The sequence below is a fragment of the Rhododendron vialii genome, chromosome 4a (assembly GCF_030253575.1).
Source record: "Rhododendron vialii isolate Sample 1 chromosome 4a, ASM3025357v1".
Lineage (NCBI taxonomy): Eukaryota > Viridiplantae > Streptophyta > Magnoliopsida > Ericales > Ericaceae > Rhododendron > Rhododendron vialii.
Window position 1 is genome coordinate 27,958,824 of NC_080560.1, and position 144,179 is coordinate 28,103,002.

At 40.0% G+C, this 144,179-nt stretch overlaps 3 protein-coding genes and 1 long non-coding RNA gene across 4 annotated transcripts; all 4 read left to right on the forward strand.

The window, feature by feature from the left end:
- The first annotated feature begins 13,690 nt into the window (after positions 1 to 13,690).
- Positions 13,691 to 16,177, forward strand: LOC131322309 (uncharacterized). Its single transcript, XR_009198807.1, has 3 exons — positions 13,691 to 13,999; positions 15,703 to 15,821; positions 15,968 to 16,177. It is a non-coding gene; the product is annotated as an uncharacterized LOC131322309 (long non-coding RNA).
- Positions 16,178 to 16,395: 218 nt separating this feature from the next.
- Positions 16,396 to 52,421, forward strand: LOC131322310 (subtilisin-like protease SBT4.15). Its single transcript, XM_058353582.1, has 12 exons — positions 16,396 to 16,756; positions 16,894 to 16,994; positions 17,589 to 17,686; positions 18,161 to 18,304; positions 20,452 to 20,557; positions 41,497 to 41,786; positions 45,865 to 46,079; positions 48,457 to 48,557; positions 49,250 to 49,471; positions 50,394 to 50,502; positions 50,560 to 50,773; positions 51,696 to 52,421. Exons 1-12 carry the CDS (start codon positions 16,649 to 16,651, stop codon positions 52,250 to 52,252), a joined length of 2,265 nt encoding a protein of 754 aa, XP_058209565.1. The 5' UTR covers positions 16,396 to 16,648; the 3' UTR covers positions 52,253 to 52,421.
- A 30,997-nt stretch (positions 52,422 to 83,418) lies between these two features.
- On the forward strand, positions 83,419 to 84,530 carry LOC131323863 (uncharacterized). Its single transcript, XM_058355704.1, has 3 exons — positions 83,419 to 84,269; positions 84,369 to 84,405; positions 84,513 to 84,530. Exons 1-3 carry the CDS (start codon positions 83,419 to 83,421, stop codon positions 84,528 to 84,530), a joined length of 906 nt encoding a protein of 301 aa, XP_058211687.1.
- Positions 84,531 to 116,288: 31,758 nt separating this feature from the next.
- On the forward strand, positions 116,289 to 118,095 carry LOC131323864 (uncharacterized). Its single transcript, XM_058355705.1, has 7 exons — positions 116,289 to 116,474; positions 116,576 to 116,580; positions 117,339 to 117,390; positions 117,486 to 117,557; positions 117,662 to 117,784; positions 117,904 to 117,965; positions 118,080 to 118,095. The coding sequence occupies exons 1-7, from the start codon at positions 116,289 to 116,291 to the stop codon at positions 118,093 to 118,095; spliced, it is 516 nt and encodes a 171-aa protein (XP_058211688.1).
- The last annotated feature ends 26,084 nt before the right edge of the window (positions 118,096 to 144,179 follow it).

Consider the following 144,179-nt stretch of genomic DNA (forward strand, 5'->3'; position numbering starts at 1 on the left):
TAAAAACATATCTAGTCTTGCAGCAGAGACTTTTACAGCTGGTACCTGTGTAAAGCTGCTCCCTCTCCCTCTCTCAACAGAAGAAGTAACGTGCTCAAACAAACTCTCTCTCTCTCTCTCTCTCTCTCTCTCACCAAATAGTCCCACCAAACAATCTCTCTCTCTCTCTCTTGTAGGGAGGTATTTCCGAACAGTCCCAAGGAGGGCCCGAACATGTTGTAAGGGGGAGTCAACGCGCAATATAGTGTTCGGCAATATGGACCAGTGACATGAGAAGTCATTAGTCCAGGAAGGTTGTACGGGGTCTAGGTTCAGTTAACATGAGAAGTTATTGGTCCAGGAGACTAATAAAAAGAACAGTGACATGAGAAGTCACAAGTCCAAATAGCTTGTCCGGCAATAAGAAGGCCGAATAGGAGAAAAGCTCCTAAAAAGGCAATTGTCCAAATAATTGATAAAGGACCAGTTACATGTGAAGTGACTGGTCCAGGCAGTCTATTCGGCGATGAGACAGCCGAACAAGAAAGAAATCCAATCAGATGTTGGAGAAAAGGGAACACTCTGGAAGGGTCCAGAAACACTGGTATTCCGTTAAAGAATAAGATCCCGAGAATGTAGGATCTGGAAAAGATACCCAACGAGAATAGGATGTTCGGCTTGTTATGGAAAAGAGTCCTACTAGGATTAAAGTAATAAACTGATGAGGGAACGAGAATCCGAGATATCCTGGGTTTCCTAGGGCAACACGGATACTTGGGCAGCAAGCATCCATGAATCTATAAATATAAGGTAAACCTAGAGGTAAAATTTACGCAATACGATATTTACACACGTTCTACCTACTATTAATTAGGGTTCATCTGCTAATACGTGATACTAACTTAGGCATCGGAGGGCCTTTGCCACGAGAGGCAAAGGTGCGCTCGCCCCTTGTCTATTTTGCAGATTAGGATTCAGGCATCAAACCAGGGTTTCGATGAAGAGGCATGAAAAGCCGTTTGCAATCCAATTGCTACCTTAGACGTCAGTTCAAGGTATCAATTATTTTCATCTCCCTACAATTGGCGCGGTCTGTGGGAAACGAAAGAGTTCCCTTTGAAATACGACCATGGTGGAAATAGATCCAGCAACACCACACGATCCGAAGAACCTGCCAGGTGGAGGAAGGGATAAATCTCCACCTGGGGCTCCGAAAAAGCCCAAAGGTGGACATAGGAGGACCATAAGTAAAGGCCGCCCCCTTACTGTCCATGAAAACTCTAAGAGCAGAGAGGAAAGGACAGCCTCGAGATCCACGAGAAGGAGTAAATCCTATCAAAGGGATGAATCAGTTGCGCATTCCAAAAGTGTGCACTACAGCGAAGATGTCCTCGATAAGAAAAGGCAGGAAATCGAGGAGTATGCTCGTTTGATCAAAAAATGAGAGCATGAGATCTGGGAGCTAGAAAGGATCCGAGAACATCCGGAGGACTCTGGACTCTCACGGAGAAATTCCAGAGGAGATGCGTATACTATGGTGAAATACCAAAAGGCTCCTTCACGAGGAAGAAGGAGCACAAGCAGAAGTCCCAATCCAAGGTGACATAAGGTTTTTCCACAAAAAGAAAGAAGTAGAAGTAGGTGCCGAACACCGGAAAAACGAAAGGATTCCTCAAGAAGAAGGAGGAGCTGGGACCAAAGCTCTACCCCTGAGGATGAAAGGACCAGAAAACATCACAGGGACAGGTACGAGAGACCTGATTCCGATTGGGAAAGGACTAGACCCAACAAAGGTAAGGAAATAGAGGATAAAACCATGACTACACGAGAAGCAGCACGGAAAGCACTTAAGAATATTGCATCCTCCCCTTTCGCAAGAAAGTTGCAGGAGGCTAGGTTGCTGAGCAAAGTGAAACACGGAACATTCATCCTCTACGAAACGGATGCTGATCCCGTGGCACACATACAGCATTACCAGCAGGCAATGTTTATGCATGAAGGAGATGATGCAATTATGTGCAAGATGTTCCCATCAAGTTTAGGGAAGGTAGCCTTATCTTGGTTTCATAAGTTAGGTTCACGCTCTATCCGAACATGGGTGCAGTTGGCCGAGGAATTCACTGCACGGTTCTTAACAAGCAGAAGAGCTCCAAAGACTTTTGAGAGCCTCTCCTTTATGAAACAAGGCGAGGACGAGCCGATCAGGAACTATGCAGAAAAGTACTGGGAAACCTTCAATGAGATTGAAGGTTGCAGCAAAGAATACACAATAGCCATGTTCAAGACAGGTTTACCTGTTCGGGGGGAGCTGCGTAAGTCCCTGAACATGAGTCCAGTGCAAACACTGGCAAAGTTAATGGAGTGGATAGAGCAGCACGTCAAAAACGAGAATGACATATTTTGGGAGGATGGTAAGGTGGTGGCCGAGCAAGTAAAGGGGCCCGTGAAGAAGCAGACAAGCCAGAGCCCAAAACCTACCGAGAGAGGAAAGACTATGGGCAGGCAAAGAAAAAACCGTACAAGGACAAAAAAGCTCCAGATCCCAAGTCTTTCTTCTCAATAAACACAGTCTGGAAGGAACCCATCTACAGGATTCTTTATCGAATAAAGAATCAACCTTACTTCAAATGGCCTCCAAGTCTAGGAGGGAATAAAGATACAAAACGTGCTACGAATCAGCACTGCAGCTACCATAAGGATTGGGGCCATATGACTGAAGATTGTGAGATGTTTAAAAGGCACCTTGATGATTTGGTCTCGCGAGGTTATCTTAAGGAATTTATCCAAGAAGATCCCAAGGATAAAGAAAAGGCAATGGAATTGGATTACGAACAGAATCCAAAGGGTATAATCCATATGATACATGGATTGGTCGAGCCTTATACGAGAAATGAGGTGAGATTACTCCAGAGAGAGATCAAGCATGACCAACATATGATGCGGTTAGGAAAGAAAAGAGGGCGTGACGAGGAAGCATGCAACGAGGGCATAGTTTTTACGGATGAAGATCTGGGAGGAGTCCAGGTACTACACAATGATGCTTTAGTCATAACCCTACGAGTTGGGGAATATGACATGGAAAGAATCCTGGTGGATTCAGGGAGTTGCACCGAGGTGCTATATTACGATGCATTCAAAAAGTTGGGACTGACTCAAGCAGATTTAGTACAATCAGTAACCCCCTTGGTTGGATTCAGGGCAGGAGCAATTTGGCCATAAAGAAAGGTAACTTTACCTGTTCGGGCTAGGACAGTAGTACTACGAACTGACTTCCTGGTGGTGGATGTGCCATCCTCCTATAACGTGATTATAGGGAGAACATGGTTACACAAGATGAGGGCAGTCTCTTTCACTTTCCATCAGATGGTAAAATTCCCAGGATCCAATGGGATTGAAAAGATCAAGGGTAACCAGAAGGTAGCTCAACAATGTTTAGTATCCATCGTAAAAAGAATCCATAACGCTAGGGCTGAGCAAAAAAATCGCCAACCCGAGGACCCGGTCCGACCCGACCCGAAGGCATACGGACGGTTTGGATCAAGGATACGGTCGGTCATCGGTTTGATAGATGCTAAATAATCGGTTTTCGGTTCGGCCTTCGGTTGTAGACAATTTCTACCCGTCAAACCCGAACCGTCCGATTAAAGGGTGATACACATGGCATGATCCCAGCGAATGATACACCTTGAATGAAACACCAGATTATTACCTCAGGACTTTTCTGTTTCAAACTTTTCAGCGTAAAAAGTGGATCTGGTCCCCTCTCTCTCTCTCTAATTCCCCCTCTCTCCTCTGCGATTTTGAATACAATCGTGCGCATACACTCTCTCTCATCACTCTTTCTTCTCTGTTCTGGGCTTCTGGCGTTCCCTCTGCAAATGTGAAAATGGATCCATGAGACCACCATAACCACGGCGACGCCTCCACTTCCGTTCTCTCAAAGATTGACGAAGCCTTTTCTCTCTCTGTGTCAATTTTTTTCCGAGTTTTTTAATTTTTGCTTGTGTTTAGCATGTTTGCCCGCTGTGTACTGGGGAGGTTAGGAGATGACCCATATGTGAGTTTTGATTTGTTTTGAGATTTCATTTGGTCGAAACCGACGGACCCGAACCGATCAAAATATTCGATTTTTCGGACGGTTATGACAATGACTCGGTTCGGTTGCGGGTCCAAAGATGGGGCTCCCGATAGTCGGTTCGGGTGACAGGTTCGGGCCAAACCCGACCCGACCCGACCCGTGCACACCCCTACATAACGCCCACCATGTCCATACGGTGGAAATCCCAGATCAACCGACTATCGAGGATATCGGAAAGGACCCAACCGAGAGGGTAGTTGAGGGTTTGAAGAAGATACAGATCAACGAGACTGATCCTGATAGGTATTTTTTAATTGGGGAATCGTTGCCAGCAGAGGAAGAGGCAGAATTGGTAAGTTTCCTAAAGACTTACGTCGACGTATTCGCCTGGACACCAAAGGAAATGCCTGGGGTGGATGCAAACGTTATCTGCCATCACTTGAATGTAGATCCACAGCATAAGCCAGTCATTCAAAAGAAAAGAAGGGCAGCCATACGGCATGTTGATGCTGTAATTGAAGAGGTAGATCGTTTGTTGGAAGCCAAAGCAATAAGAGAAGTTTACTATCCATAGTGGCTATCCAATACTGTTGTTATCAAGAAGAAGAATGGAAAATGGCGTGTCTGTGTGGACTTCACAGAATTAAATAAGTCATGCCCAAAGGACAGTTTCCCTCTTCCAAGAATAGACCAGTTAGTTGATGCAACTGCAGGATACGAACGAATGAGTTTCCTCGATGCATATCGAGGATATCATCAAATTGCCATGTTCGGGCCTGATCAAGAGAAGACTTCTTTTATTACACCACGAGGGTTGTACTGTTACAATGTCACGCCCTTTGGATTGAAGAATGCAGGGGCAACATATCAAAGATTGGCAACCATCATGTTCAGAAAACTGCTCGGCAAAACTATGGAGGTTTACATAGACGACATGGTGGTAAAAAGTAAAACTGGGCAAGGCCATATAGCAGATTTGAAAGAGGCTTATGAAATCTTGAGGAAGTACAAACTGAAGCTTAACGCCTCGAAGTGTGCATTTGGAGTCGGTTCTAGAAAGTTCTTGGGCCACCTTGTAACCATAAGGGGGATTGAGGCGAACCCTGACCAGATAAAGGCCCTTCAGATTCTACAGAGTCCTCGGACAACGAAAAAAGTCCAATGGTTGACTGGGATGGCGGCGGCCCTTAATCGATTTATTAGCCGGTCAAGTGACAAGTGCAGACCATTCTTTCAGCTGTTAAAGAAAAAGGAAGGATTCAAATGGGAGCAGAGTGCGAACAAGCCTTCCAGAATCTGAAGGGGTATTTAGCTTCTGCCCCCCTTCTTTCGACTCCAGAGCCAGGTGAGTCCTTAGTTTTGTACTTAGCTGTTTCTGAGCATGCTGTGAGTGCAGTCCTGTTAAGAAATAAGGGATCCGAGCAAATCCCTGTCTATTATGTGAGCAAAACGTTATTAGATGCAGAAACAAGATATTTGCCCCTCGAGAAATTAGTTCTGGCATTAAGAACAACAACTAGAAAATTGCCACATTATTTCCAGAGCCATAAAGTTGTAGTCTATACTAAGTTCCCATTGAAATCGCTGCTACGAAAAGCAAACTTCTCGGGAAGGATCTCAACTTGGTCCGTTGAGCTTAGCCAATATGATATCGATTATCAGCCGCGCACAACAATCAAAGGCCAAGTGTTGGCTGATTTTGTGGCAGAATTCTCACCCACAGTAGCACCTATGCCTCTTACGAGAAAGGAGCAGGAAACAAAACCACCAGTAAAGAAGAAACAGGCCCCAGCCGAACAAGATCCCCAGGAATGGAAGCTGTTTGTTGACGGGTCAGCTTGTAACACTGGATCAGGAATCGGGGTTGTGCTTTTACACCCTTAAGGGTCAATGTTGGAACTATCTGTTCGGCTAGGGTTTAATGCATCAAATAACGTAGCGGAGTATGAGGCACTCTTAGCTGGCTTGAAAAGTGCAAAAACCCTAAAAGCAGAACGGGTTAGAGTATATTGTGATTCACAGCTCGAAGTCCATCAATTGTCCGGGCAATATGAAACCCGACGCGAGAAGATGACGGCCTATGTTCAGGCAGCCAGAGATCTGCTTGATACCTTCGAAAGGGTGTATATTGAGCAGATAAGTTTTGGAAAGAATGCTCACGCAGATTCATTAGCATGGTTAGCTGTAGCCGTACCAACTGAGTTTAAAAGAAAGGTAGCAGTAGAGTATCTGACTGAGCCGAGCATTGGGAGAAGTGTGGAGATGGTCTTGGACGTGAACCAGAGACCAAGTTGGATGGACCCAATCGTGGAGTTTTTACGAGATGAAATACTCCCTTCAGACAAAAAGGAGGCTCACAAAATAAGGACCAAATCTGCTAGGTTTTGGTTGTCCCTAGAAGGAAAATTGTATAGAAAGTCTTTTACAGGTCCCTATTTACTTTGCGTGCGCCCTGAAATGGTACAGAAGTTCCTCCACGAGATTCACGAGGGAACGTGTGGAAGCCATGCTGGGGGCAGGTCCATAGCCCATCGAGCAATCACCCAAGGTTACTGGTGGCCATACATGCAAGAAAAAGCTAAGGTTTACGTAAAAATTTGTGAGAAGTGTCAGAAGTTCTCGCCAATGATATGAATGCCAGCAGAAGATTTGGTGCCACTAACAAGTTCCTGGCCATTTGCCCAATGGGGCATGGACATCGTAGGTCCACTCCACAAAGCAATGGAAAATAGGAGATTTTTGTTGGTAGCAACGGATTATTTCACCAAATGGATTGAGGCAGAACCTTTGGCTAAAATAACTGAACCTATGATAGAAAGGTTTGTATGGAAAAGCATAATTACTCGGTATGGGGTCCCTTATTCATTGATTACAGATAATGGATCCCAATTTCAGAAAAAGTTCAAAGCATTCTGTGCCCAGTATGGAATAAGGAACTACTACTCGACCCCAGCCTACCTCAAAGTAATGGACAGGCAGAAGCTTCCAACAAAACCATTCTTGATGGGATCAAGAAGAGGTTGGATAAAGCAAAAGGGAAGTGGCCTGAAGAATTGCCATTAGTTCTGTGGGCATACCGAACAACGCCTAGGAGGTCTATGGGAGAGACCCCCTATTCATTAGCATATGGAACGGAGGCCATTATTCCATTAGAAGTAGGTCTGCCGACCAACAGGACCACTTTGGTTGAAAGTGGAGGCAATGACAGAGCCCTGGAGATTGAATTAGATCTTGCCGAGGAACGATGAGAGCGCGCCCTGGTGTATTTGGCCTCATACCAAGAGCAGCTAATGAAAAGCTACAACAAGAATGTCCACACACGAGAGTTTGGTGTTGGAGACCTTTGTAGGGAGGTATTCTCGAAAAGGTACATCTAGTAGCCGAACACGTGATGTTTGGAAGCACGTGGTAAGTACGACAGGACTTATCGCCGGGCAATTTGGTGAACAGCAATATGGATCAATGATATGGGAAGTCATTGATCCATGCAGTCTGTTCAGCTAAATAAAGGCCAATGACAAGAGAAGTCAGTAGGTGTAAACTAGACTGTTCGGCAGATAGAGACGTTCCGATTACTTTGGACCAAGTTACACGTGAAGTAGCTGGTCCAAACAGACTGTTCGGTTATGATACAGCCGAACAGACGAAGTAAGAACCAAGCACGTGATACGAGGGATGACGGGTTGAAAGCAATACAATTGATATCCGAACAAATGGTAAGTGGGACCATAATTTGAATATAGACGGGACAGTCATCGTGCAAGACAATGGTCCAAATGATTGATAAAGGGCCAGTTACATGAGAAGTGATTGGTCCAGACAGTCTGTTCGGCGATGAGACAGCTGAACAGAAAAAGAAATCCAATCAGATGTTGGAGTAAAAAGAACACTCTGGAAGGATCCAGAAATAGTGGTATTCCATTAAGAGATGAGATCCTAAGAATATAGGATCTGAGAAAGATACCCAACGAGTATGGGATGTTCGGCTCTTTATGGAAAAGAATCCAAGAAGGACTCTTTTCTAATAAACTGATAAAGGAAACGAGAATCCTTAATATCTTGGGTTTCCTATACGAGTTAGGAATCCTATGGCAATAGAGATGCTTGGGCAACAAGCATATGCAAATCTATAAATATGAGGTAAATCTAGAGGTAAAAGGTATGCAATACTTTGCATTCTTGCTTTCCTACTGATAATTAGGATTTGACTGCTAGTACGTGATACTAACTTTGGCATCGGAGGGCCTTTGCCACGAGAGGCAAAGGTGCGCTCATCCCCTGTCTATTTTGCAGATTAGGGTTCCGACGACGAATTAGGGTTCCGGTGAAGAGGCACGAGAAAGCCGTTGCAGTCCAGTTGATCCGAAGCATCAATTGTTTTCATCCCCTTACAACCTTGTGCTTCGAAAGGTGCTCGGCAACACTAAGGTGGCCAATGAGGGTAAGTTAGGAGCCAATTGGGAAGGCTCATATCGAGTCACTGAGATCGTGGGCATTGGGGCTTATCGATTGGCCGACCTGGACGGGAACCCGGTGCCAAGGCCTTGGAATGTCCATAATTTGAGAAAGTTCTTTTTTTGAATAGATTCAAGTATATTTTTTAGGATGCACATCGTGATTGTGTGGGGGTTATGAATAAAACTCTCTTGTGTTTTATTCTTTATTAGTTGCAAGGGGTACGAATAACGCCCCCTTGAGTTTTGAGTTATGAATTCCAATTTTGAGTAATGGAACATTCTGGGTACTAGAATATTCTTCTTTTTTAGCAAATTTTTATTCTGGGTACTAGAATATGAAGTATGGCACTCATTTTTCAACCTTCCTTCATATTGGGGAGCAGAGAGTGGGCCCATACGTTTTCTTTGCATACATACGAGATATGTAGTTGATTGCCTAAAGTACGAGTGAACTTAGGCATATATCCAAGTACGTGAAACTTGGAAAGCATACACGAATTAACCTGGGATGCATACGGGAACATGCAGATATAGCTCAAGTAGGAAGCACTTGGCATACATATAATAAACATGCAAATACATTTGGGCACCGAACTAAGTATGAATAAACTTAGAATTAACGGATTGTCTAAATACGAAAAACTTAGACATACGAATATGTCCAAGAATGAACTAGCTTGGGGTTGCATACGAATACATGCATAAGTACGAGAAACTTAACCAAGTACGAAACATTTAGCTAAATATGCACCTTGGAAAGAAACGGAATGTAAGGCCAAGACGGGCCAAACAAAATAGTGTTCATAACTTAAAACAAGTTTGTTTTCATAACTTGTGCCACGCAGGGCCAGTTCAACTATTTAAATGACTAGGATTGTCTGTCAAAGGGAGGAGATTGTACTTATTCATCTTCAGTAAGATCTTGAACGGTTGCAAGAGACGCTGGTGTAGTAGTGTTCTCTGTAGCAGTATCTCCCCCAGGATGACCACCACTGGCTTCCTTCTGGCCAGGGTTGGTCACGTCATCACCTGGTTCGACATCAGCGGCAGGTTGTTCTGACGTGTGAGCATCTTGCTCCCTATCTTCCTCTTCAGCAATGTCTTCCTCAGGCGCAGCAGCTGAACTTGGTAGGTCAATGTTGGTCTAGAGAGGTGACGATTCAGGTACCTTAGCTTTTGCAAGACACGCTGTCCATGAGGCAACCCATACCTGATCTTGTATCCCAGGCATTTGATTTTTGTAGCTTTCCGTAGCTACCTTAATCCCACTACAAGAAATTTTGCTTTTCACGGCATTTTATAAATGCCGCTAAAAGTTCAAAAAATGCCGGTAAAGAGTATTACCGGCATTTGTCAAGTATTACCGGCATTTATAACAAATGTCGTCTAGGAGTGTGTCGGTAATGGTACAAATGCCGGGAAAGGTCTTATAAATGCCGGGAATAGATGGACTCATTTGCGGCATTTGTACAAATGCCGGGAAAAATTGTACCATATAAGACAAAATGCCACATGGGCCCTTGCGTGTCGCCTACGTGGCGCTTGCGTGTTGCCCATGTGTCATCCACGTGGCGCTTGCATGGCGCCCGCGTGGCAAGCAAATTTTGTGAGAATTTGCTTGCCCCAAGATTCGAACTCGTGACCTTTGCCTCGCGCGCACGTGTAACTACCATCTAGGCTAGCCACCATATTGGGTAACAATGCACAATGAAAAATATTTATATTATATATTGATTTTTCCCTGCATTTTTTTCAACAAATGCCGGTAATAGTTTGGCGGTACTTATTTTGGCGGAAACCTTGACTTTTGCCGGCATTTTTTTGAACAAACGTCGGTAATAATTATTTTTTTCCTGCATTTCAAGAAATGCCGGTAATAGTGGCTTTTCCGGCATTAATTAAAATGCCGGGAAGAAAAATGCCGGGAATGGCCATTTTTCTTGTAGTGTCCCTTCATTGTACCCCCGCTCAAATGCAGCTTTGGCTTCGTTCTGACTTGCTTCTAATTCCTTTAAAGACTGGTTTAGGCTGTCTTCAGCCCCCTTTAGCTTGTTTTTCTGCCCATCTGCTATCCCCAGGGCTTGGTTCCTCTCCCTTTCGAGCCTAATGATAGTGCGTTGAAGTTTGGTGTTTTCACTCACAAGCTTGGCACGTTAGGGTTCGGACTGACTGAGCTTCTAGGCCATTGCCACCATCTTTTGCATTACCTGAAATATCCAAATACTCAAACACAAACATGAAAGGATATGGTTTTAAACGAGAAAGTTTACCTTGGCATTATGGGACATGAATGAACTCAGAAGGTTGTCAGGAGAACATGCCACTTCTTTCTGCATATCTCCCAGCAGTAGAAAGGCTTGGGACAGAGCAAGAGCAGTCCCTTCAGATTCTACACTATCTCGAGCAGTGACAGTTCGATTTTCGTGAGTAAACGGAGGAGCCCATATAGAAACTGGAGATGACGAGGATTGAGGGGGCCTTTCCTATGATTCCTCCACTCGCTAGCGTTTCTCTCGGTGCAAGGCCTCAATTTCTTCTGGGGAGAACCCTGGAAAAGCATCAGTCTGGATCTAGGCACGGCGACCATGACCTTGAGAACCACTCTGGCTCCGAGCAACATTACAACCCTTACCGGGAAGAGTAAGAAGGCTCCCCAGGTCAATTGGCTGGTTCATTTCTGGAGGAGAAGGGGTGTAGCCGCTAGATGTGGAATTGGAAGCTTCTTCGGCGAGAGGAATCGGCTCGTTAGGAATTGGTGGTGTTTGAGAACGCCTATCTTCTTGCTCGGGGAACGGCCCTGATGGACCAGCTAAAACAGGATGGTCGGCTGCACAGGTATGCCGATCAATAAAACCACCATATGAAGCTTTGTAACTAATAAGTATTTGAGCTGCTCTTGCTCAGCCCGAGAGGTATGTTCCTACTCCGTTGAAAGCGAGTGCACGCCTGATATCCGCTACATAGACTTGTGGGGTTATGATGTTATGGCCTTGATTGATGTTCGGAGTTGTAACATAACACAACGCACAATAAGTAGAAGCATGAAATGACTTTGACTAAAAGAATAAAAACATATGGATCAGGAGGAAAGCACTAACGTGGGCTCCCAAATATGTGAGGAGCATGAAAACCAATCACTTGGCCGTCCTCATCTCTGGGTTCGAAGTTGCCCGTAACAATCAGAAAATCATCGTCATCCCCTCGAGCAGAATCAGGGAGTTCGAGGACAAGTTTCTTTCTAGAATCCCTACTTTTTAAATAGTATGTGAGGGCATCCCCGGTTCTGGAGATGCTGTATAAGTGGTGGATGTCATATAAACCTAAAGAAGTCCCTAACATTTGATTTAGGGCATTTATACCCATAACCACTCAGAAGAAATTGGCTGAAACCTGCATTGGGGAAAGCCTATAGTAGGCCAGGACCTGACGAAGCAGGGGAGCCAAAGGAAACCTAACTCCGCCCTCAACGACGGCAACTACAGGAATATGAAGGGTGTCAAAGTCAAAACTTTCACGGATGGCATCCTCAGGAGCCAAAGCATTAGCCACGTCATCAGGAATCTCATAACGAGATCTGAAATTCGACATGGTCTGAGGAGTGTTATAATGCCTCCGAAATCTCCCCATGACCGGAAAAAATTTGTGTTCTTCGAATACAGAGAAGGGAGAGACGGAGAAACCCTAAAAAACGATTGTAGTAATCCTAAATCAACGAGAGAAATGGAGCAGAGAGAGGAATGGTGACTTACGAATTGGTGGATGGAATCCCTAAAGTAGAAAAGAAGAAGCCTCGAGATGGTGAACAGAGCTCCAATGGCGGGTATGCTCGAACTTTCTTTCTGCAGAGGGAGTCTAAGAGAGAGAATGGGGTTTTGAAAATGGGACGAAAATCCAAAAATACCCTAATATTTGGGATGGCATATGTGAAACGTCACCCCAAACGCCGTTTAGATGTACCGTTTCCCAAAAAACATCCGTCCGTATTTAATGTAAAGCAATACAACGAACGCCACGTGTAAAAGCTAAGGCTAAAAAGCCTGTCCAGTCCGAGCGAAGAGATGTTTTTGCCTTGACTAATGAAGGAAAATGCACCAAATTTATGAAATAAAGTTCAGGAACAGAATAGATTTGCTCGGTAATTAAAGAGCTTTACTCGTCATCTGAGAAAAATGTAACAAGTAAAGCTGGGGAGCAATTGTAGGGAGGTATTCCCGAACAGTCCCAAGGAGGGCCCGAACATGTTGTAAGGGGGAGTCAACGCGCAATATAGTGTTCGGCAACATGGACTAGTGACATGAGAAGTCATTGGTCCAGAAAGGTTGTACGGGGTCTAGGTTCAGTTAACATGAGAAGTTATTGGTCCAGGAGACTAATAAAAAGAACAGTGACATGAGAAGTCACTAGTCCAAATAGCTTGTCCGGCAATAAGAAGGCCGACCAGGAGGAGAGCTCCTAAAAAGGCAATTGTCCAAATAATTGATAAAGGACCAGTTATATGTGAAGTGACTGGTCCAGGCAGTCTGTTCGGCGATGAGACAGCCGAACAAGAAAGAAATCCAATCAGATGTTGGAGAAAAGGGAACACTCTGGAAGGGTTCAGAAACAGTGATATTCCGTTAAAGAATAAGATCCCGAGAATGTAGGATCTGGAAAAGATACCCAACGAGAATGGGATGTTCGGCTTGTTATGGAAAAGAGTCCTACTAGGATTAAAGTAATAAACTGATAAGGGAACGAGAATCCGAGATATCCTGAGTTTCCTATACGAGATAGGAAACCTAGGGCAACATGGATACTTGGGTAGCAAGCATCCATGAATCTATAAATATAAGGTAAACCTAGAGGTAAAAGGTACGCAATACGATATTTACACAAGTTCTACCTACTGTTAATTAGGGTTCATCTGCTAGTACGTGATACTAACTTAGGCATCAGAGGGCCTTTGCCACGAGAGGCAAAGGTGCGCTCGCCCCTTGTCTGTTTTGTAGATTAGGATTCAGGCATCAAACTAGGGTTCCGGTGAAGAGGCACGAGAAGCCGTTTGCAATCCAATTGCTACCTTAGACGTCAGTTCAAGGTATCAATTATTTTCATATCCCTACATCTCTCTCGCATCTCTCCACCTCTGTATCTCGCCGAACTCAGCTCTCTCTCCCTTTCCCTCCCTCTCTCTCACACAAACACTGAATCTTACAGCGCCTAGGACCTCTCTCTCTCTCTATCCAGTCTTATCATACTGTGGTGTATTGAATTTGGAACCACAAAGATTTGAAACCCTAGGCCTGCGATCTTGACCTATTTGAACAGTTACTGTTGAAGGGAAGACCATAATCTGGGCTTTATAATCACAGAATGCCCAAAGGGAAGATCCACCCAAATCAACCCTCACAGTCTCTCGACATAACCACAATGGAGGACCCCTGCAAAAACGGTGTGAGGTGCGGTAAATAGATCCTTCGTTCTACCAAGGTTCGAAGAGGTAGAGGTAATTCGGCCCATACCCTTCTTGATTAGCTCCATCTTAGCTTTAGATATCTGCTAAACAAAGAATACTTTTTTTCGAAGACGATTCTGGTCCACTTTCATGCCCAATCCAAGGCCAAAGGACCATAAAAGCAAAACTAAACATTATCTACAAAAAGATAATTGACATTCTAGTTAATTTTTTGGTACAATCCTCGAGTTTTTAAACTGCATTTGTAACACTGTATTTGGAAACGTTCTGGAATACAGCTCTTATCCATCATCTAAAGGTTGCTTGATAATTATAGGTACTGATTCAGTGCTACTATTTAATCCTTGCAGATGTAGTGTTATTGAGGATTCTTGATGAATATTGGTTGAATAACTCGGTGTATGAGGTACACCCCTAGTGGTCATACGCTTAGGTTAGAACTTACACAGTTGGGTCAACTCAACTCGTGCTTTTGATCAACCAACTAATGAGCCCATGGGGCCAGACTGGCCAGTTATTTGAAACGTTTTCGGGTTGCATTTTCTATTTCGCTCGCCGATTTAAACATGCGTACCAACTATTTGAGAAAATGTTTGTGACAAAAGTACTTGTTTATGAAAAACCAACTGATGAATACATTAAGTTCCTTATATGTGCCTTTGTAAGTGTATCGTGTTGTAATACTTTCCCCATACGATGCTCAAAGCGGCTAGTACTTTACTCATTAACATGAAAGGATTTCCTCAACTGGCATCCATTTGTCCTTTCACCAAGATTGATATGTTTTGGATTTTAGTCATTACTCTCTCTCTCTCTCTCTCTCTCTGAGTGCTTGTAATTTCTTTACGGAGCGGAGTGCAGTTTTTTTTTGAATCGAATATCTTATCATTTGGCTGCAACATCATTATGTCGTGTTCTCTTGGGAACTATATTTGATTAGGCAAGTCTTTAGAAGACAACAATCTTGCTATTGCTGCTACCTCTAGAATTGCCGATGGTTAGTATTGAGGTAGAAACTCTGTTCCACTGGCTGACCACATCTACATTGATAATACCATTGCCCAAAGGTGCATTGGTTGGCCTTTGTGCAACCTTATGGTTAGCAAATAAATAAATAAAGGATCATTAGCACTTTCAATTTTTGTCCTAGTCTTTTTCACAGTTAGGGTCCTATTCCCACTCAAAGCAGTGCTGCATTCACGCACTTTCAATCTTTGTACTAACTGGAAACTTTTTCCTCCTTTCTCCTTGGTGCATAACAAAAATATGGTAGTGATCTTTTAGGGCACTTCACTACTTCCCGAAGTTTGAGTCGGTTCTCCTAGAATTGATTTTTTTGTTTGTTTGTTTGTTCTGGAAGTGGCCTTTCAGAAGATATACTAATTCTACCAAAGAAGCATCATCTCTGCTCTTGGATTCAAATTGGATTCATCTGTGCCAGTGATACACTGAGGGGGATAAATTGCACATCCTTTACTAGAAAATTGCGCCTACCTTTTTTTTTTTTAATCCATGGTACCTTGCATATTTGTTGTCCTGCAGCATGCATTTTCGTACTATTGTGTTTGAAGTTATTTTTGGATGTCATTTTTTCTAGTAATGGACTTTCGTATGGTGTCATTTTCTGCTGCTATGGGGCTGTTCCGTGGTGGATTATACTCCTTTTATTGCCTTCTTTGGTAGCAAGTTCTGATGGTATTTAATAATTGAGAATCTTTCTCATTAATTTGTAGGTCAACACCCATCACTAAAGTTTGAGCCTACTACTCCACTTTCACAAAACAGGAAGTGTCCGTCTCCATCTCCAGCGTCCTCGGCAAACTCTGTCATTGGCGAGAACAACATCCCACTGGTACATGCACTATTACTTCCTAGCATCCCCTTCGTACATGCACTTGTTACCATCGTACACTTTTCTTTTTCATCAACCACTTAAATCTATTATAACTTTTGGTCAGTAATTTCATATATTCTAATAACTTCTCTCCCACATGTAAGCCTACAATGGACCGCACACAAAACGACCTTGACATGTGGAGTTATGTGAACATGGAAAAATTCATTCACATAATGGTTGAGGTGGCTAGGAGGGAGGAAGCTACCAACTCAAAACAGTCACGACAATTTAATGACTTACAATGGCATGAAATATTGACGGAGCTAGGAGTGAGGACAGGGAGAATAGGGTACACTATTCCTAAGATCCGAGAAAAGTTTACTCGCATTAAGAAAGTGTCAGGCCCTTGATTTTCGACGTAAATAAAGATAGATTTTCATAAATAAAACCCCTCACATTATCTTACATAATACATGCATGTGCATGCAACGCCTCATGCGAGGTTTCCCGTACCGTGGGACATGCATCGTCGAATAAATGTAAAGTCTGTGATGAGTCTCTAAAACAGATCCAAAATTGAAGCCAACAATCTCTCTACTCTCTCTCACTACTCTCCACAACTTATTACTAACTACTCAGAATATTGCGCAAACACACACACACACACACAGAGAAGCCGTTGCACTATACATAGCAGCTGGAGCTAATTAAAACACTCTCTGCTGACTGCTCTCTTTCGTAATCTGATCATTACACCCAGTAAACCACCAACACCACTTCACCTTACACAGAGAGAGAGAGAGAGAGAGAGAGAGAGAGAGAGAGAGTATAATTAACAAGCAATGAAGGCTTCAGGACTCCAGCTCCCAATGTTAGGGATCTTAATATTCAATCTATGCCAAGGTGCTCTGGTGATCAATGCATTTACTAACAGTGGCAGTGGTAGAAAGGTATGTCTGTTGAGGTGCATCTATGTTTGGTTTTTTTTTTTTTAAAATAAGTTCGTTAATTGTTATCAAGTCCATATGGACCATATGTATGAATTACTAGTTGCTTCTTTATTTTGATATCTTTAAATGAACAACAGCCATACATTGTGTACATGGGAGAACTCCCTGATACCAATGACGCAGCTGGCTTTACAACGGCGGACTCGCACAACAGTCTTCTTTTAGAGGCAATTGGAGAGTGAGTTATCGCAATTTTCTGTTTTCCATATGCAATGCAAGATAGGAATAGGATCCTCTTCAGTTCTTTTGGGTATCTAAACGGGCCATGTTCAGCTCTCTTTTTTTTTTTTGTTTTCATCGGCTGCTCATTTTCAACTCTTTCTGGGCCACCATTGATAGTCGAAGCCATTCAATATTTAGGTCGACACATTAAATTATGTTTAGGATATATGATTTGATACAATTTCATAACACATCTCTTTTGATAAAAATATTGCCATGGATTAGAACCCTTTTTTTTTTTTCATCATAGATGAGTTCCAAAAACTTATTGAACCGCATCTGATTCACAGGTTTTTTTTGTGTGTGAATTGAATGATATTCTCAACGGACTTCAAAAAGTGAAGTGCTAGCTATTAAAACCCTTTTGGGGGACCAGAGAGGAGCTAATTAATCCTGCAACATCTATCTACTATGTGTCATGCATATCTAGCTATGTCCACACATACATGCATGCATATACTAGATATTGTAAATCTAGCTAGCTAGATGGTGTACTTCTAGAATTGTCAATCAAAATTGAGCTTGTCCTATTTTTGTTTTTCCCTAATAGGGAGAGGATAGCCAAAGAATCCATCATTCATAGCTATACAAGGAGCTTTAATGGGTTTGTGGCAAGGCTATTGCCTCATGAAGCAACTTTATTGTCGGGTAAATAAATACTACCAGTACTCTCCTTCCGTCTTTTTTTTAGTAATGTCCAGTTTTTCATTTTAGATTGTCTCTTAACACGTGTCTTTTTGTAAAGTTAACAAGTAAAATTTGATATATTTTCATTTTACCCCAACAAGTAGATTCCATTTTAAAAACTTAGCGAGTAAAAGTGTAATGATAATATATTCACATAGGGTAAGTATGAAAAATTGTACCTTAATTTTAGATTGTAAAAAGTTGGATTTACGAAATTGGACTTTTAAAAAGAAACGGAGGGAATATCAAATAATTACTAGAATTAGAAAGAAAATTGATTTTGGCGCTCCACTTTTATATGCAGGCGCATGCATATAAAAGTGGAGCGCCAAGCCAAAATCAGCCTCCAATTAGAAAATGCTACTAAGGGTTAGTAAAATTCCTAACAGAGTCATAGATCGATTTAAATCTTTCATTGAAATATTTATTCTGCAGAAAAAGAGAATGTGGTATCGGTGTTTCCAAACACCGTCCGAAAACTTCACACCACAAGATCGTGGGATTTTATGGGAATGCCAGTGACAGTGACAAGGAATGAAAAAATTGAGACCAGTCTCATAATAGGTATCTTGGATACAGGTGAGCAAGTATTGTAATTTGCTTATCCAAAAAAGTACTCCCTCCATCACGTATGACTGATTATACATCCCGAACTATTGAGAATTTTTTAATTATGTAACGTCCACCACATCACGTAATGGCCTAGGCACATAGCAATGTGATTCATGTACATACATACATATATATATATATACATACATACATACATATATATATATATATATATATATATATTTAGAGAGAGAGAGAGAGAGAGAGAGAGAGAGAGAGAGAGTAATATTTGATATTGCTTCATAGCAAGAAAAGCACCTACGATTTGTAATCTGTTCATCACATTCAGGCTCTGTTTGTTTGGGCGTAAAATATTTTACCTATTTTTCGGTGTTTGGTTGTGTAAAAAATGAGAAAAATATTTTACATGTAAAATATTTTCCATTAATTGAATGAAAATAACTTACCCTTAAATCTTCCGTAAGTTATTTTCAGAAATGAACCTGCTGCCTTCTACTGCAATTTTCACTGCTTAGTTTCTTCAATTGTCAATCTTTACCCATGTTCAATTCCAATATTCGTAAATCTCTCCACCGTTTAAGTCCCCCATCTTCTATACATTATTTTGTCGATTTCTGAAAATATTTTTTAAGTGCCAACCAAATACTAGAAAATAAAAGTTTGAACTTTGTTTTCTGAAAAAATATTTTACATGATAAATATTTTGTTAAATATTTTTTTCATCAAAACAAACAGAGCCTCAATACAACTTTGTGATAAAAACTTTTTGATTCATATATATATTATAAAAGAAAGAGGTTGTTGTCCTGCTAGTGAATATTACACCTTACCCCTTTTAATTTGTCTTCTTATTTTAACCTTCAAATAATTGTTTTTCTTAAATTTCATCCCTTTGTTTTAAATTTTTCCAATTTGGTTCAGTATAACTTTGCTCAATTTTTAAATGTATATATCATGCAGTTGGTTAGTTACAAAAAAAAAAAAAAAAAAGGCAGATCATGATTAGTAAGGGGTCTTTTGGCTAAATAAGCAAATTGGCTTTTTCTTTTGGTCTTTTCCAATTTTTTTTTGCATTTGTTAGTTTCGCGTCAAATTTTTGTGGATTATTGGTTCGACTTGACGAGAGAATTCAGAAAAGTAAAAAAATTATGGTCCAAACCTAAAATTTTTTAATAAAGCCAAAAAAAAAATTGGCTTTTATTCGTTGTTTTTTGTTTTTATTTAAAAAAATTTAGGTGTAGCTGGGTTAGCAAAAATGAAGGTTATTGGATATTATGAATGAATTTAGCTAGTTTGATATTTTTCATGGATTCTTATTAATTTTAGGCTTTTACAACTAAAAAGTTTATGAGTATTTTAGATATTTTAAAATTAAAACATACGCTAAAGAACATATATAATTTTTTTTTAATCATTCCTTACGTTTGGTCCACATCCACATAACAAAATATTTTGGTTAACACTTAGTTTTTAGCTTCAAATTTTCCCTCTTATTCTACTCCTTCGATGGGTAATGATGATAGCTATCCGATTTATTACTCCCTCCATTATCTGCCTCTTTGGATTTTATGTGTGATTGAATGACAAACTGATGAGACTTCAAGGGGTACCGCTGCCACTTTTATCTCTTCTGAGAATTCATCCTATATTATCTCAATAAAGTTTTTCCAATGCTTATAGTTGATAATTAAAAAAGAAAAGAAAAGAAACTTACTTTCATTTAGACTAAGTGCATATAAAGAAATTTTTTAAGAAATCTCAACATGTACTCCATCCATTGACATGTTAGTTTATAGTAGCCAAGTACTACTCCATATGTTAGTTTACAGTAGCCAAGTACTACTCCATTAAATAGCTTAGCGCCGATTAAAGAAGAAAGAGGGTAAATTTCACTTACCTGCCCTCTCAGAAATGTGAGAGGAGGTGTCTGTCATTGTCAGAAACCTCAGGGGAGGTAAGTGAAATTTATCCAAAAAAGTATTGAATAGCTTAGCTTCCCCTTCCTTTATCTGATAACCTATACTTCGACTAAATTGAATACAGTATAAAACTCACTTATTTAGTGACCCAAACAAGGCCTATCTTTATGCATTCCCTTCACTAGTAGAAATAAAAAGTTGAGTGACTTCTCTCTCTCTCTCTCTCTCTCAAAGGAATTTGGACAAAGTCGCCCAGTTTTAATGATGAAGGCTACGGACCTCCTCCATCCAAATGGAAGGGCCAATGTGCAAAGGGAGCTAACTTCACTGGATGCAACAAGTAAGCTTTCTCTACACGCACGCCCAACTCCCCCTCCTCCTTCCACGACTACCTGATGTTTACTTTTTGTGAACCCAATGAAATCAAAATACAATAAAATTATAAATCAAAATATGAAACTCGATAGAAATAAAATGGTGATTAAGGCGAGTGACACTCTACACTAGGCATGTCAATGGACTGAATCCGATCCGGATCCAATTTGAAAAATAACGCAGCATGCAATCACACTCTACACTAGCCCCTCAAGGCCCTGGAGCCTTATACGCCTGCTTCAGGGTCTTGACCTCATCATGCGAAATATCAAACCTCGGACCCTTTCTTAAAGAACCATCGGAGAGTAAACCTGCCTCGGTAGATCCCATCCTGCATGTGTCAGAGACGAGAGCCACGTGTCAGCAGCTGCCGAGGTCTCAGAATAGAAAGGCTGTCTCGGCACGTGCCATGTCAGTTGATTGGTACGAAACGTCACTTCGGTGACACGCGTCAGCATGCCTAAGGTCTGAATATCCGGCGCCTGTCCTCGGTGCAGAGTCCTTGATACTAGCCGTCTGATGATAACACGTGTCGATGATCTAACGGCTCGGTGCACGACGCCTCGTTTCCCGCGCAGCTTTCCATCTCTCCCATTATAAATAGGAGAGACAGAGGTGAGATCGTCACCTTTTCCTCCGCTTCTGAAGTCGAAACGCCGCCGCCGTCTACTTCCAGCTTTCAATCGAGATTTCGATCATTTTGGTTGGGAGATCTTGCACGAACTTGAGGTATGTCGATCTCTTTGCTTTAATTTTCACGTTTTGACCATTGTTTTTGAGTTTTTCGCCGTTTTCTGCGTTTGTTCTTGCTGAGCAACCGCTCGCCACCGTCTGGCTTAAGGCGGCGCTGGGCTTCTCCAGCGCTGCTCCCGCTCTTACCGAAGTCTAAACTCATCCCGAGGCCAAAACTCATCCCGAGACCTAGATTCATCTTGATGCCAAGGGAATGGACTTCTGATCTTTAAAAATTCTTCCAAGAGGGAAACACCTTCATAGGAATTGACTGCCCGAGGACTCCGAGGAGCGATGACCATTCCGCACCGAGCGTTAGACCTTGATTTTTCCCTAAGCATATAGCTAACAGGTTTTTTGTATTCCTTTCCTTGGTTAGGCAGAAGCGAATGGTCATCGAGCTCTCTTCGGACAGTTCCAGTAGTTCAGGCTCTTCTCCCATCGAAATTCCCGAGGATATTCGCCAGGCACTTCGGGAGAGGGCATTCTTTCGGACTCCAATCGACTGCGTTGAACCATTCGAACCCTCGAGAGCTCCTCGTGAGGTGACGACGTTTGACTCCCAAGAGATGGAAGCCCCAAGTACCTCGAACCAAGGTCCGGGTCCATTCGCGGATGCCCCCGAGGAGGTACGGGGACGCAGGAGGGCGATGAGGCCATGCCCATACCGAAACCAATATTTTGATGGCTCCTCGGCTTCTTATGCCGAATTCAAGAGGGTATACAGCGTTCCTCATGACGTTGACGTTCGGATTTTACCGAACAGCGACCCCAAGGACCTTCCTCACCGGGAGGGAGCACTCATCTTCCCATTGATGGCTATCACAGAGGGGGGTGTTAGATTCCCCCTTCATCAGTTTGTCCGAAGGGTTCTCCGAGCCGTCTCCCTCACGTCTTCTCAGCTCACGGTGAACTCCTACCGGATCATCACGAGCATTATAGAGCTGAGGAGGCAATACAACCTCACGTTCGGACTCGAGGAGCTCTTCGGTGTATACCTCGTTGGAGTTAACCGAGAGAGCGACCGACATTACCTCTCCTGTAGGACGGGATACGACACATTCCTTATCGACCATCTTCCCGATTCGGAAGAGTGGGCGAGTATTTATGTATCGATTTCCGGGAATTTTATGTTTGGGCCAGGGGAAACCGCGGACACTGCCACCACAATTCAGTTCGAAACCGGAGCTCCTGGTCGGTAGAAGTCTCTTTCTACCTTTAGTATATGTTAGCACATTTTTCTTTCCTCATTGTATATTGATTCTTCCATTGCCTTTCTTTCAGTCGAGGGCATCGTTGCAGAGCTTCGGGGAAGGGCTAATCGAGCGCAAATAACAGCTGCTTATGCCATTCCTGTTACGAGTCGGTATGCACCTGATCTGCTCGGATACAAACCGACCTATACTGGCTATTTGAAAAAGAAGCCGAGGCAGCAAGGTGTTCCTCGAGCGGGACGAGGACGTGGCCGGGGGAGAAGCCGAGGAAGAGGAGAAGGTAGGGGAGGAGGAGCTGGGACGACAGAAAACGAAGTTGGAGATTCTGGTCCCCAAGGCGTGATCCGAGAAGAAATCGACCGTGAGACCCCAGAGAGGACAGGGCTCAGCGACGAGATGAGCGGTCGTGGAAGAGAAGTGCTCAACCTTCGGCACCAGAGGCCGCGAGGATGGGGCGCTGGGGTCACGATTGGCTCACCGAGGGCCGGGACTTCGAGGGTAGTCCCTGTTTCTCCTCAGAAGCCTCCGGAGAAGAGGGCTCGGACCGAAGAAGAAGCCTTCGGACAAGGAAGGGGTGGGGAGCCGATCTTAATAGACGAGATAGGAGCCGGAGGAGATGAGAGGGATGTGGAGAGCAGGGGAGGAGCCGACACGGGGACTCGTGTTCCGGCGAGGGAGGTCCCGTGGGCCCCCGAGGTTCGTCACTACTCGGGGCGCCTAATTCATCACGCCGATAGTGCATCCTCCAACATTGGGACAGCGTTTGGGCTCCTTCGGTCGTGTATTCTTCCGAAGGACACCCGAGCCGTCGAGGGTTGCACCGAGGATCTCACAAGAGAGATAGCGCAGGCGCTTCTGAAAGTAAGTTACTCTTCTTATCCCCTTGATAAAGTTACTTTTCTTATCCCCTTGATTTGAATGTTGAAACTCGATCATTTTTACTTGTGTTGGTAGGCCGGCGCTCGGGTGCTCATGGTGAGTGACCGATGCAAGGCATAGGAGCAGGAGATAGAGCTGCTGAAGAGAACCCTTGCTCAGAAGGAGGACGATTTGAAGGTGGCGAGGGAAACTTGTGACCTTTATCTAGCCGACTTCCAGAGGTGCGACCGGGAACGGGTGGCTGCTGAGGGGAGGGCCACAAAAGCTGAAGAGGATGCTAACACCTTGAGGGTTGCTGGAGCCCGGGAGGTGGAATTTGCGAAGAACAAAGGCTACGATGAAGGCTGGGACGAAGCCGGAGTAGAATATAAGAAACAAGTCCGAGAAATAGAGGCCGAGCTCTACAGAGACCGGTTCTTGGACGGGCTCCGGTATGGGCACGAGGCTTTGATTAGCAAGCTTACACTGCCAGAAGGTTCTAAGCTTCGAATCGTGCCTGAGCCCCTTCCTGGAGAGCTCGTGCTACCAGTGGAGGAAAGCGAGCAGGTGCCGAACCCAGAGCTCTGAGCGTCCGAGAAGCGATTTGATCCCAGCGCCCCTTGTTCCCTGATGATGCATAGGAACTTTGCCTTTTCTAAAAAACACTTCAACCTTTTGTTTGAATAGTCGGTTAACTGGACGGCTCCGAACATTTGGAGTTTGCCGTTCCAGGGTTTGTAATTGTTTGATACCGAAGTAGTTAATTTGTGAATGAATGCTTTTCTTTTCTTGAATGTTTTATCTTTGAAATGCTTGTTTGATTGGTCTGCTCCTTGGGTTATGATGCCCCTGCTTCGGTTGGACTTAAAAGGTTTGTAGAAACAAGTTTAACCGAAGCGGTAACCGAAGACATTTGCCAAGCATAAAAAAGATGTTTAATCAAGAAAAAGTGACTCGTTCCGAAGCCCCAGCTAGTAGGAGGGCCGGTAGGGACCGAATCAGAAGCACCTGTTTAATGAATTTTTGACTTTGCACGCCCCTGCTTATTAATAGAAATGAACTTATCGAGCAGAGGTGGGATGGTATTACTGCTAGGGACGTAGGCCGAGGTCACGAAGGGGTATGGCTTCTGCCATAGGTTCGTGACGCAGCGAGTCCGAACAGTGCGAAATTTCTGGTGGGTCGGTATAAGGGGCTCGGAGAGAGAGGCCGAGTATCCTTAGAGCGAGTGACCAGAAATCAAGACGACCGAAGAGGCCAGGGCGACTTGGTGGGAATTTTGTCCGAGGGTATCACCTATGGGAGAACAATATCCCTGAAGTCAGTATAAAATGGTCCGGGCAAGAATCGGACCAAGTATAAGTAATTTAAACAATCAGTGTACGAATAGTGCCAAAGAGATAATTGTCATTAAAACTCGATGGAGTATTGTCAATACATAAGCAGATTGCCTTCAAACTTTCTTAAGAGAAAATGCAACGTAATAAAGACCAAACGGGCTTCGGTAACCGAGCACTATCCGTAGAACTTCTTCAAGTTGTTTGCATTCCATGACTTAGCTATGGGGGAACCATCCAGCTTCTCCAATTTGTAGTTACCCGATCTGAGGTGCTTGAGAACTCGGTAGGGACCCTCCCAATTGGGCATTAGCTTTCGCTTTTTGGACTTCTCAACCACCTTTTTCCAAACGAGATCGTCAGGCTTGAACGACCTGAGGCGCACGCTTCGGTTGTAACCCTTTGCAACCTCCTGTTGGTATGAAGCGAGCTTGATCCTTGCGTTGTCCCGCTCTTCTTCGGCTAAATCGAGGTCCGAAGCAATGGTGTTGTTGTTGACCGACTCATCAAAATTTTCTGTTCTCATTGTTGGGAGTCCGACTTGGAGTGGGATGACCGCCTCCATTCCGAATGCTAAGGAAAAAGGAGTGCGACCAGTGGAGCGCCGGGGAGTAGTACGGTAGCCCCAGAGTACCCTGGGTAGCTCTTCAGCCCACTTTCCCTGTCGTGACTCGAGTCGGCGCTTGAGTCCAGATGAAATTGCCTTGTTTGCAGCCTCGGCCTGTCCGTTGCCCTGGGGGTAAGCCGGAGTGGACGTGTCCCATTTGATACCGTATTCGTCAAGCAGAGCCCGGTACTTCTGCCCTGTAAACTACCCTCCATTGTCAGTAATTATGGCGAACGGCACACCGAAGCGTGAGATGATGTTGCGCCACACAAAGCGGATGACGTCTGTTTCTTCGATGGTTACCAAGGGCTCGGCCTCGACCCATTTTGAGAAATAATCGGTTGCGGTTAAGAGGAACTTGAATCCACCCGGAGCGACTGGGAGCTTTCCAACGATATCCATCCCCCATTGGGAGAAGGGCCAGGGGCTGGTGAGAGGGCTAAGGTCTCGGGTTGGCTGATGGATAATGGGAGCGAACATCTGACACTTCTTGCAACGCTTGACGAACTCTTCAGAGTCCTTCTTCATTGTCGGCCACCAATATCCCTGAGTGAGGGCTCGGTGGGCGAGCGACCATCCACCGGAGTGACAACCGCTGTCGCCGGCATGAAGCTCTTCAATGATGCCCGGAACTTGATGTGGGTGCGCAACCAATAAGTATGGCCCGGTAAATGATCTTCGGTAAAGCTTGCCGTTGGGATTGAGCCAGAAGAGAGCGGCTTTGTTTCGGAGTCGGTGAGCCTCCTTTTTGTCGGTGGGAAGGGAGTCATCCCTCAGGTAAAGGACGATTTCATCCATCCAGCTCGGGCCAAGCTTTATGTTGAGTATTTCCTTTTGTAGATCATCGAACTCAAAACTGGGCTTGTCAATAGAATTGAAGGAAATGGAGCGGTGTCCGGTACATGAGAATGCCGAAGCGAGCCCTGCAAGGGCGTCGGCGTGGGCGTTCTGCTCCCTGGAGATATGCTCGACTCTGATTGTTTTAAAGCGTTGAATGAGCTGGACTGCGGCGCTGAGGTAGGTACGCATTCGATCATCCCGAGCTTCATATTCTTCAGAGAGTTGGTTAACCACCAATTGGGAGTCGCTGTAAACGACGAGCTCTTCGATGCCAATGGCTTTGGCAGTCTTGAGTCTTGAGATCAATGCTTCATATTGGGCCTCGTTGTTGGAGGCTGGGAAGTTGATGGAGAATGAGCTTTCGTGCAAGACACCGGAAGGTGAGAGAAGAACGACGCCTGCACCTGCGCCTCGACTGTTGGAGGCACCATCGACGTACATTTTCCAAACATCTCCGTGAAAAAGCTGCCATGCTGTGCTAGGGTTGGGCTGGAGTACTGCCTCGGTGCTCGGGGTGGGTTCCGAAGCGGATATGTTGGGCGGTGTAAGCTCGGCAATGAAGTCGGCCAGCTCTTGAGCTTTTATTGCTGTCTGAGGCTGAAAGTGGATTTCAAAATTGGCAAGCTCAACGGCCCATTGTGAGATTCGGTTGGAGAGATCGGCCTTCCGGAGAAGAGATTTGAGGGGGAACTCGGTCAGGATGATGATGCGATGCGATTGGAAGTACGGGGCAAGCTTTCGGGAGGCTGAGATGAGGGCAAGCACGAGCTTCTCCAGGGGGAGGTAACGCGTCTCGGCGGGAGTCATGGTTTTGCTGGAGTAATAGATTGGCTGGTGCTCTCGGCCCTCCTGTCGGACGAGCAGTGAGCTCACAGCGTGCGAAGAGACAGCTAGGTAGAGGAACAGGTCCTCTTGGTTCTGAGGAGTGACGAGGAGTGGAGCCGCGGAAAGATACTCCTTTAGTCGCTGTAGGGCTCGGTCACAGTCTTCCGTCCAATTGAAGCTTCGTCGGCTGCCCTTTAGGAGTGCGAAGAATGGCTGACATTTGTCCGAAGGACGACTTATAAACCGATTCAGGGCTGCAGCCATGCCGGTTAGACGCTGAACATCGCGCTTGTTGTGGGGAGCCGAGAGCTGATCAATAGCTCGAATCTGGGAAGGATCGGCCTCAATACCGCGTCAAGAGATGAGGTGGCCAAGAAATTTGCCGGAGCGGACGCCGAAGACGCATTTCTCGGCATTGAGGCGGAGTTTGTGGTGCTTGAGTATCTCAAAGACTTCGGCGAGGTGAGTTAGATGATCACCGGCGCGAAGGCTTTTAACCACCATGTCGTCAATGTACGCCAGCATAGTGTCGCCTAGTAATCGCTCGAATATCTTGGTTATCATTCACTGGAAAGTTGCTCCAGCATTTTTTAAACCGAAGGGCATGACAAGGTAACCGAAGATCCCGTGGGGGGTAATGAAGGCGGTGTTCTCGATATCGCCTTCGCTCATGGCGATCTGGTGGTAGCCCCGGTACGCATCCAAAAAGCTGAGTCGCTCGTGTCCGGAGGTGGCGTCGACGAGCTGGTCGATACGGGGAAGAGGAAAGAAGTCCTTCGGGCAAGCGTCGTTGAGGTTTGAGTAGTCGACGCAGACACGCCATTTGCCATTCTTCTTCTTGACTACGACGGTGTTAGCCAACCATTTGGGGTACTGGACCTCTCTGATTGCCCCAGCGTTTAGGAGTCGGTTGACTTCTTCAATGACGGCCTCGGAGTGAATAGGAGAGGACCGTCGTGCCTTCTGTACGACCGGTCGTTTGGCTTTATCGATGTTGAGCTCGTGGCAGATGAAAGAGGGGTCGAGCCCCGGCATCTCATAGGGGTTCCAGGCGAACACTTCAATGTTTCGGTTGAGAAAAGCTACCGTCTCACTCCGATCAGTATCACTAAGTGAGGAACTGACAAGGAAGAACCGGGAGCCGTCCTCGGTGATTGGGATGGTGACCACGTCTTCAACGGTTTTTTTGTCGGGGGATCTACCGACGTCCTCCAAAACTGGGGCTTCGGGGGCTTCAATGAGATTCACCCGGGAGGTCGGTCTGGTGCTTCGGACGGCGTTGACGTAGCACTGCTTGGCCGCGGTCTGGTCTCCGTACAAGTCTTCCTGGTGTCCGTGAGTGCCAATGAAACGTACCACTTGGTGATAAGTGGAGGCAATCGCTTTAAGTTTATGCAGCCAGGTTCGACCGACAATGGCGTTGTAAGGGCCAGGGACGTCGACCACCACAAATTCTATTTCAAGAGTTACCGAGCCGGCACGGACAGGAAGAGTGATCAAACCGATGGGCCAGACAGGAGCTCCGTTGAAGCCGATAAGGGGAACTTCGGATGGAAGGAGGTCGGTCTCGGGAATCTTCAGATCCTTGAAAAGAGAGTAATACATGACTTCGGCCGAGCTACCCTGGTCTACGAGGACGCGACGAACGTTGAAATTTCCAATGCGTAACGTGACCACGAGGGCGTCGTTGTGGGGAAGCTGGACGCGGTCGAGATCCTTCTCGGTAAACGTTATCGTCCATTTGGAGCCGTCATCGGTTCTAGGGCACTTTGGTTCGGGCCCGACTAACATGACCTGCTTGGAGGAGGAGGCTTCATTCAACTCTGCTCGGATGACTCGAGCGGCCTCGGGGTTCAAGGGACCGTGTATGACGTGGATTGTCTGGACCTCTTCCTCCGTATTTGTTTCGGTCCGTTGCGCCCGAGCCGTCGTCTTTTCGTGATCGATGAAGTTGCCGAGGTGGCCTCCCGCGACAAGCTGCTCCAAGTAGGCTTTGAAGGGCTTGCAAGCTGTGGTGAAGTGTCCTTGTTCGCTGTGGTAACTGCATCGGACGATGGGATTCTTGATTTTCCCATTCTCGGTTCCTAGCTTTTGATTTGGGAAGGAGAAAAAGGGCTGATCCTTTACTTGATCGATGATCCGGTAGATAGGAATAGTGAAGACGGTCTTTTCGGCGTTGAAGTCACTAGGCTTCGGTCCGCTCCTCGGCAACTGCTTGATTGTGTTGACCTGTTTCTTGGATGTTGGGACAGGTGCGGGAGCCGGTATGGACACCGAGGTGTTTAACGTCTTTGAGCTTGTAGGCTTCCCGATGCCTCTCTCTGCCTTGGATTCGATGAGCTGACACCAGCCCTCAATTCGAGTCATAAGGTCCTTCATAGAGTTTGGCTTATGGCGAGCGAGGTCATCGTAGACTTGCTCGTCCTGGGAGGTAAGACCGAGCTTGAATCCTCGGGCAGAGATGACACCGTCGCAACCCTCTATCTCATTGAACAACTCCCAATAACGGCCGGCGTACTGCCGAAGCGTTTCGTCGTTCCTCTTGCGGAGGGCTAAGAAGGAGTCGATCTCCTTCTCGTGCTTGTTGCTCGTCACGAACCGGGCCATGAAGGCATCACAGAGGGAATCGAACGAGGAGATTGACCGAGCGGGGAGTTGATTGAACCAGGTGAGGCCCAGGTTACCGAGGCTTGCAGGAAACACTTTGCACAGGAAGGCGTCGTCCGAGGGTTCATTCCGAAGAAATAGCGACATGACAGTTTTATATTGAACCAGATGAGTGTACGCCTCGATCTTGCCGTCATATTTGGCAAACTTGGGTTGGGAGAATCCCTTGGGGGGGGTAACCGAGTCGATCTCTCTTGTGAAGGGAGAGGTCGTGAGTCGTGCAAGTCGCGCATCGCGATGAGGTCGGATCGAACGGTCGGGGCCGTCTGGACGCTCAGTCGCTGTACGCTTCTTGGGGACGAGTTTGTCCAATCGTTCATGCTCTTTTCTCTTTGGATTAATACTAACCGATTTCCTGGGAAACGCTCTTGGTGGTGATGATGGTAGCTATCCCGAGCGGAAGGCTCGAGGCGCTCGGTGATCGGGCTCCTGCTGTGTGCGCCGTCGGGGTGTGAGACGATGGGACTTCTGGCTCAGGGGCCCTTCAGGCGCTCTCGGTATCCTCTGGTCTGGATCTCGACAAGGCCGTCATCCCCCCTGGCTGCCCTTGTGAGGCTAGGGGTAGATTCCCGGCCTGTCCTACCCACTAGGACCGAGTGGGTGGAGGAGGCAGAGACGCTCCCACCACTGAGCCTGTCAAAGGCCGATGGCCTCCTTCGAAGTTGCACAGGGGAACGAGAACGGTCCCTGTGCGATGCGTCTTTTGGGGCTCGAGTGTCCGCCGCTCTTGGTGACTCAAGACGATCCTTGACTGAGGGGCGGGGTCTGTGCTCTAGCAGGTGACCGGCTTTGTGACTGCGTGGGGGGGGGGGGGGGGGTGACGGTTTGTCCTTCCGCCGCGGCTCCCGGAGGAGTGAGATGGGGAGATGAGGAGGTGTTTGATCTCCGCCAACTCGTCTTGGACGTGTCTGTCGCAGTCCACGACCGTCGTGAGGTCGTCGATTTTTCGCTCGAGATGGCAGATGTAGGAGTGGGGCTCGGAGGATGGGCCTGCGTCTAGAGCTGATGCTCCGGCGCCAACTCCGATGGATATGTGGGTCTTTCCAAGGGCTGCCGCTCCGCCAGAAGCCAGGCTGTGGTCCACGAGGGACCCGAGCCCGTGGGCGGTACCACCGTGATGTGCGTCGTCGATCTCCACCATGTTTGATTCTGGATGTTTTAACGGAGCAGAAAGGGAAAGGTGAAAGTTGAAAGGATGGCTAGTCCCCAGCAGAGTCGCCAATTGTAGAGGTTCGATTTAGGAGGAGGGACCTTGGCCTGAACTAGTACTTCCCTTCCGCTGCTCCGTTCCTCCGCCGCTGACCCTGTAACAAGTCACTAAGGCTGGAATAGCCTAGTGACCCTCCGACGATCAAGTTAGATGTAAGGAGAGATGCTTTTAGGTCTAGGGTTAGGGAAAGATGGCATACCTCTCAAAGATGAGTATCCCTTTGTATTTATAGACCTAGGTTAACTTGGGCTCCAAGCCAACGCGTGAAGATCACGCTTAGGTAACTCCTCGGGTGACGTCATAGATGACGCACCAGATAAGACGGTTACGAAGCACATGGCCAGACCTGGCCTAGATGATTCTTTCCGCCACGTGTCGCTCTTGGTCCCCTCTTGGTGTGCTACTCTTTCAAGAGATCTTAACGGAATGCTTGTTCTTCGGTAATACCCGAAGCGCCAATAGGAGACTTGACACCGAGCGAGTACAGAGGAGTATACACGGTCACGCCTGATATGAGACTTCGGTTAATGGTAGTCCGGTTAGATAACCGAGGCCATCGCCGAAGCCCCCACAGACTGAATCCGATCTGAAAAATAACGCAGCATGCAATCACCGTCGACCCAAATTTGGCCGAAGAGAAACGGGACTCGGCTAGGATCCACTTAGCCGCCTATCAATTAGAGGTGTCAAATGGGCCATGTTGTGCCCATTTAGCTTCGTGCCAACCATGATTTGTGCCGTGCCGTTTTACAATCGTGTTGTGTCGTGCTGTTTTTCAATCGTGTCGTGCCATGCCGACCCGTTTACTTAAATCATATCGTGTTGTGCCGACCCATTTACTTAAATCGTATTGTGCTATGACATGTCATTTTTCAATCCTGTCATGTCATACCGGCCTGTTTACTTAATTCTATCGTGTTGTGTTGTGCCATTTTTAAATCGTGTCATGTCGTGCCGGCACATCACCAACCAATTTTCGTTTGAAATTTTTTTTCCCAAAATGCAAACATTCCCATGTCGTGCCGTGCCCGTGCCGTTTTTTAAAATCATTTTTTAAAATAATACAATTTATTGCTTATAGTTTACAAGTTTGTGTAGTTTCATTTGTCACAACTCACATAACTAAAACAGGCTTGAATTTTTTTGGAGTTCCTTAAGCTTTTTAACCTAAGCTCGAATGAGTGCATGGACGTGTAGCTTTTTTAACCCTATATTAGCCACATAACGAGTCAATTTATTTAATAATGACATAGCGTGTCAATTTATTGACATTACGAGTCATGACATAGCAAGTCAATTTATTTAATAAAATTAAAATTAGTTTTTTTCCGTGCCCGGCTAAAACCGTGTCGTACCTGTCCCACTTTTATACCGTGCTCATGCCAGGCCAACTCACTTCCTTGTCCGTGTCGTGCCCCGTACCCACTAAGACCGTGTTGAGTTGCGCTGTGTCAAGCCAAGAATGTGCCTGTGACATGTCGTGCCACATTTAAACGTGTCGTGCCGGCCTGGCCCATTTGACACCTTTACTGTCAATAGAAGGTCGCTAAGGGATATAATCGAAACGTCAGGGTGCGCAAATTCAAGCTCAACGATCCTGAGAAAGCAAGTGGTTACAAACAAGAAGACAAAATTGAGTCCAAACTAGGATGGACCCTTCAGAGTCACGATCGTAGATCGTCGGGCCCAGGGCCTACTGACTCAAAGAGATGAACGGCAACCGCATTCCAAGAGCTTGGAACGCGCAAAACCTACGCAAATACTAGGCACTAATTCAAGACTTCGTCGTTTTCGAATAGAGAAGTGCTATGGACAAAGAAAATTGACAAAAAAATATATTCTTACAGTGTACATGAACGGCTCAGATTCACTGTGCAGTGCATCTGAGCCGTTCACGTACACTTTAAGAGTATTTTCTTTGTCCATTTTCTTTGCACCTAACATTTCTCTTTCGAATGTACACTTTAAGAATATTTTCTTTGTTCATTTTCTTTTTCCAAATGTCTGGTCCGCCAATTTTTTTTTTCTCTATTCCCATGTAATCAACAGATGGCTTCAATGAAAGAGACTTTGCACTCCCACATCATCTCGAAATTTTCAGCATATTTTTCTTCACTCATGATAGGAAGTAATCAAACCGAACTATATGGCTCGGTCAAACGCACCTCAACTATACGGTTGGCAAGCAAAGGTGTCTACCCAGACAACTAAAGGAAACTGAACTACGGTTCGGTCAAATGCGCCCCGACTATATAGTCGGCCGGCAAAGGTTTCCACTCGGACAGTCGAATCTACCCGAACTCCACAATTCAGTCAAACATGTCGGACTATACGATCGGTCATCAAAGGTGTCCACCCGGACAACATAATCAAACCAAACTATATGGTTTGGTCAAATGCACTTTGATTGTACGATCAACTGGCAAAGGTGTCCACCCGGACAGCCGAATCAAACCGCACTATACGGTTTGGTCAAACACGCCCCGACTATACGGTCGGCGAGCAAAGATGTCCACTCGAACAACCCAATCAAACCAAACAATACGGTTCAATCAAATGCACCTCGACTGCATGGTCGGCCGACAAGGATAGCCGAATTAGACGTAACTATACGGTTTGGTCAAATGCTCTCCAACCAGCACTACGGAGTTCGGTCCAACAAAAAGAGGTATCCTATTTTAGCTTTGCCTGAAAACTCTAAGTGTCTCTACTCTATCTTAGGCCGGGGGTATCTTCTTGCCCTAACCCAGAGTAGGGGGAGAACATATTTAAACTTAAAAACAACAAAGTTAATCCCTTCAAGCATTCATTCAATGTAGCCATCCAGGCACCAAGCAAACATTCAAAAAACAAAAGGTGCATAACAAAATTTACCACGAACCATGACCCGGCTAAGACCAATTTTCAGTGTCGGTCACATCTGAAACAACATCAGAAAGTAAACGATTTCTAGCTATTACAGACCGTGATCTGGCTCAATTGCCTACTATTCAATGCCAATCACCAAATGTGAAGACGAAAGTACGAAAATGTGTTTAATTACAAACCCTCGGCACAGTACTGTCCTGATTATTCGGACACCGCCCGACCAAATCCAAAGTTCCCAACAAAGAGTTCAAGTTTTTTTTTTATATATAGAAAAAGAAGGGAGACAACTTCAAGGCTGCTTCGGCTACTTTCCAGTACCATCAATTGCAGTTGAGGCCGAGGCAGATGCACCATTGTCACGCTTGGTACTCCCTCCAGAAGGAAGACTCCGTTGGAATCTCCATAGCCATTAGACAAATCCATCCCCTGCCAGGCCATTTACCCTTAAGATTCGAGGCCCGAACCTTGTAAATCTTCTCGGCCTCAGCAAAGCCTTTCTTACTTCAGCTTAGCTTTTCTTTTCCCCTCTGCATCCTTCACTTATTTTTTCATAAATGCCACCCTATCCTGCGCCGCTTGAAACTCCAGCATTGCCTCTAGGACCTCATCATTGAAAGCTCTTTCTCAGCAGCCTTCTTCTCTCTCGTGAGTCTCTAGGTTAAGAAGATTTCAGTTGGTTTGTCTCATTTTGTAACGCCCCGAATTTTAGGTACGTTAATGAGGCATTTATTACATAATAAAGAGAGTCTGGCTCATTATTACATCATAAATACATCATAAGTAAATGGTACATCTATTCAACAAGGAAGGAAACTAGGGTTCCTAATACTACTCTGCTTGCTCTTCCATCTTAGCAAGCTCCTCTGTTCCAAAAGCTTCCACGATGAACTGTTCGTCTTGAACATCTACAAGGTCTGACACATTATACCAGCGTCGCCACCGATATAATATGTCAGGGTCACCAAAGGTAACACCATGAGCTACGAAAGCTCAATAGAAAAATCCTTACCCATCTATCTTAACTTACAAACAATAGGTTATAATAAAACATCGATTTTCACATGATACGTGTATACACAGCTACAAAAGACAATATCAATAATACATCCGCAATCGCTATATAACTATCGTTGGTGTCCAAGATTCTCTGAGTTTCTCCTACGCAACTCATCGTAGACCGTGTCTCCATTTTCATATACAAATCAATATTTCCCAAAACATTTGTTTAACACACCCAACCTCGGTTCCGCCGTTCCGGGTTCCCGAGTATCCTCACAATGGTTCCGCCGCACCGGGTTCCCATTGGCACACAATTGCATTGGCTCCGTACTGCGGATAACCAAGCCATACACCCAACCTCGGTTCCGCCGCGCCGGTTTCCCGAGTATCCTCACAATGGTTCCGCCGCGCCGGGTTTCCATTGGCACACAATTGCATTGTCTCCGTACCGTGGATAACCAAGCCACACACCCAACCTCGGTTCCGCTGCGTCGGTTTCCCGAGTATCCTCACAATGGTTCCGCCACGCCGGGTTCCCATTGGCACACAACTGCATTGGCTCCGTACCGCGGATAACCAAGCCATACCTCACCATGGTTCCGCTGCTCCGGGTTCCCATGGGAACGCACACACCCTCACAATGGTTCTGCTATTCCGGATCCCCATTGGAACACACACACACCTCACACAATGGGCAAGTCCAGCCACATTGCGGTTTCCAAAATATTTCACCTTTTTCAAACACGCCTTTTCATTAACCACACCTTAGGTGTTATGTTTTTATTTTCTCGGTTCTCGTGTCGCGTTACATGCATAGACTCCGCGGTAGGACAAAAGTAAGCATGAAACATTCTAACAAGATCATCCAACTCAATACTACTTATCATGCTCAATCACCACTTATAGCATAACGCCACATGTACGGACGCCCTTGGAGTGAAATCACTTATGCTTACAAAAAACACAACGCTACATGTACGGATGCCCTTGGAGTGAAATCACTTATGCTTTATCACACCACAAGTAATACAAGCAACTCATATTTGCATACTCATAACCATCTTAAATATCAAAATACAAATACTTCGAGATAAGTAAGTAAGGATGCACTACATATAATTAGGAGTAGTAGATAAGGAGAATCTACTGTTCTTCTTGGCGGTAGTGACGACTACGAAAGGCAAGTCGGCTATCGGACGGAGTAACCTCCTACGGAATGCTCCCGGTAGCTTCGAAAGAGAAGGGTCTCTCTCGAAACCTAATTTTGACTAAACTACTTAAGCTTTTTGGATCGGAGGGTGGTCGAGTGGCAGCTTTGGATGAGTTTCTTGAAGAACACAAGAAGAACTCAAGAACAAAGCAAGAACAAAGGATTTCTAGAGAGAGAAGTTGAAGAATGGAAATGTGTGAGTTGAATGCTTGGAATGGCTTGCTATTTATAGGCAAAACTCTTGGCTCCCTCTCCTCTCACAAGGCCGGCCCTCTCTCTCTCTATATCTCCCATGGATTTGCTCCATCGACTCACATCAAAGCATGCCATGCTTTGTCAAATCCAAATCTTTAGGCATAAGGCTATAAAACCCAAATAAGATCTTAGGCTTGCATGGCTAAATTGTACCAAGGATTGGATTTGGAAGATTTTGGAAGATTTGATGGATGGAAGGAGAGTTTGTACAAGATTTGGTCTTAAACAATCATAGAAGTACAATGGAGAGTTAGGTTTGGCTACGAAGAAGATTCACCCAAGGATTTGAAAGATGTAAGAAATATCATGGGAATAAATCAAGGTACAACCAAATCTTTCTTCCTTCTTCCTCCTCTCTCTCTCCTCTCGGCAATCTCTCTCTCTCTCTCTCTCTCCTTGTACACTATAAATATATATAAACAAGAAAGAATAAGTAAAAAGTACCAAGGTACTAAATTTTCAAATCCAAATACCCCATTAAAGAATTACAATTAGGCACATGATATAATAAACCAATGGATTATGTACTAAACAAATCTAGGGTTTTGATACATGTGTACAAATACCCAATATTTAAATATAGTTGTGGTACCAAGTACCCCAATTAAATAAAAGGCTAGGATTCTCCCCATTAAAATAATAATAAAGTACAAGTACTATTTTATTCAATAAAGTACTTCGAACAATCTAGGGTTTAGATATACCCCAATATTTTAATGCATAAAAGTACATGGGAATCCAAATCTTGATTATTAAAACAAAGCCTTGTACTTTGTTGGAAGATTAAGGCTATTACCCAATGGGTAATAATTCCCTTTGCGGGTAAAGACCAATAGATAAAAGAAGTACAAGTACTTTTATACTTAAAATAAGATTTCTTAAAAGACTACATGTCCTATAAGTACTTTAAACAAAATATAATAACGGAAAGGTTATTAACCAATGGACAAAAGTTACCCTAACATCTATTGACCAATGGATAAAGGCAAAAGGTTCAAAAAGTTCATTTAGTAACTATGTGAGTTTGGTTGCTCGGTTCCTCCAAGTAGTCGGTTGGAATCTAATTCGATTGGCCCCGAAGGACTAGAATCTAATTACGACGGATTACAGAAAGTAAAAATAAGTAATTCAAATAAAATTCAAATATTTAACGAAATTTTTACCTTCTAAAAATCAGGGCTGTTACACATTTGTGGCGATTTGCTGCGATTAGTGTTGATTTTTTGTTATTTGCTTGCAATTGAGGCTGTTTGGGTAATGAGATGACTGGATTTGATCGATTTTGTGCTGAGTTGACTGAGTTTGGTTATAAAATTACTAAGTTGACTGGGTATTCAATATTTGGGGTTGATTTGCCTATTTGGGAGTTAATTGTGAGTATTGTAATGACTCATAAAGGTAGAGGTAGGAGAGGAGGTAGAGATGTTATAGAAAAATTTGGTGATGAAATTGATACTTATGGCAATTCAAATTGTAAGAGGAATGAGATTAAAGAGTTGAGTAAACATGTTATTACCTTACATAATAAGGTGCAACTATTATTGTTGAAAAGAGAAGTTGCTACCTTTAAGGAAAAAGTGCATGGTTTGCTACCTCCAAGCGAAGGTGGTGATGACTCTCAAAGTCTACTTGAGACTCCTTTTGATATTCCAAATTGGCGTAGTTCACGTTCGGATGAATTTAACTATAGAGAGGAAAACATTGATGAGTTTTCCAAGCCCTTCGGATATCTCCTTTGGGAAAAGTTTGAGGATGAATTGAGCCTTTATCCAAATGAACTTAATGTGGGAAAGGAACAAGGATATTTTGACCACATTTTGGTCCTTGATGAGCCTCCAAGTGAAAAATTTAGAGTTGCTCTTGAAAATGATTCTACTTTTGAACATGGAGGTGATCTTGTTAAAGAAGATCGCATCCTAAAGAAGAATTTGAGGGTGTTCTTGGAGATGATTGTATATTTGAGGAGTCTCCAAAGGAAGATTTTGGAGGTATTAATTTGGAAAGCGTTCTCAAGTTTGATGAGTTTTCAAAGGAGGATAGTGATGATGATAATGATAATAATGTTCCTTTCTTTGATGAGCTCTCACACGAAGATTCGGAGGATGATTTAGTCTTTGAGACTAGTGGTGATTTAGATGTTGTTCGCATATATGACAATTTTGAAGAAGAGTTTTGTGGTGATGAAGAAGAAGGATTTGACCACATTGGCGGTAATAGTAGTAGTAGTAGTAGTAGTAGAGAACAAGAAATGCCTATTCTTGTGAGCAATGAGCCTTGCTTCTTGCATTGGAAAGATATGGGACAAATACAAGAAGAATGGTATGGAGTTGATGTTGCATTGTGTGTGTTACCAAAGACAAATGAGATTGCTTTCAATCCACAGATTCTAGGGGACTTCATAGACCTGAAATATGATGATTTTTCTTCGAACATGCTTCTCAGATTGTCTTTGGTGCAGTATGTTCAAGTTTGTGATGTTATGGTGCCCAAACAAGTTTTAAAGTTGCCGATAAAGGGTAAGCGTTACTTGGGACAACTTGAAGACCCCTTGGGTATACTCTAGCGAGTATTGGGTATGATGTGGTGTCGGGTTTTGACTCTATAGTACTTGGTATGGTTTGTTACCGGTTCTTGAATCTTCCAAGAAGTCAAGTACATTTTGGGAGCAAGTGATATGAACTATCTTGATAATGCTTTGCTTGACAAAAGACATGGCAAATGGATTGTTTATTCACACTTAAGTATGGCCGCGGTAGATGTTTACAAGGAGAAGCTCATATTGAAGATTGGTTGTGCTGAGGGTGATGCGTTGATCAAGGAATGCAGCCACGTGTCTAATTCGGAGCTGCATAATAATCACTTCTATGTTTTTTTTATTAAGTTGTCTTGTGTCCAACTTGAGGACAAGTTATTTTCTTTAGAGGGGGTGTATGACGCAGTAGAATTAAGGGTAGTTGTGTCTTTTTAGCGTCCTTACTATTGTTAGGGTCTTGAGTCTATAAATAGATAAGTTGTCTTTCATTTGGGAGCTTTTGATTATTAAGAATATTGAATATATTGATTGAGACATAGTTTCTCTCTCTACTATTTGGCGTTTATTTCCTTGGTTGAGATTTTGCTCCTTTGTTTGAATCTTTGATTCCCCTTCAATATTTGATTGCATCAGAGATAGAGGGGGGGGGAGGGGATAGGAGGTGGCTGTTGGAGGTGGTGATGGGGAGAGGTGGGATGGTGATGGGTTGAGAGAGTAATGGGTGTGTGTGTTTTGTATCTATATATGTATTTATGTGTGTTTATATATATTTATAACTAAAATTATATATAATTTTTATAAGTTTATTCGGGAAAAAACGGCCCGAAATTTGGGTTGTTACATAAAAACTACCCCTATGGCAACGAATTCCTCGCTAAAAATTAAGCTACCCCTTTAGCGACATATTTCATGATTTCATCACGAAAAATAATTTTCTCGCCAAAATTTAAGACGCCGGGGATGGATTTTTGTTTTTATCGCCATAGACCAACTTTGTTGTATAATGTCGAAATACATTTAAAAAATAAGTTGGCACACTGATCAAAATCTTTTTATCTCAAGAGATAAACATGGTACAGTCATGTATTTGATTGCTACCGACAAAACATTATTGTTAACGTATTTGGTATTTTAGACGAGGTTAAAAATAATAATTTCGATCATCACCCTGAAGGTTCACTCCTTGAATAGCATCCCGTCGCCAAAAATAGAAAAGCTAGCTGTATTACATTGTTTTTATTGGGTAACTCAGCTGTATTACATTTTTCTTCCCCAGTGTATCACTTTTACATGTTAGACCATCCACAGTGGTATAATCAAAAAAGGATAATCAAAAGTTGACACATTAGCTTTTGATTATTCACTTAAGAGGTTTCTAAGCTTAACAATGTTAAGTTTCACTATGGTCACTTCTAGTCTATAACCAAAATATGGGGTCCACTACAATTTCACTCTCTATCCCCCTCTGTTTTCCGTCATTCACTTCCCTCCATTTACGTTTTTTATGGGTTAAAATATATCGATTTCCTCTCTTAATTTTGGAAAAAAAAATCGTGACTTTCTTCCCTCCTATTATGAATTTTTTTTTTTGGTGGGGTGTGTGTGTTCCTTCCCTCCTATTATGATTTTTTTTTTTTTTGGGGGGGGGGGGGGGGGCAATTGAAACAGGAAAGAAGAGTGAAACACCTTAATCCAGCGACGATGAGTTAATTGTAGATGATCAAGAGATATGAGTTTCACTTCTGAAGGAAAAGAAAGAGAAATAGTTTGTGGGTGAAGTGAATAAGACATAGAGTAAGCGAAGAAGCTTGGCTACATAAAATTTTTATTCTTCAATTTTATTTTTTTTACCAAAAAAAAAAAGAGTAGGCGAAGAAGAGAAAAAAAAAATACCAGTTGAAACACGTGTGTATACAAATTTTGGAACTAGTTAACTTATGTGGTGTATGGTTCACAAATTTTGATTATTGAAAAAATGTTGTTAGTTTTGGTTATCCAAAGCCTAAAATTTGATTATTTCTAAGGATGTTGCAAAATTTGATTATACCATTGTGAGCGATCTTTTGCAACAACATTGTTAACTTTAAAAACAATTAGCATTTGATTATACCACTGTGGATGACCTTAGGTTGTGCAAATTATTGTAGGCATGCATCACAACTCATATAAAAAAGGAAAAGTAATTTTCACACTCTATTTTCTGATAAATGCACTTCACTTTTTGTTTTATATAATAAGAAAATTATACATAAAAATTTACTAAAGGAAAAAAATGGAGAGCATATATATATAGAGTTATGTTCCGGTGAGGGATCCCTCATTTTATTAAAATGCGGGACTCCCCTTTCCGATTGAATTTCGATAATCCGAGCCGCTCAAAGTGATCAGAACGTGATTTTAAGGGTTCCTACAAGAAATCAGCAAAAAAAATGACCGGAAAAGGCTTCATCCGAGCAGTTTTCATTGAACGGTTCAAAAAAAACTCCTTGGATAATGCCCTTCCCCGTCATTTTTTTGTTGATTTCTCGCGAGGACCCTTAAAATTACGTTTTGCACACATTGAACGGTTCGAATTTTCAAAATTTGATCAAAAAATGAAAGTCCCTCATTTTGTTAAAATGAGGGATTCCTCACTTGAAAATTCCTCTATATATATATAAAGAATGTGAAAATCACTATCTAAAAAAAATACCATTGCCAAATTTTGTTACATTTGTTTGTAACTTTGGATCTCTTTGGCATGGGGCAGCAAGGTCATTGGTGCAACATACTACAACTTGGACAGCGACCCAGAGGCTCGCCCGACTCCGGTAGATCAAGACGGCCACGGCACCCACACCTCCTCCATCGCCGCAGGTGTTTCGGTAGCCGGCGCTAGCTTGTATGGCCTGGCGGCTGGCACCGCACGCGGAGGCGTTCCCTCGGCTCGGATTGCAATGTACAAGGTTTGCTGGTCCATCGGCTGCACAGACATGGACCTCTTGGCTGGATTCGACGCCGCCATAGCCGATGGGGTCGACATTATATCTGTATCTATAGGTGGGCCCCAACCTCCAGGGGAATTCTCTCTTCTTACAAAAATATTTTTTCAAAAAAATTCTAACACCTGTACGTACAATCAAGTCAAAATTTTCGTAAAAATTAAGAATAGGCTTGGCTTAATAGTCGTATTTACTATTAGTTTGGGTCAATTTTTTATGAAGTACTCATTTGTCTTTTATGAGAGGTTTTAGAAGAAAAAAACAACGTTCAAAACTAAAAATAATAATAATAATAATAATAATTCAAAAATCTAATTGTGTTGGATAACTTTTGTCTTTATAAAAAAAAAAACAATTTTCAGCATAATTTCTGTACTCTTTAGATTTCTATCATTGAGAACTGCTATGAAGCATGTACTGATACCTTTAGAGGTTAACATATTGCAGTGTCGGACACGGGGACACGTACCATAATTTAATTTAAATTTTTGAGAGGGAGGGGACAATGATGGGGACTTGACGGGAGGTTAAAGTTCAATTTTTTTTTAAAACGAAAATGCTACTTGCACAACGAGCACAACACAAAATGCTACTTGCACAACGGGCACAACACACAACCGTTGACGTCAGATGACGTCATCACGGAAACGACGTCGTTTTGAAATTAAAAAAAAAAAAAACCAGGGCTCCTCCCCTCTCCCTCTCTGTCTCTGTCATGGCACACACAAACCCGCCCCCCGTCTTTGTCATGACACCGAATCGCCGGCTCCGACCGCACTTCAAACGCCTCCGTCATGGCACTGAATCGCCGCCTCCGACCGCACTTCAAACGCCTCCGTTAAACTGCCGGCGGCGGACAACAATGGTCGGGATCGAGAGTCGATTGAAGAGGGCGAAAAGACGAAGCAGAAGGAGAAGGATGTGGCTGCTACGATGAATAACAACAACGAAACGACACCGAACAAGAGCAGCGGCGGCGACGCGGGGAAGTAATTGTTTCCTCGGCTGTGGAGCGAGGACGACGAGATTGTGATCACAAGGGCCTGATCGACATCAGGGCGAAAAAGGTGCTTCGTTCGCTCCGATATAAGGAATAACGCCCTAAGCGTAGGGCTTAATACGTCAATTGAAGCATAATAATCCAGAAGACCGGGATCGTACCCACGGGAATAATTAATACGGCTTTGCTGGATTTGTAGATGTAAACACGGGTTTTCAGCTTTTAGGCAGCCAACTTGGTTTTACGTTTGCAGTGGAAAGTAAAAGGGGCTAAATTGAAAAGCGAATAAACTAAGATAAAAAGCAGGTTAGGTCTAGAAATTACTAACACTCACGACTCGAGTTAAACTACATTTCTCACCCAATTACGCAGTTCAGGATACACAATTAAGGTTCCCAAACCGAAAAATAAGACGGTTCGATTACCAAGATAGCTCTAAAATTTATTTAGCACATGTCTCGTGTGACAGAGCTCCAAGCATCATGTGTGGTATTTGTACAATGACATCACGGGCTTTTATACTCCAAGGTTCACGCACGGAATATTCTTCAGGAGATACTTCAAAATTACCCTCCGAGAACCTCGGTACCGATAGAGGCCTTACGTTGTTGTGCTAAGAGCTTCGGTACCGATAGAAGTCAAAATATGGTATCAATACCGAATTGCTTAACTGTTGTCGTTGAAACCCTGCTAATACCCTCGGTACCGATAGAACAAATCAGTAGGTATCGGTACCGAACTGCTTATCTCCAACACTTGACTTTTGGTCCTTGCCTTGGCCGTTCGTCTCGTCGGGTCACCTTCGGGTCTTTCCGGCCTAAGCTTTGGGACTTGATTATTCCGTTCTTAATCATCTTTGCACTTTGAATAATCTTGACAAGTTTTGGGCTTTACAATTCCTGAATTGAACAGTTTTCCTACAAAACAAACTAAAATACCCTATGAGTAGAAGTAATTAAAAACAACTAATTTTAACAATAAAATTAACAAAAACTAGATAACTAGCGTACCCTCTATTTCATTATCGGGTGCTTATCAGAAGGATACGATGCGAGGAAGTGTTTTCTTTATGTTGCTCTTGTCTTTCTTCTTCTGATCCTGAGTCGTTGTCTTCTTCTTCCTCGGAGGAGGATTTGTGTTGGGCTTCTGGTTTGGAGCGGCGGTGCCATGACACAGAGGGGGGGTGGGCACTAGTTTTTTTTTTTAATTTCAAAATGACGTCATTTCTGTGATGACGTCATCTGAAGTCAGTGGTTGTGTGTTGTGCTCGTTGTGTAAGTAGCATTTTCGTAAAAAACATTGGGGTCAAACTGTAATTTTTAAAAAAAATTCAGAGGCCAAATTGTAATTTTCAATAGGGTTATATTGAACTTATAGATGTTTTGTTTGAATGGTATTGGAACTATGAATTTTTCGTTTTGTCCACATTTTGCCATTTAAATTTGAAAAAAAAATAAAAATAAAAATAAATATACACGTGGTGTCTCTCCTGCTGTGTCCGTGTGTCCATTTTTTAGAATCCTCATATCTGTGTCAATGTACGTGTCTGTATTTGTGTCCGTGTCCGTGCATCATAATTAATAATCCACAAAAAATATCAAAAAAAACTTGAATGGAGCAATTTTTTTTCTAAATAGCTATGTAAGCCAAACCTAGTCTTAACTCCACCTTAAATTGTATGGCATCAATAGATGAATTTAACCTTAGGTTCTATATTTGTTATCTAAAATGAATATAAATGTACTAGATTATAGGCAGCGACCTTAGAGCATCAGCAGTGGAACAAGCAAATGTGAATAATCAAAACATGCTACATCAGATTTTGATTATTCATTTAGAGGTTGCTAAAGTTAGCAATGTCAAATCCCACATTGGTTAATTTTTGCTCATAATCAAAATCAATGGGTCATCCAAACTTTTTTCTTTCATTTCACGCATATTTTTTGAAAAAGCAGTTTTTGAAGGAAACAAAAAACAGTTTATGTTAGAAACAGTTAAAAAAAGTTCTTCGAAACAAAAAAATAATTTTTCAAAAAACACACTTTGTTCACTTAAAAACTGTAAATACAATTTTGAAAAATTTTGAAAGAATTATATTTACACAAATAGTTTTGAAATTTTAAAAACTAAATACAGTTTTTTAAAAACAGATTTTGTATAAAAAATAGTTTTCTATAGAAGAGTTTTGAAATTTCAAAAACAAATTTTTGAAAAACACACTTTATTTACTTATAGTTTTTAAAATTTTTGAAAAAATTGTTTTTTGTAAAAAAAAGTTTCTAAAAAAAACATAAAAAAAAATCTGAAAGTTACAATTTTTTTAAATTATTTTTTGAAAACATTGTTGAGAGAGAGAGAGAGAGAGAGAGAGATAGAGAATATTTTTGTGTAACGTTGGTGTACTTGATTGAGAGATAAAATTTGATTATTGACAAAATATTGCTAGCTTTGATTATTGAAAAGTCTAAATTTGATAAGAGTTGTTAATAGGTTATTATGTTTGGTTATTTCAATGTGAGCACTTTCGATCAAATATTACTAATTTTAACAATTTTTTATTTTGTTTATTTCACTGTGGACTCTTATATCTTAATTGCAAAGTTTGATGAAAATATTATCATAATCATTTTGGTACCGTCTTTTATGTACTTTTTGCCTTTTATTGTGCGAAATATAGTACTCCCTCCGTACCTTTTTAAGTGTCCTGCTTCGTAATTCCAATTTATTAAAAAGACATCATCATTATACCTTTCACATCAACTTTTTTCTCCACTTTCCCTACTTACCCATCATCATTACACTTTTACTCACTTACTTTTTAAAAAGAAATCTACTTTTAGGGATAAAATAGACAATACACCAACTTTTACCCACTAACTTTACAAAATGGACACTCATTAAGGGACAACCCAAAATGAAATACTGGACTCTAAAAAAGGGACAGAGGGAGTACAGTATTGTAGTTTTTTTTTTTTCGTTTTCTTAGAAGGTTTTTTCTCTCTTAAAGATCATCTGCATACCCTCCCAAAAAAGTTACTGCCACCAGTGTAGTGTGTAGTAGAGTGGAGAATCTCAATCCTCACTGTTTTTGATGCATTAACTTTTTTTGAGTTAGTAAAAATGATATTACATACAGGTGGGAGCCCGAGGCCTTTTTTTGAGGATCCGATTGCAATTGGGTCGTTTCATGCGATGAAGAAGGGTGTATTCGTTTCTTGCTCGGGTGGGAATTCCGGGCCCCAGTTAATGACCGTGGAGAATGTTGCGCCGTGGCTCTTGACGGTTGCGGCCAGTAGCATTGATCGCCAGTTCAAGGCTGCTGTTAAATTGGGCAACGGCATCCGTGTCTCCGTAAGTCCCTCTCTCTAATACTCCTATCATATCGGGGAGCAGATCCCGTCCAGTATCAAATGGTCCAGGTTTTGGGTCATTTGTCATTTGCAGATCCTTTCCGAGCCCACAACAATGATCAAAACCATTCACACTGTTTAGAGCTCGCCGATAAATATTAAGCACGTCAAATTACATTGATCCAATACCATTTGATATGATTTCAAAATGCATTATGCTTCGTATTATTGTGTTACATGAGTTGTAATCCAGTATTGGACACTTGTTTTTTACAAACTTAATGCATTTCCAAATCATATCAAATCAAATGGTATCGGATCGATGCGAAGTACTTGAAAGAAAGTCACTAATAAAAAATAAAAAACCCATCCCGATGTTAATATTAAAACATACTTCTAAAACTTTGTCTAATATTTTGTACTTCTTTAATTTCAAAGACTTTAATGAAGAATATGCCTTATAAATTTTTGTAATTAGTAATGAATATGTTAATTTAGTATGATTTTACTGTGGTTGACTAAGAAAGTTTTCATGATTATGATTATTAATATGCTCCTACTAAGCTAGATTTCTGCGCTTACCACTCATAGACTTGGGGGTGCTTGGCCACCCACTTTTCATGTTACTTTATTTTTCATTTTTGCATTTTGAGCATTTTTTTCATCGGCATTTTTTGAGCATTTGGGAGGAGCGAAAAATGAACTAGAGAATTCAGAATCCAAAAATTATCTTCGGATGAGCTTTTTGTATTCTCCATACAGCTTTACACCAATCATCTACAAAATATATTCTGCGTATTATTATCCATATACTCTGAATATCTATAATTTACACTCCATGTTCAAAATCTAAAAAATAGTTGGCTTTTATACACCCTTTATAGCTATTGTCCCAAAAGAGGAAATGGATCATGTGTATCAGGTTATTCAATAGAAAGTTACTCCTACTTTATTTTGACATTCTTATCTGGGCTGCAAATTAATAACTGGGGCAAAAAAATCAAATGGACTGATATCTGTGTCCTGGAATAAAGCTTCAATGTGTAGGCATTAAAGGGTTGTATGTAAGAAAGCAGTTTGTTTATGGATCAAGTGGAATCATACTTATGTCATAAAACACCACAGTTTTTGGCACAGTCTACTTCCTCATATTCATCATGGGCTTTGAGGTCAGGATTGAATCAACTTTTCTTTGGATTGAGAACTGGCTTCCTATAGAGCCACTATGGGGAAAGAGCGGTTGGTCTTCGATATGCTGTATATAGCAGCAGATAATGTCAGTTCTGCCATTGACAATGAGGGATGGTTATGGCCTAGAAGCATATACTTGGTTAACAAAACAACCCGAGCTTTAAGTCCCATTCAATTGGGGTCGGCTAACGTAATCCGTTTTCTTGATTGAGCTTTGTCAAGGGCATGGTGTTCCTTGATAAGTAGTTGAACTCCAGTGGATTTTATTCTTAATGTTAACCTGGAGGACACAGTTAAATGGACCCTTAAACAGAATGGAGAGAATTAACTCCTCCAACTTAGTTTGAAGGCTATTAGATCATCTGAGCTTGTGGCTAGGAGGCATGAGTTAGTCTGGTTAGTTAGCAAAAGGGATTCGGCTAAGTGCACAGTTCTTACTTCTGCAGCTGTCCCTATCTGCAACAATGTATCTCATTTGGGGGGAAAGGAACTTGGAGTTTTCCAACACAAACAATGTGACAATTCTGGTTTGGTTAGTGATATTATTGTGGATATCAGATCTTGCATTTGTGCTTGGGATTATTTTCCTAGTTTCTCATAGTAGTATGAGCTGAATTTTAGGTAGTGGCTTAAGTCTTAGCTATCTGGCTTATTGGCTACATGCTGGTTTTTGTTAGACCGTCTTGAGCATGTGTTTCTCTTGTTTAGTTGAGGTAGGTTAGAGTTCATGAGCTGGTATGTGTGATCTGGGGTGCAAGGCTATTATCGGTTGTTCTTTTTCAATGCAAAATAGCTTACAAAAGAAATATTTGAAATATGCGGTGCACATTTAGTGTAAAGAATGGAAGTTATTTCTGCACTCAAAGCCTATGAGCATGCGTGCAAATTTGGCATATGGACCATTTGGCCCATTTCTTTTTAGAATTTCTCATTCTTATCTTCTTCAGATTTTTTCACAAAAAATAATTACTTTTAAGGAACATGTATCTAATTTAACAAAGCAAAAATTTCTTTATTCTCGCTTTATGACTTTTTACAAGTTTCCTTCCTCTAGTTAAGTGAAGAGTACTATTACATCAAAATTAGGGAGGCCAGCTGCAAGAGCTGTTTTTGGTTAATTTAATACGTGAACTCTGTGAGTTTCTTGCTTAGCCATTATGACTAATCTTATAACTTTTTTACTGCAGGGAATATCCATCAACACATTCTCACCAAAAAAACAAATGTATCCTCTGATCAGTGGTGCCCAAGCTGCAAATATCAGTGGACAACAATATGGAAATGCAAGGTATATACAAATTCCCAACTACGTGTATCTATGTAACATACGACCAACAAAAAATCATACCCGATCGATGTGGCAGACTTGGGTTTAATCATTTCATGTTAAAAGATATTTCGTAACTCTTTAGAATTGTCGTTACGATATCATGTGATTGGCAGATTTTGATTTAACCGTTGCAAATTAAGAGATACTAAAATTGTCACAGTCATCTTTGTAACTTTCTTTTTTTCAAAGAATAACATTTTCCTTGTCTAAAACTACCTGACTTATTTTATTGTCATGATCCCTAAGTTTGCCAGTGTGGGTATATTATTCAGATCAATTTTGCTCAAAGTTTCACTTATCTTACCAATTGATATACCTATTCGATACAAATAACTGAGATTTGATACAAGAGGCTACTTTGGCATAAGTTTTGCTCAATACTCGTACCTTATTTGTGTTCCCACGACTAATGTATATATTTATCATCCATTCTGAATATTCCTGTCTCTTTGTTTACTTCATTAGTCCCCATAAATCACAAAATTCTTGTATTGCAAAGTGGTAGTTCCCTCTCTGTTCATGATACAGACCCCAGAGATGAAATCGTAGTTCTGTCATCCCCCCCACATATTCTGCCTATCAGTTTTTTTTTTTTCGTTTCTTGATTTGCTAGTAATTACTACTTGTATGTGTATAATGGTTGGGTGCAGTGCTTGTGAATGGGGGACAATGAGCCAGAGCAAGGTGAAGGGGAAGATCATCTATTGTCTTGGAGTCGGTGGTCAGGATTCCACCATTAAAAACTTAGGTGGGTCTGGAGTAATTATGTCAGCGGATGAGGAATCGGACATTGCTTTCCTCTACGTTGCTCCAGCAACCACCACCGCAGCTAGAGATGGATCAAGGATCAACCGCTATATCAACTCCACTAAGTACGTTTGTTTCACTGTTTTCTTTCGATGAAAAACTACACTACCCACGTAAAATGGGAAATTGGAAACTTCTGTAGAAAGTGAAATTTATGGAACAGATTCTGCCTAGGAAATGTGGTGCGTTTGTGGCTTAAATCAACCTATCTTTGAATCTGTCATATACATACGCATAACTTTCTTGGTATTTAAGAACTCAGTGATTTTTAAAGTACCTTGGTGAAAAAGCTACATGTGGTATAGGTATTCACTGCTACAAAAAAAATTCCCTCACACGAGACCTTGCAGTTGATCTTCATATTTTTCCGATTTCCCGTTCTTGATCTTTTCCTGCGCTAGCTTTTGGGTTTGGAGCTCTATAGAAACTAAGATTCTCCACATTTAAGTAAGTATTTTTAGCTTTCATACAGTCAACATCTTATCGGTGATTGCAGTCAGGCAGTTTAGTCACTCCTTAGCATAATCATTCTTCTCCATAACTGTTGTATGGTTTTTTTGTTTGGGTGCTGCTTCTTGCTCTTAAACTTCGCAATTTTTCTGGATGTCAATAAGTGCGATAAGTATGTTTGGATCTTGGATATGATAAAAACAAGAATTTAGCGAGATGTGGCTTGTATTAAGGAGGAGGACTCTGACCAAATTTCTGTCCGAACGCCTGTCGTCTACAAGCATATTGAGCGTGCAGTTGTTCACATGAGAAAGAGCACATGAAAAATGTAACCCTTTTGCATTAGTCAAGACTGTATGCCTGAACCAGTTTTCTGGTTGTGACCTCTTAGATACGTCCTCAAGCGGTTTGTGTATTAGTACCTGTAGGAATCATTGCCTCTTCACCAACCCAATGGAATAATCATAGCCTTACCAAGTACTTTTAATATTCAATAGTGCAATGACTGAATGCTAATATAGCTATGGCAATATACAGAACAGCCAAAGCTGTCATATACAAGTCGAGAACTGTTCACATGAATGCCCCTTTCGTGGCTTCTTTCTCATCTAGAGGACCACAGTCAATCACTCCCAACATCCTCAAGGTACCAATCTCTCTCTCTCTCTCTCTCTCTCTCTCCTAATTGAGTTTTCCCGGACAGCCTGACATAGCTGCTCCAGGACTGAGCATACTAGCTGCATATTCAGAATTGTCGTCTCTTACGGGGATCAATGGCGACAACCGGTTTTTCAAATTTGACATACTTTCAGGAACGTCAATGGCTTGCCCCCATGTCACAGGGGCTGCTGCCTATGTCAAGAGCTTCCACCCAGAGTGGTCGCCTGCTGCCATTAAGTCTGCTCTTATGACCACAGGTATGACTCTTACGTGCACAGAACTTGTGCATGCTAAGCAATTGTGACTTCAGGAATTTTTGTTATTCAAAATTCACAAGTAACAATTTCCACGGCTTCAATAAATTACAAACTATAAGTAAATTCTGAAATCATGGAAAAGGAAACCTTCACAAACAAATGAAATGAGTAGACCTTTTCACGACCTGAAATACAAATGAGCAATGAGTTTTGCATCACAGTCAGAGGTCAAGCATTGGCAGTCAGATACAGAATTTTAAGAATTCAACTCCGAAAAGATGTTTGACTTGGAACATTACAAAATGGAACTCAGAAAATCAGAACTGAATGATGTGCCAGAAGTATAGCCTCCTCTGGGCATAGCATCCCTATGACTAAAAGAAAGCTAGAGATTACAGACTACGATAATAAAGTTAGTTAGAGCCTTGCTAGAGAGAGAGAAATTATTTCCAAAGAGTGCCCTCCTCATGTAACCATTTTTTAAGGGGATCCTATCAAAGTTTTAAAGAACAATAGAGGACCACGTAACGTCAACTCTGTAAAGATAGCAGGCATACTGAATGCTACATAGTGGTAATCGGGTGTAGCAGCCATAAATTTTTTGAAAAGATTTTTGGTGTCAAAACACTTCAAGCAGCCATAGTGGTCAATTATCGGCTGTATGGGCCATTAAGTGAGGGAGAAATTGGAGACGAAGCGATACTTATCAGGAATCGGCCAATACAAGTGTGGAATTTATTTATTTATTTTTTGGGTAAATAAGTGTGGAATTTTTTTAGCGCTGATATATCAGAGTGTAACGGTATTGGAGGGTTGAAAAAGCAATACGTCGGCTGCTATTTGACTGGATGGAGTTAAGTGCCATCAGGAAACCTATACAACACCCTCATCATGTAATCATTTTTCTGTTGATTTTCTTCAGCAACAAGCATGAAGATCAAGCAGCAGGAAGCAGAACTAGGCTCAGGCTCAGGCCAAGTAAATCCAACAAAAGCATTGGACCCTGGCCTCATTTACGACATTAACAAGAGCTCCTACATTAGTTTCCTATGCAAGCAAGGATACAACAGCACCACTATCCGCCTCCTCACTGGCGGCAAAAAGCAATACATCTGCTCCACCTTTCCCGCTGCCAAAGGAACCGATGGCCTGAACTACCCCTCCATGCACTTCCAGCTCCTAAACACGAACACCATCATTTCAGCTGTGTTTTATCGGACTGTAACTAATGTAGGGTACAATAATTCGGTCTACAGAGCAAAGGTGAGCTCGCCTGAAGGCCTTGAAGTTACCGTCATTCCTAAAGTTGTTTCTTTCAGTCGGTTGCTCCAGAAGAGATCATTCAAGATTGTGTTGAAAGGGAAGTTTATCAAGGATACGGATTGGATCTTATCAGCATTGTTAGAGTGGAGCGACTCTTACGAACACATTGTTAGAAGTCCTATCCTTGTGTATAGGCCACTGTATAGTGATTTTTAGCTTCAGGGTCATGATTGACCTTGTTATTTCACATTGTTTGTTTGTTGGAAGTATAGACTCGATAAGCGTCAAGAACTTGGATTCTATTCATAGATACAAATGTAAGCATCCAAATTTCAAAGCACAGCATAGACATGAGTAAATGGAGAATGGCAGTAGACTGTTAAATCAAGAGATTAGTTATTTTGGTACACTTGATATACACTACAATAGCAATGATTCCCTCTAATTTGAAAGTTCTCTATTACAAGAACAATATGCCGTTGACCTTTCCGAGTCGGTACGGCTGTGGAGACAATATCCACATCTCAATTTAGTTATCTTGAATTATTTCAAACTTGTAATCTAGTTGGACATTATAATGACTTACTAATACTCCTGTTGGAATTTGTCTCACATCCGTTTATTGTCACCTCAAAAACTAGTGTATTATCACTTCTGTTGGTTGGTTTTAGGTGGATGTTCTAACATGATATCAAAGCTAGGGCTTTCAGGAGACTTTGTTCCCCCTTGTTTGTCCCATAAGTGCACGGTTGTTTGTTGCGCCCCAAGTGTTCTGAATTGTTTATTTACCTCTCCACGTGCGAGTCTCAGGTTGCACGTGCGCGGGAGTGTTGGAGTTGTCCTATATTGGTTAATTATCTCCTCTAAAACTAGTACATGAGCCTGGGGTGGCATCTTTCCTCATTGCCAATTGATTTTGAGGTGGATACTTTAACAACTTCTGTTCCACTATATCTTCCGCCTATGCATGTAGTTTTATCTTGGATTCGTGGAAGGATTGGATATGAATACCTTTTTTCACTCCTTTTCTTTCCCTTGACAATCCAGTCAAAAAATACTATTACAACCTCTATAAAAAGTTTAGTCTAACTTTCTTCTTAGATCACTTCCAAGGTCCAAATACAGCTTTACTTATGGGTCATTTCTTATGCAAGAATTCCCATCATCTAAGAAGAACCAAGACTCACATATTATCTGATAAGTAGCACGAAATTTATGCCAAAGTTATCTAATGTTGGCGGGGTAAGTTCAGAGTCATTGGAAGGTTATAGAAGATATCTGCGGAAAAGTTCAGTCATAGGCAGTATTTACTAGTTCCTAATGTTGCCCCATAAAAATGGAAACTTCAAGAAACTGAGCATACTTTTACTCAGTTACAAATTTCAAAAACAGATACAAAATCCCCGAAACTTAACATTCTCTCCGTTGAAAATCCTCTTACTGATTTACTACAACGCAAAAGTAATTACATAGAACTCAAAAACTTCAGTCTTTAATTCCTATCAGGCTCAAACCTCTAACTGTGTCAAACAACAAATACATACATTCTATTCTATCGTTCAAAGTTCAAACACCATATAAAACAAACTGAAAGGCATCTAGGTAGATAAATAGGCAAATAACCCATTATTACAAGCCAGTTCCTAGTTCTTCCATGTCCTTAATGGTGAGTGTTCAACCTTTGAGTAGTCCTACACATTTTTACAAACCAAATCCTCTGTTTCCCAAACTCAACTCAACTGGCGGAAATTCAGGGTCTTTAGCTTTGTAAGTTCCTTCCTCCTCTTCCTCGCTTCTGCTACTGCATTGGCATCCTCTATTTTCTCAGTTAGATCCTGCTTTGTTGCTGGCAGAGCATTCACAGTATGGCCAACTGTTGGAGAAGCTTCTGTTCTAACTTTAATAGGCGATAGAGGATGGCACTTCTCTACGCGGGCAATAGTTTTTGAAGATGAACTAGGTTTCCATGCGTTGTTTACAGCAGTTCCATTTTGTTCATCATTCGCATAGGGCTTAAGGCTATTTCTGTTGCCATGTTTAAGAAGAGGGAAGAGCCAAGGGAAAGGAAGAATAAACACGGTAGTACCCGGAATTTTACTAACGGTGACGTGAGCCCAAAAACTTCGTGAGTTATTTAAGTAAGAACCAGAAATGAGCAGAAGTGTGAGTATTGGTGAAAAAGTCTTCCAGCTCCTGAGGTTTGGTCAGCTCAAAATGCTGCCGTTCTAGTAGGTTGCAGTGTCTGGTTCACATAATACAATTTGTTTGTTGCTTCAAGAGTGAATCTGGTGGACTGTCACGATTGTGTGTGTGTGTGTGTGTGAGAGAGAGAGAGAGAGAGAGAGAGAGAGAGAGAGAATTGTCGTGTGACTCGTGTCTCGTGTCCATATCTGTTCGGTGCCAGCTTCCGTAAGAATTATGAAGAATTATTAGTCGCAATGAAATTTTCAGATGAATTACAGCTAAATATCTATCCCAATATATTAGAACTACCGTATCCCGTGTCGTTGTCGTTGTCCATCTCCATATCCGTATTCATGCTTCTTATAGAAGAACGATTTCAGCTGGATATCCACTCGGGGCCACTAAAGGAGGATCGACATTGTCCGTACATGTAAGTGATGAACTTTGTGTGGTGCCAAGATTGCCCTCGTGTGTCTGTGAAGTTGTGAAGTTGGATGGTTTTGTACAGGGTTGTTTTGGCCGTTTTGCATGCAATTAGTGGTGGATCCCGCAGATTGGGGTGTGCAGATGGTGTTGATTTTATTTTACTTTAATGGGTTTTCTGACTTTCCATGTTTTCCTTCCATATCCTTTTTTTCCTTCTTTGGTTTACTGTTTGGGTTTTTGTGTGGGGGTGGTTTGGTAAAGTCATGCACATACTTTCTCTGCATCTCCCCAATGAATCAGAGTAAAATTTGATTTCTTGTGCCAAACATTGAATGACAAATCTCTGGAATTGATTTCTTCTGCCAAATATTGAATGAATCTAAATTCTTTCGCCAAATCTTGAATGGCAAATTTCTCGTTATATTTTTTTAATCATCTATCTATCTATCTATCTATCTATCTATCTCTCTCTCTCTCTCTCTCTCTCTCTCTCTCTCTCTCTCTCTCTGCGAGTTATATCCACTGGGGATCACTAGAGGAGGATTGGCAATGTCCGTACGAGCAAGCGATGAACTTTGTGACATGGAATTTGTTTGCTAAGGTCAGGTGGATTTGATGGTGAGAATGTACAAAGGATCTTCTGCTTTGAATTTGTTGCTCCGTTCATTAGTGTTTGCTGGGATTAGTAATGTTTGTTGGCGTGGGAGGGTGATCGAGAGCCTCGAAGTTGATCGTGAGGATAATCGACTGCTTGGAATTGTTGGACTTGGATATTGACGGTTTCGGCTCTGGGACTTGGTTTATCAATTTCTTATTGGTTAAGGAGTAGACTAATAATTTCCTTGAAACATTTATGTGTGAAGTTGTTTGGATTTGCTATGTGTTGCCAATGATTGAAACGTGAAAATGAGCTGGTGTGGGTTGATTTAGTGTACTTGCATGAATCTTTGTGGAATTTGTCTATTAAGAAAGAGAGTGTTAGGGAAGAGTGGGAAGAAATCTTGTATTTAATGCTCGACTATGGTTGGAAAATTTTACGGTGATATTCCTGACATCATGACAGTTATTATACCATCATTCTTGTGTACCACCGATTTGGCCTGTTATTACTTTAATGGGTTTTCTGACTTTCCATGTTTTCCTTCCATATCCTTTTTTTCGTTCTTAGGTTTACTGTTTGGATTTTTGTGCAAGGTAGTGAAGGTTCTGACATGGAATTTGTTTGTTGAGGTCAGGTGGATTTGATGGTGAGAATGTACAAAGGATCTTCTGCTCCGAATTTGTTGCTCCGTTCATTAGTGTTTGCTTGGATTAGTAATGTTTGTTGGCGTGGGAGGGTGATCGAGAGCCTCGAAGTTGATCGTTAGGATAATCGACTGCTTGGAATTGTTGGACTTGGATATCGACGGTTTCGGCTCTAGGACTTGGTTTACCAATTTCTTATTGGTTAAGGAGTAGACTAATAATTTCCTTGAAACATTTATGTGTGAAGTTGTTTGGATTTGCTATGTGTTGCCAATGATTAAAACGTGAAAATGAGCTGGTGTGGGTTGATTTAGTGTACTTGCGTGAATCTTTGTGGAATTTGTCTGTTAAGAGAGAGAGTGTTAGGGAAGAGTGGGAAGAAATCTTTTATTTAATGCTCGACTATGGTTGGAAAATCTTACGGTGATATTCCTGACATCATGACAATTATTATATCATCATTCTTGTGTACCACCGATTTGGCCTGTTATTACTTTAATGGGTTTTCTGACTTTCCATGTTTTCCTTCCATATCATTTTTTTCGTTCTTTGGTTTACTGTTTGGGTTTTTGTGCAAGGTAGTGAAGGTTCTGACATGGAATTTGTTTGTTGAGGTCAAGTTGATTTGATGGTGAGAATGTACAAAGGATCTTCTGCTCTGAATTTGTTGCTCCGTTCATTAGTGTTTGCTGGGATTAGTAATGTATGTTGGCGTGGGAGGGTGATCGAGAGCCTCGAAGTTGATCGTGAGGATAATCGACGACTTGGAATTGTTGGACTTGGATATCGACGGTTTCAGCTCTGTGACTTGGTTTACCAATTTCTTATTGGTTAAGGAGTATGTAAATAATTTCCTTCAAACATTAATGTGTGACGTTGTTTAGATTTGCTATGTGTTGCTAATGATTGAAACGTGAAGATGAGCTGGCATGGGGTTATTTAGTGTACTTGCGTGAATCTTTATGTAATTTGTCTGCCAAGAGAGAGAATGCTAGCGAAGAGTGGGAAGAAATCTTGTATTTAATGCTCGACTGTGGGTGGATTTGATGGTGATGATGTATAGAAGATCTTCTGCTCTGAATTTCTGGTTCAGTTTATTGATGTTTGTTTTGTCATTATTAATCACTCTGCCGTTTATCAAGCTGGCTAATAATTCTTGACGTTGGGATTGGTAGCGTTAGCTAGTGCCGGAGGATGATCGACAGTCCCATAGTTTTTGTGGGGGTTATCGACGGTCTTGAATTTGTTGCACTTGGAAATTTGTAGTTGCAGCTCTGGTTGGTTGTTTAATAATTGGATGTGCTTACATCGTGTGCTATTCCTAACACTGGAGACTAGGCTGAATATGAACTGGTGTGGGTTAAGAGAAGGAATGATTGGCGAGGGTAGGAAGAAATGTTGCATTTAATGCTCGAATGTACTTGGAAATCTTGAGGTGATATCCATGATGTCACCGCAATTATTGTGCCATCAGTCTTGAATATTATATTCCCTCTCTGAGTATTTACAAGAATATCTGCCATTTTAAAATTGTATACATCTTTCAATTTATAATGTTTATACGATTTCCGGAATTTTGTTTAATAGAAAAAATTAAAATCTATCAAACAAGATTTATATTGCTTATAAAAAATACTACGGATTAAAAGATATAGTTAATCTTTTTGTAGGACTAGATAAAATTTTAAAAGTGTGAAACTTTACGGCAGGGAGGGAGTATTGTGCGCAGTGATTTTAGTGTACTTCTATTGGTTGGCATTGGTTGGTATGTCGCAGCCAATATCTTGTGCTTATTTACGGATCTAGCTAACTTTGGAACGGGTTTATAGCGCACCAAAATTATATATAATATTGGTTTCTTGGTTCCCTGGTTAGAATGAGTTTATGAAGAGGTTAGCGATGATGCAAGGGACAGAGCGTTTCCGATGGTAGCAGGCGGCCATGGTACGTTACAGGAATACCAATGTTACCTGAGGAAGAAAGGTTGCCTTGTGTTGCTGCCGGTGAAGGTTCGATTTAGGCTATTTACCAGCAGCTTAAGCTAGAATTATGCGCTATGTTGCGACGATTACAAGAAACAGGTGATGGATGTCAGGTGTTGAATCAAGTTCTGGCAAAGGGACCAGAATTTCCTTTGATGAAGTATCTCGATGAGGAAATACAGCAATACATGGCTGTTGAGAGTGCTATTGATACAGATGACAGGGCAAGTGTGAGCACCATGGAAGATGAACCAATGGCTGAGAGAACTGAAAATTCAACGATTTTGGTGCAGAATGGGTATTAAATTTATTGTATTGCTTGTATTGGGTTGAAATTGATGTGTGGTTGGGTTCTGTGTGGTTGTGATACTTATTCGCTCGTGGTTGAGTCGTGTCCAATTGATAATAATTGAGCATGCAATCTTTATGGTTGAGTTCAGTGTTGTGGGAGCTTGTTGGTTAGTTAGGTGGTGTTGGATGTTTTGTGTTATAGTAACCATGATATTAGTTTAAAGAAATAATAGTCTTGTGTTTAGTTATGTTACCATTTTAAGTTATTAATGGCTGAACTGGACATGCAAATCGTAGGATGTGGCTTTGAGAGAAATATTAAGTGTTTATATTGGTTCAGGTTAGGGATCCTTAACCGATTCTGGTCAGCACCTCTTTTTTTTTTTTTTTAATCAAATCTGAATTTCTTAAACTGCTGAATGTGATTAGAAAGCTATTTTAAGGATACATGGGCTCGCTAAGGGAATATTGAACGCTTGCGTATGTGTGAGCGATGAGATTAACATATTGTCAATCTATCCCTTTTGTTGTGGATTATTCTCGGCATATAGCTGGTTCATGCGATTTTCGTCATCCCACGTGTTTCATGGTGGAACAGAGCTACTGTTTGGTCATTTCCAAATTACTAATATGGGCTTTCTGAATTTCTTGATATTCCATACGTGATGTCAAAAAGGTGCTTGTATTTGGTTGTTTAGCGTCTAGCATTTCAGGCCCTTCTATTTTAGCTTTTAACTTCTCCTGGTGTTTTAATTGTTTTCAATTACTCGTCAATACTGTTGGAATCACATGCTGAACACATTCAGCGATTGAGATTATTGAAATGTTGAATTTTAAATTGTTTGGATAAAGCCTTTCCTAATTAATTCTTGTTTCCTTGTTGCGGGCACTCTTAAAGGCATGTCCTAGGTGCGTTCAGTGGTTAAGATCATTGAAATTTTACTGGAAAAGGAGAGGTGGGGATAGTGTCGATTGTCAGAGGTGTGCACCTGATTGGGATTGGTTAAATGTTTGTGACGTGATTATTGATTTATTGGTTGTTGCTAATGGGTAGAATGTGTAATTTGTCAACAACGCTCCAAAGTTGGCTTGATTCTTTGTAATACAAGTGTACTTAATAAATGGGTGGCAGCGATTGCAGATTATCTTACGATTAATAGTAGAATAGGCGGATTAAACTTTGAGTGTGATGAAATTAGCTAAGAAAACGCTTGTATTTCAGATAAAATGTTTTTGCAAAAACTTTTATGGTTGATTCAAAAAAATTTAGGTAATTATCTTTTTGTAGTGAGGTAATTTCCGACTGGAAAGATGATTGAGTGGTGGAGCGATTTTGGAGCTTCAATATGATGGAAGGTAGCTTTTGCTAATGAAAAGATTCGCAAAATGGTATTGTATGTCTTTCAGTGAAATACGTATTGTCTGATGTCCATTGTAATTTGTTGCAAGGAAGGAGAGTAAAAACATATAGTGTGGTGGTAAGTTTAGGGTGCTACTATAGAGCTTTTTTAATGTCTATTTATTGTAGGCGAGAAAGAGTTTAATAAATGTTGTTATGGTATTAAATAGTTGATCCATCGAAGAAAGTTCTGGAGTGTTGTTAGTACAATTGTGTTGGTTTAGGAGTTATGACGACACGAAAATGAGATAGGGCAAATTTGTAATAATTAAGTGTTTAGAGCAGTTGATGGAGGTACGGTATTGGTATGCTTGTAGCATTACCGCAATACATGGATACAGTATTGAAATTGTTGAGTACTGGAGTTAGAACAATACAAGAAAGCACTGGTGAAATTGTTGTTACGAACAGGACAATTATGTGGAGGTTAGGATTCTAGGAATGAGGTGTTGAGTTACTGCATTTCTTGATCGAAGGACGTTGCATCATCTTCAATATTGGTGTACCAGTAAAATGTTCGCTCACATCCATCTTGATCAAACACCATTGCTACCAAATTTAGATCAACATCCAAGCTAAAAACAATTATATCGTCTCGCTCAAGGTATGATCTATCACAAATGATTCCCAACCCAAGCCTTGTAGGCGGCCATCAACGTACGAGATATATTAAGCCTGTTCTTTGGTTTTGATAGTAAATTGGTTTAGACCTTCAACGTATGCTAGCTCTTGGAGTGTTGGGCACAATTTCTAAGTGCAAAAGAGTTCGTTTACATGAATGAATTAAATCTGAGTAAGAAGGGCGTAAAAAATTGTTCAGGTATTTGTGATTTGGTTAAGCATTATCTTAATTGGGGAAGGAATACCATTGCAGACCAATTGGCTGGAGTTATTTTCCTGCAAAATCGATATTCTGCACTGATTTGTCGAAATAGATGGGGCATACATGCTATTAGCAAGTTGGCTATATATTTATGCATCAAGTAATTAAGAACTGTAAATCATGTGATGGTTGTTGTAAATAATTGGGGTTCTTGAAACTTACCGCCAGTGGCCTTGGTGAACATTTGATTGGAATCTCAGGTCGATGGTGCATTAAGATGTTTGACTGGTTTGGTTGTGCTCCAATTATACTGAACTGAGTTTCCTTCGCAATCAAAAATAAATATGTCAAGCATTAGATGACCAATTAATGCAAAGAGTGCGGTGTAGCCCTTGCCAAAGGTGTGGTCAAGGATTATGTTCTGCCAACCAATGGTTATAATCAAGTCTTCTATCTTGGCACAGTAACTTCGTTGGCCGCTCTTTATCGTGAGAATTGCTTGCTTGGGTACAAACATGTATTGTTGAAATAGTGATGGAATTTGCTGCAGAGATTTGTTTACCGAATTATAGTTAGTGATCAAATGCTTGTGTGAAGGCAAGAATGTTATCGTGAAAGAAACGAGAGAGCGTACCACTTTCATCTCATTGTATTGTAGTTTAATTGCAGCTAAAAACCAACATGAATGGTGTACTGAAGCACAGGTTAGAGGACTAATTAGAGAGCATAAAAAAGTCTACTTTGATGTAATGAGTAGAGTTTAAATTAGCAAAGTACCTGGGTGTTTGTCTGGAGGACCAAGTTGGTTGATTGCTTATAGGGAGGTATTCCCGAACAGATACATTTAGTTGCCGAACACGTGATGTTTGGGAGCACGTGGAAAGTATGACAAGACTTATCGCCGGGCAGTATGGTGAACGGCGATATGGACCAATGATATGGGAAGTCATTGATCCATGCAGTTTGTTTGGCTGATAAAGATAAAAGGCATGAGAGGCCATTTGTCCAAATACAATGATAAGGACCAGATGCATGTAAGGTCATTGGTCCATGTGGACTGTTCGGCAGTAAGATAGCCGAACAGGAAACGAGGATACTCTAAAACGTGAAATGGCAGTAATGTTCTAGAAGGTTCCGGAACAGTGATATTCAGTAAAGGAATGAGATCCCGAGTATATAGGATCTAGAATAGATACCCAACGAGAATGGGATGTTCGGCTCTTTATGGAAAAGAATCCGAGTAGGTCTCTTTTCTATTAAACTGATAAAGGAAACGAGAACCCTTGATATCCTGGGTTTCCTATACGAGATGAGAATCCTATGGCAACAGGGATGCTTGGGCAGCAAGCATACGCAAATCTATAAATATGAGGTAAACCTAGAGGCAAAAGGTATGTAATACATTGCATTATTCGATATTTCCTACTGATAATTAGGGTTTCTCTAGTACGTGATACTAACTTTGTCATCGGAGGGCCTTTGCCACGAGAGGCAAAGGTGCACTCACCCCTTGTCTATTTTGCAGACTAAGGTTCCGACGACGAATTAGGGTTCCGGTGAAAAGGCACGAATTAGCCGTTGCAATCCAAGGTGATCCGAAGCATCAATTGTTTTCATCCCCCTACAATTGGCACCGTCTGTGGGAAACGAACCAACTTTTCTGAAAAGTAATCATGATGGAAGAAGATCCAGTTACTCCATTTAGTCCAAAGGACCAGTTGGGTGGGGGAAGAGATAAATCCCCACCGGGTGCTCCGAGAAAGCCCATTGGTAGACAAAACGGGGATAACTCTAGAGAAAAAGGAGATAAAACTGCTACTGGCTCCACGAGAAGGAGTAAGTCTCATCGAAGAGAAGAGTCAGTCACCCATTCAAGAAGTATACACAATGATAACGATGTCCTCGATAAAAAGAGAAGGGAAATCGAGGAGTATGCTCGTTTAATTAGAAAACGAGAGTACGAGATACAGGAATTACATCGGGTACGAGAGCACCCAGAAGATTCTGGACTTTCTCGTAGGAATTCCCAGAAGGACGGACGGACTCTGGTAGTCCATAAGCAGACTCATTCACGAAGGAGAACGAGCAGGAGTCCTAACAAAGGGAGATACGAAGCTTCTCCATGAAAAAGGAGAAGCAGAAGTAAAAGCCGAACACCGGAGAGAAGGGCTTCTTCACGAAAAAGGAGGAGCAGAGACCGAAGTTCCACCCCAGAAGAGGAGGAAACAAGGAAACACCATCGAGATAGGTACGAGAGACCTGATGCTAATTGGGTCAAGGCTACGACTTACAAGTCAAAGGAGCTCGAGGATGGGACAGTAACTGCACGAGAAGCAGCACGAAAGGCCCTAAGGTTGCCGAGCAGAGTGAAGCACGGTACGTTCGTACTTTACGAAACAAATACGGATCTCGTGGCTCACATACAGCATTATCAATAAGCTATGTTTATGCATGAGGGGGATGATGCCATCTTATGCAAGATGTTCCCCTCCAGTCTTGGCAAGGTGGCTCTAGCCTGGTTTCATAAACTGGCCCCACGATCCATACGAGGATGGAGGCAGTTGGCCGAGGAATTCACTGCTCGGTTCTTGACAAGCAAAAAAGCCACAAAGACTTTTGAAAGTCTTTCCACCATGAAACAGGAGGAAAACGAGCAGATCAGGGATTATGCAAAAAAGTACTGGGAAACTTTCAACGAGATTGAAAGCTGCAGTGAGGAGTATGCAATTGCCACCTTCAAGACTGGTTTGCCTGTTCGGGGAGAGCTGCGTTGCTCATTGAATAAACATCCGGTAGCCACACTGGCTAAATTGATGGAACGAATAGTCAACACGCCAGAATGGAGGATGACATACTCCGTGAGGATGGTAGGACTGTTGTCGAGCAGCCGAAGACACCTGTCAAAAAGGTGGATAAGCCAGAGCCCAAAACTTATAGAGAGAGAAGGGAGTATGGGCAGGCTAAGAAAGAGCCGTACAAAGATAAGCAAGCTCCTGACCCCAAATCTTTCTTTTCTATCACTACGGTTTGGAAGGAACCAATTTATAGGATTCTTTATCGAATAAAGAATCAGCCATATTTTAAATGGCCCCAGAGTCTAGGTGGAGACAAGGATGCAAAATGTGCTACGAATCAGCACTGCAGTTACATAAAGATTGGGGCCATATGACTGAGGATTGCGAGATGTACAAGAGACACCTTGATGATCTGGTCTCTCGGGGCTATCTCAAGGAATTTATCCAGGAGGATCCAAAGGAGAAAGGGAAAGCTATGGAACTGGGTTATGAGCAAAATCCTAAAGGAGTAATCCATATGATACATGGGTTGGCCACACCTTATACGAGAAATGAGGTTAAGCTGTTACAAAGGCAAGTCAAGCACGATCAGCATGTGATGCGACTCTGAAACAAGAGAGGGCGAGAGAATGATGTGTGTAATGAAAGCATAGCATTCACAGATGATGCCTTGGAAGAAGTCCAAATACCCCACAATGATGCTTTGGTCATAACCCTACGAGTAGGGGAATATGACATTGAGAGGATTCTAGTGGACTCAGGGAGTTGTACAGAGGTGTTGTACTACGATGCGTTCAAGAAGCTGGGGCTGGCCCAAACAGACTTAGAGCAATCTACAACACCTCTGATTGGGTTCGGTGCAGGAGCAATCTGGCCTCTTGGAAAGGTAACACTACCTGTTTGGGCTGGATCAGTGGTGTTGAGGACAAATTTCTTAGTTGTCGATGTCCCTTCTTCCTATAACGCGATTATAGGGAGGACATGGCTACATAAGATGAGAACAGTTTCCTCAACTTATCACCAGATGGTAAAATTCTCAGGATCGAATGGGGTTGAGGTACTTAGAGACAATCAGAAAGTGGCCCAACAATGTTTAATCTCCATCATTAAAAGAGCCCCAAAGGCCCACCACGTTCATAAATTAGAAATACCAGATCAACCAACTATCGAGGATGTTGGAAGAAGTCCAGCTGAAAAGGTGGTTGAAGGCTTGGAGAAAATTCAGATCAACGAGACTGATCCTGAAAGATATTTCTTAATCGGAGAATCATTACCAGCGGAGGAAAAGGCTGAATCAATAAGATTTTTGAAAGAATATGTTGATGTATTTGCATGGGTACCAGAGGAAATGCCTGGAGTGGATGCAGGTGTGATTTGTCACCATTTAAACGTTGATCCTCAGCATAAGCCGATCATTCAGAAAAAACGGAGGGCAGCCGTGCAGCATGTGGATGCAGTAATTGAAGAGGTTGATCGTTTACTGGAGGCTAAAGCAATACGTGAAGTCTACTACCCAGAGTGGTTATCCAACACAGTTGTGGTGAAGAAAAAGAATGGGAAGTGGCGTGTCTGCGTAGACTTCACGGACCTAAACAAGGCGTGTCCAAAAGATAGTTTTCCTCTTCCAAGGATTGACCAGTTGGTTGACGCAACCGCTGGTTACGAGCGAATGAGTTTTCTTGATGCATATCGAGGATATCATCAGATTGCTATGTACGGGCCTGATCAAGAGAAGACTTCATTTATCACACCACGAGGGTTGTACTGCTATAGTGTTATGCCGTTTGGGCTAAAGAATGCTGGGGCAACATACCAAAGACTTGCAACTATCATGTTCAAGAAGCTCCTTGGAAAGACTATGGAAGTTTACATAGATGATATGGTAGTGAAAAATCGAGATAAACAGGGGCATATACCTGATTTGAAAGAAGTTTTCGAAATCTTGAGGGAGTACAAACTGAAACTCAACGCTTCGAAATGTGCGTTTGGAGTTGGATCAGGAAAATTTCTGGGCCATTTGGTGACCATGAGAGGGATTGAGGCTAACCCTGATCAAATTGCGGCCCTACAAAGGCTACAAAGTCCCAAAACCACCAAAGAAGTCCAGAGGTTGACTGGAATGGCTGCAGCACTTAATAGATTTATCAGCAAGTCAAGTGACAAATGCAGACCCTTTTTTCAATTGTTGAAAAAGAGGGAGGGATTTGAATGGGGAGCAGAGTGTGAACAAGCCTTCCAGGACCTGAAGAAGTATCTGGCCGAGCCCCCGCTTTTATCAACTCCATAGCCAGGTGAGTCTTTAATTCTGTACTTAGTTGTTTCCGAGCATGCAGTAAGTGCAGTCCTGTTGAGGGATTTAGGAATCGAACAAATCCCTATTTATTATGTTAGCAAGACATTGCTAGATGCAGAGACGAGATATCTGCCTTTAGAAAAACTTGTCCTGGCACTTAAGACAGCCACAAGGAAACTGCCACACTACTTCCAAAGCCACAAGGTTGTGATTTACACTGAGTTTCCATTGAAATCACTGCTACGAAAAGCAGACTTCTCGGGAAGGATCTCGACATGGTCCGTCGAGTTGAGCCAGTACGATATCGATTATCAGCCACGCACGGCAATCAAAGGCCAAGTGTTGGCTGATTTTGTGGCGGAGTTTTCTCCTACAGTGGCTCCCCTACCTCCTACGAGAAAGGAACAGGCAACTAAGACATCACCCGTGAAGAATCAACCATCAGCCAAACAGGATCCTATGGAATGGAAGCTATTCGTTGATGGATCAGCATGTAATACTGGTTCAGGAATTGGGGTTGTCCTTTTTCCCCCTGAAGGAGTTTTGATTGAATTATTTGTTCGGCTTGGTTTTAGCGCGTCAAATAATGTGGCTGAGTATGAGGCATTCTTGGCTGGATTAAGGAGTGCAAAAATCCTGAAAGCGGAACGGGTTAGGGTGTATTATGATTCACAGCTTGTGGTCAATCAACTGTCCGGGGAATATGAAACTCGAAGTGAAAAGATGGTGGCCTACGTACAGGCAGCCAAGGACTTGCTTGATACCTTCGAAAGGGTATATATTGAACAGATAAGTTCTGGACAGAATGCTCATGCAGATTCATTAACTTGGTTGGCTGCAGCTGTACCAACTGAGTTCAAAAGGAAGGTGGCAGTCGAATATCTGAATGAGCCGAGCATTGGGAGGAGTGTAGACTTGGTCTTGAACGTGAACCAAGGACCAAGTTGGATGGATCCAATCATGGAGTTCTTACGAGACGAGATACTCCCTTCTGACAAAAAGGAGGCTCATAAGATAAAGATTAAATCTGCTAGGTTTTGGCTGTCCCCAGAGGGTAAGTTGTACAGAAAATCCTTTACAGGACCATATTTACTATGCGTACATCCTGAGATGGTGCAAAAGTTTCTTCATGAAATCCACGAGGGAACATGTGGGAGCCATGCTGGAGGCAGATCCATTGCCCACCGAGCAATTACCCAAGGCTACTGGTAGCCACACATGTAGGAAGATGAAAAGGTGTATGTAAAGATTTGTGAGAAATGTCTAAAATTCTCACCAATGATTCGAACACCCACCGAGGATCTGGTGCCTTTGACGAGTCCCTGGCCGTTTGCTCAATGGGGAATGGACATCGTGGGTCCATTACACAAAGCAACTAGGAATCGAAAATTCCTGCTAGTTGCAACAGACTATTTTACTAAGTGGATTGAGGCAGAACCACTGGCCAAAATCACTGAACCTATGATAGAAAGGTTCGTATGGAAGAGCATCATCACTCGCTTTGGGGTCCCTTAGTCATTGATCACAGACAATGGATCCCAATTTCAGAAGAAATTCAAGGCTTTTTGTGTCCAGTATGGAATACGAAATTATTATTCCACCCCAGCCTACCCTCAGAGTAATGGGCAAGCAGAGGCGTCTAATAAAACTATCCTTGACGGGATCAAGAAAAGGCTGGACAAAGCTAAAGGGAAGTGGCCTGACGAGTTACCATTAATGCTGTGGGCTCACCGAACAACGCCTAGGAGGTCTATGGGAGAGACCCCCTATTCACTGGCATATGGAACAGAGGCTGTTATACCTCTGGAAGTTGGTCTTCCGACCAATAGAACCGCGCTAGTCGAAAGTGGGGGCAATGACAGGGCCCTTGAAATTGAGCTTGATCTCGCCGAGGAGAGGCGGGAAAAGGCCTTGATCCATCTGGCTTCTTATCAGGAACAGTTGATGAAGAGCTATAATAGGCACGTTCATCCTTGAGAATTTGGTGTTGGAGACCTCGTACTACCAAAAGTGCTCGGCAACACTAAGGTGTCCAACGAAGGTAAGCTGGGGGCCAACTGGGAAGGTCCGTATCGAGTGACCGAGATTGTAGGCATAGGGGCTTATCGATTGGCAGATCTGGATGGTAATCCAATTCCAAGGCCTTGGAATGTCCATAATCTACGAAAATTCTTTGTTTAGAAGCATTAAGTTCTGTTTTAGATTTACACTACGTGATTGTGTGGGAATTACGAATATAATTTCCTTGTTCTAATTTTATTATTTTCAGTTGCAAGGGATACGAATAACGCCCTCTTGAGTTTTACAGATTATGAATAAAATCACTTTTTGCAGTATAAATATTGTGTTCTTGGCGTTTTGTCTTAAAAATACGAACTACGGGCTTGATTTCCCTCGCTCGTATTGGGGAGCAGGGAACGGGCACTTATACATGAAAGTACGTGAAACTTATAAATACAAGTATGAAACACTTGTATATTTTTTAGTACGAGACACTTAAACAAGTACGTGAAACTTACAAATACAAGTATGAAACACTTGTATGTTTTTAAAGTACGTGGAACTTACAAATACAAGTATGAAACACTTGTATGATCTTCAAATTACGGGAAACTTAGACACATATCACGATTGTTTCTAAAAAGTACGTGAAAGAGTACAGGCAATGATGATTCACAAGATTTGCTAAGTATTGAGAGCAAACAAAGAGATCAAACGTATGAAATACTTTGACAAAGTCTGTTTGCATCCGAACATATGCAAACAAAAAGGTCCGCCGAGCAAATGATATAGTTTTGCCACAAGGGGCCGAATACCTGTATTAACAAAATATTACCCAACAAGAGACAGTATTGGTACCACGCAGGGTTGAAATGCTATGGTCACATAGGACCAGCTAAATTGTTTAAATAAAAAAAAATAAGATTAGATGCCTGCCAATTCAATCTAGGTTCTGAATCTCTAGTAGAACATCATTACCAGCCGAACCACCATCAGCAGCAGCACTCTCCTCTGGGACGACAGTCTCGATGGTCACTTCACGAGCAGATGAATGCTCAACAACTTGAGATTCAACTTGTATCTCTTCATCAGCATTTGCAAAGTCATCAATCTGCTGATCGACATCATCAGTAGGGGAACCATCATGCTCTTGAGGGGCAGCTGCTCGGTGGCTTGGAAGATCATTCTCCACTCAGAGGGGGGAATCCTCGGCAACTCCTACCTTTGTTAGACAAGCCTCCCAGCGGGCAGTCCAGATCTGATTTTTAATGGCCGGCATCTGCTCCACATAACTGGCCATCGTGGCGTCAAAACCCTTTTGATAACCATCTTCAAAGGAAGCCTTTTTTGTGTTGACAATCTCGGCCAAAGCTTGATGAAGGCTATCTTCCGTGGTCTCAAGCTTGCCTTTTGTCTTAGAGAGATCTGTTTTAGCTTTATCTCTCTCCCTCTCTAATTTTGTGACTGTTCGGAGCAGCCTAGTGTTGTCATTCAAAAGCCTAATTCTCTCGGCTTCAGCTTCTTGGAACTTCTGGCCTAGTACTACCATTTTTTGTATGAACTAACAAAAATTCCAAACGTAAGTTAAAAGATTTTCTAAACTACTACAACAAAGATAGGGTTTAAAAAGGAAATTTTTGTTACCTTGATTCCACTGACGAGACCAGTGGATACGAGCCGATCAGGGGGAGACGAGGTTTCTTTCTGCATATCCACAGGCAGCGAAAGGCCCTGTGCCAGGGCTAGTGCCGTTTCCGAGGAGCTGGCATTGTCCCCGATGTGCATGGGCCGGTCCCCCCTCATGAGTTGAGGGGCCCAGATATCTGGATAAACTTGGATGCTCGGCCCTGGGGTTTCCAAAGGAGCTAAAGTAATAGAGGCTTCAGCATCTCCAGTTTCTTCGCTCCTGGGACGTTTGTCCCGATAAGCATCAACGGCCTCAAAGGAACTATCGTGTTCCCGAGGAGAAGAAGAAGATCGTGTTGATCCCCCTCTATTGCGACGTGATCGTGGGTGGGGGGGGGGGGGGGGCGCGCCTGTTGATGCTACCCTACTGGCAGCACCACGTCCCCGTGTGGAGACAGCGAGTAGAGAGCTGAGGTCAATGGGTTGGCGCGTCATCGTACCTGGGGTTGGAGGCGATCGAGAGTATCCGGAGGAAGATGACTGGCTAGTATTGCAGAGGGGAATGGATAGTTGTTCGGGGATTACTTGCCTTCGTTCAGCAGATCTTCTGAGCACCACACGTGTCTGAGGTACGCCTTCAGGAATAACAACTTCACCTGGCTGTCCGACAAAAGTAACACCAGCTTGCAGTCTTGAATTGCGTGGTTGGGGAGCAGTAGAGGTAGAAGCAGTGCTGGTGCTAGGGTGAGCAAGCCTTCTGTCGATAACCCCTCTATACGAAGGGTCGTATCCCAGCAGCACGTCAGCGTTATGACCCCGACCTGCTATTCGGGTACCAGGTTCTCCTGTGTATTTTAGGATCCTGTTGATGTCTCCTGTTCGGACGTAGCTCGGCTCTCGTCTAGGATGCCTGTTAGCGTTTTCAGCTGCAAGATCAAAATTCGAAGTTATAATTAGACACTTAGAACAGCTACGAGAAGGCAGTAAAATAAAGAATTGCAGAGTCAAAAGCAAGAGCATACGTGGATAGCCCCATATGTGGGGGCAATGCAAACCCAATACTTGGCCGTCCTCCCCTATTGGCTCGAACGCTCCCGTTACGTAGAGAAAATCAGTCTCATGGTCACGAGCAGAGTCTGGCAAATTGAGCATGAAACGCTTGTCTGCTTTCCTAACCTTGAAATAATATGTGTTGTAATCGGGGTTTAGCACGATGCTATACCACCACTGGATGTCCCAAATCCCCAGTTGGGTCCCCAAGATCCTATTCAAGGCCACTACTCCCATCACTAACCTAAAGAAATTGGTCGAAACCAGCATTGGTGTGAGTCGATACCAGTTCAGGCTTTGACGGAGTAATGGGTGAAGGGGAAATCGAACTCCTCCCTCAACAATGGCCACTATGGGGATACACATTCTATCCCATGAACCTCCGTCTCTATCTGCACCCAGGGGGGCGAGTTCAAGACCAACATTGTTTGGAATATTATATACGGTCCTAAATGCCGCCATGGCAGTAGGGGTTTCACATAATCTCTTAAACTTGCTGGGTTTCAAGGGATTCTCACCATTTTTCGCCATGGATATATCCGATTTAAAAAGAAAAATCTGGAAAAAGGGTACGATTGGAGCCCTAGGGAATGGACGAATCAAAGCAAAGAAATCCTAGTACGAGATACAAGAAAGGAATAAGAATCTTACGATGTTTGCAGCGGCAATAGTAGGAAGTGCAACCGAAAGCTTCGAGGTAGCGGTTATGGCGGAAAGGGTGGAAGAATTTTTGTTCAAAACTTAGAGAGAGAAAGACTGAAGATTCGAGTTTTTGGGTGAAAACCCAAAAGAAGCCCTTTCAGGGGTTTAAGGGCAAGAAACGGAGACGAAAGGTCTCCTCTTATGCCGTTACAAGTTAAAGTAACGGAAAGCAAATACCGTTCTGACGCCGTTTTATAGAACGTCAATTCGAAATTAATGATAGGCATACGAGATGTGCCACGTGGAGTCATTACCCCGAAATGGTATAATGACAGAGGCGCCAAAAGGCATCAATGAAGTGTTAAAAACAATGACCGCACGGGATCAGAAGAGTTTGGTCTAAACATTCATTTCTAAAAAGGTTCATGTAATGCCCCCGAACAGTGGCATGTAAATGAAGCGGGGGAGCAATTGTAGGGAGGTATTCCCGAACAAATACATTTAGTTGCCGAACACGTGATGTTTGGGAGCACGTGGAAAGTATGACAAGACTTATCGCCGGGCAGTATGGTGAACGACGATATGGACCAATGATATGGGAAGTCATTGATCCATGCAGTCTATTTGGCTGATAAAGATAAAAGGCATGAGAGGCCATTTGTCCAAATACAATGATAAGGACCAGATGCATGTAAGGTCATTGGTCCATGTGGACTGTTCGGCAGTAAGATAGCCGAACAGGAAACGAGGATACTCTAAAACATGAGACGGTAGTAATGTTCTAGAAGGTTCCGGAACAGTGATATTCAGTAAAGGAATGAGATCCCGAGTATATTGGATCTAGAATAGATACCCAACGAGAATGGGATGTTCGGCTCTTTATGGAAAAGAATCCGAGTAGGACTCTTTTCTATTAAACTGATAAAGGAAACGAGAACCCTTGATATCCTGGGTTTCCTATACGAGATGAGAATCCTATGGCAACAAGGATGCTTGGGCAGCAAGCATACGCAAATCTATAAATATGAGGTAAACCTAAAGGCAAAAGGTACGTAATACATTGCATTATTCGATATTTCCTACTGATAATTAGGGTTTCTCTAGTACATGATACTAACTTTGCCATCGGAGGGCCTTTGCCACGAGAGGCAAAGGTGCACTCACCCCCTGTCTATTTTGCAGACTAGGGTTCCGACGACGAATTAGGGTTCCGGTGAAAAGGCACGAATTAGCCGTTGCAATCCAAGGTGATCCGAAGCATCAATTGTTTTCATCACCCTACATTGCTCTCAAATGAGGTTCAATATACTGTGGGGTACAGTTAATTAGGGATTGCATCCAATGCTTGAATTGGTCACAGGCATTCCATGCAAAAATTGTGCCCAGGTTAAACATGCTGGAGTAGCGAATTATGAAGTCACGATTAACAATATAGCGTAGATTCTTTGGGCTATGTGGGAATGATGATGCAACCAGCACCAGCCTTCCATCATGTGTTTGTAAGTAATAATCTGATCCACGATGTTCTGTTCTGTTATTCTTCCGCATGGATATATTGCCAACAAATGTTGGACAGGTTGACGCCAACCAATTCTGGGATTTTCGGTGCACAGTTTGATTGCTGGTGTGGTATGGTCCTGATCTGGGTGGGGAATAATATACAGACGTGATTAATTTTGTGTCACGGTACCATGGCATGGTAATAAATATAATTTTGTGTTCACTAATCTTGTGAACTTGGTTTGGAGTTGTGGGAAAAGCTAAATCATGTTGTGGAGCTTAATTTGTAGTTATGGATCTTTTATGCATGCCAGACTAATAACTAAGGTAAGATGTTCTGTGTGGGGTACAGAGTGAGAAAACATGATGTGCTAGAATTTGACCAGGACTTCAGAGACTGAATATTAGCAATTAAGAAGTTGTGTGGATAATAGAGCGCAAGAAAGTTAGAACTTATTTGGGTAAGAATGGTGTGGGAGGTGTTGTCAACAGAAATGAACTATTGGGTTGGTGATTTACAGTATCCAGTTACGCTTGTTTATGCATAGGGGTAGAACATCTTCTAATCATGTAACGATGGTTTCCCCCTCGAAGGATGAATGGTGTTTTGAGTGCTAGAAAACAACTTTAGTAATGTCGTAGTTCTGTATATTTTATGCATGCTAGACTAATAATTAAGCTAAGATGTTTTGTGCGGAGTACAGAGTGAGAAAACATGTTGTGCTAGAATTTAACCAAGACTTCAGAGACTGAATATTAGCAATTAAGAAGTTGTGTGTGGATAATAGAGCGCAAGAAAGTTAGAACTTACTTGGGTAAGAATTGTGTGGGAGGTGCTCTCAACAGAAACGAACTATTGGGTTGGTGATTTACAATACCCAGTTACAGTTGTTTATGCATACGGGTAGAACATCTTCTACTCATGTAAGGATGGTTTCGCTCGCGAAGGAATAAAGGTGTTTTGAGTGCTAGAGAACTACTTTAGTAATGTCGTAGTTCTGTAGTATATTATTAGAACTGCAAGAAAAAATCTAGGTGAGGACAGAAAGTAAGGAGTAACGTACTCGTGTGTTGGGGGTGTTTTGCAATGGCTTAGCTGGACATCAGATCTGGATTCGGTGTATCAATTTTACTGTTGATAAAGTGAATAGCAACAGTGATCACCATATCCTGTATATTATATGTATTCTGCTCATGAAATCCATGACGTGAATTTATGTATTTGTGGTCACCAGTTGTAGTACTGATGTTGCTGAGTATATGAGGAGTTAAAAATCTGCGTTGTCAGAATGAATGGATACTCGAGTACTGTGATAAGGAAAAAATTATAGAATGTTTGGATTTTATTGTAGGGTTGTTGATAACAATTCAAGTTGGATTAGTTTTCGATCTTAATAAATTATTTATAGCCTTTGTTAGTTGTCGATTGAAAAATAAAAAAAAAATCTTTGGTACTACGAAATGAATTTAATAATGTATGAAATAAGGATTCAAATTCCAATTTCTAGTGGTACGAGAAAAATTAGCTTATATTTTCTTTTTTTTCTTTTCTTACAATACAAATTGGGGTTGTGATATTGTGGGTTTGAGATTCGAATAGTCATGGCAAAGTAATAATGCTAGATAACTTATTAACCAATCAACTAATTGCGCAAAAGATATGCGAATGGATAAAAAATCAATGAGGGTTGAGTGAGTATTATTGTGTTGTTTGGATCAAAATTTTAAATGTGTTGTTTGGATCAAAATTTTAATCAAATGTAAAGGTGAGTATTGAGATTATGTATACCACACATGTAATTAAGCAGTGAATAGCACAGGTAATGTAGAATTTAAAAAAAAAACGGTTGAATAACTATGTGAAACAAATCAACGTGTATTTGTACCAATAATTTATTTGAGAATCTATTAGACACATTCAAAATCGTGTTAGGTGTTACCAGTTATAACCAATTATTGATACTACCAATAATAGTTAATAAATTAGATAAGTATGTGAAATGTCTTTGGTTAAATTTGTAAAGAAAAATTATTTATTGCACTGTTGGTTACAGGTAAAATTAGTTGATGAAGTTTTAGTTTTTAGGGTTATTTCACCTCTGTTAGTGAAGAACCAAACTTGGCCAAAATAGCTTGTAAATAATGATTGATTTTTTAGGTGATATAGATGACGTATTACGTAAGATATTGTAACCTGCAGAAAAATCTAAGAAAAATTCGTGATGTGATTACCATAATAAAGGCTTGAAGAAAGTGATGTGTGTTGAAAGTACAATAGTGTGTTGGTACAATAGTAGCAGGTGTTATTATTTTGCCTTAAATGTATATGACAGTAGACTGAATAAATAATCAAGTAACAAAAAGAGGTCAAGAAAAAAAGAAAAAAGGGAGAACTATAAGGGTATAGGTTGAAGTATTTGTTGTTTCTTTGCTGATTGATGCGAAATAATTCGTGCTAATTCTTGAGACTAAAGATTAACAGCCATCGAAAAGGTACGTTTGTTCAGAACTGTTACTTTTGTTCTTCGACAGAGTGAAGATGACTATTGAAGTATCTTGTTAGTTATCAGCGAAACTAACATGAATTTGGGGTATTGAGTTGTATTTTTCTGGTAAATATTGTTCTTACTGCTGCTTGATACGAACTTTTGTTATTCATACATGTTTGCCAAATTAGTATAGCAGGTAGAATAATTTGCAGGGGTTAGGTGTAGTAAATGATCTTTTGAATTTGTTCGAAATGTTATTGGTGAATAGTAATTGCTGTTGTGTAGAGTTAGTATAGTTACAGTGTTGAATAATTACTGTAGAAATCGTGAATGATAAAATGCTAATACATAAGACATGAATACTATTGTTTTGTTTTGATATTTAGTTGTTTTTTTGGTAAATATTGTTGTTGTTGTTGCCCAATACGAGCTTTTGTTATTCGTACATGTTTACCATATTAGGATAGCCAGGTAGGAGAATTTGAATAATAGAATACCAATAGATAAGATGTGAATAATTTTTTTGCATTGCTTGGTTAACTATCATGGTTACGAAGAACAAACATCGAACTTCCTATGCTGAACTGTCACAAGAGACGAAAGATAAGCAAAATCGACGCCGTAGATAACTAGATAATAATCTAGCAGAGGCGGTGAGAGCGAAACGGAATGGACGATGCAAGCTTGCTTATGCGAAGAAGGCCAATATATATGCTGAAATTCGCGAACCTAAAAAGGCTAGGGTTGATAATAGCTGCAGAGAATTATGGTTAGAAGACGAAAACAGCCACAGAAAAGTAATACAATCAGTTTGCACTCCTGTTTTGTTTGAAAATCAAAGCCGGGAAATGGTCTGTTCCATGGTAGCTGAAAAACCTAGTTATGCAGATAACTTAGGAGTTGCGATTGAAGCAACGCCAAATGGAACAATATCAGCGTATGAAAACAGGGTTTCTTCGTTGTTCCCCGCAAATGCATGCAAGGTGATGCGTAATGGATAGTGTAACTTCATGTCTATTGATAATGCAAATATGTATGTTAATATTCGAAATTCAAATAGAGATAAACAGAATGAATGTTGTGAACAACCATGTTTACAAAAGGATAAAGGTCCCAAAAACGCAGCACAAGTAGTTTGCAGTTCAGAGCTATATAAAAACATATGCGCAGAAATGGTAAATACCATGGTGGATGCAAGATCTCCCTATCATATCAACTCAGAAGTTGAGACTCAGCAAGTAGCAGTTGAAGCGATGCGAACAGATGAGTCTTGTATGCAATCATCCATCGCTTGTGTTCTCCGAGAGGTTTCTCGGTCCCCTGTTCAATGTTGTGCAACCAGTGTACATGAGATAGGTGAGCTCCATATTTGAGTTGATATTTTAGATAGTACAGCTAGAGAGTGAGTAAGCTATTTGATAATGTAATTGTTAATTTCGGACTAGATGACAACTGGTCTAACTATAGGCTATAATATCAGGTTCAAGCTCTCGTATGGCGGTTGCAATTGAGAGAAGGCCAAGTATTGTTGCCAAAGTCAAACTCAATGATCATTTCGTAGTATTAAATTATTATGTAGTGCACCTAATAGTTTGCCTTTATTGTATTATGGAAACATAGGTAAAAAGACTGCAAATAGCAAATGAACAATTCTTCATAAACGTCCAGTACCAACTGAGGCATTTGTGCTACCAATCGTACCTCGGTGCATGTGCTGCGATGCGAAACGCTTTGCCTTTGAACTTGATGTTTTCTGTTGTTCTAAGGGTCAGGTCTCTGTGTATCCTTTCTGCACCCCAGCCAAGCTCCTAGAGTTGTATCGGGGTTCTTCACAATTATGCAAAGATTTTCGAGGTCATATTTGCCCGTATAATAATATGTTTGTTTTCACTTCTTTCGGTGTAACTCTTGATCCGCGATACACCAAAAATCATCAAGGAATCTACACTTTTCGTGCCCAGGGTCAGATCTATCATTTCATGCATGGCTTCTGCCCTGCAGATGGAAAGCCTTCCTATCTTCAGTTGTATTACTATGACACTGCCAAAGAAGTTGAGCACAGACTAGGGTGTCTTAAGGATTTAGATAGAAGCATTGTTACTGAACTTATAGATATCTTGAAACCCAATCCATACTCAAAAATATTTCAGATCCTTAGTAATGACACCGAATATAGATTCGTATGAGATAAGGCTTAGAGCTGATCCAATTGTGAGTGATAAGATGTTCAATGCACCAACGGCATCGCAGGTGGCGCTCATCTGGAAGGATAACGAAGATGATTCAGAATTGAGAGAACGTAATATATTAGTTGAGAAGCATGATGGTCATAGTGTTACAATCAAGTATTACTATGGATGTTATGATCCTCTTCAATATCCATTGTTATTTCCATATGGAGAGCCAGGATGGCATCGTGGTATCAAGAGAAATAACTCCAACAAACGGGCGATTCAATCAGCTGGTCAGGTGGTAGGTGGATCCAATACATATACAACGGTAGAACAACTTCTCAGTGCAGAATCCTTACGTGAGTTCAATAATTTAATCAGGTATTTATTGTCAAGATTTGTATGATTATAGACTTATTGGTGTTGCTTTTTATTACGAGGATGCTTCTAGAAGACAAAATATGGTTTCAGCTCGTGAGTTTTATGCGTATTTGTTTCAAGTACGTCCAAAAATTGATTCTATAATCTTAGAATCAGGTAGACTCCTTCAACAATATGCTGTTGATATGTATGTAAAAATTGAAACTTCGAGATTGGATTATTTTAGACATCACCAAGATGAAATAAGAGCAGATTTGTACCAATGAATTATTGATAGTGTTGCACAAGGAGAATCAAGGGGGTCAAAAATTGTGGCACCAATAATTCTCCCCAGATCATTTATAGGGGGCCCCGGGACATGCACAAAAGATACCTGGATGCAATGACATAAGTGGATAAATATGGGAAACCAGATATTTTCTTAACCATGACTTGTAATCTCAAATGGATAGAGATTACCAATGAACTCAAAGTGCACGAAGATGTGCAAAATAGGCCTGATCTTGTTACCAGAGTTTTCAGGAGCAAATTTGAACAGCTGAAAAAGGAAGTGATCAAGAAGAAATTTTTCGATCCTGTTCAAGCATACACTACGTAATTGAGTTCCAGAAGAGAGGTTTACCACATGTGCATCTGCTGCTAATACTGAAAAGGGGGCACAAGCTTATAACACCAAACGATTTTGATCAATTTATATCGGCCGAAATACCTGAAGAAAGTGAAAATCCCCATCTTTATGCAGCTGTGTTGAAACACATGATGCAAGGTCCTTGTGGAAAGCTTAATGCAGGTAATGTTTTGCATGAAAAATGGTAAGTGTAAGAACCATTATCCCAAAAAATTCGGACAGGCCACGATTGTTGCGACAAATGGTTATCCGGTTTACTGACTAAGAAATGATGGCAAGCAAGTTCGAGTGCGCCAGCAAATTCTAGATAACAGATGGGTCGTCCCTTATAGTCCATATCTATTAGCTATGTTAGATTGTCATGTAAATGTTGGGATTTGCTCAACTATTAAGGCTGTTAAATATTTGTATAAGTATATCTATAAAGGGCACGATAAAATCCTCTTCAAAATCATTTCAAAGCGAAACAATGAAACTGTTGATGAAATCACGCAATTTCAAACAGCTAGATGGGTTACACCTCCAGAGGCAATGTGGCGAATTTACAGATTCAACTTGTTTGACATGCATCCATCAGTTATAGCTCTTCAGTTGCATCTTGAGAACTGTCAAGTTGTTGGCTTTAAAAAAACAACAAACTTGGACAACGTAGCTGATTCAAAGTTCTTCTCAAGGACAATGCTAACACGGTTCTTTTATATGAATAAATACAATAAGAATGCTGTAACGCCCTGAATTTTGGGTACGTTAAAAAGAAAATTTCATTAAAAACCTCAAAATAGAGTCACAATTTATTGATAACCTCAAAATAGAGTCTGGCTCTTCTTACAACAAATACTCTCACAAGAGTTCAATATTTACACAAATGAAGGGGGTTCTAAGGTTCCTAACTACAGCTCCTCATTCTTCTCCATCCTAGCCAGCTCCTCAGCTCCAAAAGTCTCCATGGTGATCTGCTTACCCTGATCATCTACAAAATCTGACACATTATACCGGCGTCGCCACCCATATAATATGTCAGGGTCACCGAAAAGGCAACACCGTGAGCTACAAAGCTCAGCAGAGTAATCCCATACCCGTTAACCCATACTTATAAACAAAGGAATAACACATCGATTTCCACATGATACATATATACGCAGTTAACAATGACACATCCACATTCGTTAATCAACTATCGTTGGTGTCCAAGAGTTTCGTGTTTCTCCTACGCGACTCATCGTAGACCGTGTCAACATTTTCATTTACAAAACAATCTTTCAAAAACCATTTGTTTAACACACACAATTTACAAAATCATTTGCATTGGCTCCGTACCGCGGATAACCAAGCTACACACCCAACCTCGGTTCCGCCGTTCCGGACTCCCGAGTATCCTCACAATGGTTCCGCCGTCCCGGGTTCCCATTGGCACACAAAAAATATTTGCATTGGCTCCGTACCGCGGATAACCAAGCTATACCTCACCATGGTTCCGCCACTCCGGATTCCCATGGGAACGCACACAACCTCACAATGGTTCCGTTTTTCCCGGATTTCCATTGGAACACACACAAAAACACACACCACACAATGGGCTACCATGTCCGGCCACATTGCGGTTTTCAAAATATATCACCCTTTTCAAAAATCATTTTTAACACACCCAACCTCGGTTCCGCCGTTCCGGACTCCCGAGTATCCTCACAATGGTTCCGCCGTCCCGGGTTCCCATTGGCACACAAAAATATTTGCATTGGCTCCGTACCGCGGATAACCAAGCTACACACCCAACCTCGGTTCCGCCGTTCCGGACTCCCGAGTATCCTCGCAATGGTTCCGCCGTCCCGGTCTCCCATTGGCGCACACACACACACATAATGCCACCTAAAACTGGTCATTATGTAGTTTCAAAAATATTTTCTTCCTCGAAAAATATTTCCTTTAATCACATCCTAGATGTCATGTTTCTACTTTCTCGGTTCTCGTGTCTCGTTTACATGTAAAGACTCCGCGGTAGGACAAACGTAAGCAAGAATCATCCTAACAAGATCATCTAATTCTATATTTACTTAACACGCTCAATTACTACTTATAGCATAACGCCACATATACGGACGCCTTTGGAGTGTATCACTTATGCTTTATTCAAAGCACAACGCCACATGTACGGACGTCTTTGGAGTGAAATCACTTATGCTTTATCACATACCACAAGTAATACAAGCAACTCATATACGCATATTCATAACCATCCTAAAGATCAAACTACGAATACTTAAAGTAAATAGGTAAAGATACACTTCATATAATTTGCGATTCAAAATAACAACGTTATACTTGAGTTAGTGGACACGGGACTCTACCTTACTTCTTGGCGGTAGTCGGCTACGGAAGGTTAGTCGGCTACGGAAAGTACGTCGGTGGTCGGGCGGAGTAACTTCCTACGGTGGTCTCCTGTAGCTTCGAAAGAGAATGGTTTCTCTCGAAACTTCTACTTGACTAACACTACTCTACTTTATGGATCGAGGGGGTGGTCGAGTGGCGGTCTAGTGGCGGCTTAGGTTGAGTTTCTTGAAGAACTCAAGAACAACTCAAGAACAAGAAGAACAAAAGCAAGAACAAAGAAAGAACACTAATTTTCTAGAGAGAGAAGTTGCTAGGTGAAGGTGTAAGTTCAATGCTTGGAATGGGGTCCTATTTATAGGCAAAACCTTGGGCTCTCCCACCCTCTCATGGCCGGCCCCCCCTCTCTCTCTCTACCTCAAATTTTGACACATGGCATGTAATCATGGAAGATCAAAGTCTAACCCTAGGCTTGCATGGCTAGGTTAGGCTAAATGGTAGGCTTGCATGGCTATTCTTAGTACTAAGGATTTGATTATGGAAGATTTGTTGGAAACAAGGAGACAATGGTACAAGATTTTGTCTAAAACAAATATAGAAGTACAATGGAGGTTAATGGAGGGTTAGTTCCTTAGCTAGGAAGGAAGGTTCACCCATGGATTGAAAAGATGAGAAAGATCAAGGAAGTACAAACAAATCTCTCCCTCTCTCTCTCCTATCTCTCTCTCTCGGCCCATCTCTCTCTCTCTCCGGCAATCTCTCTCTCTCCCTCTCCCTCTCTCTCGGCCTCTCTCTCCTCTCTCGGCCTCTCTCTCCTCTCTCTCTCTCTCTTGCAAAGGTACACAGTACAAGATTTCCAAAATCAAATACCCATTAAAGAAATCCAATTAGGCACATGCCCCTTTAAATAAATAAACTAGTGTACTCTAGGAAGATCAACTCCCTAGTAAATAAATTCAATTGGGTACAAAACCCCAATACAAAATAATAAAAGAGTACTTAGGAGAATATTATGCCTTAAAGGCTATTAAGGCTACTAAGTACTTTTAATAATAAAATAATGTGTACTTTATCACATGGGGTTTTAAGAAAATATTATTTTAATGAACCCATGTACTTGCTTGGAAGAATAACTCTATTACCCAATGGACAATAAATTCCCTAACTTTTATCATCCAATGGACAAAAGGTAAAAGGAAACTTTTATATTAAAATAATCGAAGTATACTTTAAAGCATGTGATAAAAGCCCTATATTAAATATAGGTGTGGTACCAAGTACCCCAATTAAATAAAAAGACTAGGATTCTCCTCATTAAAATAATAATAAAGTACAAGTCAAATCAACTTTATTGGAAGGTTTCCTAGTCACATCGGTACCTTATTTGGTCAAAGACTCTATTATCCAAGGGTCACTAACTTCCCTAACGGTTATTACCCAATGGATAATACTTCCCCTAACGGTTATCGTCCAAAGGGTAAAAGAAGTACAAGTACCTTTTATTTTAAAATATGATTTTTGAAAGACTACATGTACTTTTATAATAAAAAATTTATTATCTAATGGACAAAAATTACCCTTGTGGTTATTATCCAATGGATAATGGAGGGGTGGGAGAATCCCCAATAAACAAAGAATAAATATACTTTGCACATGTGTTTATAAACCCATTAAAATACTATATCTTGTACTTTACCAAAATATTTAAATGGGGGGCCTATTGTCCAATGGACAAAAATTACCCTAACCATTATGGACCAATGGGTAAAGACAAAGGTTCAAGAGTTTCAAAAGGTCCAAAAGGTTCATCTAGTAACTAGGTGAGTTGGTTGCTCGGTTCCTCCAAGTAGTCGGTTGTAAATTAACTAAATTGGTCACGTAGGGTTTCTAGTCGAGAGCAAAATTTTAACTACGACGAAAATTAACAAGCAATCATATAGTCACACAAGAGAAAATAAGTAATTCAAATAAAATTCAAATATTTAACGAAATTTTTATTCACCAAAATTCAGGGTCGTTACAAATGCCAAGAAGGGGAAATTCTTATACAAAGATTTCCCAACAGCATTTGTTTGGTCAACGAAAACGAGATGTTGGACTAAGCGACAGCACAAGAATGTGATAGGTCGTATTATAGCTGTGAATCCATCCCAAGGTGAATTGTACTATTTGAGATTATTATTGAACCATGTGCGATGTCCAACCTCATTTTCTTTCTTAAGGACTGTTGGAGACAAAACATATGGAACATATAGAGAAGCAGCAGTAGCTCATGGATTGCTTGTTGATGATAAAAGTAATGAAAAGTGCTTGGAAGAATCGCGTGGTTATCAGATGCCTAATTCCCTGAGACAATTGTTCTGTACTATGCTTGTATTTTGCGGTGCACTTAATCCAAAGGAGCTCCTGTTGAAATTTGAAGAGCCATTGACAGAGGATTATGTCAAGAAGCAGGGAATGTTGCCGACTGAAGCACGCCAAACTTTATTACGTTTTGTGAAGTCTGCGCTGGGGTCTATGGGTAAGACTTTATAGAATTTTGATCTCGATGATTTGTTGATAGATGAAAGTCAAGACGATCGATTGTGCAAAGAAATCTTGGATGAACAGGATATAGAAGTGTCAGATTTGGATCTGCTAAGCGTGACAAAACTAAATTCAGATCAATCGAAAGCTTATGGTGAAATCTTGTAACGTGCTTTACTTGCCACTATAAGATCTGCCAAAGGTATCGCTCTAGCAACTGTTACTTCGGGAGTTGGTGCATCAATTTTGCCTAACGGTCGCACTACGCATTCAAGATTTAAGATCCCACTGGAAAGAGATGGCAAGGTAACCTGCAATGTTGGCAAACAAACAGGTTTAGCTAAACTACTGAGAGCGACTTCATTAATTATATGGGATGAAGCATCAATGGCTAAAATACAAATTATTGAAGCACTAGATAATCTATTAAGAGATATAACAGAAGTCGATAGTTTATTTGGTGGCAAAGTTGTGGTTTTGGGTGGGGATTTTAGACAAGTGTTGCCAGTCATACCAAAGGGTACAAAGGAGGATTGTATGGATATGCCAGCTTGGTGAGATCGCATATATGGGCTTCTCTTAAAAAATTCACATTAAAGGAAAACATGAGAGCTATAACAGATCCTGTATTTAGTAAGTATTTGTTGAGGGTGGGTGACAGAGAAGAACCATGCAATTTAAATGATGAAATAACAATTCCTCCATCAATGATTATCCCACCTAGGCAAAATATTGCGGTTGTGGAGCAACTTATAAGTTTTGTGTTCCCAGATTTAAAACGCTATTCTGTTGATGCAATATGTATGACGCAATCTACAATACTAGCACCTAGAAATGATTCCGTGGATGAGATAAATGAGTTGTTGATGAATAGATTTCCAGGAAAAGAGTGCATTTATACAAGCATTGATGAAACAATTAACCCAGCAGATCAAGGTCTATATGTCAATTTCATACACTCAATATGCCCTCCTGGCATGCCAGCGCACCAACTTGTGCTAAAGGAAAACTGCCCGGTAATGATGCTACGGAATTTGGATCCTTCCAAGGGGTTATGCAATGGAACCCGACTGATATGTCAGAAATTGCATAAGCATGTTATAATGGCAGAAATAGTTGTTGGAGAGCATCAAGGCGATATTGTATTTATACCTCATATCTCATTACAGCCAACCGATGCTAAGCTTTACCCTGTGCAATTCACCAGGCGTCAATTCCCAATAAGGCTATGTTTTGCTATGACGATAAACAAGGCTCAAGGACAGACGTTGGATATTGTTGGCGTTAATTTGCAGGAACCGGTGTTTTCGCATGGACTACTATATGTTGCTCTTTCCCGTGACACAGCAGCATCGAAAATAAAAGTCGTAGTAGATGCGTATAGTGATAGGGACAAAACTGCAGCATTGACTAAAAATATTGTGTATGGAGAGATACTAAATGAAGCGCAGTCAAAGTGAATGAGAAAGAACTTGCAACTATTGATTGTAAGTATATATTGATAAATATGAGCAAAGTATTGGTTTTTGCTTTTATATGCTTTTGGAATCGGCAGTTGGTTTAGAGTTAATGTTGTTTGGATTAATACTTGTGTTTGTAATAATATACACATTTGGATAAATTATATTCATTTGCCATAGTGTTGACTTGTGTGGATGTCAAATATTCCCATTGATATTCTGCACTTTTGCAATTGCAGGTTAACGTTATTGCGTGAGCTATGGAAGAGAATTTCTTCGTGATTAAAAATGTCAAAGAAGGAATGATGAACTGGATAGTTAAAGCAATGGTGATCGAAAGAGGTTATCCCAGAATAGCTTCGGGAGATTAAACTTATCAAAAAATCATACTCATTGATTCTGAAGTTAGTGTAATTTCTCCCATGCTTCCATCTAATAAAGGTGCATTTAGTTTTCTGATTTTAAATAGTTTAACAATATTCAATGTAGGGCACCAAGGTGCAGTGCACCATTTGGAACATGGATATAACAGTGCTGGAAGATACCCTTGAGTTATATCACAGCTACTTAATAAGTAATGCAAAAGCTGACACGACTGTACCAGATTTCTTAATCTTTGATAATTTTCTACAATGGACCCTCTCTGGCCGAACACCAATTGAAGAAATCCCAGATGTTGTGTATGATATTACGCATGTGAAGTACGAATATGTTTCGCTTCGAGATTTGGGTGAATACATTCACGACCGTCGAGGTTTTGGTATGTTTGTCTAGATATTCAGTCATCGTGACATTGTCAATTGCATCTCAACAAGGTACTAATATTCCAGTTTTGAGATGCAACAGATGTCCTTTTCGCTGTACTTGGTGTTGCTGCTAAGCGTACAACAAGGGATAATCACGTCGTACAACACATAACTATTATTGATTTAAGGTACCTATTGTTCTTTGCGCTATTATTATCATAAATGTTTCTGTTGGTACAACCAAACATTTAATCTAACCTCTGCACATTATTACCACCAATTATTTTAAGTGCTATTCATGCAAATGTGTTAAAAATTTGCAGCAATACTCCAACGACGCTTGTGCTGTGGGATCAGTACGTGGAACATGAAGGTGAAATAATGGGTAGGCTTGAAGGACCATTCCCTATTGTCCAGGCAACAAGAATGAAAGTAAACTTGTATCAAGGTAATTTATATATACTACTCCTACTAAAAATGGTAAATTATGGTTATAGTACTTGAGGATTCTGGAATGTAGAATTACCGTTACATTGTAGGGTATCAACTTGCAACAAAAGGTTCCACCACATTTACTTTCAATCCGCCGATTCCAGCAGCTGAAAAATTACGGGCTTGGTAAGGACATTTACATACATATGTTGTGGGAGTCAAGTTCTAAGAACAAATTAACTACTATTGTAGGTGTATGGCAATGGCAAGAGAATTGATAGGTTGCCGCGACCAGATACAAATACAAGTGTAACTCCATTGCGTACTGAGACACCAAACAAAAATCAGTTCAAATGTGTTAATGAACTTCCGACTATTGTTGACAAGGTACAACTTTGAATTCCTAAATACATGATTCAATACGATATTGCAACAGCACAATGAGTAGCATAAGATTATGCGCAACAAGAATTCCACTGGGTACAAGTTATTTGCAAGGTTGTTGATTTAACGCAACAATTTTGGTATCTGACCTGCTCAAAATGCAATCATGCAACGGATGCATTGGGTGATGGTCCATTCTGGTGCAACCATTGTAAAAAATGCATGCCAACAGCAGTAAAGTGAGTATTTACCCCTCCAAAGTCTTTCGATTGAATACTCCAGCTAATGTTTGATTTCGTAATTAGGAAAGACTAATTGTATGATTGGTGCGAAAATGTTTCACAGCCTCAAATTCAACATTGAATTATCAGACAAAACAGGTTCTATTGTTGTTACTGTGTTTCAGCGAGATTCTGAAGGGATGTTTGGCATTACTGCTAAGTACATGAGAGAGAACATAGAACAGGTAGGTTGCATTACAAATGTTATACGTGGTACAAACTTATTGTTGTTAATAACTTCTAAAGTGTAGATTTGAATTAAGGGTGAGCTATTTGCATCAGCAATCGACAAACTATGTCAAGGAGTGAGTTATGCTGTGCGAGTCAAAGCATATAATTATACATAATCTAGGCTGCCAAAATGCTTGGATTCAGTTCATGAGTACGATCTTCTATCCAAGACGAAGCGCAAAAATAGTGTAAAAAGTGTTGGTGAGTCAACTTTAACTACTAAGAAACCGAGCAAAAAAAGCACGGCGACAATTATTTGTGGATAGAGATTGCGATGCGTCGAAAAATGAGGATGATCTTCCACTAGCAATTACTTTCCAGCAGAAGAAGAAGAAAAACTAACTTTGGCAGCAGTTACATGTTTCTAATTAATGGAACAACCTTGTAACGTATTTCATTGAACTTACTAGAATTATATCGCATGTCCTATTAAAAAACGATGGAATCTTATAGTCATGATGCAATTTCGTACTTATGTATCTCAGCATTTTGGTTTGTATGATATGATCATTAAAACAAACTATGCAATACCATATAATGGTTAGTCTAAACGTTTTATATGAACACGATTCTTAAGTTTGTGATGTAAACTTTTATTTCTTATCTGCTGTAGGAATGATTCCAATTTAAAAAACAGAAACGAAACAAGTATGAGAACATAATACACTTGAAGCTTAAAGTATAGAATAGTACGCGAAAGGTAAGCTTTGATAGATAATAAAACTGCAAGTTAGTCTTCGAAGTGGTAGATATTCAATCGTTGAAACAAATATTGATTATTAGATTCTTTGTGCAAAACTCATTTTTACGGATATGAAGGCTGAACTTTTTGTGCTTTCTTCGAGCAAAATTGAAACTACTCTGTATTTTTGCGATTATAAGTTCGCAAATTGAGGGAGGGAAGGAGAAGAAATCGCTTTGGATTGGCAAATTTATCGATTATGAATGGCAAGGCATTGTGTTCTGAAATATTAGTACCCAAACATAATTTAGTGGAGTCATGTAGTTTGTTTCTCGTATGTGTACTGCTAGGTAACATTTTTTATTATAAACATAATGTCATTAATTTAAAGCGGAGATATGTATCCATAATTTTAAAAGTATTTGTTTAGTTAACTAATTCTAAATATATATAGATTTTAAAATCATGTTGCAGGTACATGTAAGCTAGATAGAAGAAATGATTTTGCAGTTTGCATGTCATTGAGGTAATTAATCAAACACAGAGCAAGCATGAACGAAACTAAATTGCAGATACATTTGTAGGTTTAAATTGTACGCTTTCTCGTTTGTATTACCTATTGTTGCAAATATAATTAAGATATACGTGGAGGAGTATAAACAACATTCATATACGTTCAATTTTTCAATGATAAGCTGTATTTCAAATACCAAAACATAGAATAGAGTGAATTTGTAAGCAAAATCGAGCTATAAATGTGAAAACAGCAGTAGTCCTTGTCGTACCTTCACATTAATAAATGCAGAGTTATGAGATTGCACCAAAATAATGTCCATGCCATGATTCACCTGTTGCGCTGAATATCCTCGCAAGATTTTCCCCTAAGAAGCTAATGTAACCATCAATCACATCGGAGTTTGCGTTTTCTGCTACCTCATACAGAACAAAAAGCTAGGTATGATATATATGACATGACATTTATAAGCACGCTAAACACACAGTTCGATACAGAATTCAACCACAACCAGTAAAGTCCTATTTTGAGTATTTATGGAAGTACATCTTCCAAAAATATATAAGAGAGATGGCTTACAGGCTCTACAGAAGTTGAGAAAGCATGAGATATAAAAGGGAGCCCTTTCATACAAAATATCACCATTTTTTGTGAGATTTGATGGGTAAGGGGAGAAACCAGTGAAGACATTGCTGTGTTTGGTTTGATATTTGAAAAGTGTTTTGAAAAATAGTAGAGGTAAGAAGTGGAGATAGATAAAGATAGAAATGTTGGAAGTAAGGGTAATTTAGGAGAAATTATTTGAAAAATACTTCTTGAAAAAGATAAGTGAACATTTCTTATAATTTTCTATTTATTTCTCACCAGAATATTTAATCCAAACGATTAATTTGGCTAAAAACCGAAAATCTTTTTTTCGTTCTCTCCAGAAATTATTCCATCCAAAGGGGACGTTAACTTATTTTATTCTCTTATTTTCAGAAATCCAAAAGTTGCATTTTATCGTTTTATTTCCACAAACTCAAAATTTGTAACCCAAATTTCCCCGAGGCAAATATATAAGCAGTTTTGAACAATTAGTTTTTACAACAACGAACAATTTTGTAGTTATGAGTGAAAATCTATGCAAATTGTGACAGTAGAAACGTCGCCTAATTATAACCCGTTGTAGGGGGATGAAAACAATCGATGCCTTCTGATCAACTGGATTGCAACGGCTTTCTCGTGCCTCTTCACCGGAACCCTAATTCGTCGTCGGAACCCTAATCTGCAAAATAGACAGGGGGTGAGCGCACCTCTGCCTCTCGTGGCAAAGGCCCTCCGATGTCTTTGTTAGTATCACGTACTAGCAATCAAACCCTAATTATCAGTAGGAAAGCAAGAATGCAAAGTATTGCGTACCTTTTACCTCTAGGTTTACCTCTTATTTATAGATTTGCGTATGCTTGCTGGCCAAGCATCCGTGTTGCCCTAGGATTCCTAACTCGTATAGGAATCCCAGGATATCAAGGATTCTCGTTTCCTTTATCAGTTCATTACCTTAATCCTTGTAGGACTCTTTTTCATAACAAGCCGAACATCCCATACTCGTTGGGTATCTTTATCAGATCCTATATTCTCGGGATCTTATTCCTTAACGGAATACTATTGTTTCTGGACTCTTCCAGAATGTTCCTTATGCTCCAATACTTGACTGAAGTTCTTTCTTTTGTTCGGCCATCTCGTTGCCGAACAGACGGCTTGGACCATTGACTTCTCATGTCACTGGTCCATCTTGCCGAACATTTGTTTAGCATGATGACTGTCCTGCCTATATTCAAACTATGGTCCCACATACCATTTGCATTGCTTTTTAACCCGTGATCCCTCGTATCACGTGCTTGGTTCTTTGCTTCATCTTTTCGGCTGTTTATAACCGAACAGTCTGTTTTGGACCATCTACTTCACATGTAACTTGGCCCTTAGTTTGCCGAACAAACAGCATGGATCAATGACTTCTCATATCATTGGTCCATATTGCTGTTCACTATATTGCCCGGCGGTAAGTCCTGTCATACTTACCACGTGCTCCCGAATATCACGTGTTCGGGAACTAAATGTATGTGTTCGGGAATACCTCCCTACAATTGCTCCCCAGCTTCATCTATTTACCACTGTTCGGGGGCAATATATGATGCTTAGAAACAGAATTTTATTTAGACCAGACTCTTCTGATCCCGTGCAGTCATATTTTCAATATTTCATTGATGCCTTTTGGCACCTCTGTCATTATACCATTTCGGGGTGAATGACTCCACGTGGCACGTTTCGTATGCCTAGCATTAATTTCGAACTGACGTTCTATGTAACGGCGTCAGAACGGTTTCTGCTTTCCGTTACTTTAACCTGCAACGGCGTGAGAGGAGACGTTTCGTCTCCGTCTTTTACCCTTAAACCCCTGAAAGGGCTCTTTTTGGTTTTTTACCCAAAACTTAAACGCGCTCCTTCTCTCTCTAGAAACCAGGCGAAAGCATCCCGCTATCCGCCATCGCCGCTATCTGCAAATCCGATTACTTTCCAAGAAATCTTCACAACATCTTTGTAAGATCCTCGTTCTTACTCCATTTCTTCTGTTTAGGTTTCTATCTGAGATCTCCATTCTCAGTTTCGTGGGTCGTTTTCTAGGGTTTCAGTCGTCCCCATTTCCATCTTTAAGTTTTTTCTTCGAATATATCCATGGCGGATGACAACGAAAACCCTCCTAGACCCAGTAAGTTTAGGAGACTCTGCGAAACCTCAACTGCCATGACGGCATTTAGGTCTGAGTATAGCATTCCTGATAATGTTGGGCTCGAACTCGCCCCCTTAGGAGTAGATAGGGACGGTGGCTCTTGGGATAGAATGTGTATCCCAATTGTGGCCATTGTCGAAGGTGGAGTCCGATTTCCTCTTCACCCATTACTCCGCCAGATCCTAAACTGGTATCGTCTGACTCCCATGCAAGTATCGACAAACGTCTTTAGGCTGATAATGGGTGTAATAGCTTTAAATAGGATTCTGGGGACCCAGTTAGGAATTTGGGATATTCAGTGGTGGTACAGTATTGTACTAAACCCTGAATACAATACCTACTATTTCAAAGTTAGAAGGGCGGAAAAGCGTCTCGTGCTCAACCTGCCAGACTCCGCTCGGGATCATGAGATTGATTTTCTCTATGTCACTGGAGCCTTTGAGCCACTAGGAGAGGATGGCCAAGTGCTAGGGCTCCATTGCCCCCATATATGGGGTTATCCACGTATGCTCTTGCTTTTTATCTTTTGCAATTTCTTCATTTACTGCTTTCTCGTAGCTTTCCATGTGCCTAATTTTGGTTTTATAACTCCAATCTTGCAGCTGAGAACGTTAACAAACGTCCTAGACGTGAGCCGAGCTACGTCCGAACAGAGGATATAAACAGGATCCTAAAATACAAAGGAGAACCAGGTACCCGAACAGCTGGTCGGGGTCGAGACGCTGATATACTGCTGGGATACGATCCTTCGTACAGAGGGGTCATCGACAGAAGACTTGCCCACCCTAGCACTAGTGCTGCGTCTACATCCACGGCTCCCCAACCACACAATTCAAGGCTTCAAGCTGGTGTCACTCTTGCCGGTCAGTCAGGCGAAATTGCTATTCCAGACGGTATACCTCAAGCACGGGTGGTACTCAGAAGATCTGGTCGTAGGCAAGTTATTGTCGAACAACAACCCGTTCCTCTCCAAATTACCAGTCAGTCGTCCTCATCCGGATATTCTCGATCACCTCCAACCTCAGGTACGATGACGCACCAACCCATTAACCTCAGTTCTTTACTTACTGTCTCCTCACGAGGACGTGGTGCTACCAATAGGGTAGCACCAACTGGCGCCCCTCCCCTACGTTCAGGTCGCAATAGGGGGGGATCTGCTAGATCGTCATCTTCTCCTCGGGAACAAGATAGTCCCGTCGAGGCTACCGATGCTCATCGGGACAAACGTCCCAGGAGCGAAGAAACTGGAGACGCCCTTACCCAAACCACTACTTTAGTCCAACAACCCCCTTCTTCGAGTACTCCGGTGCTTCCTGAAAGCTAGACCCCCAATCTCATTAGGGGTGATCGGCCTGTTCACATTGGGGACAGTGCCAGCTCTTCGGAAACAGCACTCGCCCTTGCCCAAGGTCTACTGCTTCCTATAGACATGCAGAAGGAATCTGAGGCTACACCTGATCGGCTTGTCTCTACTGGACTCGTCAGTGGTATCAAGGTAATGTGACTTAATCTTTTCATATAAGTCTTTATGTATATTTCGTATACCACATATCATATACTGCTACACCTGTCACTTACCACTCGGTGTTTTTGCTAGTTCATTCAAAAAATGGTAACCCTGGGGCAAAAGTACCAAGAAGCTGAGGCCGAACAGATCAGATTGCTAAATGACAACACTTGACTTCTTCGGACAGTTGCTCGTCTTGAAAGAGAAAGAGACAAAGCCAAAGCGGATTTTAATGGTGCTAAGGGCAAGCTGCAAATTGCCGAAGAGAGCCTAAACCAGGCTTTATCTGAAATCGACAGCACCAAGAAAGCATCATATGATGACGGCTACCAGAAAGGCTATGATGCCACAACAGCTAGTTATGTGGAACAGATGCCAGCTATACAGGACCAGATCTGGATTGCCAGCTGGGAAGCCTGTCTGACAAAACTAGGGGTTGCAGAGGATTCACCCTTCTGGGTTGACAACGAGCTGCCTAGCACCCGTGCTCAGAACATTGAAGACATTCAAGAGCCAGCAGGACATCCAGAGGAAGACTTTGAACAGCAAATTGAAGAATTTGCCAATGCTGAGGAAGATACTCCCACGGATGTGCACCCTACTGAAACTCCTGCTCGGGATGTATCCATTGAGCCCATTAACTTGGAAGAGATTATAGTCGAAGATGGTGCTGATATTGAGATCAACACAAACACTCCAGAGGTCCAAAATGTGGACTGAGTTGGTAAGGATTTAAACTGTTTGAATTTGGTTGCCAGTCCTGCGTGACTATGAACATATTTTGGCCCTGTGAGGCACCAGTACTATCAATACTTTATTAACACAGGTATTCGGCCGTTCGTGGCATAACCTTTTATGTTTTGTTCGGCTACCCTCGTATTTGCATTTGTTCGGATGCAAATAGTTTAATCGTAAGTATTTCGTACTCGTTGTTTGCATAAGTATTTCGTACTCTAGCAGATCCTACAGATCCTACAAACATGACTTCTTTGTACTGAATCTAAGTTTCACGTACTTAGAAACATTTGTTTCTCAGTTTTTCGTACTGTTTGCAAGTGTAGTACATACAAGTGTATTCATACTTGTATTCGTCTTCAAATCTTTCAAGTATTTTCGTACAAACACTTGTAAGGTTCATATAATCATATAGGTGTTCGTTTAAGTTTCACATACTTAAGAACAGATATTTATAAGTTTCACGTACTTAATGTTTTTAAGTTTCTCGTACTTGAACAAATGTGGCTAACATATACTCGTGATGTTTTCAAGCCATGCCAATAAACGTTTACAAGAGTCTCGTACTTGCATTCGTTAAGTTTCACGTACTCACACAACAACTTCTAAGTATCACGTACTTAGAACTACTCGTGTATTGGACGTATTCACACAAAAACGCCTAAGTATCACGTACTTAAAGTTTTGAAAATCTTACAAGTGTTTCATACTTGTGTTTCAGTTTCACGTACTGAACTGTATACCCTGCTCCCCAATACGAATGAGGGAAACTAAACTCGTAGTTCATATTAAAAACAAATACCACAACAGTTATACTAAGAAAGCTAATCTGCAAAACTCAAGAGGGTGTTATTCGTACCCCTTGCAACAAAAATAATCAAAACTAGAACAAGGGAATTATATTCGTAATTCCCACACAATTACGTAGTGCAAATCTAAGACAGACTTTAATACTTTTAAACAAAGAACTTTCGTAGATTATGAACATTCCAAGGCCTTGGAATTGGATCACCATCCAAATCTACCAATCTATAGGCTCCTATGCCTACAATCTCAGTTACTCTATACGGGCCTTCCCAGTTGGCCCCCAGCTTGCCTTCGTTAGCCACCTTGGTGTTGCCGAGCACTTTTCGTAGCATGAGGTCCCCAACACCAAATTCTCGAGGATGAACATGCTTGTTGTAGCTTTTCATCAGCTGTTCTTGGTAAGAAGCAAGATGTACCAAGGCCTTTTTTCTCCTCTCCTCGGCGAGATCAAGCTCGATTTGAAGGGCCCTGTCATTGCCTCCACTTTCAACCAAAACGGTCCTGTTGGTCGTCAGACCCATTTCCAAAGGAATGACAGCCTCTGTTCCATAGGCCAATGAATAAGGGGTCTCTCCCGTAGACCTCCTAGGCGTTGTTCTGTGAGCCCACAGAACTAATGGTAACTTGTCAGGCCACTTCCCTTTAGCTTTGTCCAGTCTTTTCTTGATTCCATCAAGGATAGTTTTATTAGATGCCTCTGCTTGCCCATTACTCTGAGGGTAGGCTGGGGTGGAATAATAATTTCTTATTTCATACTGGGCACAAAAAGCCTTGAATTTCTTCTGAAATTGGGATCCATTGTCTGTGATCAATGAATAAGGGACCCCAAAGCGAGTGATGATGCTTTTCCACACGAACCTTTCTATCATAGGTTCAGTGATTTTGGCCAGTGGTTCTGCCTCAATCCACTTTGTAAAATAGTCAGTTGCTACAAGCAGGAATTTTCGATTCCCAGTTGCTTTGTGCAATGGACCCACGATATCCATCCCCTATTGAGCAAAAGGCCAGGGACTTGTCAAAGGCACCAGATCCTCGGCGGGTGTTCGAATCATTGGTGAGAATTTTTGACACTTCTCACAAATCTTGACATACACCTTTGCATCTTCTTGCATGTGTGGCCACCAGTATCCTTGAGTAATTGCTCGGTGGGCAATTGATCTGCCTCCACCATGGCTCCCACATGTTCCCTCGTGGATTTCATGAAGGAACCTTTGTACCATCTCAGGATGTACACATAGTAAATATGGGCCTGTAAAGGATTTCCTGTATAACTTACCCTCTGGAGACAGCCAAAACCTGGCAGATTTGACCCTTATCTTGTGGGCCTCCTTTTTGTCAGAAGGGAGTATCTCGTCTCGTAAGAACTCCATGATTGGGTCCATCCAACTTGGTCCTTGGTTCACGTCCAAGACTAAGTCTTCACTCCTCCCAATGCTCGGCTTATTCAGATATTCGACTGACACCTTTTCGTTTGAACTCGGTTGGTACAGCTGCAGCCAACCAAGCTAAAGAATCTGCATGAGCATTCTGTCCAGAACTAATTTGCTCGATGTATACTCTTTCGAAGGTATCAAGCAAGTCCTTGGCTACCTGTACGTAAGCCAACATCTTTTCATTTCGAGTTTCATACTCGCCGGACAGCTGATCTACCACAAGCTGGGAATCACAATACACCCTAACCCGTTCTGCTTTAAGGGTTTTTGCACTCCTCAATCCAGCCAGGAGTGCCTCATATTCTGCTACATTATTCGTTGCACTGAATCCAAGCCGAACAGATAGTTCAATCAGAACTCCTTGAGGAGGAAACAGGACTACCCCAATTCCAGAACCAGTATTACATGCTAATCCGTCAATGAATAGCTTCCACTCCGTGGGATCCTGTTCGGCTGCAGGTTGATCCTTCATGGATGATGTCTCAATCACCTGTTCCTTTCTCGTAGGAGGTAGGGGAGCCACAGTGGGCGAAAATTCTGCCACAAAATTTGCCAACACTTGGCCCTTGATTGCTGTGCGTGGCAGATATTCGAGATCGTACTGGCTTAACTCCACGGACCATGTCGAGATCCTTCCCGAAAAGTCTGCCTTTCGTAACAACGATTTTAATGGAAACTCAGTATTAACCACAACCTTATGGCTTTGGAAGTAGTGTGGCAATTTCCTTGTGGCTGTCCTAAGTGCCAGGACAAGTTTTTCTAAAGGCAGATATCTCGTCTCTGCATCCAACAATGTCTTGCTAACATAATAAATAGGGATTTGTTCGGTCCCCAAATCCCTCAACAGGACTGCACTTACTGCATGCTCGGAAACAACCAAGTACAGAATTAAAGACTCACTTGGCTGTGGAGTTGACAACAGTGGGGGCTCGCCCAGGTACTTGTTCAGGTCCTGGAAAGCTTGCTCACATTATGCTCCCCATTCAAATCCCTCCCTCTTTTTCAATAGCTGAAAAAAGGGTCTGCACTTGTCGCTTGACCTGCTGATGAATCTGTTAAGTGCCGCTGCCATTCCAGTCAGCCTCTGGACTTCCTTGGTAGTTTTGGGACTCTGTAGTCTCTGTAAGGCATCAATCTGATCGGGATTTGCCTCTATCCCTCTCATAGTTACCAAATGGCCCAGGAACTTTCCTGAACCAACTCCAAACGCACACTTCGAGGCGTTGAGTTTTAGTTTATACTTCCTCAGGATTTTGAACACTTCTTTTAAGTTAGTAATATGCCCTCCTTTTTCTCGACTCTTTACCACCATATCATCTATGTAAACTTCCAAAGTCTTCCCAATGAGCTTCTTGAACATAATGGTTGCAAGTCTTTGGTATGTAGCCCCAGCATTCTTCAGCCCAAACGGCATGACACTGTAGCAGTATAACCCTCGTGGTGTGATGAACGAAGTCTTCTCTTGATCAGGTTCAAACATAGCAATCTGATGATATCCTCGATATGCATCGAGAAAACTCATTCGCTCGTAACCAGAGGTTGCATCAACCAATTGGTCAATCCTGGGCAAAGGAAAACTGTCCTTAGGACACGCTTTGTTTAGGTCTGTGAAGTCCACACAGACACGGCACTTCCCATTCTTCTTCTTTACCACAACAGTGTTGGATAACCACTCTGGGTAATAGACTTCACATATTGCCTTGGCCTTCAGTAAACGATCGACCTCCTCAATCACTGCATCTACATGCTGCACGGCTGCCCTTCGTTTTTTCTGAATGATCGGCTTGTGCTGAGGGTCAATATTTAAATGGTGACAGATCACATCTGCATCCACCCCGGGCATTTCCTCTTGCACCCATGCAAAAACATCAATATACTCCTTTAGAAATCTTATCGACTCAGCCTTTTCGTTTGCTGGTAGTGATTCCCCAATTAAAAAATATCTTTCAGGATCAGTCTCGTTGATCTGAATCTTCTCCAATCCTTCAACCACTTTTTCAACCGGGCTTCTTCCAACATCCTCGATGGTTGGTTGATCTGGTACTTCTAATGTATGAACATGGAGGGCCTTTGGAGCTGTTTTGATGATGGAAATCAAACATTGTTGTGCCACTTTTTGGTTGCCTTTAAGGACTTCAATCCCATTTGAACCCGGGAATTTCACCATCTGGTGATAAGTCGAGGAGACTACTCTCTTCTTGTGCAACCACGTCCTCCCTATAATCGCGTTATAGGAAGATGGGACATCGACCACCAGAAAATCTGTTCTCAACACAACTGACCCAGCCCGAACAGATAATGTTACCTTCCCAAGGGGCCAGACTGCTCCTGCACCAAACCCAATGAGAGGCGTTGTAGACTGCTCTAAGTCTATTTGTGCCAACCCTAGCTTGTTGAACGCATCGTAGTACAACACCTCTATACAACTTCCTGAGTCCACTAGAATTCTCTCAATGTCATACTCTCCAACTCGTAGGGTTACGACCAATGCATCGTTGTGGGGTATTTGAACCTCCCCCAAGTCATCGTCAGTGAATGCTATGCTCTGGTTGCACACATCATTCTCTCGTCCTCTCTTATTTCCCAAACGCATCACATGTTGATCGTGTCTGACTTGTCTTTCCAACAGCCTCACCTCATTCCTCGTATAAGGTGTAGCCAACCCATGTATCATATGGATCACACCTTTAGGGTTTTGTTCGTAACCCAGCTCCATAGCTTTCCCTTTCTCCTTAGGATCCTCCTGGATAAATTCCTTGAGATAGCCCCGAGAGACCAAATCATCAAGGTGCCTTTTGTACATCTCACAATCCTCGGTCATGTGGCCCCAATCTTTGTGATAACTGCAGTGCTGATTCGTAACACGTTTTGTATCCTTGTCTCCTCCTAGACTCGGAGGCCACTTGAAATATGGCTGATTCTTTATTCGATAAAGAATCCTGTATATTGGTTCCTTCCAAACCGTAGTGATAGAAAAGAAAGCTTTTGGATCAGGAGCTTGCTTATCTTTATATGGCTCTTTCTTAGCTTGCCCATATTCCCTTCTCTCTCTATAAGTTTTAGGCTCTGGCTTCTCCACCTTTTTGGCCGGCACCTTCGGCTGTTTGGCAACTGTCCTGCCATCCTCACGGAGTATGTCATCCTCCATTCTGGCATGTTGCTCTATTCGTTCCATCAATTTAGCAAAAGTGGCTACTGGATGTTTATTTAATGATCGGCGCAGCTCTCCCCGAACAGGCAAACCAGTCTTGAAGGTAGCAATCGCATACTCCTCATAGCAACTTTCAATCTCGTTGAAAGTTTCCCAGTACTTCTTTGCATAATCTCTGATTTGCTCATTCTCCTCCTATTTCATGGTGGAAAGACTCTCAAAGGTCTTTGGGGCCTTTCTGCGCGTCAAGAACCGAGCAGTGAATTCCTCGGCCAACTGCCTCCACCCACGTATGGATCGTGGGGCCAGTTTATGAAACCAGGATAAGGCCACTTTGCCAAGACTGGAAGGAAACATCTTGCACAAGATGGAATCATCCCCTTCATGCATAAACATAGCCTGTTGATAATGCTGTATGTGAGCCACGGGATCCGTATTTGTCTCGTAAAGCACGAATGCACCGTGCTTCACTCTGCTCGGCAACCTTGCTTCTTGTAGCCTCTTTGTAAAGGGGGAGGTTGCAATATTACTCAGGGCCTTGCGTGCTGCTTCTCGTGCAGTCACTGTCCCATCCTCTTGCTCTTTTGACTTGTGGGCCGAAGCCTTGACCCAATCAGCATCAGGTCTCTCGTACCTATCTCGATGATGTTTTCTTGTTTCCTCTTCCCCGGGAGTAGAACTTCGGTCTCTGCTTCTCATTTTTCGTGAAGAAGCCCTTCTCTCAGGTGTTTGGCTTCTACTTCTTCTTCCCCTTTTTCGTGGAGAAACCTCGTGATGCCCTATAACAAGACTTCTGCTCCTTCTTCTACGTGAATGAGTCTGCTTATGAACCACCAGAGCCCGCCCGTCTCTTTGGGAATTCCTTCGAGAGAGTCCAGAATCTTCTGGGTGCTCTCGTACCTGCTGCAGCTCCCGTATCTCGTACTCGCGTTTTCTAATTAAACGAGCATACTCCTCGATTTCTCTTCTCTTTTTATCAAGGACATCATCATCATTGTGTATACTCTTCGAATGAGTAATTGACTCCTCTCTTCGATGAGACCTACTCCTTCTCGTGGAGCCAGTAGCTGTTTTGTCTCCTTTTTCTTTGGAGTTATCTCTGTCATGTCTTGCAGTGGGCTTTCTCGGAGCGCCTGGTGGGGATTTATCCCTTCCCCCACCCAACTGGTCCTTTGGACTAAACGGAGTGACTGGATTTTTTTCCGTCATGATTACTTTTTCAGAAAAGTTTGTTCATTTCCCACAGACGGCGCCAATTGTAGGGGGATGAAAACAATCGATGCCTTCTGATCAACTGGATTGCAACGGCTTTCTCGTGCCTCTTCACCGGAACCCTAATTCGTCGTCGGAACCCTAATCTGCAAAATAGACAGGCGGTGAGTGCACCTCTGCCTCTCGTGGCAAAGGCCCTCCGATACCTTTGTTAGTATCACGTACTAGCAATCAAACCCTAATTATCAGTAGGAAAGCAAGAATGCAAAGTATTGCGTACCTTTTACCTCTAGGTTTACCTCTTATTTATAGATTTGCGTATGCTTGCTGGCCAAGCATCCGTGTTGCCCTAGGATTCCTAACTCGTATAGGAATCCCAGGATATCAAGGATTCTCGTTTCCTTTATCAGTTCATTACCTTAATCCTTGTAGGACTCTTTTCCATAACAAGCCGAACATCCCATACTCGTTGGGTATCTTTATCAGATCCTATATTCTCGGGATCTTATTCCTTAACGGAATACTATTGTTTCTGGACTCTTCCAGAATGTTCCTTATGCTCCAATACTTGACTGAAGTTCTTTCTTTTGTTCGGCCATCTCGTTGCCGAACAGACGGCTTGGACCATTGACTTCTCATGTCACTGGTCCATCTTGCCGAACATTTGTTTAGCATGATGACTGTCCTGCCTATATTCAAACTATGGTCCCACATACCATTTGCATTGCTTTTTAACCCGTGATCCCTTGTATCACGTGCTTGGTTCTTTGCTTCATCTGTTCGGCTGTTTATAACCGAACAGTCTGTTTTGGACCATTTACTTCACATGTAACTTGGCCCTTAGTTTGCCGAACAAACAGCATGGATCAATGACTTCTCATATCATTGGTCCATATTGCTGTTCACTATATTGCCCGGCGGTAAGTCCTGTCATACTTACCACGTGCTCCCGAATATCACATGTTCGGCAACTAAATGTATGTGTTCGGGAATACCTCCCTACACCTGTGTATATGTAAAAGTAGTTGTTGCTATTCACGTACTTTTTAAGTGTAAAATAAAGAGCAATAGCAGTGTACGAATTCTGTTCATTTCGAAGTTGTGTCAACTATATGGAAGATACTTACAAGATTTTCTTTTACTAGCTGATTCAAGTATCCAACACATCCGCAATCGTGTTTAGCTTATCGAACATAAAAACCTAGATATTATGTGCAGAGATGAAATCGACAGGTACAATGAACAAACAGTATCTCGTACAGAATTATGGCACAGTCAACTATACATGGAGTGGTTAAATTCACCAACTGTACTTCAACTTTGTCGAATATCGAGCAGATTGCGAATTCAATTCATGCCAGGTAAAGCCTATGACAATATGGATTGTTTGAATCACATCACATCTCGAAGTTACCCAGAACAAGCTTGTCATTCTTTCCAGTACAAATCTATTCACATATATGAACTCAAACCTATCGATTGTATATTGGTGTTTCTATGTTCGGTAATGTAAGAACATGATAATAAATAATAATCGACGGCTTTGGATGTTGTTTTTAATGCCACTCAACAGGATTAGAATTGTTGATCAGTCCTCTCGATAGAGTTGGAATTAACTTGAATAGCTGTCAACAGTTTGAATTTTTAATGAATGCTAGTGCATCAAAATATTGTTTGTGTGGATTTTGTAAAGATCCATCTCCTATCTTGTCAATTCTTAATCTAAGTAAAATAAAAAATCTCGTATAATTCTCAAAATTTTCGTTCACCATCTTTCAGATTTTGATTAATACTTTAGTTTGGTGTGAAAAAGAGCATAAAAGAAGACGAGAAAATAATTGATTTTTAGTCTTGAAAAATGGTATGCTTATTTCATAATAGAGTTTCAATGTACACCAAAACAATCTATATTTGCTCGTCATATTTAAAGCATTGTGGTGTTTCTACTTCCAAGATACACGTATTAGTACCTTTGAGTGATGTTTTGTGGTTTACGGTGCTTCAGAGTAATTGTATTCTAAGGTTTGGAGCATCGAAATTCCACCCCCGAAAAAAAACGTGATTTGACAAAAATATCCTGTTCTGCACCAGTGTCCATGATCTATTTAAAATGCCCAAATTCAAACTCAAGCAAGATTCTGCATTAAAGAATATAGAGTTCGAGAACGAAGTACCTGCTGTTGCAGGAAATATTGGCAAATTGTAAGTGGATGAATTAGAGAGGAATCAAATTTGATATATGAACATTTACGATTTCCTGTACATATTTAATATTTATATTGGTTTGCGTATATTAAATTTATAGATGATTACCATGATTCGATCTAAATTTTAGCTAGAACTCAAATATACCATATATTATTTACCTAATCATAACCAACTCTATTCAATATTACGACATGTTTTCTTTGCGATCGAATTTCACGTTCCCTCCAATCATTTGCAATTATTATTGTTCAGGTAGTTTTGAAATTTCTGCTCGATTCCAGGTTATGATAACCAACAACATGGATCAACATGATCCCATGGAAGTTAACAATACACAAGTTCAATCAAAAGTAGAGTTGCTGGTTGCCGTTCAACATGATCAGCTGGAAATTAACAATCACCAGCTTGAACCAGAACCAGAACCACAACCACCGATTGCTGTGCAGCTGATTGAAACATATGAGCATCTCAAAATTGAGATTATTGATCTATTCCAGATGCTGAAAGTCACCCGTTCATCCAGTCAACATGTCACGCCCTCGAATTTTTAACATAAATATAAAGGGTTTTCACAAATAAATCTTCACAATATTCCATACGATACCCAAAAGATTACAATATTTCCATTCCCACAATCAAAACTTCCAAGTTCACAAGGTTCTAAAATGTTACAACATCGGTTCCACGGCCGCAAATTAACATAAGTATCAAATTTCGAAAGAGGATTAAGGGTTACAATATTCCAAATCAAAAGAAATACAATTTTAGTTACAAATGCATCTTTCAAAAGAGGTTTACATAGATGAATGAGTAACTCCTTTAGTTAGCTTTCGAAAACGATGTCCATACTCCAAGCACTCCACACATGCAAGCTATGGTTTTGGATTAGCACCTGAAAATAATATAAGACTTGAGCTACACTAGCTCAGTAGAAAAGTCTACGCAAACTCTATATGCAAATGAGATGGAGGATGCTGATGACACATAAGCTTTCGGATAACAAAGGAGCATAAATAAGACACAAACACTATATTAGAAATTTAGAACTTAAACGAACACTTCACTCTTGTTTTTCAACCAATCGTTGTCTTTTGTATTCCTTTCAATAAGATATTTCCATCAATAGTCACTAGGGTCACCTCGGGTCTAGTTCCCTCGAGCGCAGGGTCACCCCGAGTCTTTTCCCTCAATAATAGTAATCAATTGGGTCACCTCGGGTCTAGTTCCCTTGAGTGCAGGGTCACCCCGAGTCTATTCCCTCAATAGTAGTAATCAATTGGGTCACCTCGGGTCTAGTTCCCTCGAGCGGAGGGTCACCCCGAGTCTATTCCCTCAATAATGACCACTTGGGTCACCTTTCACTTTTTTTCATAATCCTCATCATTTCATAATCGATTTCATCATCCCTCTGTCGGTTGTACCACAGAATTTCAATTAACCATTACATGACTCCACATATGTATATATTTATGGCTTTCATTTGTTTACATACTCGCATCCTACATGACGTACTAAGGCCATACATGTAATCCTACAATGCTCTGTTCATTAGTTATCCCCGTTCATCCCGCTTCTCATTTCACAAACATCCATTCATTCAACCGAATCCAAAGGCCATTTAATTAATCGCGTGGTATTTCAAGACCAACAATCTACCATATCGCATATAATCAAATACACTCATCCTCACCATACCTCTAAGTACACCCCCATATCTTTACATACCACATATCGACCCTCAACTAGATTCTGCGATGACCGTTCTTCTAGTTTCTATACTTGGAGTCTGTAAGGCATATGCTAAAAGAATCTAAGGAGTTCTACAAGTCGAGAGAAAATGAATTGCAATACTACTCATTGGATCCCTGAAGATATTCAGGTGTATTGTTCGTATTTCAATGTGTAATAACGTCCATTTCTCATTTTCTAACACAACGAGTTCACTCTAGTCCATTGGATACCACTCTAAGAGTGAGACAAATAATACTCTCCAAAACACTTGAAAGTATGAGCAAACGAACCCATTAAAGTCGATGATAAGCTGCAAAATGTGATTTGAAAGATATAGGAAAGCAGCTCAAAGACACTACAGTAGCTCAATCTCCTACCGGTAGGTGAACAGGTCCTATCGGTAGCAACGAGCCTACCGGTAGGTGAACAAGTCCTACCGGTAGAAACTGGAAATAGAAAGGCCAACATTTGAACGAGACAATTTTGCACTTGACCTACCGGTAGGTGGAAAGTTCCTACCGGTAGAAGTTGAATACGTTGAGCAGCTTGACCTTCCGGTAGGTAGGAAGTTCCTACAGGTTGAGGTTGAATACGTTGAACAGCTTTTGAGCTACTGCTGTACGTTTGAGCTAGTTGAGGTGAAAATTTCTTACTTGTCCTACCGGTAGGGAGAGTGTTTTTCAGGTGATTTTTGATAGGATTTTCAGATTTCGATCCGATCTCAACAACAATCAATACAAGCTCAAAGATGGTACAAGAACACTCAAATAACATATAAAGAGAGGTAGAATTCCCTACCTCAAGTATCCAAGTCGAAATCGAAGAGATTGAGCAAGCCCTAACTTCCGGAATCCAAACCGAACAAAATACACCGCACCAAGCTCTATCCAACGGAATTTGAACCACGATACATGTGTAAAAGATGGAGTTGAGGTTGATTGTTGTTGGTTTTGAGTTTGGAGATGAGCTTTGGGTGACGGAGTGAGAGAGGTGGAGAGAGCCGAGAGAGTGAGAGAACGGGAGAGAGAGAAGAGAAATGGGAAAATGAATTCCCTGCCACTCACACCACACCCATATATACTATATTGCACTAACACCCATACTTTTCAAACCCTTGCACATTTAACCACCACATCCACATTTACGTCATTCTCACCATTTTCCTCAATTACGAAAATTAAAAGTTAAATAAAGAAATTTACGGGTCTCTACACAACACCTTGCACTTGCACTCCAAATCAATCCATCCCTTCAGCTGCTTCGCAAGTTTGATCAACAAGTAGAAGAACAAATCAATGCTAACGCACAGAAAGAATTGGAAGAGTTTCAGCAAAACATCATTTGGAACGAAATTGCCATAGATGAAATTGCAATCCCATGGGTTGTGGATTAGAAATGCTGTCAGTATTATGAAATCATGAGTGTTAAAGTTACAATCCGCTTTTGATAACAGGTTTCGCACAAAAAAAAAAAAGTCCTTTGGGTAACGTTTGCCAAGCTTTAATTTGATTTGTGCCTCTTTTGTACCACAAACATGTGATTGTAACCGGTCCTCTTTTTGTTCATGTTAAAGAACTTCGGCTGTCTAGGATTCATTTGCTATTTTATTTTCCAAGAATATGGCAGTACCAAATGAGACATCTATATAAGTTATGGTTCAGGTTTATAATCTTTTCAATAACATTATGATTTCGCTCCAAAAAAATACAATGTCACCAAAATATAATGTTCCTGAAATTCCAACTCAGCTTGGATGACTGGAATCCTCAATAGGAATAGGAATGTGATTACTAGGAATCAAATTCCTAGAAATTTTATTGAGCGGGGATAGAAATATGATTGCTAGGAATGACGTTCCTATAATACAATACCCGAAGTAATTTCGGTCCAGTGTTTCGATTACTTCAGTAATCTTCTGCAGGAATCAATTCTTTTGGGAAATTGTTAATGTCAATATTTTATTTTTTAAATTGATTGAGCCAGGAATCTAAGATTCTCATGGGGCAAGGGAAGGATCAAATTTCCACCCTATCTTGTAATGTGATTCTTGGTTGAATGTGTTATCAAAAATCATGATCCCGTTCATGTCTCTCCCAAATATGGGAATCTTGAGACTGCGACATCAAATTCCTATTCATGTTCTTTCCAAACATTAGAATCATGGAAGTATGGTATCATATTCCTATTCCTCGTCAAAATTCTTAGCATGCAGACTGAATTAATTCATAGACTATAGTGTTAACGTGTGTAAGCAAAAACTCAAAGTTAGTTATGAATTAAGTGTTTACGCAAATTCCAACATTATTCTATTATCCTGCTTGGTGCAACATAAGTTAAAATCTGTATGTGACACTCACCTGAAAGTTTTGATTTCTGCTAGTTAGAAACAATATTTATTGACCATTTGATATTATAGGGAGTTCCCAACATTAATATATTATAATGGTTTTCACAAAATGATTTGAATTGTAACCATGATATTAGGATAAAACTGTGGTTGTTGCATTGAAATTTTGTAAGAACTTTTGTGTTGATTAAACCAAAAAGCCAAAATCTTAAGGCCTTCTTTCCATAGTGATTTTAACCAAATTTCTCAACCAAAAAAATACTTATCACTTTTGCTTTCAATTATTATTCACACTTATCTTCAATCATTGTTTCTATTTCCCTGTACCTTTCTGCAATTATTATTTCTACTTTTAATCATTACTTTCGATTTTCCTCTTGAATCATAACCTTAACAAAAATATTAAGGAATATTGCAAAAACTCATCCAAACACAGGTTTGTGTTTTTTGTTGATGGCCCCCAAAAATCACTGTCACACAGATATAACACAAGTAGTGCCTAATTTGCACTCTTGAGTCATCTAATGCATTTTTGGCAGCTCACATCAAAACTTTAACGCTGTTGTCGCTCGTTTTGTCCATCCCTCATTTTTGTCTCTCCATATCAACACTATTCAAAATCAAAATAAATGAATCAGATGCAAGGAATGGGCATCACATAGTGCCCACTCTACACTGAAAAATTAATTGATTAGTAAAAACAAGATGATAGAATGCATTAAATCTTTTTTGTTTGATTAATCCAAATACAACAATAGAATTCATCTTGTTTGATTCCCATGTCATCTCAGCTCATTTTACTTTTTATAAGTTTTTGCAGCAATCGGACTCATCTTTTTCTCTCTATCTTTTTCCATTCATTGCCACTCATTACATAAATTTTTTTTTTATCAAAAAATGAGAACCAAGCAAGCAGAGTATCCAATTGTTTTAAAATCATGGGAATTAATGCTTAACTTTACGAAGATCTTGATGATTAACTTGTACGATGGAAGAAATCTACACAAATGGTTTACACGGTACCTGTCAAAGTAGATTCAAGTACAACAGTTGTCATTCCATCAGCTTATGGTAGCCCACTTACACAACCTATGTGACCAACTTGTAAATAGCCTTTCCTTTGTAAAAAAAAAAATTCGACACAATGCATTGGTTAATTAGATACCTCTGCTGCCTCATGCTTTCGAAATTGTTTGGATATTTGTGAAAGTGTTAACATTAACATAAACCACTCAAAACATAGCGAATTTTATCGGCTTGTCTCCAGAAATTTAAAAATTGCAATATCCTACAATGTTATTTTCGTGAATGGAAAAAATTGCGTGCCGAAGTTTTGTTTCGATTTATGGTACCTCTATTGAGGAACTAATAAGTAGCTTATTCGCTATTGAAAATAACGTGATATTTTGGATGAATCTATTCGCTATTAACAGCTTATGAATTTTCAATCGCAGATAAAAAATTACAAAATTTTCGCTACTACAAACATCGTTTGAAGCAGTTCAAAATAATTAAATTAATAACATTCAATTGAAGAATTATGATACTGTGTTTATAATTATTAGGACTTAGGATTTTTTAAAAATCTACTGAGTTAACTTAAAAAGTAATAAAAGCTGAACTTTTTTTTATAAATTATAAAAATATATATGCCATCATCGTATTAAACGTGCAGTCAAATTTAACAAAAATTGATTAAAAAACGTGTTCGTTAGTTTTTATTGCATTTATCAATGAAACTAACAGATTCGAATTAAGGTCCACGTACATTTAATTGACCATAATATTTATTAGAGATGAGCAAAAAATCCGTTAAACCACAATTCGAAACAAAACCAATTGAAACTAAAGTATTTGGTTGACATTTTTAGTAGTATGATTTAGGCATGGTTGTAACGCCCCGAATTTTGGGTACGTTAAAGAAGACATTTTGTTACAAAAACAAACTGAGTCTGGCTCAATATTACATCATAACTCTCATGAGAGTACTTTTATTACACAAGGGAGGGTAACTAAGGTTCCTAACTACAGCTCCGCCTGCTCTTCCATCTGAGCCAGCTCTTCAGCTCCAAAGGCCTCCAAGGTGTACTGCTCACCTTGATTATCTACAAAGTCTGACACATTATACCACCTCGCCACTGATAGAATATGTCAGGGTCACCAAAGGTAACACTATGAGCTACGAAAGCTCAATAGAAAAATCCTTACCCACCTATCTTAACTTACAAACAATATGTTATAATGAAACATCGATTTTCACATGATATGTGTATACACAGCTACAAAAAACAATATCAATAACACATCCGCAATCACTATATAACTATCGTTGGTGTCCAAGATTCTCCGAGTTTCTCCTACGCAACTCATCGTAGACCGTGTCTCCATTTTCATATACCAATCAACATTTCCCAAAATTATTTGTTTAACACACCCAATCTCGGTTCCGCCGCGCTGGGTTCCCATTGGCACACAAATGCATTGGCTCCGTACCGCGGATAACCAAGCCACACCCCCAACCTCGGTTCCGCCGCGCCGGTCTCCCGAGTATCCTCACAATGGTTCCGCCGCGCCGGGTTCCCATTGGCACACACACACACACAACTCACATTATGCACCAAAATCGGTCATAATGTAGTTTCAAAAAAATTTCCTTCCTCGGAATACATTTCCTTTCATTAACCACACCCTAGGTGCCATGTTTCTACTTTCTCGGTTCTCGTGTCTCGATTCCATGCAAAGACTCCGCAGTAAGACAAAAGTAAGCATGAATCATTCATTGTAATCTAACAAGATCATCTAACTCCATAATATACCACAAGTAATACAATCAATTCATGTATACCATTTCAAACTCCTCGAAATATCAAAATACGAATACTTCGATGCAAATAGTAAAGTTTTAACTTTCGAAAAATCGTTCTTTCTTGGAGATCAAAACAACGTACGTTATACTTGAGATGGAAAGTAAATAAAGATAACCTACTTCCTACTTGGGATGGAAGATAAGGAGATCCTACCTTACTTCTTGGCGGTAGTCGGCTACGGAAGGTTAGTCGGTGGTCGGACAGAGTAACTTCCTACGGTATGCCTTCGGGAGCTTCGAAAGAGAATGGTTTCTCTTGAAACTTCTTCTTGACTAACACTACTCTACTTTATGGATCGAAGGGTGGTCGGGTGGCGGTTTAGTGGCGGCTTTGGATAAGTTTCTTGAAGAACTCAAGAACAAAGTAAGAACAAACTAAAACACTAAGATTTTCTAGAGAGAGAAGTTGCTAGGTGAAGGTGTGAGTTGAATGAGAAACATGGGGTGCTATTTATAGCCAAAATCTTGGGCTCTCCCTTCCCTCTCATGGCCGGCCCTCTCTCTCTCCAAATCCTCCATGGATTTGCTCCATTAAGTTGTCAAATCACATCACATGTTATGCCATGCCTTGTCCAATCATATCTTAGGTGTAAGGCTATAGAATCAAGTAAGATCTTAGGCTTTTCAGGTGAATGTAGGTAATTACAACCTAGGTCTAGCTTGTAGTCAAATCTTAGGCTAACAAAGGCTAGGATTGTGTCATAATGGCCCATCAATAGGTTGTCATTAGGCAAATAGGCTTAGGGCTATTAAGTAGCTTGGAGTGTACTACACACTAGCACACACCTCACTTTCTCTTTCCTCTCCCAACCGGCCTCCCTCTCTCTCTCTCTCTCTCCCACGGCTCTCTCTCATGCTAGTATACACACACATAAATATATATGTATATAACCAAGTACAACTACAATTAAGTACAATATGAATCTTTCTAGATTGCAAGTACAAGATTCCCTCATTAAAGAAATCAAATAAGCACATGTTTTCATTAAACTATTAAAGTACAAAAGAATCTCAAGGTACAAGTTAAATCTTCTAGTCTTTCAAGTACAAGTCAATTAAAGAATGACTAATGGTATTAACCAATGGGTAATAATTTCCCTAGCGGGTAAAGACCAATGGATAAAAGAAGTACAAGTACTTTTATACTTAAAATAAGATTTCTTAAAAGACTACATGTCCTATATGTACTTTAAACAAAATATAATATTGAAAAGGTTATTAACCAATGGACAAAAGTTACCCTAACATTATGGACCAATGGATAAAGAATAAAGTAGTTTTGATGAGAAAGTTTGAAGTGACAAGGTTGGTTTCTAGGAAACAAGGTACAAGATTCCTTTATTATGACTAGTCAAATCAAATTTATTGGAAGATTCCCTAGTCACATCGGTACTTTATTGGTCAAAGACTCTATTACCCAAGGGTCACTAACTTCCCTAACGATTATTACCCAATGGGTAAAGGATCCAAGGAACTAGGTAGTTGGTTTCTAACTAATCGGTTTAGAATCTAGTTCTATGTGCTCGGGAAACTACTTAGCCAATGGTTAAAATTTAGGGACGAAAATCTAATTATCACAAAATATCGAAAATATAGAAGGAATATAAAAAGTAAAAATAAAATTCAAATATTTAACGAAATTTTTATTGACCAAAATTCAGGGGCGTTACAATCTATCCCCCTTAAAACAATTTCGTCCCCGAAATTGGCGCGCGCTAGGTTTCGAATAGGTGAGGGGTAAGGTTAAGGAACGAATGAAACACCTAGGACGGTTTGGGACTACACAGCTACTGCTTAGAGGCTTCGACAGGTACTAGAAATACAGCGTTTCAGGCATCCCTCATAATCCTCTGCATGTTTGTTTGATCGAATCACCTTCTTTTACAAGACGGAGGTTGAGTTGGTTCAGTCGTCGAACGACTCGCCATGTAGTACGCTCTTGATGAAGTTTCCATCCAACGCCAAATGCAAAACTTCTATCAAATCATTATGCGGACTAGTATCCCACAAGCGTTCCTAGTACATCCTTGTTGAACCCTCATGCTTCTCGATATTAAACCTATTTCCAAAAATAGGAAACAATGGGTCCATAATCGTAAGGCATGAGTAGTTCATCCTCATTCCGGGAATAAATGAATTTCAGCAGGCAATCCTTGCGGTACTCTATGAACTCGGATATTATGAATGAAGGTAGTGAAAGAACCTATGCAGTCATGGAAAAAATAAAAAAAAATATGCCTTTAGCAGTGTCGACTGCTGGCTGAAACTTTCAAATGCACGGCTGCTCCCGATCCAGAATTGCTTTGATCCTCGATTCCGTCCTTGGATACGACGTACCCCCAAGAACTTAACCACTTTTAGCCAGAACTCGCTTTTACTTGTCTTGGCATAAAATCGGCTATCTCGGGTACTTTGTAGAGCTATCCGAAGGTGCTTGTCATGCTCCTCATGGCGACGTACTTGGCCTAATGATTCCTTTGTCCAAAAGCTCCTTCATTTGGATCTTGAGCTCTTTCAGCTCGGTCAGGGCCATTTGGTATGGCGCCATAGAAATTGGTGCCGTTCCTGGTTGAAGTTCTATAAAGAAGTCTATTTCTCTCTGGGGTGGTAAGCCAGGAAGTTCTTCAGGTAAAACATCGGTGTATTTGCACACGACGCGTGGTAATCCCACTTCCATTCTATCGGCTTCTCCTTACTGGAAACTAGCGGTCATCCAAGTAGTGGATTCTGCCACCTTGATCTCTTCGTTGCCGAACTCGCTGTCCGTCTATCCCCCTTAAAAGGAATCGAGTCCCTTCTAGGGTATAAGCTGTCACCATCCTTTGATGGCAGTCTATGACTGCTCAATGCGCTGATCGCCAATCCAATCCTAGAATTATGTCGACATCTGCCATGTCGATCATTCTGAGATTGTAGGTTGGTTACTTCTTATTCGCACCCTCTTCATACTAGACTAACAGCTCTACTTCCCCTAAACGGTGATATTACTATCATACACGTACTTAGGGGTTCTGATTCTAGTGCTAGTGCGGTTACGTAGGCAGTAGCGGTAAAAGAATGCGATGCCCCAAAATCAAACTAGGCTTGCACCCAGGTACTATAGAAGCGTACCTTGGATCACCGATGGATCCTGCTCCTGTTTTCTTCTGTTTGCAGTGCGAAGATACGCCCTCCAGTATCTTGCATGTCTCCCATGGGCTGGTTTCCTTCATTCTGCCCATTCTGCTGCTGGGATGGGCCCCCGAGGTTTTGCTTCACAAAATCAGTCTGTCTAGCTTGCTGAGTTTCCTGATTGCCAAAACTCTCACTCCTTCCCCTTTGAAGTTGGAGGCAGTCACATTTATAGTGACCCATAGCCTGGCAGTTGAAGCACTGCACGGTTTTTATGTTTCTACCACCTCTCTTTGATTCGCCATTTCTGGAGATAGCAGTTTTCCAGGGTTAATTGCTTGGAGTCGGGTTAGAAGGTTTAGGGGGGTAGGGTCCACGGGCGTTGTTGGGGGGTTGGGTTTGGATCGGTCCACCGGTGTTGTTATTCGCTTTCCTCCACCGGGTTTTGAAGTCAGTCTCCTCACTTTCTAGCCGGAGAGCACACTTCACAACATCGGCATAGGTGGTAAAGGCTTGAGCTACCACAGCCCTGCGAGCAGTAGTCAGCCCCCACTCGAACCTTCTTGCCTTCTTGTCTTTGGTCGGTATGTAGGTTAAGGCATATCGAGATAGCTCTTTATATTTGGCTGCGTGCTGAGTGACGGTCATCGTTCCTTGTTTTAGGTTCAGGAACTCTTTGTTCCTTAGCCAGGCGAAGGGGTGTGGGGAAGTATTTGTCAAGAAACAAGGCCTCGAACTGGGCAAATGTCAAATTGGCTATGGTATGGGTGGCCTCCATCAGGTCCCACCAATAGCGGGCTCCTCCCTTCAGCTGGTAAGTGGTCAAGGCCATTCGATCTCCATCCTGGGTAATCCCTAGGGTTCGGAGGATCATCTTGACCTCGTTTAGTCATGACTCGGCCACAACGGGATTGGTTTCTCCGTGAAAAGTTAGGGGTCGACGTTTGCAGAACTCGTTCACCGCTCGGGTTCGGGTCATAGGTCCATCGTCGTGGTTTTGGTTTTGATGGTTAGCGTTCAGGGCAGCGACGAACGCTCGCATGATTTGGGCTAGGTCGGGGTTTGCGTTAGAGGGTCCTCCATTATCGTAACCTAATCCGTGACGCGTATTAACAATCTATGAGGGAAAATCGAAAGGGGGTTTTAGTTTACCAAAACAAATTTTCTTTTTGCAAATGGTGTTTCTTTCAAAAGTTGAAAGTAGTTTATCGAATAGTATGCAACAGTACTCTTTAATGTAAGCAAAATTTTCATAGATAAGCAGAAAGATACAATCATAGGCATAGAGTTCTACTATAATGGCAAGTAGGGACACAAGGATAGGCACGTACATGAATAGTGACTAAGCACTAAATGTCTCATACAAGGACAAGTAGTAACGAAATAATGCTTTTATTAATAACATAGGAATAGTACAGCTTAGGAGATTCTTAAACAGACAGAAGTGATCGTAGTTTCCGACATCCTACATCCCAAAGGATTACAATTGCTCCTAGGTTGGCCTAAGATATGCCTAATTGGTGTACTCTGCTTTTGGGGTCTCGTCCTCTTCGAGATTTCCTTCACCTAACAGGTTTTCCTCCTCGGTTACCTCGTTGGCGTCCTTATCACCTTCGACTTCTTCCTCTGTAACTTCAACCTCAAAGTTCTCCATCGGGGGTAAGGCACCAAAGAACTCATAGAAGGCATACAGGATTGGAAACATTTCAGGAAACCAAGGGTCCTCCTCCACGGGAATAGGGGTATTCTGCTGCACCCTCATGAAATCTCATTTTTCTGCGAGTACAGCAGCAATGAAGTCGGGATTCTCCACAAGTTGAGTTGTCATAGCTTCTATGGCGTCTTTGAGTTGGCGAGCTCCAACCAATAGGCTAACTAGGTAGTTCATCTACAAGGAAAGGTTTCAACCTCAATTAGTAACAGGGTTTCATTAACTCTAAAGAAAGCTCTTGAGTTTCTAAGTCCCACATTCGATTCTTGATTTAAGTCATCATCCAATTGTTCGGGAATTCCCAGCTCGGCGGTACTGCCAATTTCCGCGCCTTGCTTCAATCCGAGGATTGTTTTGACAGAATTCCACCCAATTTGGGACGGTAAACTTAAACTCAATTCACGTTTGTGCAACGGTCAAACTATCTCGCGGTTCTACACATTCTACCCATGGCCGAGGTTTTGAACCTAAAGCTCTGATACCATGTTGTAACGCCCCGAATTTTGGGTACGTTAAAGAAGACATTTTGTTACAAAAACAAAGTGAGTCTGGCTCAATATTACATCATAACTCTCATGAGAGTACTTTTATTACACAAGGGAAGGGAACTAAGGTTCCTAACTACAGCTCTGCCTGCTCCTCCATCTGAGCCAGCTCTTCAGCTCCAAAGGCCTCCAAGGTGTACTGCTCACTTTGATCATCTACAAAGTCTGACACATTATACCAGCATCGCCACCGATAAAATATGTCAGGGTCACCAAAGGTAACACCATGAGCTATGAAAGCTCAATAGAAAAATCCTTACCCACCTATCTTAACTTACAAACAATAGGTTATAATGAAACATTGATTTTCACATGATATGTGTATACACAGCTACAAAAGACAATATCAATAACACATCCGCAATCGCTATATAACTATTGTTGGTGTCCAAGATTCTCCGAGTTTCTCCTACGCAACTCGTCGTAGACCGTGTCTCCATTTTCATATACCAATCAACATTTTCCAAAATCATATGTTTAACACACCCAACCTCGGTTCCACCGCGCTGGGTTCCCGAGTATCCTCACAATGGTTCCGCCGCGCCGGGTTCCCATTGGCACACAATTGCATTGGCTCCATACCGCGGATAATCAAGCCACACACCCAACCTCGGTTCCGCCGCGTCGGTCTCCTGAGTATCCTCACAATGGTTCCGCCGCGTCGGGTTCCCATTGGCACACAATTGCATTGGCTCCGTACCGCGGATAACCAAGCCACACACCCAACCTCGGTTCCGCCGCGCCGGTTTCCCATTGGCACACACACACACACAACTCACATTATGCACCAAAATCGGTCATAATGTAGTTTCAAAAATATTTCCTTCCTCAGAATACATTTCCTTTCATTAACCACACCCTAGGTGCCATGTTTCTACTTTCTCGGTTCTCGTGTCTCGATTCCATGCAAAGACTTCGTGGTAAGACCAAAGTAAGCATGAATCATTCATTGTAATCTAACAAGATCATCTAACTCCATAATATACCACAAGTAATACAATCAATTCATGTATACCATTTCAAACTCCTCGAAATATCAAAATACAAATACTTCGATGCAAATAGTAAAGTTTTAACTTTCGAAAAATCGTTCTTTCTTGGAGATCAAAACAACATACGTTATACTTGAGATGGAAAGTAAATAAAGATAACCTACTTCCTACTTGGGATGGAAGATAAGGAGATCCTACCTTACTTCTTGGCGGTAGTCGGCTACGGAAGGTTAGTCGGTGGTCGGACAAAGTAACTTCCTACGGTATGCGTTCGGGAGCTTCGAAAGAGAATGGTTTCTCTGGAAACTTCTTCTTGACTAACACTACTCTACTTTATGGATCAAAGGGTGGTCGGGTGGAGGTTTAGTGGCGGCTTTGGACAAGTTTCTTGAAGAACTCAAGAACACTCAAGAACAAAGTAAGAACAAACTAGAACACTAAGATTTTCTAGAGAGAGAAGTTGCTAGGTGAAGGTGTGAGTTGAATGAGAAACATGGGGTGCTATTTATAGCCAAAATCTTGGGCTCTCCCTCCCCTCTCATGGCCGGCCCTCTCTCTCTCCAAATCCTCCATGGATTTGCTCCATTAAGTTGTCAAATCACATCACATGTCATGCCATGCCTTGTCCAATCATATCTTAGGTGTAAGGCTATAGAATCAAGTAAGATCTTAGACTTTTTAGGTGAATCTAGGTAATTACAACCTAGGTCTAGCTTGTAGTCAAATCTTAGGCTAACAAAGCCTAGGATTGTGTCATAATGGCCCATCAATAGGTTGTCATTAGGCAAATAGGCTTAGGGCTATTAAGTAGCTTGGAGTGTACTACACACTAGCACACATCGGTACTTTATTGGTCAAAGACTCTATTACCCAAGGGTCACTAACTTCCCTAATGGTTATTACCCAATGGGTAAAGGATCCAAGGAACTAGGTAGTTGGTTTCTAACTAATCGGTTTAGAATCTAGTTCTATGTGCTCGGGAAACTACTTAGCCAATGGTTAAAATTTAGGGACGAAAATCTAATTATCACGAAATATCGGAAATATAGAAGGAATATAAAAAGTAAAAATAAAATTCAAATATTTAACGAAATTTTTATTGACCAAAATTCAGGGGCGTTACAATGGTTATATATATATATATATATATATATATATATATATATATATATATATATATATATATATATATATATATATATATATATATATATATATATATATATATATATATATATATATATATATATATATATATAACGAATGTGTTTTATGGTTTGATCTATAGGTCCATTTTCAAATTTGTGGTTGTAAATTGCGTCATATGATTTGTGGATTCATGTTCACAATTATAGTTCAAAAATGCCTTTGGTCCTCCAAAATCATAATTGCTAGCTACTACTTTTATATTGGGTTTACTATAAAGTCAATCGAATTCGAGCCATGGTCACCTGTAATAGTTATTATTGTATTAGAAAAAATACAGCTTATAATTTAGCTGACGTCCAACCACTCCCTATGATGTCTTGTCCTTAAATACATCAAGCATGGTTCTTTTGCATAGCTGTTTGGTTTAGCTTCTTATACTGCTACTTCAAGAATAGGGAAGGAACGCTAGCATGCTGGAGATGGAAAATACCAATCCACCATGGCTGAAGCAACTGTTGAAAGCCAACTTCTACGCCGTCTATCAGGCCCACGAAGACTACAGATGTAATAAGTGCAACCGCTACTGCATAGAATGCACTGGAAATCCTTTCTATGAGTACTGTTTAGATGACCACGAAAACCACCAAATCATACAGGTGATTGAATATTTTGCTTAAATCGTTAAATTACTTTGCATAACACACAAGTATAAAACAAAGCATTGTTCTAATTTGCATGCGCCTTTGCATGTTTTCAGATAAGGTGATCATCTCTGAGCAACGCTGTGAGGGTGGATGATATAAAAAACCATATAAATCTTGGTGGGGTACAAACAAACATGATAAATAAACGACAAATTGTTTTCTTGAATTCGCGACCATATACACGGCTCCTTTATGGCGTGACGAATATTTGTAATATTTGTCGTCATAGTCTGCTAACTGGTAACTTCAAGTTCTGCTGTTTGAGTTGTAAGGTAATTAACAATTTGGTTAACTACAAAATTGAAAGATCCCAGGAGTGATTTTGTTAAGCTATAGTAAATCAATTGATAAGCATGCTCAAAATTATATGGTTATTATTCATTGCTGCCCTCTAGCTAAAATGAAGATCATGAACATCAATATTTCGGTAATTAGTTTGTTCAAATGAACTACAACTGGAAATATGTAGCAAATTTAAAGTCCAATGTTATCAAGCATCATTACCCCAAATATACGTGAGAAGTATTGTATAAATGTTTTTATTTATATTTTGCCCAAATTTAATAACAACATATTCTCTAATACACAAGTTATTCAATTTATAGTTTGTTCCAGGGTTGCTTTGTAGTAAACATCGGATTCATGAATAACTGGTTCCAACGTGATTTATAATTGCTCGTTCAATTGCTGCTACATCATATTATGCCAGAATTTTCAACCTGAAACTTTTGCACGATCTGTGCCATCGACTCTACCTCGTTGGATTACGTTTTGTACTTGTAATCACAGTTAGATTCCTCGTGTATTATTTTACAGCATGGTTCATTTTCTGCAACTTGAATCATTTGTTGTCTATCAAGTTCGCATGGTTGATTTTTACTACCACTAAACAAAGTTAGCTCGTTATTTATAATGGAATTTGATTAGTTTTATGTCCTTTTATAAACATCACACTCAATTCAGTTGTTTCTCACTTCCATTATAGTCAATTGGAAGGGTGCAAATATTCTCACTTTGATATTTACATATACACACGTATTTTTTTCCACTCCATCGTTTGCAATGTAATAATTATACAAGTTACGTTCATTGAAACAGTATGTTGATGGAAATCAATATCTTTTATGCTGTTGATGTAGCGCGAAGCTATATCTCGTGGTTCTCCAAAACAAACATTCGCCGTTGAAACAGAGCTTAGTACAGGCGAAATTGATGACAGTTTCCAGATTGACCAATCATCAACGCCAAACAGAAAATTGAAGGTAAGGAGGTTGCATAAATTGCTAGCTAAATCTTCTGTTGCGTCTGCTTTAGTTGCTAAACAGGTTACAAGCAGCATTTATCCTGCAACTGCGCCTATGTTCAACCATGTAAATTCCAGGAAAAGGAAAGGCATTCATCAACAAGCTCCTCTAACTTAATTTGCCCAGTAGCTCAGCAACTGTAACATGTAATTGCAATGAAACCTGAGGCGCAATGTTACTGGCACTAGAGAATGGTGTGTAAAATAACTTTTTGCAGACTTTTGACCTTTTTGTAAGCCTTGGGTTTTCATAGGTTCAGTAATCAGTGATGATTGTATTCGCGAAAAAATATTTGGTCTACTTGTAAAGAGTTCATGACTATGTCTTGCGTGTTTGGACATATCACTGGGGAACATTGATATGTCAATGGTGTGAAAAGAATATGTAAGTTTAAATGTTTTTATTTCAATTCTAAATGTGATGCTCAATGCTCTTGTATGTTTTAGCTGGCTAAAAATATAAATAAATCGAACGTTAGTGAATTCTGGATACACATAGATGGTGTGTCCAAATTTGTGCGCTTAATTTACGAACTTTTGCTTCACTTTCGTGTATCCTCTAAACAAATTGATGGCATTGGCCAGCAAATCGCCTGCTAATCAAGTTCAATTCAGTCTTTCTTCGTTGCCAAAAATTCCCCACCGAGATCCAAAAAAAAATAAAAAATTTCAGGCCATGCATCGTCATTAATGCAACTCTTTGAACTTTCTGGTAGCAAATTTAAGTTCTATTTCTAGATTTAAGGCGTGCGTACGTATAAAAAAATCCCTTCAAACGCTTGGAAATGTAAAGAACGCTCAAAAAATGTTTCCAATTCTCCTCAGAGACCTAAAAGTATACATAGGAAATATATTCTAATTCGTATCTTTTATTGGAGTATAAAGAGCGTGCTCTAATTCTGTTGCACTCTTGTTTTGATAACTGGCTTCTTTGCTGTAAACAACGGAGTTATATTCCTGGTCACAACATGTGTAAGAATGACACATGAAGTAGAGGGTGCACCTGTTCTTTCGAACTTCTTTATTAGCAACCAAATCAAGCTTGACTTTGACTTTCTTCTGCAGGAAAACTCAGTTCATGGAAAACAAATGGGTACTGTTGGTGTCACCAACCACAAACCAACATGCTTCGTGTTTCCTCTTCCAATATTTAGCAAAATCAACAACCCCACTACTGTCTTGCCCTTGAGATCTCTTTCACAAATAACCTATAAACTGACATCCTCCCTATCCCTCACATTCTCAACATTGATGACATCATAGATCAAATCAATATTTAACGAATGATTACAGGATTGTGCAATATCCATCAACTATAAATCAAGTATTTATAATAGCTGTTGCCTTTGATTGCTCTCCATGTCTAACAAAACAAACATGGCGTGTATATTCTTTCCAAGGTTCTTTGAACGTTTGTTAGCCAATTCTTTCGTCAAATGTTGAAGTTCCAATAGCATACAATCGCTTTTCCACATGCCCTGTGTTATCAATTGGTTCACTTCCATAAACAAAAATAGTAAACAAAGTTACCCATTATTGGAAAATATACAAACAATCGGTTGCAGCAAAGTACTCGCGAAAAACAGCATACTTGCTTATCAAAACGTAGATTCCCATCAAACACATGCCTCGAGATCCAAAACAAAGAGGGCATCCCCCCAAACCAGCAGACGCTCATCTTCGTGAGCAAACAACTCAAGGACAGCCAAACCCTTGCCGACTACAACATCCAGAAGGAGTTCACCCTCCACTTGGTGCTACGCCTCAGCGCTGGCATCCAGATCTTTACGAAGACCTTGATCGGGAAGACCATCACTCTGGAGGTGGAGAGCTCTAACACTATTGAGAATGTGAAGGCCAAGTTCCAGGACAAGAAGGGTATCCCCCCAAATTAGTAGTGGTTGATCTTTGTTAGGAAGCAGCTTGAGAATGGAAGGACTTTGGCTGACTACAACAGTTAGAAGGAGTATACCCTGCATCTTCTCTTCTGTCTCCATGGTGGATTTTGAGCTGTGTCCAATGGTTTGGTCGGCGGTTTGGTCAGCGGTGTTGGTTTAATTAAGTTCGTAGTATCTGTGTCTTGTGTGGTGGTTGCTTTGTGGGTATGAGATGAGTCGTATGTAGTTTGTGATTGTATAAACAATCTGTTTTCTTTGCTTTCGGTTTCCATGTTTGGGTACTCTGGTAGCGTACTATGGCGGCGTGTGATGTTAAAGGCCAGTGACCATAAGATCTTGTTTAGTCTACAACAATATCGAATAAAAGCAGTTTTTAATATTTTCAGCTTGTTATTAACGTTAATTTTGTGCTTGTTTTGCATTCTCTGGTTAAAACTCTCTTGTAACTGTTGGTGTATTTAAGATTATCGCAAACAAACCTTGAGTAATTATTCAGCTTATGAATCAATTGTTCTGTTTGAAAAAGTATTAGCAGTAATGTAATAACGTATATTCTGAAACAGAAGCCAAAATCCCTAGAAAACTCGTCTTTGCTGTTTTGGAGGTCCAAAATAAGCTAAGACATTCTATTATGGTGCAACTGACATAGCAATATGATATTGTCGTATCAAAGTTCAATGGTTGCAGCCTCACATTACCCCCAATTAGGGGTGGGCATGCCTAACACGAAAAACAAAATAAATTCATATAATTGAGCTAAAAATAAATATTTTTATGGGTAATTCTATACATTGGACATTAGTTTGATGAACTGTCAACTAAAAAAAATAAAAAATTAGCAAAAAGTAGGACTTTTTGACATGACAACAGAACCCGAAAATGACATGACCCGAACATGACACGAAAGATTTGATAAGTTGAAAAATGTTGTGGGATTTTATAAATAAGATTTTGATATATAACATGAAAATGACACGAAATTACCTATTACCCACCCCTACCCCCAATAGCATCCGATTTCTTTGTTTCAGGGTTCTTGACTTGTTGTCAAGAAACTCTCGAACGTTATGCAACAGATGCATTTTGCTAACTTCTTGCGGATTATGGTAATTAAGATTCCAAGTGAGTGTATAACGTCAAAGTTACATGATCGACAACATCCTACTTTTTCACAGTCACATTAACAACAATTTCTACATTCAAATTCTTATGCAGAAAATGTTACAAATTCTGGAAATATGCAGTTATTGTTGAGAAAAACGTATATTTATCAACCAACACCGTAATGCAAAACAAGCTTGTTCTGCTTAGTTACTTTAAATTCACATGATATGATCAATTCTAAAAAACTGTAAGAAAGTAGAACTGTGCCAAGCAGATGGGCGATTTATGCTATTGAACATTTCAACATATATTTTGCATGCAATATGCTTATTCTGTATGCAAATCAGATAGTTCCCAAAATTCAAAGGGAAGAGAGATACCTTCTCAGTGAATCCAAACACTTTTCTTTTCCAAGCTGTCCAACATCGCGGAGTGCAGGAGTACTTCATAGTTTGTCTGTGCTTTCAATAATTAATGTTGCAGGTTGAGATTACTATAGACAAATTAATCACAAAATAAGTGAATACAATTAGAATTAAGCGTACACACACAAAGTTAACATAGATCAAATTCAACAGAATTTAAGAAACCTCAAAACTGGAGGTTTAGCATAATTACAAAATTAATGGAATACAACTTCCAAAATCTAAATGTTCTGTCAGGCCTAACATAAATAGGAAAAAGTTAATGTTCTGTACAAATAACTACCAAATTTTGGACTTAAATTCCATGAACAATTCTTTGAAATAGCTCCATTTGTTATCTATTGAATTGTACTTTTCTTGATTTTTCAAGAAGTCACCCCTTGCCACAGACACCATCACTTCGATCTCTTGTTCGTCGTAATTGATGTTGGCCAACTTATGGTTGATTGATTCCTTCTGTGCCAATAGTGACCTTCTTTCTTCTTTTAGTTTGCCCAAACGGGTAACAAGTTCAGCTTCTTCCATATCTATTTGATGTAGTTTAGCCTTCAGATGTTGAATGTTATTTCCCATTGCATCCAAATTCTTGGAAACATTGGCAAATTGATCCATGGTGTCACGTTTTTCCTTCATCTACTTCTAGCAAATAGCTACTGTGGTTAAATTTTCGCTTAGAGTTGACCAAAACTCTTCAAGTCTAATGTGCTCTGACAATGGAAGCACCTTCTTTGCTATCAACTGGCTCACAGAGTTAGTGAAAGCTATGGTATGGTTAGTAGCAATTTTTGCCAAAGGAAGTTCTAACATCCTAAAGAAGGATTTTAGTTCATCTTTGGTGTCTTCTCTGAGCTTGTAGAAAGCAGAAGGAGTCAGGGATTCAGAAAACTCAGTTATAGACCGAGAAAACATTTCAGAATATAACTTGGCCTTGTTAAGCATGAGGTCCAACTTAGAACTAGGAGTCCTAATTAGCTCAGGATTTACCTCATTGACTGAAAAACATGAAGCAATCAAATCCTTTTCAGTTGTCAATTTTTGGCCAGCAGTTGGGAAAACCTCTGTACCTCATGGTTGCTCTTGCGCTTCCGTAATCTCGGTCAACAGAAAAGGTTCACATCCAATATTACGATTGGAATCAATGATTAGCTGTCCATCTGTTTCCTGTGCAGTCTGTAATATCTGAGGGATCATATCAAAGGTGGGAGAAAGAAGACCCTTGTTTTCCACATGAACGGTATCCGTTTCTTTAGAAGACATAAACGTATATTGGCATTCAAGCTCAGCATTGGATTGTATTTCTTTATTCCCGTGAAGTATTTCTTCCTGTACAACGGTCGCTTCAGCAGTTAACATATCCGTCATTAAGATGTTAGCATTTGGTTCTATCAATTTCTCAACAACTTCGGCAGATATTGTTGGTTGCCTAGGGCTGGTATCACCAGCATTGGGAATTGTTGTGAACAACTGCGCAGCTGAATTTTGTACTGAGACAATAACTATTTCTGTGGACTTTGATTGGTCTGAAATTTCAACCTTCTCAGATTCTTTATTCTCTTGGCTTGTTTAAACTTGATGTTCGAGAGATAAATGAATATTGGACGTGACGTTCAAAGGTTCAGAATCCACAAAACTAGAAAGCTTTGTTAATGAACCTTTATCGAGACCATTTTCTTCATCTGAAGTGAGTTGCAGCTGTAGCTTTCTTCTTGTTTTCTGATGAACAAGAGATCAATATATTTAGATAAGCTAATAAATTACCACACAATGTATTCAGATGTTCATCTACAAACAATTATTTGACATAAAATTCATACCCTTCTGTACGTCCCTATGATTTTAGAATCGTCAGCTTTTTCCTTGGAAGTCATTTCTTCTTGTTGAATGGCTGCTTTGTAGCCCTTCATGGAAATAGCCATTATTGGAGGATTGTGAATAACGTCTGCAGCTTTAGAACTCGTGGTTCTTTTCTTTAAATTACTTAAATCTTTTGCAGATGCAACCTTTTTACCCTTCTCTTTGCATGGACTTGAGTAGCACACGGCTCTTTGGGAATTGTACCTATAGAAATAACTCGGATAGAATTAGTAAGTAAAACAAAAAATGCTGCATTAAACAACTGAATACAGGTAGTATCATACCTGACTTGGTATTTTCGGAATTCAGCCTGAAAAGGCAATTCTCCAAGTCCCTGGTAAATAATATTCCTTGCGTACATTTCCACCAGAAATTGAACTCTGGTGTAGATGTAGGGCTAGCAACAAAGCTTTCAAACTGAAAAGTTGCTATGCTTCCTTTGAAATGCCCCACCAATTCTTTGATAACATCAGTGTCAATCACATTTGGCCTGATTTGCACCAAATCTTTAATCCTGGGATGCGTATAAGGAACAGGAATCCCTTGAACCAATCCAAACTATCTAGCACAATGGTTAGGACAATATATCTCAAAGCTGCAATTGGAGAAATTTATTGTCGATTGAGAAAGTCCAACGGAGATGAACCTAGGAATCAAGATGGTTGCCCAAAATTGGTTCACCACTCCATCTGGAACCATTTACTGAAGTATGGGTTTTATCCCCTCAGATGTTGGATAGGAGCATTCCTTAAAAGGAAGCCAATTTGGTGTATCTCCAATACCAGGTTTGTAAAAAGTCTTGAAGTATCTTTTAAATGAAATATTTTCCTGTTTTGGCTCATGAGATAAGAAATATTCAGCATAACTTAAACATTGTCCACCGTCTTTTCTCCTACCATAGTTGCTGAGAGGTTTTGATGGTTGGAAAATAAGCATATAACCATGCCTGAAGAATCCAAAAGGGCCCACCGCAATTACTGATTATTTTCTTTTGTGCAAATGACCAAAGCCCCTTGTATAAGGTACTTAAAACAAATGGAGCCAGGGCCAACTTGCTATCTTAGGCTTGACATACAGCCAAACAAATATATTCTTCGGTGACCTTTATACCGGATACACACATAAGGTATTTATTGAGCCAATACAAATAGAAGGCAATTTTCTCATTAAAACAAGGCTCTTGATCATCAAACCCAGTGTACTTGGCTATGAAATTTGCATAACTACAAGAACCTTCAGACATTTTAAATGGCGGATCATAGGGTTTATGATCAAGGGCGGCATTTACCTCCTCGCCCAAATATGACAGACCAGTTAGATGAATAATATCCAATACATTGGGAGTCATTAGTCCACAGGGGAATACAAAAGCATTTAAAGAAACAGACCAAAAGCATGCAGCAGCAGCAATTAAATTTGGGTTTAATTCAAACGATTGGGTAGACAAATCAGTAGCCTTGTAAAGATTCATCTCTCGCCATGATGGAGCTAAAAACGTTTTCATTCGACTAACTCACATTTCCCAGGATAGAAAAACAGTTGGCCATGATCGAATGGTACCCTTAGAAACCCAGCCAATTCGATGTAAACACGGAAGTGAAAGGAGCAAAGGCTCATCAGAATTTACTGGATAATAAGTAGGAAGTTCCACTGGTGCATGTGGATAATAAATTGGACCAAGCACAAAATTAGCTGGATTATCGATTACGGGGATAAGATATTCGTTCCTCAGTTGTTTCGCCTCTCTGAGGCATTGAGGATATCTTGGTGGATAATTTTGCATTAAAGCTTTCGGCTTTGGTGAACTTTGTTTCTTTGCCTTGCTCTTTCGTGAAGCTGATGATCGAGTAGAAGCTTTCTCTTTAGGCGCCATTGTTTTGCTCGAAGGATTTTCAAACCGAGAGTGAAGTAAAAGAACTGTGCCCTAATTTTTTATAGTGGATGAGTTATACGCGTTTGAAAGCCCATGTACCACTCACGTCTTTTAGGTAATTATTTACTTGGGGTTGGAGTAACTATTTGTAACTCAACTAAATAAGGGGCCATTGAATTTACTTCTCTTTGTCGATTAGCCGACACGTGATATGCATAAAATGATACAATTGAAAAATTAAAGGTAGCTTCAGTTTACTTAATAACAACAATAAAACTATAATAAACCTTTGTAAAATTGTTCAGCTATCGATTGACTAGTATATGACAAAAATTTTCCTGTCAATTATGTAATCTAACATTTGTTCCATCTGGCGATCCAGTTATAGGTGGTAAAACCCGGTAAATTTAGATGTCCTTTGATCGAACACGCAATTATGCATCATTTTAGCAGCGACTATCCATGTTTCTTTTGCTAATCGATGTGACACTTGATTTTAACACAGAAGTTATGCAATCAAGAATAACCAATATTGTTAGTTCTATCTTCTTGGACAAGGGTGCAAATCAGGTCTTGAAGTCCTCTAACACTTTACAGCCTTACCTTCTGAATCATTTGTTTTTTCAAGAATTTAGTGTAGGATTAAAAAATTTCTTCATTCAAGGAGCTGTCTTAGACGACATTTATCAAGGTCTTGAGGAAATTTCCCCCTCGCTTGGTAGGTTGCATTCGACATACAATGAGTTAATCAGCCCCTAACTGGTGAAAAAAGTTACGATTTCTGCAATTACCTGTTGTTAATTTGATTACAATGAATTTTCAAAGCAAGAGTAAAGTACAAGAATAGTGCCCTAACTTTTTGCAATAGAGACATTATGTACACTGAAAGCCTATATGCCAATGATGTCTTTTAGCAAATTATTTAGTTGAGTTAACTATTTTTTACTCAACTATTGGGAACATTGTTTGCTCCATATCTATCATTTTACTTCTCTTTGTCGATTGACACATAGCCTAAATAAAACGGCATAATTGGAAAATCAAAGGAAGGTTCAGTTTACCTAATAAAAATAAATTTAGGACCACAGCTTAGTCAATAACAATAAGACTGTAATAAAGCTTTACAAAATTATTCTATTGTTAATTACCCAATATATGACAGGTTTTATCTGTCGATTATGTAATCTATGGGTTGTTTCTTCTGACAATTCAGTTACAGGTGGTAAAAGGGACTATGTTTAGTTGTCCCATGATCAAACAAGCAGTTATGCATCATTGCAGCAGCAATTATGCACGTTTCTTCTGTCAATCAACTTTTCACAAATGATTTTACTAGGGATGTTATGGAATCAATACTTAGTGATATTGTTTCTTCTATATTCCTAAAAAAGGACCCAAATAAGGTATCGAAGGTATGTAACTCATTACAACCTTTCATTGTGGAACATTTGTTTTGTCGAGGATTCAATGTTGGGTTAGAAGATGTTTTCATTCAGAGAACTACCTTACATGATATTCCTGATCACCTTCGGCAAATTGCGTGCTTACTTGGCAGCTTACATTCGACATATAATGAGTTAATTGACCTTCAAGTGCATGAGCAGCTATAGCTAAAGCAGTTTCCTGTTGTTAATTTTATTACGAAGGTTTTTCAGCAAATTGGATTCTTGAAGCTTTGACTTTTGATAGGGGGAAAATTTTACACAGAGTTTTTGGTTGACGATATCGATGCTCTCTTCCATAACAAGTATTTCATACGTGCTAGCTACAAGTTACGAGAATATAGATTGACTAGAAGCTACCTGGTTAATAGCTTGACTCCTATCAAGAGATAGCTTATTCTATGTATATTGGAAAAAAGTAATTGTTCATCCATCCAGAAAGTTGGCAGAATCGTATACTTTATTGAATAACTTAACAGTGATTCTTTCCCGTGTTATTATCTGTTATGATGACACGGTCACAAACATGTGGAGTGACTCAATCACACAATTTGACTATGGAACTAAGAGTACGTTTGTTACTACTGAATCAGCTGGTAAGTTGTGTGCAGTAACTCAATCAAACAATTTGAGCATAGGATTAAGAGTATCTTAAATTGCCCACTTGCTTGGTCGCATGCGTTCGACTTGCAATTAGTCAGTTCAGTTGCAAGTAGACATGCACTTACGGCTTCTGAAATTACCTGTTGCTAATTTCATTCTTGTATTATTAGTAATAGCATATATTATTTACCCCAAGAGTCGCTACTCTTTCACAAATTGGATTCTTCGAGCTTCGACTTCTGACTGGGGGGAATTTTCCAGAAAGGCCTTACTTGAGCACATGGGTTTTCTCTACCATAACAAGAATTATGTACATGTTGATTACCCATCACAATAATTTAGGTTGGCTAAAGGTTACATGTTTCATGGACGTACTAGACCCCTGTTAAGAGATGACTGATTCTATCTCTTGGAGAGAAGTTATTGTTCATTCATCCGGAGAGTTAACAGAATCGGGTACTTTATTCCAAGACTCAATAGTCATTCTTTGGAATGTTGTTATCTGCTCTGGTGGCACAAGGTAGAATGTCTGAGGTGCCTCTAGTATATAATTTAAGCATGCGAGTAAGCGTACGTCTGCTACTGGTGAACCAATTAGTGTATTAGCTACAGCTTCGATGTTTAATCATGCGCATAAAGTTGTTCTTGGATCTTCTCCCGACTGTAAATGCTCGAGCGAGATGATGAAGATAATGTTTTGATAGATACTGTACCATAGAGATGTTTTTTGATGCGTGCTTTAATTGCAACACAATATGTTGTTTATACTGTTTGTTTAGGAGATAATACTCGGCTCAACAAATTCTAAGAACAGTCCTTATGATCGATGCATACTATTATACTTGAACGATTGTGAATGCCAAAGAAAATTTTCCCAACAAAATGCTACATATTTCATGAAGGGCGAGTTGAAAAAAAACAATCTTAAGCATATTACTAATGAGCTTTTGATTGAGTACGTTTCTTACGTAATTGAGCTCTTCTTGGTTTTGTTTTTCTGTATCTAAATGCCTTTGAGTTGTTTGTGCAGTAAATGTTGCTAATATATAATTGTTCTCTATGTATTAATTAATTTTTGTTAAGTTTTTTAATAATATGATTTAGTCATGGTTTAAAAAAAATAAAGATTGCGTTATATGGTTTTCTCTGGAGATCTAAGCTTGTGGTTATGATTCCAACTGATCTGAAACATATAACATATACATATAAATATGTACTCCATATTATTTTATTATGGTTTGTGAAATGAATATGGGAGCATAGTTAAATACTTCGCTAATTTATTAATCCTATTAAATTTGCTACAATATTTAGTGTTCCTTTCTTGTTGGATAATTTAAATTAAACTTCTATTGTATAAGAAACTCATTATGAATTTCGCATATTCCATTGAGTTTGTTTATTATTTGCAGTGATTGTTGGTATTCTACTGTTAAGCAATTGATGAATATTAGCGTGTTTTTGTAATTTCATTCATATTAGTCTTAATACAGTATAAGTTTTAATTTAATTTATCTTTATAATTTTGAGTACTTTAAATGTCTCTCAGAACATAATACTTTTCTTCAATACAAAACATGGCTTAAAACTGATACATAACTGTATTTTAGTGGTTTAGGTTGCTTTCGTTATATCCCTTCTGTGAATTGGTTTAATTCTCTAGATTCGTAATCCATGGACATTGATTTTGTTGTTAATTTAATATAAAAGTGAACCAATTCGAATCATAGTCAACCCAACTGAATATCAAACAAGTAAAGTAATTGATTAATATTGCAAGAGTAGCGATTCAAATTACAAAATGCAAAATTAATTTTATATCGCTAAACAAATGATATTTAATTCAAGCATTTGACGTGCTATTTGTGTAAATGGACAAACTAGCTTGTTTTGGTTTTCCACTTATCCAAATTTTAGTTGTATTTGTTAGTTTCTCATAAAGTTTATGAACGTTATTGCATCCCCATGATCAAACAAATCTCAATACGTGTAAATTATAAAAGAAATCTAATACTAGATAAATAAAGGCCAAAAAATTATCCTACTGACTTGTTTGCATCTATAGCGAAAAAAAATATTTGTATTATAGTTTTTAAATTTTAAAATTTCTTTCATCACGACACTATATCAATTCCCATAAAAAATAATGATATAGTAATAACAAATGAATATAAAACTGATTAACAATCCTTTGAAAAAACTCAATTGCCCTATTCAGACAAAATAGTCCTAACGAATCGTAAGTGAAATGGGTAAAAACAAAACAAAAAAACTTCCTTAAGTGAACAACCCCTACACAGGTGAACAGTATTAATCAAATGAATAGTATCCAGTTAAGTTTCTATAACGACCCATCGACGACATTAGTTTCCACGGTACCCAAGATTAAACTCAAAACAACTCTGTCATTCTGACACACGAAATGCTAACTCCATAACCCCACGATTCCTACTGCTTTTCGTGTACCAAAAACTTCACTCAAACGTCTCTGTAGTTTTCTTTCGTATTTTAAAACTTCGAAATCACACGGAGTACAGTAATCTTCACGCCATACAGAGCAACACAAAGAAGCGCTTGCACTCTCCGCTTACCGCTACCTGAGAAGGTAAAACTTCATTATCTCCCTTCCGATGTAATACATAAATTTAGGGATGAATAATTTTTGCCCTGCTTATCAGATCACAGATTTTACAAGAGTTTATAATGCTTAGAACATGTACATGCACAGATGGCCAGGTGTACCCCCTTTGTGCGATGTAGGTACATAGAGAGTATCAACATCAACAACACTACTGAAACAGTGTTTTATTTGGTCAATATTTCTGGACATGCTGAATCGATCGCAACAGTGACCAATCGAAGTACAAATATAGCAAGATACATAGCTCTTAACGCCTTCATTGAACAATACAGTTATTTGCATGGCAATAGCCCAATTGTTTGAGGATGATTTTCAGGACTGGATAAGCAAACTGCAGTATTATTCGTTTATTGAACAGCGATTGGAAAGTAAATACATATCTTTGTTTCTATAAAGTACAACACTTTTGTAATCTACAAACTCTGCCGCAAAATTAAATTACTGAATTGATAATTTCCTTCGTAAATCACAACAGTGGCACAACCTTGCTGGTTCTTTAAGTGGATTACGGATGATACTCCATTCACCAACCAGGTAAACTTTTAAATATTGCATCACATTTCGGTTGTTTAATGATTTCTTGTTGTTTAGGTGTTTGTTGAATTTATGACACACAGAATCTAAGCATCCCAGATACATTAAAAGAAATGTTAAAAGCACATGGTAATATTACCTGGATTCTACTTAAGAATCAAGCCAGGGTGTGGTCTATTCAAATAGTAGGTCATAGATTTGGCGTTGGGTGGGAAGAGTTTTGCATCAAGAATCACTTGATGGATGGTTATCAAATAGTCTTAGCAAGTGAAACTACTTGCATTTTTGAGGTTCTAATTTTTAACAAGGAGCATACTATCGTGTTTAACACGTACTCAAACCAAAATGCTCTCCCTGCACCATTCTATCATTTGCCTGGTAAATTCTTGGTTACCTATCCATCACAACATTTTAAATCTGTGTACCAACATTTCAGTTTAACTTCTTTCCTTTTTCCATGCTGGTAATAGCTGTGCTTGAGACTTCATGCTTCCCAGGAATATGGTTTGACCGTACAACAGTTGGTGAATTCACAATTGGCTGTGATATTGAGGACGACATGGTCAAGGTCTGGATATCTAAAATATGTCTTACACTATTACAGTGAATGCAGTGATAACAATTACCATAAATACGTGCTTAATATCATCATTCAACAGGCTTTCCAGGACCGTCTTGAACCATTTTTGAACACGATAGTGAGCAGCAAATTGTATTCGCATTGCAAGAACATGAATGGACAATTCTAGTTGTAGATGGGGTGATGAACGATGAGGCTCTTGTAGATTTCATTGTCGAACTAGAGTTGTTCATTGGTGAGTTTATCGCAGTATTGATGACCAAGGAACTTTTAGCAAGAGTGATTATTTTTTACGGTGAAGGAGGAGAGAAAATTTATCCTTGGTATCGAAATCAGTTCATGTAAAATCCAATCTACTTGCTAGCATTTGGAGATAAGTATATACAATCAAGTTCTAACAGCTCTGGCATTGTTGGTTGTGTATACAAATATTTTACTACTTTTTGCATAACTGTTCGAATATGCACTGTTACGGTAACTAAACAAATCACGAGCATCATCATTTTGGAATACCATGTGTATTACCTACTTTGGGTTACTTACAACACAGATGGCGATTTACTTGTGATTCAAAACAAACTTATCTACGCTTATAAATTTATTTTGCTGTGATCCTCTATTTCTTCAAAAAGTGTTTATGTATATATTCAAAGTAGCTAGATTTAAGATGACTATCTCATTGGAATGCCCTAGGAAGTAAAAACACTTATACGAGTATGATTTTGTGGTTTATGTTTTGCACGTGTAGTATGTTGTTTATTTACTAACCACAATACAATGATGCCAAGTTAGGTTCTATAAGAATATAAGTGCTTTGCTCTAGAACACCCATTGCTGGCCAGAAAATAGACATTCTTGCACTGAACTCTAGTATATCCTGCAATTATGTGTACTCGACCACAGCACTCACAATATTGAGTAAATAGACAAAATAAATACGACTGATCATTTGTTTCGCCTCCAGTGATGTACAAAAATGCTCATGTACTTATATTATAATTGCTGAATCTGTCATATAATTAATAATTCTTGCTATCTTATTCTGTACCTAAATATACACAAAAAACATCTACGTCCTCTGCCATTTTGTAAAAAACGGCAATCACAACACCATACATCAATAATATTACATTACATTATGAAGTTTCATAATTTAGCAAATCTATCATTAAGTAATTAGCATCGCCATTCTCCCACCAATTAATCTACTGTGTTTGCATAGTTACCACCAAGTACGCTAACAATGACACTGCTACGCATATTAAATAGCTTATCAGATGTACTTAAAACCTTCAAAGTCCAAATAGCATCTTCAAAATCTTTTGATCTGTGCTACTTAGAGCTCTGTACAAACAGACGATAACATATTGTAATATCTAATTTAGCATCGGTTACTTAATTCTAAAAAGGAATGCTTCCAGCTTTTCAGCAGACTTTTGTAGTGATATTTGCTTTTGTTAAGATTCAGCACTTGGGTATGTTATGATGCAGTTTTTGATTATGTGTCATCCATGCTTTGTAATAGTAGCACACTAACTCACAAATTACCATGATTTGACATATTGAACAATTTCAATATAGGTTACCTATGTGATTCTTTCTATCTTTACCTAGACTGTTAGCTATATTAATGCCTTGATCAAAGTGTTCATCAATAATAAATCATGTGCGTTGCTCAATATGCTTATGCTGTTATCTATGATAGAAGAATTTGTCCCAATTCTCGAGAGTGCTTACAGTTAGTTTGTGTATTTGAGATAGCTTTAAATTTATGATTTTTTACCTTGTTCATTTGACCACTTTGAAACCAATTATACTCGAGTTTGCATAGGAACAAATTCATCTTTAGAAAGGCCATATCTAATATACTCAACTTGCATAGGAAGCAGATTTATTTCTAGAATGGTTTGAAAGTTTGCAACTGAAAGCAAGTCAAGTCCTGAAAATAATTTGACCAGAGTTCTAAACTACCAATGTACTCGTGATTTCCTATTATGAAATAGCCATTTGACAATGAATCACGCCAATTGTTTTGCAACATCAGTGACCATTTGATCATGAATCCCAAGGCCTTCATCATAAGCACTTTAAATACTATATCCTTTATTCACTTCAGTACTGTACTCAAAAAATATTTCTCAATTCAATCATTAGTCTTATTTTTCTCTCTTACTTTTCTATCATCGCTCTCATTTCTCGCTCTCTATCCACTTTTTACTTCTCTTTCCGATCATTACTCTCATTTCTCTGTCCACTCATTATCCAAAAATAGTACTCAAATTAAAACCAAACAAAGAGCATTACTAATGCAAATGGATTTGGTCCATTTTTGGATTATAATCATCCATCTGACTACAAATATCGGTATTATGCAGCTATTTTACTTGAATTTTAAAAGAATAAGCATGTTGTTTCAAAAAACCCAAAAAATTGTGTGTTTTCTCGAAAACCAAAAAATTTTAAGAAATTAAGAAAGTCAAACGTCAGCATCTAATGTACGTGATCTTCTGCATAAACACCAGCACGTGTATTGTACACATGGTTGTTTACATAGAGGAAATCAATCTAATGGTTTTCCTATTTAGTTTGAAGCCATCTCTCCATAGAAGTAATTTTTTTATTGGCCTCCAAATAAAAACTAGAGCCAATCGATATTTAGCAATTGTGATAGTTTTGATTGCCTTTTAATGTCAACAGTGAAATTGGGGGGCAAAAATTCATTTTTAAAACAGCCAACTATAAAACACGAATGGCTCAAAAGTTCGAAACTCAAAACAAGTCGTCGAATAATGAAAATAATCATTCAATTACAGTTTTCCCTATTTACACCATAAATGATTCAAGTAGAAAGTGATCCTTTGCCTCTATCAGTACAGGTTAACAATGATGAAAACTTAAGTATGGAGTTTGAGTTCAAGCCAATCATGACTGTAATTTATGAATAAATATCAAATTTCCTCGTCATTCATATGTTAAGAGATAGAACATAACCTTACATGGAAGATTTGCAGTTTATATTTGCTTCAAAACAAGACATTGGAAAGCATGCCAGAAAACATTAACTATACATGCATTGCTACAAAGAATTTATTGCCACATTATTTTTAATGCCTTGCCGCCGAAAATTGCACAAATGATTAAATTGTAACGCAGTTAGGTCAATTGATTTGTTTCCCCTTGTTAGTTAGTTTGTGTTGCCTACAATAATTCTGAGAGGTATGAAATGCTACTAGAGGAGGTTACAAACAAATGGCATATCGGATACCCCTCGATAAGGATTGTAGTTTAACAGAAATTATCGACAGAGACATGCCACCATGTTATTCCTGACAGTGGTTTTTGAACGTTCAAGGTCTTATTGGATCCATCCGCAGGGACATGCAATTATCGACAGCATGACTCCAAGCTCTAGCACAAAAAATCATAATAATTTTTCCTAGCCAATATATTTGTTTCGCAGCTTTATCAAAATTTGATTTCAAATCCCATGTGAATACTAAACTGCAATTTGAGAACTTAGATCATATTGCTAATGATTGTCCATAAGTACATAACCTTCTCGATTAATTGCATCCAGTCTCTTTTCAGAATGATCTACGAATACGATTCCTCACAATATCCACCACTATAAATAAGATTTCTCCAAACTTTAATGCATGTACTTGTGTAATAATCTGTTATTGATTTTTGTACAAGAAAAGTATTAAAAAATAAAATCCATTTTCTCTTCTACAATCCAAATCTACAGTCCAAACTCTATTCAGCATAACAACAAAATGGCAGACATAACTACGCACAAATTAAACCCAAAGTCGTGATATCCATACATAGAAATGCCAAACTTAGATAACCAATAAATTGTACAACATAACAAAGCCCACAGATTCATGTACAAAAATTGCAATCTTGTTCATGATCCCTCGAATCAACATGATCATAGTGATTGCTATCACTGCAACATTGTATCCGCTAATTAATAGAACTAAAATTACCACAACGCTGGAAATACAACTACGTCCACGGATACACTCTCTCAATACCATCTCCTGTGAATACTATAACATTCACATTAGTTGCATCAAATGCAGTAACAAGAAGAAAGTCGAATGGTTGTAGATTTAGGCGATCGAAAAAAATATCTAAACTCAAACGATCCACCCGGTTGTTTATCCTAGGGATGCTCCACCATTTGTTTCGCATGTGCACAAAAATCTCATCAACACCAGCATCATGAAACAAATTGCAAAGACGCTTTCCAAACACCTGTCCAAAATAGCGATGTAATTAATGTAGTCTATATTTGTACACGCAAATGTACAAATCCATTCCACTTATAGAACACTGAAAAAATAAAACCAGAGTTGATTTTAGTATACATAATTCTTTCACTAGACCAATGCAGAATCAAACAAAACAAACTAATATTTGGGATCAAACATTATCGTTTTGAGAGGTTGAGATAAGTTTACAAAAATAACTTAATAAATTCAATACAAACCTTTAAAATGCATTTCTCACAACCACAGTCGTATCCAAATTGAATTATATTATCCTTAATCGACATCATTGATGGAAAGCAACTGGTACGGAGGTTTCCTGCTCATGAATCACATATTGCAGATAAAAACAACGGCAATCATTGCACAAAATTAACATCCTTCACAACACTTACTTGGCATGCCCAGATCTTCAGCTACATAAGGCATGAATGATGACTCTTGCAACTCATGAGTGGTTGTAGACCAACTATAATACAAGGGTTCCAAGTTGGTCATTAACACAACAACATCGAAGATCCAGCTACGTTCACAACCAAATACAACCTTAAAACCACGCCTCAGCTTATGACTATCCCAGAATTCAGGCCAACCGTTTCCGAATTGATTATGTATAATGTGAACAGGCCAAATCTTTCCACGGTTCTTCAGCAAAATCCATACAGACGATTTAGATGAATTACCAAATCTCTCATCCCAATCAGGTAAAAATTGCATGGCAAATATCAAAGGAAAGTTAAATCAATTGAATACTAATGCCCTTGAAAATATTGCTCCATCCAATAACTAAAACAATGCTACACCGTATAACATGCCAGTTATCCGTGCAAATATCTTTGGTAAACCAACATGGCCCTTCATCTGCATTTTTCAGAATTTACAATTCATCATAAATATTGAAAATTCAATACCTAAAATGAATCATACGGTAATTAGACAAATCATTATACATACTTTCATTGCTTCTAACCAAAAATGAAAACCATATCATCTTATCTGCCCATCTAAGCATTGCTTCTTTAGAATTCCAGAGTTTTATTGATCCAATAGGAAAAATATACTCATACGTTTCTTGAAAATTGGCACACATTTGATACATAGCAGTATTTTCATCTGCCAACACACAAGAGGCCACTTTCTCAATGCCACCGGCAAAGTTAGCAAGATAATAAACACTCCAAGCAGTTCCATCAGCGAACCGATTGTGTTTAGGAAAACACTGAACAAACGGAAATTCAATATCCATTGAGCTACATGAAAATAAGTTCTATCTGTAAAACAAGTCAACAAGTGAAAACAAATTAACTGTTAAATACTATTATTAACAACAATTTAATCAATAGTTAAGAATTTCAATGTACGTACCAAAAGGAACAAAATTTACATAAACATATTCTCCTTCTGTAACTTTTGTTTTTTTCAATCTCACTTTGAGTTCGAAATCTTTAGCCCGAGCACAATGTAAACTACAATTATCATTACATCTTGGTCGATATGATATTCAACAATAATCACGAAAGCAGTACAAATAGCTGAAAAATCACTTTTACGCACAACTAATACTCAGATTTACAGTCAAATCATCGTCAAAAAAAATATCAACACAGATTAATACGCAATAGAAAAGATGACCAAATTAAAACACTTAATCTGCATAGTTCAAAGCTGATTTTCTATCGAACAATAACATATAAAATAAATGGATCCAATTCTAATGAACAGCAACCAAGGTGTGAAAATTAATGTTAATGATAAAACCGAACCCTAAAATCGTGAAAGTTGACGAAACAGGAAGGAGACAGATCAGCTACAATAAAAATCGATTTAACACACATATCGATATGTACTCATCGTTTCACATACCGGTGTATATCGAGCGCTGGAAAACCGCGATCTCGCAACTACAATAGCGTCTCTCACATAAAGTAGGGCTCTGTTCCAGTAATAGCACTCTGACAAGGAACAAAAAGGGGAAAGTAGCTATGCTGTTTTAAAAACAAGGATTTTTAAAAAGTTATTAATTTTATTGCTCATTTTCTTATTGATATCAATCTCTTGCAGGTGTATTTTTAGATGTAAAAATACACTTTAAAAAAATGGCGTTAACAACAATAAAGTGCCAACATCATTGCGCCTTCTTAAAGTACCGATCAATAGCAAACGCTGAGACAACGGAACCTTTCTTCAACAATAACGCCTATCGCATACACTAACATTTTATAGTGGTAATCGCATCTTGACGAGAACAAAAAACAACAAAAGTAAGTATTCTAATTCTAGAATATGGGTTTTTTTAAAAGCGTTCGACTACAATATCGTGGAATTTAGAGTTGCACAATCGAATAAGTTGCTACCCTCTAATCAATCTTAAATTGCTATCGTCTTGAATTTGGTAGTTACACACGGTATTTCTATTTTAAAAAATATTTTGAGTTGTGTTCTACACTCACCAATTTTTTGGAGGCCTGTTACAAGTCTTAGTAAAATATTTTCCATAGCAAATTATTATAAATATACATTTTTATGGCTTCTTGGCTTTTTTTTTATTCATAATCAAATATTAGTAAAGGCTATTTCATAATTTGGAGAGTACTTCAAAAGTTATAAACCAACCTATAAATTCTGAAACACTATACAAATTCTAATATAAATCTTACCAATCTAAAATTCAACAAAACTAAAATGGAAAAAAAAAATATCAATACTAAAACACTATTTAATATTTTTCAACAACTATAAAAGTACAATATAGGAATAACCTGTGATTTTAACCTTTTTTTGTAGAATTCATAATGCAGCCCAAAAAAAATCACCAAATTCGTTAGTGTAAAAAGCAATCCAAACAAAAACTTAGAGCAAAAACATATTATCCAGAGTGGTAGAATAAATCAAACCCTTGCTGCCACCAATAATAATAATTTAAGTGCTTTTAGAATTACAACGATAATATTCAATTCCAAATTCATGGTTGTTGATTTTTCTCATACTTATATTTCGCGCCCAAAATAAAGTAACTAAACGGTCGTGAATACAACGTCAAGTATATAAGACATCTTAATCATCTCAACAATGCTACTTGCTTTTTATTTTTTTAGCATATCTTGCACATACATTTTGGGTACACCCTATAGCAGAGTCCCACAAAATGATTCGAAACACTCATTCTTTGTAAAGTATTTTATGGAGACCTACTGTTAAAAATCAACTCAAACGAACATAGGGAAGAGCTTTATCAGAATTCACAACACAAAATAGAATGATTCATTGTACGGTTTCTGAGAAAGCCCTTACCGATATCTATTTTGGATGATTTTTTTTGCAACAACCATCCAGAAAATAATTTTTTAAAAATGAGCTGTTCGGATCATTCTGTGCAACCTCGATATTAGCTACACATAAACGTATGTGCAAGATACGCACAAGAACATATGTATGGGAGTCATTACTACATCTCCATATAAAACCGCTCTAAACAAACCCATGAGCGAAATCAACAACAGGAAATCGGCAGACGCAAGCTTCGACAAAGGGCGATCAGAAACTTGAAAGCAACGTTCCTTCTTCAACACAGCGCAAACACGTACTACACAAACCCTTTAGGTAATTTCCAAAACAATACTTTCAAAGATTTTAAATGAATTACTTGTTCTTCCAATGTTGCTTAAACACGGATACATCGCTCCTTTACTCTGCAGCAAAACTCTTACTTTGTATAGGAACCCCATGCTTCATATTTATCGATTCTTTACAGTACTCAATTGAATAAATTCTGGGATTACCCATGTGTTCACTTTCCAGCTATTCATATGAACACCATCATTTAATTGATCTATTGAACAGTTATTATACAATAACGTTTTTGCGTACTCTATTTCGATAAAACATTTTTTACCATTTACAAATTGTTGGGTAATTACTTATGATCAACTTTTTGGTTGATTTAAAGATTAAAGTCCAAATGAAGGCAGCAAGTTGGCCTCTTGTGGCAAAGAAAGACGGCAAGCCTTCTGATTCACCTCCTAGCGATCAAGATTCACGTGGCTTTATTGCCGCAGCAAGCGACCAAATTTCCAATGAATCAGTTTCAAGCTAACCAACGACTCCATTAGACATATTCAAAGAACAAGTTGTTGAGTTCATGCAGCGTCTAAGAGCACTTGATTCAAAAATGCCTTCAGAAATTAGGAATATTGTTTTCAAAGAACCTGTGTTAAATTTAGTACAAGAATGCCATTCCATTGTTGAGCATGAGTTTGAGAAAGAATTCTCAAAGCTTGAGGGTGAGTACTATGCAGAATTGGCAGAACATTACATCAACGAAGAACGTGATGATGGCATGAATGAATCTGACACTTTTGGTACCCTCTAACATTCTGTAGCTATTCCGTAGTATACTAAATAGGATATTGTAACAACTATATTGCCCTGTATTTTGTAACATGACTTTTCGTTCCAATACTGAATAGCCATGTACTATGCAAGCTTATCCTATTATCAATCTCAAACAAAAACAGAATGCTAGCATAATCTTTTCATTCTACCTTTTATATTTCATTGACATATATTAGTCTATGTAACTCAAAATTGTAAGTATATATTCTATCAATAGTTTCTATTCATTTGAATAATTGTTTATTTAGTCAATGATCATAGTTCTCGCTGCACCTCTTGTTAGTATTGTTTAGCATGTAAAATATAGCTACGTTACCAAATATAGAACATTTTGTTGCCAAATATAGCTACGTTGTATCGGTTAACAAACAACAAAATGAACTTTAAAAAAAGACACAATTCCTGTATTTTTCTCGTTATTATAGTTGCAACTATATTTTTTAAACAGTCATACTTGCGAATTTGCTATCAGTCTTGAATTTTCATAAACTTCCCTTGTTATTAAAATTGATTGTTTTCCGTGAGGGGAATAACCAACAATGTTGGTTCATATAACACATTCCTCTAAATGTTACATATCAACATATCATTAGATATTTTCCATCGTAATCCTTTATTCATTCTATTTATTCATACTATTATTATTGCTCTTGATAAGGAAACCTTGGCTGATCACTAATGTCCCATGGTGTTTGACGTACTTCAATCGGCCTGGTATGGAAGTTAAACTGGCAAAGTTAGCTGAATGTCTGCAAGATTTATTGTCACATATTTTGAGAAGTAAACATGTCTTTCACAAACTCAAATATCTGCAACTTTTAGGTATCATCTAAGACAAAACATGAAACTTGCAGCCCATGCAAAGCCCCATAAACTGTTTCTGCCTGCAATATATAATTGTGCCTTTGACTAAACCAGAGAAAATGAAGTAACTGAAAAGCTGCATACATAAATTAGATAAATCTCAACAACTTATGGGCATTTTTATTACCTTTCAGTAAAGTAGAGATGTCAAACACATTGACAGGAATACTGATGTTATTATCATTTTGACATCTTGTTTATCTGTTTGAACTTGTAAATACCATTTTATCCTCAAAAATAAAAAAAGACTACTATGAAAAATGAGAACCTTATCGTGTCCCAAATTTCTTGGACAGGATTTGTACCTATGATTCTTTAGCTCTCCTACAGATTAATTTGGGTCGGGTTTCCAAAAAAGATAAACCTAGACTGATAATGTTCTTATTTAACCACTTTAGTTTTACTTTCAAGCTCTGAAATAAGGAGGTGAGGCCTCGTGTCGTTAAGTTGCTATTTCAAAAGAACAAAGACAACTAAATATCTCACTATTAGGTACTTGATAGTTTAGCAACTCCAAACTACTTTTGACCTTTTCTCTCTTTCCCTTGATAAAAGCTCTACTTAATTCCCGTCAAATTCGCTAAATCTTTGAGCTTAACAAATTACAAGCAAAATGATATATTTAATTGAAAGGATATCTGTAACGAATTAAATAACTGCATATCTTGATAAGAAGCTTCGCTGCTTGATCGTCAATAATGATGGATTGCAAAGTAGACTAAATTATCGAGAGTATATGGTGAATGTACTACGTCTTGCACAAACTTAAAATGGAGCACAAGCTATAATCAGACACACCTCATGAACCTAATATACATATGATTTGAAAAGTATTTGTTTAGTTAACTAATTCGAAAAATATTTAGTCTTTTTTATCATGTTTCAGGTACATGTAACCCAAACAATGAAATGATTTTGCAGTTTGCATGTCATTGAGATAATTAACCAAACACATGGCAGGCATGAACAAAACTCAATTGCAAATACATGAGAACTTTAAAATATGCGCTTTTTCGTTTGTATTACGTACTGTTGAAGTTAATTAAAATATACGTGAACCAGTATAACCAACAATATTCAGATACGTTTAAATTTTCAATCACATGCTATATTTCAAATACCAAAACACATAATACAGTGCATTCGTATGGAATTCGAACTATAAATGTAAATGCAGTAATTATCCTTGTCGTATCTTCAACATAATAAATGGAGAGTTATTACAAGCTAGCAAAGCAATGTCCATACCATGATTCACCTACCACACTGAGCGTGCTTGCAAGATTTCCCCCAAACAAGCTAATGTAACCATCAATCACATCGGATTTCCTGTTTTATGCTTACCTCATACAACACAACAAGCTAGATGTAATTTATGTGCCCCGAAATTTGTAGGTACACTAAACACACACAACACAGTTCGATACAGAATTCAATCAGAAATAGTAAAGTTGTACTTTGAATATTTATGCAAGTACGTACGTTTTCCCAAAATGTATACGAATAATGGTTTATAGCCTCTTTGGAAGGTGTGAAAAAGTGAAATAAAAAAAGGAAGATCTTTCTTACAAAATCTCATCATTTTTGGTGAGGTAGGACAAGTTAGCGCAAAAGCCAGTGAAGATACTTCATTTATGTAATTTTCTATCTATTTCTCACCAAAATATTCAATCCAAACGATTAATTTGGCTACAAACCAAAATTTTATTTTTTACTTTCCTCCAGAAATTACTCCATTCAAAGGGGCTGTTAAATTATTTTATTGTCTTATTTTTAGGAATCGAAAAAGTCGTTGCATTTTACCATTTTTTTCCACGGCAACTAAAAATTTGTAACCCAAATTTTTCCAAGCAAGATATATTAACAATTTTGAACAATTTAATTATTATTGAAGATAATGAACAATTTTACCACTCTGAATAAAAATCTATACAAATTGTAACAGAAGAAACGCCAGCTAATTATAACCTATAAATGTAAAAGTAATTATTAATGTTCACGTACTTCTAAATGTAAAATAAAAAGCAATGGCACTGTCTGAATTCTGTTCATTTCCAAGTTGTGTCAGCTATATGGAAGATACTTATAAGATTTCCCTTAACTATCTGATTCGAGCATCCAACTCATCAACAATCTTCTTTGAATCATCCAATATAAAAACCTAGATATTATTTGCAGGAATAAGATCCACGGGTACAATAAATAAATAGTATCTTGTACAGAATTATGACACAGTCAACAGTACATGAAGTGGTTGAATTCACAAACTGTACTCCAATTCCGTCAAATCTCCACCAGATTATCCGATCCAGTTCATGCCACATAAAAACTGTGAGAATATGTATTATTTCAATCACATCAAATCTTAAAGTTACTCGAAAGAAGCTTGTCATTCTTTCGACTGCAAATCTGCTGACGTATATGAGCTCAAACCTATCGATTGTATATTAGTATTTTCTCTATTCCATAATGTAAGAACATGTTAATAAATAATAAAAGGACAGCCTTGGATGTTCGTTTTAATGCCAATCGACAGAATTACAATTAGTATTCGGTTCTGTCGATGACCTTGGAATTAACTTGAATGGCTGTCAACAATTTTGATTCTAAACGAGTGTCAGTGCATCCAAATATTGTTTGTGTAGATTGCGTAAAAATCCCAGTTCTTATCTTCTCAATTCCGAATTTAAGAAAAATAAAATTCCCTGTATAATTTTTGAAATTCTCATTGACGGTGTTACAGATCTTGATTAATACTTTAATTCAGTGAAAAATCAACAAATAAAAGGAGACAGCAGAATAGGTGATTTTTAGTTTTGAAAGATGGTATAACTACTTCATTATGGAAGTTCGAATTACAGCAAAGCAATATATATTCACTCATCATAGTTAAAGCATTGTGGTGTTTGTACTTATAAGATAAAAGTATTAGTATCTTGAACTGATTCTCCATCGTCTACAGTACTTTAGAGAAATTCTATTCTAAGGTTTGAAACACGTAAATTGGACCCCTAACAAAAATGTGGTTTGACAAAGATACCCTGCTGTACACCAGTGTCTATGATCTATTTAAACTGCCCAAGTTCAAACTCAAACAACATCCTACAAAACACAATACAGACTTAGCGAACTAGGTACTTGCTGTTGCTACTTTCAGGTAATATTAGTAAATTGTAGGTGGAACAATTGGAGATGAATGAAATGTGATATATGAATATTTACGTTTCCCTGTACAATTCCAAGCCGTCGATTATCCTCACGATCAACTTCGAGGCTCTCGATCACCCTCCCACACCAACCAACATTACGTATCCAAGCATTAGGAATTCATCATCCAACCTGATCAAATGAGGGTTTAACAACAGAGCTAGATCTGTCTTCCAAGCCGTCGATGACCCTCACAATAAACTCTGGGGTTGTCGATCACCCTCCCACGCCAACAAACATTACTAATCCTAGCAAACACTAATGAACTGAACCAGAAATTCAGAGCAGAAGATCTTCTGTACATCATCACCATCAAATCCACCCACAGTCGAGCATTAAATACAAGGTTTCTTCCCACTCTTCCCTAACATTCTCTCTCTTAACAGACAAACTCCATAGAGATTCATGCAAGTACACTGAATAAACCCACACCAGCTCATTTTCACGTTTCAATCATTGGCAACACATAAATTTTAGTAGGGATGTTATGCATGTTTGTTCTGTCGGTAAACCTTTCATAATAGATTTTAGTAGGGATGTTATGAAATCAATAGTTATTGATATTATTAGTTTTGTCTTCTTGGAGAACACCCCAAATGAAGTCTTGAAGTTATTTAACACTTTACAACCTTTCATTGTGGTACATTTGTTTCCTTAGGA

Excerpts from the sequence above, each read along its gene's own strand:
- LOC131322310 (XM_058353582.1), top strand. The coding sequence starts at position 16,649 with ATGAAGGCTTCAGGACTCCAGCTCCCAATGTTAGGGATCTTAATATTC. Across the intron at positions 17,687-18,160 it reads TGAAGCAACTTTATTGTCGG|AAAAAGAGAATGTGGTATCG; the intron begins GTAAATAAATAC and ends TTTATTCTGCAG. Across the intron at positions 41,787-45,864 it reads CATTATATCTGTATCTATAG|GTGGGAGCCCGAGGCCTTTT; the intron begins GTGGGCCCCAAC and ends TATTACATACAG.
- LOC131323863 (XM_058355704.1), top strand. The coding sequence starts at position 83,419 with ATGAGAGCTATAACAGATCCTGTATTTAGTAAGTATTTGTTGAGGGTG. Across the intron at positions 84,270-84,368 it reads CTAAATGAAGCGCAGTCAAA|TTGGTTTAGAGTTAATGTTG; the intron begins GTGAATGAGAAA and ends TGGAATCGGCAG.
- LOC131323864 (XM_058355705.1), top strand. The coding sequence starts at position 116,289 with ATGCTGGAGATGGAAAATACCAATCCACCATGGCTGAAGCAACTGTTG. Across the intron at positions 117,391-117,485 it reads TTGTCTATCAAGTTCGCATG|TTGTTTCTCACTTCCATTAT; the intron begins GTTGATTTTTAC and ends CACTCAATTCAG. Across the intron at positions 117,785-117,903 it reads CGCCAAACAGAAAATTGAAG|GAAAAGGAAAGGCATTCATC; the intron begins GTAAGGAGGTTG and ends TGTAAATTCCAG.